Consider the following 144179-nt stretch of genomic DNA (forward strand, 5'->3'; position numbering starts at 1 on the left):
TTTGCATTAAAAAAATTTTTTTATTGTTGTTCAAGTACAGTTGTCTCCATTCCCCCCACCACCGCGCCCCCCCAGCTATCCCCACCTACCACCCCAGATCCCACCCCTCCTTGGTTTTGTCCATTTCTCCTTTATAGTTGTTTCTGAAAACGCTTCCCCCCTTTCCCTCCATTATCCCCTCCTAAACAATGGTATTCCCATCAAAAAGAAATGAATTTTTTCACAGTTCTGGAGGCTGGAAGTCTGAGACTAAGGTGCCCAGGAGGGTTGTTTTCTTCTGGGGTCCCAAGGGGAAAATCTGCTCCAGGCCTCTCTTCTCGGCTTGTAGATGGCCATCTTCTCTCTGTGTCTTCACGGGGTCTCCCCTCTGTGTGTCCTCGTCTCTTCCTATGAGGTCACCAGCCACATTGCATTAGGGCCCACCCTCATGACCTCATTTTAATGTAATCAATCTCGGAAGACCCAATATTCAGACAGGAGAAAATTTAACCCATAACAGTGTCACAAAGAAAAACAAAGCAGGGTTAGAGGATTTCAGCAGAGAATGGTACACTATTTTAGACAGAATGGTCATGGAAGACACTTCTGGGGAGGTAAATTTGAATAAAAGTTTTCTTTGAATGAATAGTAAGTCCCTTAAGAGCTGGAGTCTTTGAAGATTTTCCAGATGGGGTAACATAAGCAAGGACTTGGTCCTGGAAATGTGTGAGAGATGTGAGCAGAAGGTGAGGATAGATCTTAGTGGGGAGTGGGACTCAGAAGACCTTTTTTTTTGGTGGTAATAGAAATTAAAGTCATAAGCACAGTATAGGGAAGTGGTAAAGCACATTTAGTGTGAAGTTAGGAAGCTGGGTTTTATCCTGAGACATTTGGGCTGAGAACCCTTTGAAGATTCCAGAAAATGGGAGGAACTGTGAACATGGTCTCTTAGGAAGAAAAATGAGTGAGAATGAATGTGGAATGAATGAGAACTGGGACAGGTTGGGGCCCAGGAGATCATGCAGGAAGCTATTATGAGGGCTAGTGTGTGGATATAAAGACCTACTGTGGAGTGCAGTTTCAGGAAGAGAAATTCATAATTAAAGATTTTTTTAAGGGAAGAATCAACTAAGTCAAAATTAGCATTCAAATCTCTTAATTACATGAAATAAGTCAGATTCATTAAACTCCCTGGAAATGGTAACCCAGGGCAGAGCTATGCCCATGTCTGTGGTTTATCTGTTGCTTCATTTAAAATGTGTAAAGTGCAGCCAAACTTGAGCTGCAAATGTTGAGCAGGTCTCCAGTCTCAGAAGATGGCAGATTCCTGGCGGTGCTAATGATTAGAATTCCCATTGTTCTTCTGTCTCTCAGGCATATCTACATCAAAGCCATTAGATGTGGGCTGGATGACATCCCTTCCCCACATTCATATATTGAAGTCCTAACCCCCAGTACCTTAGAATGTGACTGGATTTGGAGATTTGGACCTTTAAATGGGTAACTAAGGTAAAATGAAGCCATGTGGGAGGGCCCCAATCCAAAGTGACTGGCGCCCTTACTAGAAGAGATTAGGGCACAGACACATGCAGAGGGGAGACCATGTGAGATACAGGGAGAGGACAGCCAGGCCTAAGCCGAGGAGAGAGGCCTCAGAAGAACCAGCACTGCCAGTACCTTGATCTTGGATTTCCAGCCTCTGGAACGGTGAGAAAATAAATGTCAGTTGTTAAGCGCCCGGTCTGTGGTACTTCGTTATGGCAGCTGGGAAACAGCTACACCTTTCCATTCTGATGGCCACGTCTGAGCATGCCAGAGAGTCCCAGGAAGCTTTCTTGATCATCTTTTCTCAGGTTTTGCTCACAGCCAATGTATACCTCATTGCTTCAATTTAAGTCCATTTCTTTTGCTCTGTCCTTGAGTAGAGAAAAAGAATTCTGGTCATCCTCATCATTCTCATCCTGCCCTGTCCAATATGTAGCTACCAGTCACTTGTAAGTGTTTAAATTTAACTTAATTAAAATTAAACAGCATTAAAAAATTCATTCTCTCTGTTGCACTTGCCACATTTCAAGTGCTTAGTACTACATGAGGCTAGTGACTGCCTTCTTGGGCAGCATATGAATAGGACGTTTCCATCATCACAGAAAGGTCCTTGGACAGGGCTGCTATAGAAGAGAGCTTACGCTTTCCTTAATGCCCCAACCTAGTGGTATTGTTAAGGTTCTCTCCATGGTAAGCAACATTAACCCACCCTAGTTAGAATAAGTTAAAAAAAGTTGGGGGGTATATAGCAAAATGGAGGTGGGCCTCATTGGGGGATATAAAATACCCCCCAAAGATCAGAACAACGTGTGGAAGAACCATGGGCAGTGGGAAGGACTTTGGCTTTTCTGGGGGCTTCCTCCTGTGGAGCTGTGAATTTCCACACCTTTCTATTCTACATATCCAAAGTCATGAAAAAGAATCTGAATGGCCTGTTTTGAGACAAAGGTTTCAAATGTGACTGGTAAAGAGATGGCAGAAGGGTCCTAGGGAACAAAATGGCCACAGGATGTCTCCCTGTGCTTCCCAGTGATCCCTGAGAACAGGAGTGACTGCGGGGGCTTGGCGAGGGGCGGGGGCGGGGGGCGCTGCCTCAATCAGGATCCATTACTCTGGGTAATAGTATCTCTTTAGTGGCTGATCCAGAACCTTCCATTGCACATTATGCATTGCATATGCTTTGATCTTTACTTTTAGTAGTGCAGAAGCAGCAACTGGATTGTTCTCTTTATCTATTTTGACAAACATTAATTGAGGACTTATTTGGTGCCCAGGTGCTGGTATAGATTTTATAGGAGATATTAAAAAAGGAATAAGGAATGTTTTGTTAGAAATATATCTAGTCCCTCAACCTCAGTAGAAACTTGTTCTATACAAAACTAAATTATTTGAGACTGACAGGAGTCTGGTTTCATTGGACTCTTTGCCCCTTAATTTCATAAAGTTAACAAATATTTTGATTCTTTTGCTGCTTGATCACTACAAAATATTATACAAAATAAATGAATAAACAGCCCTCAAGTCTAAGGTCCTTTTTTCCAAAGCAACAATCTCATTTGCTTTAACTCGTTGTTATTGCCAAGATCAGCCACAATGACATCTTGCCAGAGTCCAGTTTTATGTCAGTGAGAAAAATCCCATGATTTTCCCCTTTCATGGCTAGTTCCCCCCAAAGAGTTTTCCAATTTCAATTTTGTACATTTTATTGAAGTCAGTGCACAGATACCCCAATCATCCCATAACACTGAGCTCTTTGATTGCAGCCAAGTTCCACACAGAGACTTCAGAGCCCTTTAAAATATGCTCTCTGCCATAAAGAGTCCACTTCATTGCAGAGAACTCAGTTCAGATGGAACTCTCTCCTACCTTAAATTAAAAAATGATACACAAATGGACCATTAAAATAATTGCATTTGAGATTAAAAAATTAAATCACTAATGATTCCAAAATTAATAATCAGGAAATAATACAAGGGGGAGGGCACTGAGTGCATGACAGCAAAAATGAATCTCCTGGCCAGCACAAGTGGGGAGATTTTAATTTGGAATTGCCCCACTCCCAGCTATCCATTCACACACACATCCATCAAGGTCTGATGACTGTGAAGGACCACAGTTTATCATGCCACCACAGCACTGACTGAGGGTGTCAGTACCTTCTGAGTTGGTCAAAGGAAATGGCCAGCTCCATAGGGCGAATCTTCTTTCTCTCATTCCTCCCTATTGCTTACTTCCAATGGCACTGGTAAACGTTGTGATTGTCATTTCAAAGGGATCCCAGTTCTTTCAATATGCTCACTTTGCTTCAAAATCTTTCCATGACTATGACAAAATTTAACCTCTAAGCTTCAACATGCTGCCACGCTTGACACTTGAGACTTGAGTTATTTAAGAAAGCTGGAAAAGCGCTCAGAGAAAGAAAATGAGCAAGTCCTTTTCCCCTTTCGTTCAGACTCTCCTTTACTAGTTTAAACCACCTATTCTTGCATTTTTATCTCCCTGGCTCTATTCCCTTTTGTGTCCTGAAGGAATATTTATTTTTCCCCTTTTGCATTATGCCCTGTTGATCACTTTGTAAGAGCAGTTTGCCTTTTATTTTTTGCTGGTGGGAGAGTGTTACCTTTCCAACAGTTTCTGGTCCTGGGTATTAATGTACCCATCACAGGGATGGCATTACCATCCACTGAACCCATTTCATGTTCATTTGCATTGCACAGTACTTATTGCTACATTGGTGTGCAGATCTAAGAGGAGCTGAAAATCATAAAATTCATGCTCAAACATCTTTAGAAAATTCATTGACTTTCTCAGTAGTACTGGAGGCTTTCATCATGCATACATTTGCCTATATTTTAGAGATTGTAAGTAAATATCAATGACCTATTATAGGCTATAAGGAGTTACTGGAGTTGAAATAAATACTCTTAATTATAGGTAGACAAATGGGAAGGGAAAGTGATTTTTATATTTACAGTAAGTAGATCGGTCCTTGCAATTCACAGAGGTACAAATAGTTAATTTTTTTATGAGTGGTTCCTGATATTTATAAATATGGTTATTAAATAGCACCTGCAATCATTTTCTATTTTCAAAATTGGAGATTTATGTGTGACTTAGTTAACTTCCTATTTGTTCAAGGTTTGTTTTTATTATATTAGCAGTAATGCTTTTCTAATGCTTATCTGAAGTAATTCACTGGTCAAAATATTACAGGCAGGACTTGGGAACAAATCTGCCAAATGGTTTAATTTTTTGTCTGTAGCTAGCCATGTTTGACTGAAAATGACATACTCAAAAGCAACAGAAATGTGGAATTTAGTTGCATTTGCTCTTGCTGAGCGTTGTTTCTCCTCTGACGTTCCTTACGGAAATTCTAATTTTTATTTGGAAATGAGTTGAGTTGTCACCTTTTCTGGTTTAAACCCTGCCCTCTGGTTTTTGTTTTTTTGTTCCATCTCATTCATTTTGTTCTTGATAATTGTATGGGAGTGGTATTTGCCTCTTATTCTTATGCTTTCTTTGAATGAATTTTGAGGTGTACTAGGGTTGGTAAGCTGAATTAGACTGGGGCTACTTTAGTTCCTCACTGAGGAGACTTCCTTCATTTTTTATGAAGCTGCCTTTGACTGTTAGCTGTGAGATTGTTCACTACCCTGCACAGAATAAGCTCTTCTTGGAGTTCTATGATCGGAGAAATTCTTTCTCCTAAAAGATTGACGTGATCATTTGTTCTTTATCTCTGTCTTTCTTATCACTTAGGAAATGCCCAGGGATTTAGGAACTCTGTGCCAGAAACCTAGATGCTGATATGTTTCTCTTATGAAGTCAGGAGATAAAGGTACTTTGTGGTGTTTCCCTTTTGCCTTGGCTGTTGGGCAACCCAGAAGCCTTTTATTTTCTACAGGCAGCCCCAGTCCTTGAGGTAATGTTTCTGAGGCAGTTCTTTCTCCCTTGTCCCCAGCCTTTCTTTCAGTTCCCTATTTCCAGTTCTTTTATTTTTATTTTAAAGGAACGATTTTGTATGTCTTTTTTTTTCTTGTCAGAAACTGCAACTACTTCTTTGGAAATAGGAGAAGTTTAAAAGAATTAATATGATCATTCTGTATTTTAGGAAAAATATATTGTCTCTGTTTCTTGAGAGCAAATAGGGTACAGGCAGAATACTTTCCCTTGAACCTTAAAGAAATGGGGGAAGAACCTCAAGGGAGATTCACTGGGGCAGATGGTGTGGGTGGTGTACATGGCTGTCCTCTTGGGCACAAGCCTCTGAGGAACTCATGTTCCCCTGCAGCAATCACAGGCGAATTTCTCCTCCCCACCACAGGGTAAGGCATTTGCAATGGTTAAGCAAATCTGATAGTATTTTTAAACTACTGGAATTGGTCCTAAATATAGCCTCTAAGCATCCCTTCTCACATAGTAAACACATACCAGGTGCAACATCTAAGTCCCTAATACATTTCAAACTCCATCTTGTGTGCAGGTTCCTTCTCCGTCCTCATCTGTACTTCTTTTCTGAAGAATTGATACTAATCTAGTCTTTACCTAACATTTTGGGCAGTTTAAGGAGTTTTCAGTTCTTGGAAATGTCTAACCTCCAGTCCAGGCTTGTTTACTACATGTAGATGCCTTACATCTTAAGAAGTTCTTTTGAAAATGATGCTGTTATTCTCAATTCAACAATTCAAATCAAGAAACATGTATTTAGCTCTAGTAAACATATCTTTAGTGCCTGTGGGTAGGAGTGAGGGTAGGGTGGAAGGCAAAGATGAAAAGACCAAGTATCCCTCTCAGTTACAGGAGAAAGGACAGGGAGCACTGGCCAAGCAGGGGAAAGTGAGTGCCGTAGGCAGAGTGGAACACACTGTGTTCGTGTTGGAGAAGCACAGAGAAGAAGGGGGTGCATTGGGGGAGGGGACACAGGTGGCAGGGAGCTGTGGGGAGGAGGGATGAAAAGGGCAGCCCTGAAAGAGGGATATATGTGGGGAATAGAAAAGGAAGGAAGTAGTGTGAAAGAGCAGAGAAAAGGCAAGAGCAAAATGGGACAAGACAACGTAGTTTCAGGCATGATTCACTGATAATAGGATAATGGAGTAAATAGATGATCATTCATGAAAACTAAGGCTGGGCAGTTAAAGAGGCCTTGTGGCAATTTATGCAGTGCCTGGCATTCCACGCATAAGTAATTGTACTTTCTGGTCATGTGGACAGTGAGGAAGCTATTGTTTCTGGACAGAGTGGTGACATGCTGGGAGCAGGGGCTGAAGGAAGATGAGTTAAATGCCAATGAATGAGACCTTTTGGAATTGGGAGGGACTGGAGGGAGAGGAAATGGACAGCAAATCCAGTTCTCTTCTTGCGTGTTTTAAATGAAATGAAATTGAATTAAATTGAACACATTAATGAGAAGATAATAGAAGCGACTTATCCAGAGAATTCATTCTAACTAGTTCAGTCAAACAGTAGATAAAACAATAGATTAAGGCCTTCTCAGCTTATTCTGAATTTCTGAAAGAAAAGTTAATTATGTAGTTTAGACCTAATGCATGATTTTTCTCTGAGAACCACACTTCTTCTAAAATTCCTTTTAATTAGCTCCATTTTTTTTTCTTTCTTCTGTTCAAAGCCTTTAAAAAAAAGACCATATGGATGCCACCCTCAGTCCTGGGTGAAATGGGCAAAGAGGGCCAAGCAGTGGTCTGTGTGATTCTACAACAAATGTTCCTATGCCCTGGGATGCCAAAATCATGTTCTGGAACGTTCAACAAAGAGAAATCACCATGAGTAGTCCCTATCTGGTTCTCATCATCTGGCTACTAAGACCTTCTGCTCACCCACAAAAACAAACACATCCCTAAGAGACAATGTAAAAGAAATCAAGAGAGAGAGAGAGAGAGAGAGAGAGAGAGAGAGAGAGAGAGAGAGAGAGAGAGAAGGAAGGAAGGAAGGAAGGAAGGAAGGAAGGAAGGAAGGAAGGAAGGAAGGACATCTCTAGATTGTTATTTGGGAATATGCACACAAATATAAATACATGATAGCAGCTATTGGATAATAGAAAGGTAATCCTGTAACTAAGCCAATAGTTTAAAATGCTTTTTTCTTTTTAATGAAAACTTACCGAAAATTCACAAACACAGTCGCTGGTGATATAATGAACAGTTTAGCTTCTATTCCTGCCCTGTGAAGTTCTGGGCTTGCTGGAATGGTCCCAACAAGGTAGCAGCAGGCAATGAAAGGCTGAAATGCCAGAATGATTCTCATCTGTGGAGAGGCTCACACCCAGAATCCTCCTGTCTGCTGGAGAGTGTTAGGCTGGCTTGAATGAAAACAGAGCTACTTGGCGGATATTGACAAGTGGAAGGATGACCACTTGTATCTCAAGCTGTACAGGAAAAAGAAAATAAAAACACCCTGCCTTTTTTCAATTTCCAGAGCTCAAAATAAAGTAATTAATTAAATTATAAATTGTTATCACTTTCAATGGGAAACATTAACATATACAATTACTTACATTGAACACACAACTACCTACCCTTGTCCCCATACCTTATTACAAATATAAAATACCTCCATAATTTATTTTTAGGATTACAGTTTCAAGTTATATCTAATTACATAGTTTAAGACTATTCCTGAAAGATTGCCTGCATTAGGTAAAAGCTGATATGTCTGTTCACCCACAAAAACCCAAGGGACACAGCATTTATTCACAGGACATATAGTTGGTAACTGAAGGTGGGTTGCTCCATGGCTACACTTTCACACGGGTGGGGCAGAGTGCGCCCTCACGTGGTATTCATTCATGCCTCTCCCAGCCTGATTATTCTTAGAGCCAGATTCTGAAATATCATCTGCTCTTTGTCAGGGTCTGGCTCTGTCGGTGGCTTTCTGTAACATCTCCTCTCAGATGCATGATGATTTAAATTTTTAAGACAAAACAATAAGACTAACGCAGTCCTTATCACTGCCGGCACAGCTGATGTGTCTGTTGCACCACTTCTCAGCTGTGTTTCCACGACGCATTTTCTGCCTGGAAGTTCCCTATAGTCTAATGGCAGTTGCTTTTAGTTTTTTGGATTCACCCATCCACCTTGTGTCACTGAATCATCGTGACCATACAGTTATCTGCAGGGAATATATTCCTAAACCTCCAGTGGACGTCTCAAACCACAGATAGTACCAAACCCTACAAGTACTATGTTGTTAGGCACAGGAAGAGATTAACCCCAATAACTAATAAATAATAAAAAACAATAATGATAACAATATACCATAATAAAAGTTATGTGAACATGGTCTCACTCTCAAAATATTGACTATTGTATTGTAGCTATTGTATTGAACTCACCCTTCCTCTTGTAATGACGTGAGATGATCCGTTGCCAACGTGATGAGATGTAGGAGGTGAGTGACGTAGATGTTATGATGTATAGTAGCATTAGGCTACTATCAGGGTGCCTTAAACATAAGCTCTGTGATTCCATGACAGTCAGTCTGGTGACTGAGATGGCTACTGAATGACTAACGATCAGGGAGTGTGCACAGCACAGATATTCTGGACAAGGGGATGACTCATGTCCAGGGTAGGACAGCAGGTTGGTGGGAGATTTCATCCTGCTACCCAGAATGGTGTGCAATTTAAAACTTGAGTTGTTTATTTCTGGAATTTTCCATTTAGTACTTTCAAACTATAGCTGACCTCAGGTAAGTGAAACCTTGGACGAAGGAGGGCTACTGCAGCTTGGAGGACTTGTGGTCCCTTAGATCTCGCTCTTTGTAAATTTCCCCTCGGTTCTACACTAAGTAGGGTCAAAGGACTGAACATTCAACCCATGGCAAAGCCAGTATCTACTATCATATCCATACTAGAGATTTCATCTTTCCATTGGTCGGCATAGTGAGAATTTGAGACCAACTTGAAGAAGCCCTGTATTGTAACCAAGTCTTATGTAATGTGCTAGTTACCATCTCCATCTGGCTATTTGATAAATTTTCTGACAACAGACCTGCCAAGCTAGCTTTTCCAACTCACTATCTTCTATGGAGAATGTTGTGTTGAAAATTCCCCAGTGAGCGTGCTTGTGACTTAGGTCTCCTTCAGAATGACTGCTCTTCTGGCTGGCTGACTGCACAAAGATCTCTGGGACATTTCTTTGGTTGAAAGTCATCACCCACAGAAACAGTTCCTGAATACCTACTTCAGTGATTTTTAAATAGGCTTCCAACTTGTCGACTCAGGGGACTTTCCAGAGGACAAAAAACAAGTTTTAATGCTTCCTATTAGGTTATGAATCCAAAAACTGTGTCTGTCACCCTGCAGTGAATTGACATAGCCTTGCTATAAAACTGTTTTCTCACTTCAGAGGACGGTAAAGCGGTCCTTGTTTTGAGTTTTTTGTGGCCTTGCTTTATACTATAGAAGAGTGCACATAGGCAACTCTCCTGGAGAACTTTTGTGTCTTTCTAGTTTGTCTAAGCCTATGATACTTATTGTCCACTTGATGCCCTTTGTCTTAAGCCTGACCGTTTAGGCTTAGCTTCCTTTAATAAAACTTAGTCATACCATCCACATCAGAAACATACATACTATTCCGCTGTCCAGCAGCATGCTAAGATGAACATTGACATCTCCTGGGCTCTCACTGTGTGTTGTCATTGTAATAATACACCTTAACTCAAACACCACAGCAACCCTGCAGTTTAGGCATCAGTGTCATTCCCACTTTATAGGAAAGGAAGTCAAGTCTCAGGGATATTAAGTAATTTTCATAGCTACCAAAGGATTCAAGTTCAGACCCATTTGATTCCAAAGCTGCATGTCATGATTCCATACCTTCAGGTAGACCATTTCTGGCTGGAAATCTATAATTCTGTAGTCAAAGGCAGTGTTGGTTCTGAAGTATAATTTGGAGACCCAGAAATTAAAGAGCAATAACTACACCAATCCCATTTTTATATTATTTGTCTGTTTACATTAGTTGTCTCTAGAGATCTCTTGAGTTTGTTAATTACTTTTTTCCTGGTATAAGAAATGCTATTTCTGTGTAAGTGCTGCTGGATTGGGAAATAATTCTCATGACGAAATAATTGTGTGCCTAGGAAGAGCCCAGTGTAGACCTCTGCTGCCAGTGGGCGCTCGGCCAAGATTGATGGGTGGCCATGCACATCTGTGTGGAGTCACGTCCTCAGCATCTGCTCATCAGTTCTCCGAAGGAGACACAAATGACAAAGGGAAGGTGGAAATCACAGCTTTGTCACCCAACCCAGATCCTGGGTCTTTGTATTCAACTTTACCATTTAAGGGTCCCAAAGACCCAGGTACAGAAGTAATGAGAATATGGGGCCAGTGTTTCCTTGAGAAATGACTGGGCAGAGCTGTGAAGAAAATTAGATTCTAAGGACTACTTCCAAAATTAATATTGAAAATGAGAGAGAACTTGGTTCTCCGATGAGGACTGCAGAAAATCAAATATTTTTTTAATCGACACATTTTCTATTATTATATACATGAAAAGATGATGAGTAATATGCCATATCAGATGGTTTATTCAAACTGTCAGAATCAGGGCTGAAGCGTGAGTAACTTTCCAGAGAACCTCCTGAGAAATTCAAGCAGTGGAAAGTGGCAGCACCCAGACATAAATTTATCTACTTACCCCATCATCCCTGAAAATTTTGCGGGGAGGAAGAAATTTCCTCCCAAAGTATGTACATGGTGGGACATTTCTAGAGTAAAAGAAGGATACCAGTAATTTAAACCTCACCAAACAAAACCAAATGTCCGTGTGCTGCCCGGGTGTGTGCAGCTGAAAGACTGGGCTCAGCCTTGTGACCTGGGAGGTGATGTCTCCGCTATGAATGATGGCTACTGGGCACCTTTCCAAATCTCAGCAGAACTTTGAGATGTTAGAACCCTCACTTGCAAAATCAAGCTTTGCTTTGGATTAGAAAAAATGGAAAGATGGAAGCCTCAATTACAGGGACCAAGACCGCAGGTCTGGGGCTGGACTGGTATGTGTTGAGGTTTTGATGCGGAGGAAGGTGCACAGGCATACCTTGGAAATACTGTGGGTTTGGTTTCCGGCCCCTCAATAAGGTGAGTATCGTAATAAAATGAGTCACAACAATTTCTTGGTTTCCCAGTGCATATAAAAGTTATGTTTATACTGTGCTGTAGTCTATTAAGTCTGCCATAGCATTAAGTCTAAAAAACAATGTACATACCTTAATTAAAACTACTTTATTGCTAAAGCATGCTAACCATTATCTAAGCCTTCATTGAGTCATCATCTTTTCACTGGTAGTTGCCGAAAACCTTCAGTTTGTACAAAATGCGGTCCCCATGAAGTGCAATAAAGCGAGGCGTGCTGTACTCACATCAGAGGGCCCGATTCTGCTCCGAGCTCGGTGTCTCATCTCACCATTTGCAAAGTGAGCAGGTGGAGACTGGCTTTCTAGGGTCCATTCCAACTTTACTATTTTATGTTACCCTTGTTGGGTTTCTTTATGAGATGAGCATTCTTCAAAGAGGAACTCCATGTATCTTGAGATTTTTGATAAGGGTTTGTTTATATAATTCTACATTTAGAAAACTCCAAATTTTTATCTCCCACTGAACTCTCTTTAGCAATAAAGAGGCCTTATGAAGTTTGATAATTTGGTGTTATCAGAGAAGAGTTTATTTCATTAACTCACTAGTCTGTATTGCAGACACCACAGCTTTTACCATTTTGTCTTTCAAAACTAAGGTGACTTTTTTGATGCAACGTAGAAGATATGTTAGGAAAATAGGTATTATGTCCAGGACAGAACTTAACCATGTGTCTGCTGCTTAAACATATGAAGATAAGGTAGCTTATATGAATATTCTGAAATATATGTATAATTATGCCCAAGACATAGACACACATTTATACATAATAAGAGTGAAATGTTTGAGAAGCAGGAAGGAGTGTTTCCCAGTAGCAGGAGTATCTCAGCAGCTCAGGTCAGAGACACTGTGAAGACCTGGGCCAGACTTCGCCCCACTGCCTGACACACGGTGTTGATCCTCCCAGGAAAGCCCTGAAGGAGCCGCTGATATTTCTCTTATAAGGATCAATTAATCTTTGTTTCCTTCTGCCTGCTCATTTGACCTTATTTAGTTTTGAAAGAAGGAAAAAAAGAATGAAACAAACAGGGTGGGGTCAGGGTAGGCAGAAGGAACAGAGAAGGGGGTGTCCACATGCACGGGGGTCCACAGGCAAGCCGTCATCCAGATGTTACTGTTTTGTTTGCTTGCTGTAGTCTTATTTGTTCTTGCTTCTCATTTCACATTCCTGCCTGATGTAATAAGTCTCTGTCTTTCTAGCCATCATCCCTGTATTGACAAGCAAATGTCACCCATGTTTGATTGACACCCATTGCTCCTGAATGCAAAAGTATGATTTACAAATCAATTTTGCTTATTTATTTCAAACCATTCTTGTGTGTCTTATGTATGTGTTGGTGGTATAACTTGCCTAATACCTACTCTGAGGGCTTTCCATTAATATTGTAAATCTAGGCTGTTCCTTCTTCTGCTCTCCCAAAGTAAATGGGGCTCTTCTTTCTCATATTTTTCTATTTTCCCCATCCCCCAGGATACAGGCAGGAAATGTGCTAGGAGCTTATAGGACCCTTTCCATAGCTTAGGAAAAGATCTTGCCCAGTACTTGGTAAATGCTGCTTGCTCTATCTTAAGACTTTTGAAGTCATTTTGACAAATGATAATATCTTATACATTTACCACTCTTAAGTAAATTCAATGTCAGGTCCTATGGCTGTGTCTCCTGAAAGGTTGCTCTAATTGTAAGCCCATAAGTGGAGTATATATGTAGACACTCACCATTTGCAACATTTGTAAAAAGAGCCAACCCTCCCCCCTTTATGTGATGGGCATGTTCATCTAAAATCATTGAGAAATGCCCTTTGGCTTTTCAACACACCTTACTGTTCCCTGGGTAACAACTCATTTCATTTCAGAAGGGTGGTGAGGAAAACCGTAAGGTTAAAAAAACACACACATCTACCATCTGGAAAATTCTAAAGGGCCCTCGTTATGTTAAAAGTGGCATTTTGAAAAAAACACCTGAAGCACTGATTGTGGGTGAGCCTGTAGACAAATATTGTCAGCCAAGCCCCACTCCTTTCAACCTTCTCTTCCTCCCTCCAACTGGGGCTGCTGGCGGTGGTGACACAGGGGCTTAGGTGTGACCCTTGAGTTCTGAGAGCTATTGCACATCTGTCTCCACCCGCCCCCCCCTGCCGCCCCCCCGCCACCATGTCCAGCGAGAGCCCTGCCATCATCTGGGTTAGCAAGGGAATATTCAGGATCTCACTGTTCATCCATGTGCAGAAGGGGTGGGGGGAGCGAAAAAAAAAATCCCACATTGTCAGAGTAATGCCAAACTCTCCCTGAGTGGGATGAGCAGAGCAGATGCTGCAATGAGATGCCAAAGCGGCTCCCCTTCCTCTGTGCCTTGGGTGCCTATAAATTGCTCCGGCGCGCGTTTTCAGCCTCCTCTTCTGCTGGCAGGTGGTACCCGGGCTGAATTCTACGTTCAGTCTCTCTCTCGCTCGGCTCCCGGCGGTGAGGCGCTCACCGCCGCTGCCGTTTAGCTTCTCTTTAGCTCCTCCGCTCCAGTCCCGAGCCTCGCCGAGCGACCGTGCCTGCCCCTCTGCGCACCGTGGAGCCGCTGGCCCCAGCTCGCGCGCCCAGCGCGGGTCTTTGGGGGTGCCTGTCTATTAGAGTTGTGGTTGTTGCAAAGGAGGAAGGAAAAAAGGCAGGGGAAGGGTGAACAGAGCGAGCGAAAGAAGAGAAGAAGGAGGCAGCAAAAGGCAACTTCACAGGGAAAGTTGGTGCGAACTGGCGCAGTCTGCAAAAACGGAAAAGTCGATCGCAGGCCGTGGCATAAAAGTGTGAGCGGGTCCCGGCGAGAGCGAGAGGCAGCGGCTGGCTCTGCCCTCCTAGTGGCGGGTGCCCTCCCGGAGCGTCGGCAGCCACAGGTGCGAAGGGGCTCGGAGGAGGCGAGAGGGCGCACTGCGCACCCCTCCCCCAGCCCCCGCCCCCACCTCGGGACTTCAGCTCAAGTCACTAGGCGTCCGAGCTCCCTCCCCAGCCGCAGCCTCAGCGGGGGGAGCCGGAGCAGCCTAGGAGCGGCCGGCGCCCGCCCGCTCAGGGGAGTTGGGGATCGCAGGGGCTTGTTTTCGGCTCTGAAGAGGTCCCCGCCCAACCTTCAAAATTTTGTCCAAAAGCAGACAGGAGGATCGCCCCGCGCTGAGCCGGCTGGTGGGCAGCAGGAGGCGCCTGATCGCCGCCGGGGCGCTGGGGGTGGTGATGGTGCTGCTGCTGGTCATCCTCATCCCGGTGCTGGTGAGCTCGGCCGGCACGTCGGCGCACTACGAGATGCTAGGCACCTGCCGCATGGTCTGCGACCCCTACGGGGGCACCAAGGCACCCAGCACGGCCGCCACGCCCGACCGCGGCCTCATGCAGTCCCTGCCCACCTTCATCCAGGGCCCCAAAGGCGAGGCCGGCAGGCCCGGGAAGGCAGGCCCGCGTGGGCCCCCCGGTGAGCCTGGGCCACCGGGGCCCGTGGGCCCGCCGGGCGAAAAGGGCGAGCCCGGCCGCCAAGGCCTGCCGGGTCCGCCCGGGGCGCCCGGTCTGAACGCGGCCGGGGCCATCAGCGCGGCCACCTACAGCACGGTGCCCAAGATCGCCTTCTACGCTGGCCTCAAGCGGCAGCACGAAGGCTACGAGGTGCTCAAGTTCGACGACGTAGTCACCAACCTCGGTAACCACTACGATCCCACCACGGGCAAATTCACGTGCTCTATCCCGGGCATCTACTTCTTCACCTACCACGTCCTGATGCGCGGTGGGGACGGCACCAGCATGTGGGCTGATCTTTGCAAAAACAACCAGGTGAGTGCGGACAGGCAGCAGGGAGGGCGGGGAAGGAGCGCTGCAAGGTGCGAGCAAGAGGGAGGAGACCCCGGAAATGGGGTGGGAGTCGGCGGAGAAAGGGCGCTTCAGCTGGGGCTCCCCGGAGCAATGCAAGGGAGTACGCCATTCCACTCTGGGGGTTCGGGGGTCGTAAGCTAAAGAGGTCTTTCGCGCCCAAGAGGGCGGTTCTGAGCCCAGGACCTGCGCTCTGTGCTTAAGCATTTGACTGTGACCCTCGAGGGGCGGGAAGTCGGAACTCGGTTCCCAGAACAGCTTGTGTACTGGGGAGTCCGGGAGCAGCAGTAAGTGACTCCGGCTGTGGGATTCTCAGCACCGTAGGGTCATTGCTCGCAGGCTTTGGCGGGAATAGAAGGGTTGGGGGAGTCCAGGATGAGCGTGCCAGGGCGACAAGCCCAAACCCGGGGGAGAAAGACAAGGGCCCAGGGAGAAAGAGGTGTCCTGAAGGAGCAAGTTCCAGCGCGTCCCAGACCGGGAAACTCGCGCAGTCTATCTAGTTCTAGACACAAACTCTGATTTAGTTATCAGCCGAGGAGAAGAAGAGGGAGAGGTAATGAGTGCTCATAACGGAAGGGCAAGTTGAGATTCATGAGTTTACACTGTAAAACAGTCCACCAAACACAGAATCCAAACTCCACTTCCTGGAGTTGGCGTGAGGACGCACCGGCAGGTGGAAAGGAGGGCGAGAGCCTAGTTCAGCCTGGGGCTCTGAGCCTCACCGCCAGAAAGCCCCAGAGCACCGTGAGGGTCCTTCCAGCCCCAGCTTTCAAGTCCACATTGGAAGCGGCCTTGGCCTTGACTGTGAAATAGCCTCAGATTAGCTCTGGGCTAGGAAGACTCGATCTCTTGAGCTGGTTGGAGCTGCCGCAAGGGCCACATGGCTGCAATTTTATACTGGGCCAACTTGCCAGTTTGCTTGAGAAATTCGCAGTCATTGCAAAACCAAAGTGTGTCTTATCTCTTAGTCACAAGAGGAAAATAATCATTGTAACTGCCTGAAAGTGTAATTAGACCCTCTGCATATGCCCAATCAGTGGCCGCTGGAGGGAAAGCCTTGTAGCTTGCCGTCCTGACTGAGTTCTTGAATTCTAACTTGGTTTAAGAGGTGGCGCAGTGAATGGTCTGAGCCCAGGCCCTGACCAACTTTGGTTTCACCAAGTCTGTGAGACTTGGTGACTCATCCCCTGAATTCAGACCTTTTAAGCTATAACCCAGGTTTCTATTAAGCAGCATTGAAACTGGATTTCTTCAAAAAACCTAATTCAGTGTCAGAATTGTTCCAAAAACGAAAGAAAAATATACTAAATGTATAAGAGATGGAAAGGACAAAAAACAAAAAACGTCCCATCCCTTCCCTTTCCTACCACCCCTCACCTCTAAAGGATTATGAAGTAAATTGCTTAAGGGCCCATCAGGATTTGTCAGGACGCTGTAGAACAAAAAGAGAAATAATGTCCACCAGGAGGCACTGAAAGGGCTGTTTATTATAGTTTTGCACGAAAATAATAGTAAGATAAATAACAATTGCTTGCAGAGCAATAGGTAAATGGCTGTGAAAGGGCATGACTCCCCGTGCCAATATGGAGCGATGGTGTCCCCCTTCCATGAGGGCTCAGGAGCAGCTCCTCCGCAGACAGTCCAGGCACCATTTGTTTACACACTGGCTATCTTCTGACTCAAAGGTTGAGTCTGGAAATTACTATCATACCGAAGAGATTGTTTTTAGAGGTATTCACCAAAATGGAGTAAAATTCAAGTTTAATTAGCCAATGTATAAAAGTGCTCACCTCTTTAAATATCTGGAAATTGCAATTACATGAAAAAAACAGGGAACAAGATATTTGAATTACTTTAAATGTTGATATCTAGACTGCTGAGCCCAGGATGTTACACTGATTCCAAGAAAACCGTTCTGCATAGGTATTCTATGTGCATTTTGCTTTTAAATTATTTCATTGTCTGGGGTGTGGACTGCTTCTTTGTATCACCCTAGTGTGTACATTCTTAAGGGTGAAGAAAAAAGAACAAGGCAAAACAGCTGACCTTAAGTGTATAAGGCTTTTTACTGGCATCACTAATCTACATTAAAAGTGTGCAACAACTAATTCAGAAAAATAAATATAGTAACAAACAGCATATTTCTGAGTTTAGCATGGGCTATTTTGGAAAATGGCTATTACAATATTACTTTTAAGGACCTTTATCTCTAGAATAAAACTATTTTGGAAAGTCTGGTCTGCACCCAGTTATAGATGAGAAATCTTATATATCTTTATTAATATGGAATGAATAGTTCACCTTGCTTTTCAATTATGCTCTTGTCCGATTACTTTGTAGAATGGCCGTTTCCCGCTCTGAACTGACCTAATTTGTTTTCACAAAACAGCAGCTCAGAGACCCATGTCAGTGTCATGTTCTGTGGATTAAGTGGGTTAGAGAAACACAAAAATTGCACTAAAATACAGTTCACTCTAGGATAGAGAAATGCCTCTGGACCTTTACCAGAAGAGAAACATGTTATTTATGATTTGTGTTAATGCAGGATCACAGATGGAAACATCAAAGGCCAGTAAATTAACCTGATGCACCACTTAACCTTTTGTTTATGATTCCACAGAAGTACAATGAAAATGAAATTACGAGAACATCAGTAGCAATTAATTAAATTAGCAAATGTTACCATAAATATTGTCTCTAATGATATACCCTCACTAATGTGGTAATGCTGAAGCTACCCAACCCATTATATTCTCACAAACACGCCCACTTCTCATATTCCCAGTGAAACCACCAACCTAAATTTAACCTTACCATTTTGCTGCGAGCCCATGACAGTGCATATTAAAGGTAAAAATTGGATTCACACAGTTTACATAGAAACAGAAAATATTTTTAATATGTTTCTATATTGTTAGCAGAAAACTCAAATAAAAATATTGCTATTTGAATGCAATCATTAAAATACTACTATAATAAGCCACTATGATAAAAATGTAAACAGGCTCAAGATTAGAACTGTAAGGTAATTAAAGACCAGTTTTTGCTTTAACAATTTATTAGCTATGGCACCAGTGAACAAGAGGTATATTGCGAACAGTGAATAGTTTGTGGGTTGACATTCATTTATTATTGAGATCAATAAAATGTCAAATTAATTATCTTTTTAGGGGCCATGAAACATGTACTAAAGATCAAGCTGAATCTAAATACTTAACTTATAACATGAAAAGATATTAGAGCACATTTAGATGGAAATGGATATGGAGAGCCAAAGAAAGGATACATCACATTCCCAGGAAAAATGCTGAAATCAATGTACATTTGGGAAGCCAAAAATAGCCTCCAGGGTGGATGCATTACCTTCCTCAATAGTTTGATGGCTTAAAGGAGGAATTGTTGGAAGTCACTGAGCTAGAGACTAGAGCTTGAAGTTTTAAGTGCCATTATACCTTTAGAGTATGATCAGGTGAGCAGGAATGCTGAGATCATGCAGAGTACCCTTGAACATGGCAGTTATTTAATTGGCAAAGTCTCACGGTACAGTACAGGTTAGAATCTTAGAGGATCACTGTCATTAAAAAGCAATCACACTGGCTTTTTTTCACAAAGGAAGTGAAACCATAGGGTAACTTCCAGTCTGTGAGATGACACTTTCTTGTGGTTATCCCTACTGAATAAAAATGGTAATAATTATGTGGGTTTGTGATTCTATCCTATAAATAAAAACTGCATTACAGTATTTTTAAGATTAGTGCCTCTGAATCAAGTGATTTTAATGAGACCTGGTTCCCAAATGCCTTGATATAGAAAAGTGTTACATAGTAAATGCCTAAGCAGTAGATAAAATATGTCAGGTTATCAATAACAGCTGAGAAGTATACTATGGATTGATAATTAATGAATATATTACTAATATGGCTAATTACTATTTTGTATTTTACTTTTTCTCACACATTAAAAATCTGCACATAAGACAGATCAGGTCATAATAGTGCTATCCACCTAGTAGATTTTTTTCCCTGGGAATTAATGACTAGACGAAATTATTAAATCAAAGCATTCAACTCCTACAAACTTATGATTAATTCCTAGGAAATATTGTGACACTTAATTGTATTATCACTTAGTGGTCAAAACAGATCATTCACTAAATTGGGGTGCACATTTCAACCAGTGCTTCACAGCATAACTGTGTGGCATGTTGCTGTTATTGCATTAGTGCCAGTTACCAAGGTGTTAAAGAATTCTAAATCCTGTAAGCCCTTGTCTCCTTTTGCTATATGATATTCAGAAAGAAAATTTTAAAATACTACTTAAATTACTTTACAAGTTCAGCAGTGTCAAAGAGACTTCTTTTTTTTAACATTTCAGCATTAATGTGAGAACATATCACATAAAAATTTAATTTGAAAACCTATCATTTACATTTTGAAAGACATGCATGGAAATTCTTGACTTATGTCTCATTTCCCTCATTTTACCAAGTGATAAAATCTTGTATATTATACCCCAAGTCATGCATTATTACATAGTGCAGGTTTACAAAACCACTAAATCACTTGCTGTGTTTTTCAGGGAAATATCATTATACTGGAATAGAAACAAGCCACAAAGTAGATGTTTTACTGAAATAAATCAAATACAAGCCTGTCTATTGAAAATTTTTTTTCCAAGGCAGTATCAAAATCTAGCTAAGTGGACGTGAAGCCCAATTTGAGTTTAGGGTGTGACAGAATGTCCATGTTACTTGATATGATAGGCAATTTGACTGTTTGCAAATTTCTGTCAATTCACTAATGAGATCACAGAGTAGATTTATAAGCGAGCTCCATCTTCAAAGCAAACCACACATTTAATGACATCATTCAAAAATCCTAGCAATTTGAAAGACTTCAAATCATGGAAATTTAGTTCCTTCTATAATTTTAGATGTTGAAATTTGCAGACATCACAATTAAGTGATAAAAAGGTACAGATAGAAAAAAAAGCCCCTGAAAATTTGGGTGATATAGTCACAGATGTTTAAGTGAGTTAAACTTCTGGTAAAGGGGGCTTTACTTGAATTAAATTTTGAAAGCCCGATATCAAATGGCTTTCTTCTTGTATAGTATAGTTAGAGTAGTGGTATTTCTCTGAGTTGTCACCTACTGTGTACCTCAATGTTTTAACAATTGTGAGACTCAGCTAAAGTTTGGACTGAATTTGTGTTCCTCAACAGTTGGTTATAATAGTGTGATTGGATAAATTAAAATGCAAGATGTTACTGTATTATTCCTACTTCAAGAAATGATTGGACACAGAGGTTCCAAGATTTAGAAAAAGTAGTGATTTAGGAAAAAATAAAGTGGCTTGTACTTTTTACCAAATGTAGTAAAGAAAGACTGCTGGTATGACTCACAAAAACACTGTTTTCTCCTTTTCATTCCTCCTTTCTGATAACACAGCTGAAACGATGCCTAAAATATCCTCAGAGAGCTCCAAAGGCCAAGGTGGACATTTCTGTGTCAGTTCTGTGCTATGGCAGCACATTGCTTGTAGATGGCCTAAAAGAAAACTCAAAGATCCTCTTTGACAAATTCTAACTCTTGTCTGTTTCACATAGGTGCGTGCTAGTGCGATCGCCCAGGATGCTGATCAGAATTACGACTATGCCAGTAACAGTGTAGTCCTTCATTTGGAGCCAGGAGACGAAGTCTACATCAAATTAGATGGTGGGAAAGCCCATGGAGGAAACAACAACAAATACAGCACATTTTCTGGATTTATCATTTATGCTGACTGATCATGTAGAAACTGAGTTTACTGTTCTGAGTTTGGACACTGGATTCGTACGGCTTACATCAGTGAATCAAGGATCCCAGGGGAATGCCAGTTGTGGGGCCCCTCAGATGTATTTAAGTGGGGGATTCAAATGCTACCTGACTCACATCTGTATTCTCAGAAACATTATGTAAAAAAATATTAAAAGCAAGATAAGCAGATGTGTGATCCACTACCGCCAAAGCAAATACTCCTTATTGTTAGTGTCCATGTGAATGAAGTCCTATATAGATAACAATTTTTTATAGAAAAATCTAAGACACGAATTATTTCTTCAATATATATGATACTTTGGTGTACCGTGATCCTGCTGCTCTTACCCATGTCAGCTTTGGTTCTTGTGAGTGTACCTGCTTATTATGATTCTCGGAGCCCATTCCTAGTGTGGGAAGGAATGATTTTACCCGCAGGAGAAGGTCTAATTGAAACAATGCTGCTTGTCCCCAAAGAAATTGTTTGCCTTGTACTCTTGTGAACTTTAGAGCTAGACCTGGGAATGATTCAACTTCAAGCCTTAACCTGGAATTTTCTGGATTTGAGCAAATTCCCAAGCCTATGGTCATTTTCCCATTTTCTTTTTCTTATGGATTTTCTTTTCTCTTTTCTGGTGATAGTCTTTAAAAATAGAGATTGAAATTGTATCATAGGTTGACCCTGTAAGTGTGAAAATGTGTAATATGTATGGTATTAGAAAATCCTCTAAGTGTCCATTCTGTCAATAGAATGTGTTTAGATTTACTAGGAAAGTCAGAGAAATGTATTCTTTGGTGTTAAATCAGACTGAGGTTGTTTGCCTTCTTTGGAACAAAAGATTATTCATAACCTAATACACGAAACTTTAATTTGAGCTACTGCATGCATCACCAAGGGGACTCTAAGGAAGGCCTTCAAAGAGTTACTGTAAGTCGTGGCCTGAGGTTATTTCAAAATGAACAATTTCACATATAACCAGTATGACAACAGAGTGTATATATTTTATAGAAATACCTGCCATGTGTGTGTATGTATATGTACACATATACACACACACACATATAGATGAATAGATATATATATGGCTTCAGACCATAGGCACAGTGGCTGGTATAGCTTCAAATTTTTAATAAAAAAATATATGTGTATGCATACACACAAACATATAAATTATCTGACTTATTTTGGATTGAAATATATTTTGGATGACAAAAATATATGGAATAGCAAAATAATTTAAATGACTTCTCTTTTAAGAGTTATCCAGAAAATTGAATTGTATGAGGTCCTAGGCATCACGTGTCTGTAAATTAAGCCTATGGCTGCTCTGTTACCCCTGCCAATCGATACTTTTCACTGCATTCTGTGGCAGACTGTTAACATTAGGATTGCTGAAACAAAGTGGCTCTCCTTTGTAGTGTTTATGAATTATACACATTTGAATTATCAATTTTTTTTCTCAGGTGGATTGAAGCTGACAGTAAAGTAGATTTTGAAAGTGGTGCAAATCCTTTCTCTCTATTTAAAACACACTGCCAAAAGCCATCTCCTTAAAACTAAGAAAAAGATCAACAACAATGCGTGTTGATAGATCCTGACTATCAGACAACTTCCACTGTTACAATGAAAAATCTGTTCCCCTCTCAGCTGCCTTTGAAGACTAACAAGTAGACTTCAAAAACAGATTTAAAAATCTATTTGTTTTTCTGGTAAAGGACATTTGCATTTTTTTCATTTAAAGGAATTAATTTGTTCTTCTGGCTCTTTCCTCTTGGGTACTTTATGTTCTAACACAGAAAACTTGATCATCTTTGATCCACAGAAATATCTTTTATTTAACAAACCTTACCTTTCCCCAAGAGTTATGCATGGTGTTCCCATCTGCAGGTGCTGTGTGCTTGGTTTAAATGCCTTAGTCTGGGAAACTGTCATGGTTATGTGATTTAAAGCACTCAGCCCATTCTTCAAGAATAATGACTAATTCTATCTGGCCTTCCTAATATATAAGATAACTTATAAAAGAGTTACAATGGATTTTATTTCAATTTAACAATATGTACTATTAAAAAGGAATTAGCAACAGGGTTTGGGGAATTCTTTTCCTTCTTTTTTTTTAGGTAACAGATAGCATACTGAGGATTCAACCAAAAGATTAATTTATAAACACTGCACATCAGCTAAGAGTTTTAACTAATAGTTTTTAAAAAGGCTTTATTTACATAATTCATCAGGGCTGGGAACCTTTTAGAGAGTAGACTGTAGAATCAGACTGTCATTTCTAGTAGACCTGACCTTTTCTTCAGATAAATAAGCATTATTTTCTCTATTTAAGGCCAAGGAACACAAAGAAAAGGTAAAAGAAATAAAGGTAATATGTACGTATATATATATGGCAAACATTTTTTTGCATTATACATTATTAATTACTTAAATTGTGGCCTTTGTTATTATAAATGTAATGATTCATTAAACTATATTATGTAATATATCCTGACTTTTATTATTGAATTTTTATAATTCAGTATTATGTGATGAGTTCATGCCCCCTTATACAAATTTTTCAAAATGTAACAAAATGTATAGCAAAACTTTATTTCAGAAAGCCACAGGCAACACAAATTGATTTATTATAAGTATATATAAATAGGTGGACAGCTCATAATTAACCTTCCGCACTATTTTTTTCCATTGTAAATTGGTAATTGTCTTATGGTATCTATTGAAAAAAATCTCAGAATTCAACTTCCCTTGCTGAAGAAGCTATTTTAAAGTGCCATATCATTCATTAAGCATTAATTAAAGAACAGCAGGATAATTAGTTGGATCACCAATATTATGAGAAACATTGGACTGCTCCAAAAGGGGCTGATTTAACTAAAAACATTTAAATTTTCAAGTAGGGCAGCTGATAAATTGAGAAAACAAAACAAAACTTCACTAAAGGGATTCAAACTGTAAGTCATTGTTTGGAAGTTGGTAGTTCTGTGTTTATTTTGCTAAAGCCAAGCGGTAGGGCTCCGTGAGGTACAGCAGTTCCCTGAAGGTGCAGGTGTGAGAGCCAGTCTCTGGGAAGGCAAAGTGCTTCTAACTCTTATAAAAAGGAAATGACCCATCACTACTCCTATGTAGCTCTGATTAATTAATATCTCACAGCAGGTTTGAAATCACTGAGTGTTCTCTGTAAGCTTTATTTTCAAGGTGTGAATTTATAACCATCCTATTTGAAAGTCAGCCATCGCTGAGGGTTGTCTATCAGTATCTTATCAAGTGCATTCTCAGCTATACCTCTAAGCAACATTTTAGGAACAACGTTGGTGAGTATGTGAGAATAGCCGTGACCTCCATATTTCATCAGCCGATGCTTTGTGTGTATGTCATGTGCCATCAGAATTCGATCTCCATAGCCCTCATCCACCAGAAGACGCACCCTGTGAAAAAATGTTAACTCATTATATGGCATTTGTCTCACATTTAAAGCACATTTTCAGGGTACTTTAAACTTTTTACTTAAAACCTATTATGTTTGTTGTAGAGATCCTGCTTCCACTGTGGCATATATACTGGGAGACCCTTAATAAATACTGTGTGGTGATGATAAAGGTACTGCTGCATTTTGGTAGAAACAGGATTCTTATTCTATGAACACCGAAATTTCTAACCTGTGGTATTTATGACAATGCCTGGCAATACTGCATTAAAGAGAGCTCCTGACAGGGGATGGCAGTTTGAACAAATGACCACTTTAGCATTTTACTAAATATCTTGGTTCTGCATTAGTAGCCAGTTCCCACTCCAAAAATTCCTTTTAGTCGGCCTGCCCTTCAGATCTCAGTCTCTCTCCTTTTGTTTTCTAGCAAGTAACATCAATGTCTATTTGTGATTAAAATAGGGAAACAAAGGGAATCTCCATACAAATAAAACATTCTGAGAGTCGTATCAGTTGGTTTGTCAGTGAATGGCATATGATATAGCTAGAGAGTCATTTTGAGAAGGTCAGCAGTGGTTTGTCTGTCTTATGAGCATTTGTCCCATAGAAGTCCATGGGAGTTTTGACTTAGTCTTGGAGCACTGGGTGAAGTTGACCAATAAAAATTTACTCTACTTTCTTTCCTTTTCCTCAAGATTCCTATAGATAATTAGCTGTTCCTTTAAATTTATAGTCAGTCGGCTAAAGAAGGGCTTCCTGGCTATTGTCTAAATATCTAATCCTCTTTGCTTTGTTAAATGCTGTCATCTGCAGTGTGAGTCACCTCCTGACAGCCTCCATCTGTGTGTGTTTGGACTCTGGGCAGTGTCTGCAGTAACTTTCATAGGTCTCAGATGACAGGAGATGCAACTTGGAGATAGTGGCTCTTTTCTGGCATTTGCTATATAGTCTCATCAGTCTCTAGATTCCCAAGTGGATCTAGGTTTTCTTTTTGTTTCTATAACATCTCTTGGCATTCTAATGCAGCGATTTTCAACTATTGTGCCGCGGCACACTGGAGCAAGAATTTTTAAAACCTGGCTGTTCAGTCAGTCACTGACCTCTTTTCCCCTAGATCAGTGGTCCCCAACCGGTTTTATGGGAATGGAGCTCAGCAGATAATGTGAGCGATGGGGAGCAGGATGAAGCTTCACTCACTCACCTGTCACTCACTGACTGACACAGGCCTGTGGCCCAGGGGTCGGGGACCCCGCCTTAGATTGTCAAGTAAAAAAATGACAATGGCCAACACAACAATAGCCATCTGGTATGAATGAATAAAAATTATATCTACTTTTTTGTCAGGTTGGCAAAAAAATACAATACATTATTTGGTGTGCTGCAGAATTTTAGCAATTATTTTATGTGTGCCATGAGATGAAAGAGGTCGAAAATCACTGTTTTAGTGCATGAGTCATATTAAATAATTACTACAGTAAGCAGAACGTGGTGCACTACATGGAAAACTCAAGTACAAAGCCCTGCCCTCTGAGAACATACATTTTAAAATAAATTAGCCATGGCCAAGTAGCTCAGTTGGTTGGAGTATCACCCCAATATGCCAAGGTTGCAGGTTCAATCCCCAGTCAGGGCACATGTAAGAATCAACCAATGACTGCATAAATAAGTGGAACAATAAATTTCTCTCCCACTGTTGCTTACTGTCCCTAAAAATCAATAAAAATAAAAATAAAATCAATCGATAAATTACAATTGAAGATTAGATCTTGTGTTTGCAGATCACAGGGAGCCACTGGACATGTTGTTTAGAGCCCTGCATCCATGTCATGCGTCCGCATCATGAATGTCCTACAAGTACATGGAATGTTCATTGTGCCACCACAGTTCTTTGCCTCTTTAAAATCTGTGTAATGTTCCAAAGTTCTTAAGTTACTTTTGGCAAAAACTCTCTTTAAAGGAATTATCTAAGAGAATATTGATTATTTACAAAAAAGAGAAAGATTTGACAGAAACAATACACAATACTGAAACGGAGTGTGATGAACTTTGATCCACAACTAAAAAGAAGTATCACATCACAAGAAATTTTTTTAGGGTATACTTTCCCCCTTATATTTTCTGAGCATTTTCCCACATTTTGTTCCTTTCCTTTGAGAAAAAAAAGTGGTATCTCATTATTACAGAGGCATATTGTATGGATAAACAAATTCCTGTAAGAGGCCTTGTGTGATACCTTGAAACGCAGACTTACTGAATTGTGAAGTACTAAGGTGAGAACATAATGGATAAGATACAAGTTAGAAAATGGGAACCCTTAGGACTCATTAAGTCAAGATTCTGGAGACTGTTTATCTCATGAGAAAGATAATGTTATGGCACTAGAAACATAATTACATCCCATCAAGAAAACTTCCCGGTCACTGCATAAAATGAGATCATCTCTCACGCTGTGCATTGTATGGAAGAGCAGTAGTTCTAGAGATGCCGCCAGAAGGAATGAACCACTACAGATGAGAAGACAAAAAATCACAGTAATTATGGAAATACAAATGAGTTAGTGTTTTGCAAACAAATATTAGAGGGAGACTACAAAGTGTGAAAAGGCAGAGATATAATAAGATTTGAGAAATGGAGCACAAGATTGGAAACAGGTGTTAGACACAGAATTTCTGGTGCTGAAAGCCAGAGGTAGGCAGAAGCATGATTCTCCGTCTTGCATTTCAGAGCTTTTGGCTACTAAGACTCAGAAAAGGCCTGCAAATGAATGATGAAAATCAAGAGCCCAGGAGGTGGGGGCAAGGGTACTGGGGCTCACACAATCCGAATTTCATTCAGTAATGACTGTGGGCTGTGCTCGAGTCAGTTACCTGGTGCGTGGTTTTAATTTAAGGAAATTAAGTGTACACACATACACATATACATAGAGATGCATAAACACACATACACATAATTTTTGTGTGTGTGTTCATACATCTAGAATGTTCACATTAGCACAACGAAAGTTGACCAAATTAAGTTCTTGTTCTCGATTTAATAGCTGAAATTCAGGAGCTAAGAAGGCATACTGAGAGAGCTGGCCATCATCCTTCCCCACTGTCCCCGCTGTCTCTGTCAGAGACTCCCCCTGCAGGTCTCCTGTCTCTTGTTCCTGAAGGTCTAGGAAACTCATGGAAGGCAAAGGGGTGCAACATATACACCTCACTGCCACAGGGGATGCAAGTCCTAGGAGCTAACTTCCTATTTCCAAGGTGAATTGTAAAATATGGGTTGACAATATTCATCAAGAAATCAGTTTTGAGATCATGAAAGATTGTAAAGACCTACCATATGACCCCATTTTAAATTCCAGACAATATTCACCTCTGACTATGGCACAAGCTAGTAGGGCCCTAGAGACACCTGTTCGCCAGTCCTGAATGACACTTCTCGGCCAGTAAATTAAAAGCCTAAAACAAAACAAAACTTTCACTCGATCCTGCCTTGTCTTCTAGCGTTAGTCCCACAGCCCTGCTTCCATTTATCACTGAACTTCTTGAAAGAATAACCTCCACATCATCTCTCTTACTCACCTCCTTCTCATTCCTCAAGCCTTTTCTACCAAGACTGTACTTACTAATTGTGAAATGAGAACCTTCTGACTAAAATCCAATGGATACTTTTCAGTCTTTACTTCAATTGATATCTGCCACCTGTTACACGTGTGCAAGCCCTTCTGCTTTCAGCATTCTTCTCCACCAGAGTCCAAAATAATGTGTTTTCCTGATATTATTATCACTTTGAAAACTTCTCAACCTGTCCCTGAGTGACAGTTCCTGAGCCTGTCCCTTAAATGTGTGTGTTGCCTGGGGCTCTATCCTCATTCTCTTCTCTGAGTGGTCTTACTAGTCCCTAACTATCACATACAAACTGATGGCGTCTCTGTTTATGTCTCAGTTCAAACTTCTAGCCTGGGCTTCACACTCTTATCCAAGGACCCCACTGGATAGCAACACTTAGATATTCCCAAGCAAAAGCCATCCTTTTCAATCTCAAATCTGTTTCTTCTCCCAGGATTCCTACTTGCTGTATTCAGCATTCATATCACCATGTAACCAAGATAAACCAGGTAGCCACTCATCCTTGACTCCAGAATTTTCCACTTGGTGGCATAGAATGACTCCCACAGTTATTTGCTTTCACCTCATATTAGACAATTTTGAAAAGTTAGAGTTTATGTGGTGTTTGGTCTTTAGACATTATACTTAAAGCATTTAAGTTGAAGTCAATATTTTAGTGAATGCTTTTAATAAGGCATTTCAAAAATATATTGTATGAAATTATTATGTGAGTGTGTTCTACCTGGGAAAGAAACATATCACTTCATAAGACATAAAAAGAGGAAAACATGGTTTGTTCTCTTATTGTCATGATGGGCGGCGGAGTGTTATTTATGTTTCTTGTCAGCTGCCCATCTGTACTGAACTTCTAAGGCTCTGCTAAGCTTCTGCCTACTTAGGATGACTCATTTTCTTCTTGCAATAATATATAGAGATTTTCTCCCTGAAACAACATTGATATGCTTTTCTTTGCAATCCTCTGGTTCCTCCTGCTTCCTGTTTTCTGAGTCTTTGCTAATACCTACCTAGATATGAAAATCAAAAGGACTGGTAAAAGGGAACATTCTAGGAGATTTAATCATATTTACCTTCTAATTCTTTTATTATCATCAGGCATGTCAATATCTGGGTTGAATTGGTAATGAAGGAGTTCAGTACCAAAGAGATCATATTCCAAGTAACAGCCAAGTTGAGCAAACTCCAGTAGTTCCTTCTTATCAAGTATAGTCCTAGAGAAAATAAGGCAGACTTATTGTTATTATCAAGAGCCTATTTTCTACATAGAGTAAAAGTTGTAAGCATATTATGTACTGTAACATAGTTTAAGTAAAGTAACAGAGTTTTTTAATTGGCTCTTATGATGTGACTATAAAACAGTAAGTTCACTTTGTTACCAGAAATAAGAATTTACCCATCTAAAAGGGACTTTTCCCTTTTAAAGTACTTTGAAACTATGGATGTTTTAATTCCATTGCCAATACTCAAAACAATTTTGTAATTCTCCTACAGAATTGTCTCCAGAATAAGGTCTGTGTGTGTGTGAAAATCCTCAGTGGGAGACCTGTGGACTGTGGAAACCGTCAAAGAAAATTTGGCATCAGGTGCCATGAGCTAGGGGAGTAAATCAAACCTTGGTAAAGCTTGAAGCTAAGGTAAAATAATAGAATCAGTTTCTTATGAAGATCATGGCATGGCTCTAAAATTAATTTCAAAGCTTATGTGGCCCTGGCTGGGTTGGTTGGAGCATTGCTCTGTACACCAAGAAGTTGTGGGTTTGATCCCTGGTCAGGGCACATAAAGGAGGCAACTGATCGGTGTTTCCCTCTCACATTGACATTTCTCTCTCTCCCCACCACCCTCCTCTCTCTCTCAAATCAATAAAAACATATCCTCAGGTACAGATTAAAAAAATTATGTGAATATCACTGCAACTTTTTAAAAAAGGGCAATACTATATGCATTTATGTTTTGGTGTGCTTATTTTTTTAAATACAATTTATAATTTTATGCAGATTTTTGTGAATATCTTCTCATTCAATACATATCTTAGTAAGAATATTACTGCTCTATGTTGCAAGACTATGCAAATGAGTGGGAAAGGAGAAAAATGTAAACAGTGCAGAGGAGTGGAGTCTGGAGCAAGAATAGATGATCTCAAGAAATTCACATTATAACAAGTAAAAAGGAATGCATTAAGTTAGACCCAAAAATACCATGGTAGAAATTCAAACACATGGAGAAATAAAGAAATAAAGAAATAAAGTCAATAGTGAACTGACATTCCAATAGAGAAAGAAAGAAAGAAAGAAAGAAAGAAAGAAAGAAAGAAAGAAAGAAGAGAGAGAAAGAAAGAAAATACTTTTTACCAAAAGACAATGAATATGGAAAAAAATGAGAGGCAAAATACACCCCATTAGACATTGTGTAAAGGTAATTACGGACCTAGAAAAAGGATGATTGCTTGGGATCCAAGACTGGCCTGGAGAAGAGTTGGAATGGCAGACCATCATTGTATCATTAGGCTTTGATCTACTCTAATATATACTATTACTTTGGCAACTCCAGTATGCAAGGATTAAAGCACTATTATATATCTATAAATCTCCTTCTACGAGGTCAAAAGTATTTTCAAAGCCTTTCTTCCTTCTAAAGTATAGAAGGACCAATTAAGCCTCAGTGTGTCACGAAAGCAGGTTTCCGCTGTGCGGAGATGCTGAGATGCTTTCTGGGAGTTCACTATTGACTTTCACTATAAGCAATCACATTGGAGCTGCCTCCTCTTTATCTTATTCACCAGTTTAGTGTAACTTAGAGTTCACAGTGTTGTTTTAGGCAGGGAGGCTAAAATATCCTCTTTTCATACTTTAAAATGTACATTAGTTCTATGCTATTTTCTATGAATACCACTCCTTTTCCATCTTCTTACCATGGAGACCATCTTTTGCTTTCAAAATTACTGTGTTAAAAGAATATGTGTTTTGGTGGAGTAAACATATTCTGTTTTCCTCCCCAAAGAACCATGCCTAAAAACACAGTACGCACAATTAAATAACATAAGGGGAAGAGATAAGTTTAGTATTTTTCCTTTTTGGTCCATTCACTCAGTTCATTAACTACCAAAATGGACAAGTTACTGGGGTGGGGAGGGGTCAGGGGAGAGGCCGTTTGGAGTCAAGAAGGAGAATGGAAGTACCAATAACAAGTTGGACCAGACTCTGATTTCTGCTCCTAGTATCTTTTTTCTTCTATTGGCATAATGCCTTGAGAGTAAATTTTCTAAAATTTAAGTGGTATATTGAGAAACATATTCAATGAAAAGTCCATCATAAATAACAAGCCATAGAAAAATCTTTAGTCTTAGATCCAATTGAAAACTAAAATAAAGTTGATTATCATCATCATCACAGCTAAGAGTTAGAAGAACTTACTGTGTCTAGCATTGTGTACAGTGCTTTATATTCATTATCTCATTCAATATTCTCCACAATCCTATCAGGTCTCAGTTTTACAGATGAGAAGACTGGGACTTGAGATATTAAATATTCAAGGTGATATGCTAAAGTATAAATTCACTTCAAAGCTAGAATCTACTCTCTTAACTATCTTACTTGCTCTATGAATTCTCCTGTGGCTGAGTAGTCTGTACTCAAAGAACATTGACTATGCACATCATGTGTTTTAATTTTTATTTTGAAATTTAATTCCCTCCCCACAGTACCCTCAAACTGTACTTGAAAATGGAGACTCTATCATCAAAGTGGGTGATAAACCTCCCAAAGTAGGAAAGGATTACTTTCTGGAGGTACTTAATTGCTAGTTCAGCGAGTAACTGCATATAATAGATAGGACTTGACCACTGGAGTTACTTCAGATATTTGAATGGCATGGCCAAAGGCGTAGGAACTATAATAATCATGACCACTGCTTACTTTCATTCTGGGAGCCTGACATTGCTCTAAGCCTCTTATGAATATTAAAGGCCACGTATTAAGGGTCCATCTTTCTCCTGAAGTCCAGAGTTTTGTGTCTGATTGCCTGCTTGTCATATCCATTTAGATGTCTAATAGACATCTCAAGTTTAACATGTCTCGAACCAAACTCTTGGTCCACCACCCTAAACTAGCTGCTCTAACACCCTTCCCTATCCCAGTTGATGGCAACTCCATCCATCCAGTTGCTCAGGCCAAAAATCTTGTGATTATCCTTGCCTGCTTTGTCCACATCTAGCCCATTTGGGTAGACTTTTGGCTCAACTTTCAAAATATGACTGGAATCCAGACAGGTCACCACCTCTCTACTACCCTCCTAGTCTCCAATCCCATCATCTCTTGCAGGATCTCTGCAATAGATTCTCAACCGCTCTCTTCAGTTCTACCTTTGTTCTACTACAGTCTATTTGAATACAGCAACCAAAGTCTATGTCCACACCTAAGTCAGATTAGGTCTCTCCTCTGCTCAGACACCACCGGTGGCTTGCCATTTCCCTCAGAGAAAAAGCCAGGGCCTTTCAGTGACCATGAGGCCTTGAATGATCTCTTTGGATGTGGTCTTACAATAGCCTCATCCAAGAAAGGAATGGGGAACAGAAGTATCCAGATCTCCAGATGTCAATTAGATGTAAATGCTATTTATATTATCAGTGTTGTCTGAAGAATATCACTATAGTAGAGATACCTTTCTAGAGGAAGACTAACATGTTCAATTAGATTCATATAAACATGTAAGCTGCAAGACTAACCCCTGGGAATTATTATCCTGTAGAGTAGCATATAGAAGAGAGTGGGACTTTGAAGGAAATGGTCCCATAGTAAATCACTTAAATCTTACAACCATGTGTAAGGGAGATTTCCTCTGAAGAGAAGCAATTGTGCTGATGTTCTGGATATTAGGAAAACGCATTTTAAAAAGGAGGCAGACAAATTTGCTGTCATTAAAAATCCAGTATGTACAAGCTCACATATGTAAATATGTAAATTATTTTTTACTGACATTTAGTGATAAGACACCCTCTAGATAACTGAACATTTGTGTGTAGAAATTAAGAAATTAATTCATTTAAATTCTTCTTACTGAGGTTCAAAACCCACACTGTTGGGGTGGGGAGCAGATTGTGTCAGTGATCATGCATATTTTTCATAGGAAAAGTCCTGAAAAAAAGCCAGAATTTTGAATGATATGATAATGAAGGGTAGAAGGGGAGAACTAGGTAAAACAAGATTAATAAACATTTAATCATCATCAGGTATTCAAAGCAGCCCTGTCTCATTTAATCTTTATGAACACTATATGAGGAAAGTATGATGGTCCCATTTTATTGATGAGGAAACTAAGTCTCAGAAAAGTTAAGTAACTCAGGAGTGTGAATAAATACAGATTGTGTTTATCTTCCAAAGCCATGTTCTTAGACCACACTGCCCCTTCTGTGATGAGCACATCTGCCCATCCACAGAAGCTCCCTTCCTTCTCACCTGCACTAACCTGTGGAGAAATCCGCCCCATCACAAAGATGACTCAGAGCATCCCACACCAGGAATTTTTAACAAGGTGACTTAACCACATTAAATTGACACTCAGTTGGATGACTTTCAGGGACTGTCAAGGTGCTACTGAAGTTGCATTTATACAAGTGTCCTTTTTATTCACTTGGAGAAAGGATCGACCCCAGATGTCCAAATGGTATCATGGGAAAATGCATTCTGCTGGACATCTTTTAGATAAGGATTAAACAGAGGTCCTGCCCCTCTCAGGCATCAATGATCTCAAAGCTCTTCTTGTATAAGTGTAGGTGTCAGCCTCAGCCAGTCCTGCTCATTCTGTATTCTCTACCTGTGAATAATTATGTTGTTTCTTATTCCAGTCCTCCCCAGTCTTTAAGATAAGTACTTTCCACTTCTTGCCCTAAACAGTCAGTGAGGTGGTTTGTGAGATGCAGAGCTGCTGCATTTCTCCCTTCTTCAAGGTACATGCAGTGATTGCATCACATTCCCTATCATGGGATTTCCCAGGAGGCAGATGAGATTTTTGTATCAAATGTTTGTTCTTGTCATTCATATTATATTATTTCTTCTGTTGCATGTTTTACACTTTTGCTCTTCAACTAATAAACACATTCTGTCTATATAAGGAACCAGGCATAAATTGACAACAATCACATTGCTGTTCGCTAAGAAAATGGCAACTAAAGTGATTTGGCTATCTTCGTTTTCAGAATCTGGTCATCATTGATTAGTGGTTTATAGTTGGTACTAAAATGCAGGACAGTTTATTCTCTTTTTCATAAGATATATATTCTAGATCTTATCTAAGTGCTGAGGGGTTTAGCTTAATGTCAACAGGTGCTCTGAGTGGGAGCAAGGAAGTCTGTGTGAAGTGATAATTTAGACCTGGGTTTGCAGGCCATCTAGGTAGAAAGAACTAAGGAGTGGAAGAAAGGATGTGATGCATGGCTGTGATCAAAATGACACTAATGCCTAACATTTATCTTGGGCTTTACAGTTTCAAAGAACTCTCGTACATTCACACACACCTTCCTGAATTAATTCATCAAACATCTGCTAGCTTGTACCATCAGCTACTTTGTGCTAACCTCTGTGCTGGGAATACAGGTATGAATAAGAAATTTAAGCTGCTGTTTTAAGGAACTGGAAGTCTAAGGAAAGAGAGAGATATTTAAACCAATAATTACAATTAAGTGTGTTGAAAGTTTTTATAGTACAAATAAATACAAAGTATTATGAGAGAATAACTAAAGGAGTGACTCACTTGAGTTGCGTCTTGAAGAAGACTATTCAGATGAAAGTTGGTGGGATTCAGGTGTGTGAGGGGTGGATGATTTACAAGAAAACTGTTGGGCATGGGGGAAGCTTGATGTTCCTGAAGATAAGGATGTAATTATCAGAGCTAAAGTATATGAGAGAAGAAGCATCCATCCATTCCTCCATCCAATAAGAAATTGTTGGTCATCTACTTACTATGAGATACGAGCTAGTAAAACTGACAACACACAGTCCCATCCTTTAAGAAGTTCAGTGTCTATAGGGAAGAGACATGGAACCAAATAATTGCTCTACAGACCATACTGAATTTAAGAATAAAAGTCCTTCTAGGAAGTGGGAGGACATAGCAAACACTGCTTGGTTTGTTCAGGGAAAGCTTTGTAGAGAAGGAAATCTCTGATGAGCTTCATTTTGAAGAAAGATTGCTAAGTGGATAAGGAGAATGGTATATTCACAGCCAAGAGACTAACTAGCTTGTGTGAGAAGCATGTAAGAACAGTCAGTGCAGCACACTCAAGGTCACTGTCAGTGTGGCTGTAGCCCAAATTCTGTATCTCCACTAGACATAATGGGAGATGAGGTGGAGAGATGGGTAGGGACCAGGTGACCAAGACATTTGGATATTGTGCTGAAGGTGAACGGGAACCATTAGAGAGTTTGAAGTCAGAGTGGAGGACAGTAATCAGATTTGCGTCTGAACAAGTCAGAATGGTGACAGGCTAGGTCAGGGAGCACGGCTAAGGATGTGGTTCCCTTTTGAAGTGGTTCCTGTTCAGGTGACAAACAAGGGCCTGAATTAAATTAACAACAAAGGATGGACAGGAGGGTCTATATTTTCAGATCTCAGTGAAATAGACAGGTCTTATCACATGGAGAAACAGAGCAGGGAGGAATCTAAGCTGACATCTGGGTGAATAATGCTGTCATTAACCAGAATAGGGCAGGCAAGAGGAAGAGGGAGTGATGAAGCACTGTCTCCATTTTGACAGTGCTGGAGAAGGAGAATCAAGGGCATGTCTTGGGCAGTAGATGAGATACCGGTATCCTTAAATGGTACCAAGAATACAGGAGGACCATATTCTGAAACTTGTAATGAACTGGTGAAATAATTATGCCACATATTAATGTTATTGCATAAACAAAGAAACTGAAGCTTGAATCTTTTCAGTGGTCAAGAACTCAGGTATTCTGGCTCCTAGTCTAGTGCACTCTCCCTTACTGTGCTTGTGACTGTGTTGTCATCTTGTCATTCATCAGCCATACCGATCTGTGAAGTCCTGAGCCCAGAGGGTGAGTCCCAGGAGGGCAGCTCCACTGGAGACCAGACTAGCTCAGGGCCTGACACCGGTAGAAGCACAGAACACATGTAACACTAAAAGTTATGAACTTGACCAAATAATTTTTTAAATTGGTATACAGATACAATAATAAATGAATGCTTATATACAACTGATTTATTAAACACAACATTGAATTATAATGACTTATTAATATAAAAAATTATTTACCACCTCTCCCCACTGAATTCTTCAATGTTTTTCTAATCCTTGCCCAAGGATGTGTTCACTGTTTTTTAGAGAGAGAGAGAGATATGGATGTGAGAGAGAAGCAATCCAGTACGTGCTGCAACTGGGGATCGAACCTGCTACATTTTGGTGTACTAGGCAACACTCCAACCAAACGAGCCACCCAGCTGGGACTGAAATCCTCAATTTAAAAACAATTTATATTTGTTCACATAGTGTTATAAAGGATTCTTTGTTATTTTAAGAGTTTTTCAACAACTACTCAAAAGCATTACTAAACTCACCTAATACTATTCATGTAATAATATAAAATGAATTTTAAAATATTTATAATGCAATGTTTAAAAGAAATGAATACATAACTTTCTATAATCTACTAAATTAAATGTTAATATAATTCTAAAACACTCCTCTTGTATATTTTTATATTGCAAATGTCAGTTCCATCTTTATTATAAAATCTGAAAAATTCTTAATTGACAAATTTTAATTAATGTATTTTGTCAAAATAAAAACTACTATATAGAATGATATACGTTTAATGATGACCTAAACATTGACTATGGTTAAAAGTATAATTTGCTACTTCAGTGAAATATTTACCAGAACCTTTGGTTTCACACACATTCAAGACACTTAGTTAAGGTGGCGCATTCACATTATACACTAATTTATCCCCATTTCTGTAGGCACTTTAAAGATGCATGTATCTTTTTGTGCCAAGGCATTACTTCTATAGAGCAGTCTTTTCAATATTAGAGAATAACTGGGAATGAAAAACTATAGAAGAATAATTCAGATTGCCATGCATTCATTTCCCTTTGTCTCTATTTGAACAAGCATACTACCCTTCCTGCCCCTCCCCATCATTCAGTTTCTCTGACTGCTTGGGTCTGTACCATATAGAGATGTTTAATGACATCATAGGAAGGAATGATGTCACACTCAATATTATGACTTCAGTAGAGCTTATGCTAAAAGGAACAGATCGCTGCAAGAAAGAGAAAAACCTTTGTTTGAATTAGACTAAAAGTTGGCTCTGAATTAGGAGTCAGCTCTGAATTGTGACATGTAATTAAAACTTTATATCAATATGCATTTTGTGGTTTATACACCCCAGGAAGACCTTTTTACCATATGAACTTTCCAACTGCCACACAGCACAAAAGAGGCTGCGTTTTTCATGTAAGGTGACACACAGTTCAAGGAATGATGGTATTGAGGAGAGTGAAGATAAATCTCATAGACATGGCAATCCTATTTGTTAAAATGTCACATTTCATGGGAATGGTGTCAGAGTCATGAAATATTGCCTTAGAAGAAAAAAATTGCTAGGGTATGTTGGGTATAATGTGCCTGTGCTGGCCCGGGCACGGGGCTGGCCTGCCCAACTGTCTCTGTTAGAGAGTACAGTTTGGGATAGTCGACAAATGTCAATTACAAGCATGACTTAATTGTCTTTAATCAGTTGGGTGGATTTTGCACATTGCAGAGCTTTGCTGCATTTCAGTTTGTCAAACATTTGTCTGGATTTTCTTTTTAAATAGCTCCTGTCTTGAAAGGAAGTCCAAGATTAATAATCATGGGGGGAATATGCATAACACTTAAACAGTTAAAATGAATTTTTCTTAACCTGTGTTGACAGATGCACAAAAGACTGGGAGGATTAAGTGACCTGCTCAAGGTCACACAGCAAGTAAGAACTAGAATTAGGCATCGTGACCCCAACACCTCCTGTTTCTCACTGTCCCCTGCCGACAGTGCAGACTGGCCATTGCATTAATGAAAGCATAGCTGCTGCCCATGTCACCACACGTTTTCAACTGCCATGCATTCGGGGTTTGTGTTTCTGTGTCAGTGAGTGTTCCGCAAACCAGTGCAGATTTTTGTGTGAAATGTAGCCATAGTCATACTCAACTACATATACAAGTAGCCACAATGATATGTTTAAAAGAATCAATTTTTAATATTTTCCTGTCATCTGCCATCATGATAAAAGAAGAAATGCCAGTGGACATTAGTGCATGGGAAAAGGGAAGGGCTATTAGTAAATATTTTCTTTGAAAAAAATTCACTTTCTTCTCAGGTCCCTCTCTGCTTTGTTGCCTAAGTTAATTTCTTTAATTTCTCATTCTGTGATTGGACCTGAATGGATATGACTAGATAAGTTGTCTTTACTGTACTTATTGTGCACAATGTACATACTGTACAATGCACATCACTTCTTTCACTGTATACTATACACTATGCACATAATGCATGCATATACACAGTCCCAATAATAAACTGCTAAGAAATACAGCACCATACGCACAGAATTCTAAATGTTTAAACCATGTCACGTGTATAATATTCCAATTGTTTTTTAGTGCTACCATACTATTTAGATATATAAAGATGTTTTGCTCGATTTAAGTTTGTCAAATATTTGCCTAGAATTGTTTTTTAAGTATTTCATGTTATTTTACTAGTACTCATAGGAATTAAAAGCGTACAGTTCCAAGGATACCAGATAATCATTTTATGTGAATTTTCAAAGAAAAACTTGAGGTTAAGAGTCACCATAATTATAAATAAATGATCATTTTGAAGGCAGAGAATGGGTTTTGCCCCCTGCTAACTCCCATTGTCTGGTTTATGGTGATTAGTCATTGAATAAATATCTGTGGAAGGAAGGAAAGAAGGGAGGGAGGGAGGGAGGGAGGGAGGGACGGAGGGAGGAAGGAAGGAAGGAAGGAAGGAAGGAATATCCCATTTACTTCATCTAATTGAGAGCATGAAAAATGTATCAAAATTGTATACTGTAAGGAGCTGGGTGGATTTGGCATGGATAATCAAGTGTAAAGAGAATAAAATGTGTTATTAAGCCATGATCTGTGTCTCCCCTTCTTTGTCAAGAAACCCCTGGGTCAAATTCCACAGGGAGCAATTTTCAAACACAAAAGATGTGGTATATTCCTGAAGTTCATTATCATTGTGTCCCTCCTCAAATGCTAGACCCTAGACTTCCACTGAAGCCCTTTAGTTTATTAAATAGATAACCAAGTAGAAAACAGATTGAGGCATACAACCTGCCTGGTGCCTTCTGAGGGGCTCAATGTGTAACCAATAAATAGTTAGTAGCCAAATACTTTCCAGCCTTGCTGTTTTACCCAACTTTCCTTGGTAATGAAAGAATTGTGTTATGATACAATACCTACAGCTACTTGATAGAATATTAAGGATATAACTTCCTTGGAGATAAATCACAAAAAGACCATCTCTGGGGTGAATTCTTAGATCATGGAGAGCCCATATTAGGCCAGGGCAGAGTTCCTGCTGTGATCATTTGCCACCTGGAAATGTGGATAGGGTTTTAACAGGTAGTAAAATTATAATAAAGGATTAAAAGGCATAAAGCCTTTGTGGATTAAAAGCCTGAACAGGAATAGAAATGCTGGTGTTATTTTCCGATAAATGTCAACGTTGGGTGGCTATACCTGTCAAGGGCATCCCCCTCTGAGGTTCCCTAGGGTTAAATCCGCAGCAGTCCATGGGCACTGCCACAGGCCCACATTTCTTACGGAGAACAGATGGCGAGGGGAGGGCCTAGATGCAGAAGCCGATTTATCTTGTCAGGCTGTTATCTCCAGGTAAATGACCTTAAGCAGGTCACACGTGGTCACATGACAACAATGTGGTTCAGAGGTGTCCTAAGGGAAGTTAACTCTTCCCTCTCATGGCCTCAGGTGCTCCTTTCTGACAGGCATAGGGCGGTGTGTTGTTGTTGTTCTTGTGTGTGTGTGTGTGTGTGAGGGGGGTGGCATGTCTGTGCCTGTATTTTAAGGCAAAATGCCCTATGCATGAAGGCTAGGGAAGATTTATGTATTTTCAAAAACATTTAATTGCTTCAATGTGATGTGGACATCCCAGAATATTTTATTTCGTATTCTCAAATGACAGGAATTCGACCTGTAGGGGGGATAAATGAACAATTTTACAGGTAGTCAAGGCCGCATGTCAGCCCTGCTGGAAAGCCCAGTGTTAGAAAGGGGCTGTAGGGCAGAGCCAGCGCCTGGACTTCTACGTCACAGTCACAATAGCCCGTGGCTTCAGAACCTTCTCCTTTGTGCCTGAGAAAACATGGTGGGAGGAACAAAATGAATTTTTTTTTCCTGGGGGCCTTGTTTTCAGGATGCTTTTCTTTTTGTGTGTCATCTGTGCATTTTGCTGCATGAAATACATGCCCTTTTGTTATTCATCGCCATTGTAAAGTGAAGCCCTTGCCCTTTCAGTAAAGATCAGATTGTGTGTGCAGCCCACAGACCTTGGCGCACCTGTGAAAGGCTGACCTAGTCCAGCTTCAGCCCAGCAACTGTATTGCTGTGAACAGTCACATCAAAAGGCTAAAGTTGCCAGCATCTGCCTCCCTGATTAATTTTTTCTGTTACGTTATTTAATTTGTTCTTCTCAATGTGCTACTTTTTCTAAAGCCATTTTCACCAGTTGCCTCTCCTCTGAAATGTTCATCTCTCTATATATTTCTTTGCCAGGCACTGGAACCCTGAACAATCCCTAGTAGAGACACAGAATGAGTGGCTGTTCTAGAAATGTTCTCAGGGTTTCCTAGGATGCTCAGAGCTTGTCTGATGTCAGATCGACTTCTCCATCCCATCTTGAGCATTGTTTAAAAGAAAATGCAGGTACATGTATATGTGCATATATGTATACATATATGTGTTGTTTGATTTTATGAGCAAGGGATATACATCTATATTGATTTTGTATTAATTTTATGAGCAAGGAATAAACATATATTGTTTGATTCTATGAGCAAAGATGCTCTACTCTGCTAGGAGTTAAGGTTGTTTCACAATTTCCGGTGGAAACTTATTTTCTCTTAGTGCTAAGCATGATTCTCTAACTTACCTACCTGTCTAACTATGAACAGATAGGCTAGAAAGACTCTCCCTTAAGAATCACTGTGAACCAATTTCAGGCAGCATGGCAGACTAAACATTCACAGAAAACCTTCCATGATAGTGTAAGTAAAATACTCAACAGTGAAAGGGGGGAAAAGATACTTTTAAATGCTTGGTTCAGCTGGGGGGTAAGTAAAGAACTTGCTCAGGGGCAGAAACAAGAGAGCAGACAAAATGAGAAGTGAGGGGAGCCCAGAGCTACCATTGTCTGGGGAGTTGAATGGGCCCAGCAATAGAGAGCCAGGGCCGGAGTCTGCAGGAGACAAATTGGAGACTCAGCCTCCGCGGCCAGCACATACAGGAAGTGTTCCTCTCATCTAAACCACCCACATGGAAGGACTAGTTAAAAACTGGCCCACAGAGGGAGTCTTTTGAGGTTATGTCTTTCTTAATCTTCAGGTGAAAGGGATGCTGGTTGAGAAAAAAGTCTCCTCTGAGAATCTATAGCCACAAGCCTGCACTTGCTGAGTTTAGGGGCCAGAATTCATAGCATCTGTGTGGTCTAAACTCTCCAAGCTGAAAGTTTAGTTTTGAAAGCCACAGAGGAGACAAATACCATCTCATTGTATTGGAGGGGTACCTACAGTAGTCGAACTCATGAAGAGAGACAGGAGGGAGAACAGCGGTTGCCCTGGGCCTGGGGCAGAGGGACTAGGGAGCTGCTGTGTAATGGGTGTAGGGTTTTGGTTTTGCGAGATAAAGAGGCCTGGAGATTGGCTGTGCTATAGCGTGAATGTACACAACACTACCGAGCTTCATACTTCAAAATGGCTAAGCACGTAGATTTTGTTACGTGTATTTGACCACAATTTATACATTAAAAAAAAAATAAAGTAATACCAGGTTGGTAGAGCCTCCTAACTACCTATAATCAACTCAGGACTCAAAATAATTTCCAAGAAACCTAAAAATCACAATAAATTGTTTTAAATACAGGAAAATAACCTCACATGAATAAGAGCCAGAAGAATCAACAACCTATAAAATTAGAGTTAAAAAAAGAAAATAGAATTTAGGTTTATTAATTATAAGGTAAACATTCTATGCATAATATTTTTAGCACAAGTTGAAAATATATTAAAGGAAAAAAATCTCAAAATTAACAAAGCAGATTTGAAAAGTAAGAAAGAGAACATAGAGAAATTTAAAAAATCATAGATCTTTGTATTATAAACCAAATTGATAGTCTAAGCAACAGATTGCTTTCACTGGAGAGAGAAGTATTAAATAGGAAGACAGAATTGAAGAAATTACAGTTCAAAGACGAAAATGGACGAAAATGCAAAGAAGACGTTACAAGACAGGGAGAACAGCTAATGAGACCCTACATATAGCAAGTGGGTGTTTATGATACAAATATACAGGAAAATATGGATGAAGCAATATTTGAAGAGACAAGGACTGAGGTTTACCAGAAACAATGAAAGACATGTCCTCATACCCAGGAATCCTAATTTGGAAGTAACTGCAGTGTATTGTTAGCGACACTGTGACTGTGCTAATTCCATAATCAATTCAGTCTAGGTAAAGCCTCATGTGTAGCTTTTGCAGCATTGTTAGGCTTTTCATAACATTAACTCCAGACAACATCTGTTTGTAGAGTCAGCAACAGATGTTTTTTGCTGTCCCCTACACATCTAATCATCCATAATTATCTGGTGCTTTGCTCTCATTTGTACATAATCTGCTTACCTATCAAGGTGGGACATAACTGTTTTGGAGATGTCTATACCTGCTTCTTGCAATATTCGGGTAATTTGAAAGGGTGCACTTGGATTCCTTCCAGGATGAATGATAACAGGACAGCCAAGCTGAGCCTGGGCTTGGGCTGTCGCCTGGAGAACCTTTCTTTCACTCTCAGTCAGAGGCCAGGAGCAACCGATTTCCCCAATAACGCCGCACTTGATGCTGGTTCCATCAGCCCCGTGGAGAATTTCGTTAACGAGGACATCAGTGAGCTAAGGAAGGGTGGGAATGAAAATACGTCATAGACTGTGAAATTCCTGAATGTAGTGTCACCACAGTGTGTTAATGAACTTATCCATTCAGTCGTTCATTGTTTAAGAATGTATTCATCATTCATTCAATATTGGTCAAGGAAAAAGGCATTTTCTGGCTAAGTCTCAAATTCAACGAGTTTTTCTAAACAAAGATTTGGTAATATCTTACTGTGACTATTTAACAAGAAATTTATGGCTTTAGGTAGCTAAAGAGGAAAAAACATGAATTAATGAAAGTATATTCAGATAAGAAAAATATTTAAAATTTAATTTGAGGAGTATTTAGACATAAAAAGATTGTCCTCGAATCTGTATCAACTGTGCCAAGTAATTCTTTAATTCCCCCCCTTTTATGCATTCCTTTATCCTATACAGCATAAAAAATTCACAGCATATAATATGAATATTACATTTTCTGGTCAGATATATAGTTACTGCTAAGAGTGGTTAGAAAACTGTATAGTAGTTGACATCATGATAGTCTTCAAATAATATAAATATATAAAAAAGAAAAGGCTTTATTGGAAAATAATGCAGATAAAGTTTTGAAATACAAAGTATTTTAAAGATTAACTGATTCTTTGCAAAAACTCTAGCTGACATGCTAGGCCTATCAAGGAGGCAATGGAAGATACAAATGAATGTGTGCATATACATGTAAACATGTATAAACACATACATGTATGTCTAGGAAGAGAGTACATACACATACCCAAAACTCTTGCTGCTTATTTGTTCTTTGTGTCCCTGAAAGATTTACTTCCTTCTGCTCGTTCTTGCTTAAGATATTATCATAACAACAAGGGAATGATTTTCTCTCCCCTCCTATTTGGTAAAAGGAGAAGGAAACGTATTTCTGAATGTGCCCATCTCTGCCTGACAAATTTCACCCTGCAGTGAATTGCTATGGCTGGTTATTTGGTTATTATAAAATGCAGCAACAGGCCACATAACTGAAGCTTATCTTGAAAAACTGAGGTTTACAAACAGCCTGGGACACTGCTACAGAGTATGGAAACAGCATGTATGAATCTGAGTACTAACACGTTGGATTCTGCAGTGACCAGTGATGCTTTTCCTTTATGAAATAAAATGTTCCCAGTCTGGGTCTCAATTAGAAGATGCCTTTGCTAGCTAGCAAATTTCCATAGAATTCCCAGCTACCTGCGAGCCAATGACATTCCCAAATGCAGATGACACATGGGAATAATCCAACGTCTGAATTGTGGCTATTCAGATGTACATACAAATATTGTCAGAAAACCTAGGGCTTTTTACCTGTTCCACTGACATGGCTTTGGTCTCTGAAGAGTGAGTTGCATCCACATAAAACCCGGCTCCTGATATGATATGGATGCCAGTCTCTTCTGCCAGCCACTTCAAAGTCTGCACATCACGGCTGATCCCGGTGGTCGTGTTCTCCACTAAAGCACCCCCACCTTTAGCTTTAAAATACAACAATTCTTCTTTGATTGCTTCCGTTTCCTGATTCAGCTGAAGATTCTCTTTATGGGAATAAGGGTTTTTCTGAATCCAAAACAAATTTTTCATCATAATAGGTTCCTTAGAGGTAGCTTCGTGAGATGGAGGAGGTGGACAGTAACAGAAATCAAAGGTCATTGTCAAATGTTCGTGGGTCAGGGTGCGGCCCAGTTTGCTTGGCTCCACTAGGCCCAAAACAGTTTGGACTTTGCCACTTAAGGAAGACATTTCTGAGGGCACCAGGAGATGCTCTAAAAAGAGTGTTTTCTGGAAAAAAGAAAGCAAGCAAGCTATAATCAGAAAGTTTAATTTAACACATAGACAAATTCTTTCCATAGGGGATGGGAGGCTGTGAATGTATACCTGTGTAAGAACCAGTGAAACTAGAAATATGATCTCACTCGTCATCTTGCCAAAGTCAGGGTCTGTCCCTTGTAAACTGTGTAAGTTCACTGCAGCTCTAAGTGACATGCATGGTGTTGAATGTCCCCTGATCACTTCCACTGGGACCCTTCTGCTTGATTAAATCCTGACTTCAACTACTGGAAATATTTCATGATATTCAATTCACATTTTTCTTTTGTTTAATTTTATCTCGTTATCATACCTCTGCTTGCTTGGATAATTTAATGATAATCTCCATTTAAAAAATCTTCATAATCAATAAGTTATATCAAAACTAGCCATCATATATCAGAACTATTTAATTTGTCATTTTTCAGCTAAATTAAATATCCTGGGGCTACTGATCCTTCCATTATTCGTTCACTGTCCAGCTGAACAAACTCGTGTTGAAGGTCCACCACATGCCAGAAACTGAAGCTAGAAAGAGGAATAAGACAAAATCCCTGATGCTGACCATTTCACAGATTATCCTCCCCAAAACAATGGAGGGAGCATGCCGAGGTTTAATAATGAAAAAAAAAGGAAAAGCAAACAAACCTCTTCATTCTTGATGTTTCCTTTTGTCTAAGGCACACAGTCAGAAACACACTTCTAAAAGAAAACTAAAAATCCTTAGTCATAATGAAAGTCACTATGATTTACTGAAACTGAAATCTGCTCTCTCTAGAAAGAGTATATGCCTCTTCATTTACCCTCTATTTACTTATTTGTAACATAAATCAAGTTTTCACCAAGTTTCTACCAGCGACAGCAGGGACCTCTATTCTAGCATTTCCATTTGAAAGTGCCTTTCCTAAAAGGAGGGATTTCACTGGGAAAGGAAAACGCAGTACCGAAGGCGGAGGCCAAGAGCCGAGCCACTGCCAGACACGGTACTCCTTGCACATGGACACCAACCAGACACATTCAGAGGACAGTGAAAACGCTGACTGGGAACCAGAGCAAAGATGGTGCCTGTGGAAGCTCTCAAACTTTATATTTAAAAGACATTCTGAAATCACTTTTGCCACATCCTCCTGAAGGCCTTCTCTGACTTTCTGAGCATTAGTTTTCTCATCTGTAAATTAGAAGAACAATACACATTTCATAGGCTTTCCTAAGAATTAAGTTAGAGCCCTGACCAGTATGGCTCAGTTGGTTGGGCATCATCCCACAAAGCAAAAGGTAGCTAGTCAGGGCGCACACCTGGGTTGTGGGTTTGGTCACAGTTTGGGTTGGGGAATGTACGAGAGGCAACTGATCAATGTTTCTCTCCCTCTTTTTCTCCCTTCCTTCCCCTCTCTCTAAAAATAAATAAATAAAGTCTTTCAAAGAAAAAGGATTAAATTTAATACCACAGATAGAAAGGCCTGTAAGTATTTGGCACATAGCAAACATTTGACAAAGAATAACTTTGTTTTGCTAGTTCTAGGAACAATTATAGGTCTCCTAGGTTGTTTCTTTTCAGAGAGTGACTGATTAGAGAGGGGATTATTTGGAGGTGCAATGAGTATAGGATAAATTTGTAATGGGCACAGTGCACACATAAGGCAAGGTGAAAATAAGTCGGGGTTGGAGAAAAGGGAGGACTGAGTTAAAGGCCAATTTACAACAAGCCTCTGCAATTATCTGGAACCCAGGTGCTTGGTACCTATTGGCCTACATGTGTAAATGGTTGATTTAGACCACTTGACAGAAAATTTCAGAACTTGCAGGTAGCACGGCCATTTGTTTTTGGTTGACACTGGTATCCAGCAAGCTGAACTTCCAATATCTAAATAATTCTCATGGGACCATGGTGAAAGATGATGGCATTCTGTTTAGAGAAGCAATGGGTAGCTGCCAGTCACCACACCAGCTGTATGTTCCATTGATGGTGTCTAGAAACTTGCTGTTCAGCAATGTCTTACTCCCTGTGCCTGAGAGCAAGGACTATGTAGCTAGTTCATTCAGTTAGCTACATGGGACCATTAATAATCAATTCAGTCTTCCATGGAGGTTTATTTGCTCTTCCCTTCCATCTGGGTGACAGTCTTACACATGTGTTCCTAGAGAATAACAGGGGGCCAGAAACTTGGACAAATTGATAAAACTCCATCACTTTTACTAGAAGAGTACCAAACTGCATATTTAATTGATACCAATTTGAAAGATTAATTTTGGTAAGTTTCACACTCACAAGCTGTGAGTCTTTGTGAGAAAAAAAATCACTTAAGTGATGCGGACACTGCCCCACAGTGTCCACGGCATTATGGATGAGACAAAATAAATTCACACAGACTACCGAGTCCTGTGGAGGAAAAGGGACGGCCTGACTTCTCTCTCAAGGGGAGAGAAAGCCTCACAGCTCCTCTGCCACCATCTCGAGAGGAGAGGGCCCGGACCCTTACCTTGAGAAGCTTTTATTGGATTCAATTTGCATAAGAATACAGGGTGTATACATAAAGCTCATTAATCATTGTCTGAAAGTAAGGATCAAACAATAGATAACATACAGAGAACTCTGAGGGCCTATTTTGAGTCAGAGTCTGATAGTCAAATGGACCATAAAACTTTGGGAAACAAACTCACTTCCTGCTTGGACCCTTATCATTTAATTGAGGGTATTCTAAACAAAGCAGGTTTTACAGGATTTTACATATTCCTTCTTAGGCCTGATCACCCTAGAGCATCTGTCCTTTTCAGCACAGGGCAGCACCCACCACCGGCATTGTTTCGGGCTTAAGGCATTGTTTCAGGCTTAAGTCAAGCAGCGGAAGTAAGGAAGCCAGGAGATTAGGAGACTTCTTGAAGGCAGAATGAGGACTCAGGCTGTGTCAAAGCCAAGGGGTGAGGGTCCATCACCCCTTTTCTGTAGCACCCAAGTCCTTCCCTGGGGACCCCTGTGATCGTGCCTGTCTTAGGTCATCCCTCCTTTCAGGAATCTTACTCATCATTGGCTAATCAATCAAGCACTGGGGGCCAGGCAGGGTGAAGTAAAAGGAGCAGAGGCAGTGCCCCTGCCAGATAAACTTTGTCTCCTTAGTGGCTTATGGTCTGAAAGTCATTCACTCAGCTTTAGCCATGGTGGGGCTACAGCTCCTGAAACCAGGCAGGGCAGTTCCCAACATTTAAAAAATGTCATCTGTTCTGGGAAGTTCCTCCAAACACTCTCAGGCAGGACTAGTTGGTGCTCTATGATAAGACAAAATGTAACCTATACTTAAAGGATAGGAAAAGATTAGAAAGCAAACCCTAGGCACCACAGCTCTAAGCTGGAATATGTCTTTTAATGGGATACGTTTGTAGAACTCCAGGCTACTGTGCAGTTAGAAAGCACCCTTTGCATCACATGCATCCTGAAAATGGTTCTCTTCTCAGTGCACAGGCCAGGGGCTGCTGCTGGCCTCTGGTTGCAGGGATGGAGCTCACAGAACAGGAACAGCACTGGTCAATGAGAGCTGCAGTGCACAGCTGTGCAGACTGGAGTGACCTCCAGCTGAAAAGACAGACTTCGGGCATTCTGTGGAAAATCCATGGGAAGCTTTGTTGAGCATTATCACACACAGAAGGTGGTAGAAAAGGGGTAACTGGAGGTATAAACATGTTTGCCATGGTTGTACTTCAAATATGAAATCTCAGCAGATGGAGGGACTGAGGATAGGCTGCAATTACTAGTACAGCCTGGTCAAATGAAATAGCCCTTCTAATACAAGTTGGTATACAATAGAAAAAGAACACAGAACTTTAAAGAAAAAAAAAGAACAAAAAAAAAAAGAAGAGAAGAAAATCAGAAAACAGTCCAACAGCACGGAGCTGAAAACCAGAGACAATATGTAGGATCTGTTATTTTTGAGACTATGTGCATGAATTCACTTTTATAAAATACATAATCAATTTGCCAAATTTTGGAGATTTGCTGGTGGGTGGGTAGCTTGGGGCAACTTTAATTTTACTGAAATTTCATCCTGGCCATTATGCTGAAGATTTTTATGTCTATTTGGGTTGAATATCCATTTCAATTACATTTTACATTTTTGGAGGGGGTGTAGGAAGGACTTCCTGACTTTTTTATATTGGAATGAGTGGGATTTCTCTTCATGCAGTCTGCTGCCCTCCCTGTGTCACCGACATATGCTCTTTTCCTGCCCCCGCCTCTGCTGCATCCAGCCTGAGACTTGGTTAGAGGATGCTACTTCACAGTTTCAGATGCGGTGGTCAAATTGGCAAGTTGATGTTTGGTAAATGGTTTTGTTACTGGACTAAAGGGGTCTGGTTGCCTGAGAGCATCAATTCAATAAGACAGGAACAGGAGTTTGCAGCAAAGAAAGTAAGGGTTTATTTTTATGAAGTGGCCCACCCTGGAGACACAGGTGAGCTACTGCTCAAAAGCCTGGGTGTCCAATGGCTCCCAGTGGGTGGGCTCTATGGGGGAAAATCATTAATCACGGCTACTAGGGAGTTAGGGTCATGGTCTGTACTGACTGGGCAGCACTAGGGAAGAGGTAGTTGATAGGTGCATATGGTTCTAATGTCAGCCATGGTGTTGTTTGTCTGCTTTTGCAGCTTCTCTGGGCCTGGAGCTGAAACACAAGTGAGACCTAGATGTCATCTCTTGTTTGACCAGAACTCTGTCTCTGGAGTCAACAGACCTGAGGCTTTGTCCCTATGACACAAATAGCTGATCAGAACCTCATTGTCCTGAGGGCTTAATGATTATAAAGGAGGGGACAAGGAAGGGAGAAGGAAGTAGGTGAGCCAGGGTGCTGAGGCCAGTTAGAATCAAAAGGAGAGAAAGGAGAAATGATCATATTAAAGAAAGGGAGTTTCTATGCAATGACAGTTTTCAGCTTTCATCCACAGCAACTGTGCAAGCTCTAATCCCATAACAAATCCCTCAGTCTGTTTCACTTATTGTTGTTTTCCCTCCCTGATCAAACCTTAACTGGTAAAAAAAAAAAAAAAAAAACAAGCATTCCAGAGTTTTATGCAGAAAGTATAAAATGATTAATCTGGCAGCTGTGGGGAGAATGGGAGGAAGGGGTTTCAGTGGGTGTTGCTAGAATGTGGAAGGAACAGGGGAGGCTTGGGCTGAGATGACACCAATGCAGATGGTAGGGATACAGAAGCAGTGAGAGATAAGCAGATGGAAATTTCCAACTGGACTCACTGGTGCTATAACAGTTCCCCCAAATAAGTGGACTCCTACAAAAATAAGTGCCGGCTGGTGCAAATGTGTGGGCACTTCTATTTTGTTGTATGGGTTACATCACCAGGAGTGACGGTACTCTATGAACACTGCACTTAAAGTAGACATTTGATTGTTGACCAAGATCTTTTTAAAACCACAAACTATTTTTTAAGGCTTGTTTGAATACATGGTGTGCAGGTTCAAACCTGCAACATATCTTCTCTCAAACAGCGATGGTCTGGTGGCTGAGCCACAGTGACACAAGGACTTTCTCCTCACGTCCATCACCACATGTCCACTTCTGAGGTGTATATGGTAGATGCATGGAGTTCTATAACTTTTCATATTAAACATTGTCCAGAAATAACCATGCCTAAACAAAGAGAAAGAAATCCAACCACTTCTGGACACAGAGCAATAATGGGACCCAGCAAGTTCTTCAAACTTAGACATAAATAAAGCAAAACCATGGCCGAGATACAAATGAGCAGCTTTATCTTGTATTCAGAGGGAAGTGGTAAGTTTTATTTCTAAGTTTCTTTTTTCTATTTGATGAAAGAAGTAGGAGAGAAAACCTAGGCATATTTCCAAATTCCAGATAACAGATATAAAGATGGTGGCAGAGATGTACGCAGGAAATAACACACCTGGAAAAAGACATTCACAGGACCCCTGTCCTGCACTCCTTGGTAAAAACAATCAGTTCTGATTATTAAAGTCAGAAATCACATCAGGATGCTCAACAGAAGGCATTGGGTTTGTGGCTCAGTGATCTCTTTAGTCAATAGCATGCCAACTGGCAGCCTTCTGCCTCACATGTACTTGGACTTTGGAAAATAACGCTGCCGTCATGTGCCATGTAACGGCATGTCATCAGTGATGGGTTGCATGTTCCACGGTGGTCCCACAATGGAGCTGAGCCATCCCTATTGCCTAGTGGCAGCAGAGGTGTCCTAATGTGGTCGTGTAACACGTTACCCAAGTGTAAGCAAACTTACTGCACTGCCAGTTGTGGAAAAGCACAGCAAATAAAATTATATACAGTAAATAATACTTTATAATGATAACAGATGACAATGTTACTGGTTTATGTATTTGCTCTACTATAGTTCTGTAGTTTTAATCAATAATTTAGAGTCTACTATTTCTACTTACATTAAAAAAAATGTTGCCATAACCTAATATGCCATTATGCTGGCAGCAGTCTCATGCATTTTGTGGTTACCGAGTTTTTTGATTGCATCATTTTCTCTTGTGCTTGATTTAATCTCCTGAATATTTGCACAGTGACACACTGCACGGGCTTATAGCCTAGGAGCAGTAGGCTCAACCACATAACCTGGGTGTGTGTCGGCCACACCGTCTAGTGTTCTGTAAGTGCTCCCAACAATGTCCCCATGACACAATCACCTAACGATGCATTTCTCAGGATGTGTCCTTGTCACTTAGTGGTACGTGACTGTACTGGCTTCTCAAATTTGTTATCTGTTTGGTCAACAAATTGAAACTATTTTCTCCTTAATAAAAGAAATGGTGAGAGGGAGGGGGAGGAAGAAAAGGAGGAGGGAGAGTAGAGTGGGGGAAGGGGAGGGAGGAAAACCCACTATTTCAACTCAGGTCAAAATGCAGCATTCCTTACTACTTTACCATCATAGCATCCACCAGTTGGAAGGAGTGCAACATTGCCAAATTACTGTCTATGTTTTCTTCATTTGGAAAACAGATCTAGAACATCTAAGCCTTTCTCATTCTCAGAAAAAGGTTCCATACTCAGTGCTGTGGGGACATTTGATATAAATTCTTAATTTTGCTATTCACATATAATAACCCTGGGAGTGAAACATTATACCAAATTACTCAATACAACAGTTACAATTTCTTTTCCTCCGTAAAGAACTCTTCACATTAAAGTTAATTATCAGCTTTTTATAGAAGGGATTTTTTCTTCCATTGATTCCTTGCAATGGGTTGGTTGTCTCCTATTTTGAGGAAACTGCACAGCTGGTCCTTAACTGTATTTAGTCACTAAAGAGCTGTTACTTTCAATTCCTGGCAAAACACAAATTAATGTTTTAAACATATAAAATATCTGTATTTCTCACATAGTTTCATTTGAAAGGCTATTCTTAATGTGGCTTTGTTTAGTTGGAAGGATGGTAGATTCAGAGTCAGGAGCTCTTGGCTCTTCCACTCAACAGCTGTGTGACTTTGGGCAAGTTACGTAACCAATCTGAGTCTGTTTTCCCATTTGACATCCATGCATCCATGCTTCTGTGATATCCTTTCATTTGAAAGGGATAGTATTGACTTTCTATAAATCATTGACTATCAATGAAAGCTATATTTTAAGTATAATTTTAAATATGTATATTTTACATACATATGTATCCATGTAATGAGAGAGAGAAAGAGTGAATTTCATTTATCAGCTATAAGTCTCAACGAAGGTTACACTTTAAGAGTGGTTTTTTAAACCATTCTTAAATATACATATTTATATGTATATAAATATATACATAAAATTACGTATAAAATTATGTATGCGTATAAATATTTTGTTGCTTATTACGTAATAAAATTACATATATGTATAAATATACATATATTTATACGTATATGTAAATATATACATATAAATATGTGGATACATACATATATGTACATGAAGAGAGAGAGAGAGATTACATGAATGAACTTAAGTTGCAGATCCTTCTAAGTTTAAAAGAAAACTCTAGAAGGGATAGGTAACCCTGAACTTGGAGTCCTGACTCCAAAGTTTTCTAGCTGTGTGACCATTGAAAATTTAAAAGCTTATGATGAATTAGTTTCCTTACCTAAACTGGAATAATATTTACTGCATAAGATTTGGAATGAAAAACAAGTTAAGATTCTATGTAAAAGCACTACCTAAATTATAAATGTTCAGAATTACCATACTCTACACTTTGAATCATTTTCCACATATGTGCTGAGTATCTATAGGTAAATGAACCTAAACTTGTTCTTTTAAAAAAACTGTCAATAAGTGACTGAAGTTTATGAATTGAACTGAGGCTCTAGTTTTGCTTAGAAATGAATTCCTTCACTTGAGGCCTGGGATTATTCAAAGCAGATTGACTGTTGTGATTGACATCAGAACCCATTAGGCCTTTGGATGGGACCTACCCAAGTGATTAAAGCTGTAGGAGGTCCTTGTTATCCATGGATAATTGATGCTGGAAATGCCTTTTGAAATGAATGTGCTTAATACAGCATGCTAGCTGGTTTCCATTGATGGTTTTTGGCAAACTCTTCCTTCCAATATTTGCATCCTTATGCAGTCTCCTTCCACGCTGAGCCCGGGCTGGCCTGTGACTCACTTTATCCAATAGAATATGTAGCAGAAGTGAATCTATGTCAGTTTGGAACTCGAATCTTTTGCTTTTGTGCTTTGGGGAAACTTGAGCTGCCATGTAGGAAGTCTGGCTACCCTCCCATGTGGAAAAGGAGGGACCCTGAGACCACCTGGACAGAGACAGTCCCTAGTCACTGCAGGGTCCCCACTCAGCTCAGCCTGTGGCTAGCTGTATGGTGATATCAGAAAACTGAATGAGTTATCCTGAACATTGTAACCCAGCCAAAATTTCACATGACTGCAGGCTCAGCTGCAGCCAACCCAGCAGAGTCTGGCCAGCTTGCAGAATTATGGGAGATACCATATTTTTTGGACTATAAGATGCACCCCCCAAATTTGGGAGGAAAATGGGGGTGCATCTTGTACCCCGAATGTAGCTTGCCTGGCTTGCTGTGGAGGGGAGGTGATGGTGGAGCAGGGTCACAGGTTATTAAGTATTTTACCATATTTTTTGCTTCAAAATTTTTTTTCCTATTTTCCTCCTCTAAAACCTACATGCGTCTTATGGTCTGGTGCGTCTTAAAGTCCTAAAAATATGGTAATAAACTATCAATAGTTGTCTGAAACTAGTGTTTTAGGGATGGTTTGTCACACAGCAAGAGACAACCAAAAGATATGGAGAACAACATTGAATAGTCAGTCACATTTAAAGGACTTGATTAATATTTCAAATTAGAAAAATAAGATGAACATGATAAAAATAAGTTATAGTTATAAATATATCCTGATTGTTAGAACAAAGGATTAACTGAATGTTGGATTTGGGTGGGACAGAATTATATGATATGACACCCTTTACTTGACTTTTGTACCTCAGTGATGAAAAAGGTTATTGAAAAAATATACACACACATATATATTTTTACCAAGGTCCTCTATTAACAAGTTGTTACACAACTTACTCTCTTTGGACACACATACTCTGATACTTTCCGTGCCAATGTCTCCTCTTGGGTTGTGTGGGTTTAACTCTGTCACATTCTCATTGGGCTTTCTCTGTGGTTTAGATTTCTCCAATATCAACTTTCACCAACTTCATGACAAACTGTGCTTTTTAAAAAAAAAGTTTCAATTTTACTTAACAATCTTTTTGCATCCTGTTACTTGATATTTACGAATATCTGTAGCAGTTGGCCAGAGGTGCTACAAAGAGATGCTGAGATGCTAGACAGGAATGGAAATTAGTATTGAGGAAATAGGAATGCTTGAATGGGAATTCACTTTTGAGTGGTCAGTTTATTAATGCATAGATGTGGTTTATCTAAGGAACCTGTTACCTGGGGCTGTGGGCACTCATATTGAAGGTATCATGTACCGAGATTGAACTGTATGTCACAGCACAAGTCGCTTTGTACCTAATTTGATAACCTATTAAGGAATTTGTCTCTGACTATGTGCTGTGTGTGTGTGTGTAGGAGGGGAATGGGGTCTCTCCTTTATCCTCTATATTTATATAGTATCTAGTATTTGGTTTTCATCTGTGAAACTGAACTAAACCGAGTAGAGAGAAAATATAATTTACCCTTGAAAATGTGAGGGTTAGGGGTGCAGGCTCCCACAGTTGAAAATCCACATAAACTTTTGACTGCCTCCAAAACTTAACTAAGTTGTCCCTGGGTATCACAGGGGGTTGCTTCCATGACCCCTCCCCCAGATGCAAAAATTCCCAATGCTCCAGTCCCTCACATGAAATGATGTAGAACAATGTGTACAGCTGACCTTCTGCACCCTTAGATTCAACCAACCAGGAACAAAAACAGTACTTTGGACCCAGAGTTGGGAACGTGAGGATGCAAAACTGGATACACGGGGCTGACAGATCCTCGTGTAAGTGGATCCACACGTGTCAAAGCTGGCGCTGTTCAAGGGTCAACTATATTTAGTTTATGCCTTAATTAAAGAATGAGTGAAAGTGCCAAAAGTTTTGTTCTAAAATTAATAAAGTAAAATGTACTGCAAAAGTGAAATTACAGTAATATTTAACTTTTTCTTTTTTTTGTTGAAGTTTGCAAGTAAAACAGAGATGTAATATGTAGAACAAGACTCCAAATCCCATTAGATTAAAATACCCACAAATAATTACTTTCTCTTTTATATACAAACAAATGTCACTGTCTAGTTGAAATTACATGTTCTCAGTGATAAATGATGGGAGCAGTGGCTACATACACAAAATTCTCAAGCCTACAAATAAAACCTGAATCATGATGTATTTTTTAAAAATAGTTTCCAGAGGATACAACATAATGGAACACTGTCCAAATGCCTCCATATCAAATAACTAAGATATTTATTTGGAATTACTACTGCCACATAAACCCCAAACATGGGGGAGAGGGACGCTGAGTTGAGTTTTGTATAACAGTGCTAAGCAGTAAAAACATTTACAATGTATAACATATTTGAGGTTACACTTGAAACACAGGAAACATCAACTAACCATTTAGAATTTTTATGAATACAAATCTAGCTTCACACCTCAAGAAGAAGGCTCTCCCATTTAAATGGCAACTTAGTCCTCAAAGTTAATAGCCGTGGTTATGATGTGGGTATCCAACAGAGAGCATCATGTAGGAGACACTTCAAACTAATGTAATATTCTTAATTATACCTAAAAAAAACCTGGTTCCATGATTGGTTTGTGAAAGATGAGCAAGACCACAGAGTGTGGTGATACGATGCCCTTCCTACACACAGTACTGACAAAATGCAAATTTGCCCAACTTTTCTGAAAAGCAGTTTAGCAATATGCATTGAAGTCCTGAAATGTTATTTTGCCACTGGAAATCCATCTTAAGGAAACATTTAGATGCAGGTAAAAATTATTTATGCACAAAGATTTCATTATGGCATTATTTAGAATAGAGAGCAAAATATTCTACAACGTGGTACTGTTTACATATATGATGGAGTATTATGCAAACATTCAAGTTATATTTTCAAAGACTATTTAATGATGGAGGGAAATGCCTTTATTATAACATGTGAAAAATCAAAATACAAAACTATTTAAAGCATTATAAATTTATGTAGAGCTTAAGTAGAAATACTAAAATGTTACTTGTATCTTTTGGTGGTAGAAGGAGCAAAGACAGATACATTTTTCCTTCATTACAATTTAATGTATTTACCAGTTTTTTATTTACCAGTTTATCTATTTCATCTACAATTAATAAAAAAGAATAAAATGGGAAAATATCAGTTTTACCATTGTAAAACTATCTGATGCTTATGCTAATACCACATGTAAAATAATAGAATATAGATTTTGAATTCTCTAAGACACGCAGGCAGGCAAAGATGTACAAACTCAAGAGCTACTTCATATTCTTTTCTATTATCACAAAATTGCTAATTTGCCAGTCATGCCTGAGATTTTATATTGTTCGTGTACAAATATTTCTCTTCAAATTACATGCCTTTGTGGTGGCTGTGGTTCACTTTGATTGAATTCAATCTGGCTGAGTCCTTCATGGGCTGATCCAGGCTCTATGGAAATCCTTGCACCCAATAAAAATTCTGGCAAAGGTTCAGCAGCCTGAGTAGTTTTTATCACAGTCAAGCCACACAAGGATCAAGATTCCACTGTTGGGTACAGTCCTGTGTCTGGTAGGCACGCAGATGGGGGTTGTCAAGGAGATGTTTCACAGGAAAGTATCAGAGATTATAAAGTATGGGTCATTATTTATAAGGGAAAGAAAGGGGAATCAAACAAATTAAATTTTAAGTAAAGATAAACCATATAAGGACAAAATATAAAAAGAACCCTCTTTTAAGGAGGGTTAACAGTGTTTGGCAGGTTAGCAGAAAAACAATAAGAAAACTAAATAAAACCATAGATTCCACAAATATTTTGGGGATGTCCCTTATGTGTAAAACTTGGTACTAGGCAGGTAGAGCCTATGGGAAATGCAAAGATAAATAAGAGAGAACCCCTACTCTCACTTCAAGGGTGGGAACCAACAATAATGCCTTTTATTCATTTGCTAAGCTACCACTTACTGAGCTCCTACTCTGTATCAGCTGCTACAAAAACACTTCATATTTCTTATCTCAATTTCTCACTAAAATGCTGCTGCGTTGATATTATATAAAGAAATTGAGGCCAAGAAAAATGGAGAAACTTGTCTAGCATCACACAGCTGGAAGGTTGCAGTTTGAACCTGGGTCTGCTCAGAGAATGCCAAATATTGATTATGATCAGCACTTCATAGAGAGTTCTGTTAGGATTAATCAGACCAGTTTAGCCTATGATTACGACATCAATAGAAAACTTACTGGATAATTACTTCATGCCAAGTACAGCCTGTGGCAATTTACATGAGTCACCGTATTTAGTCCTCAGACAGAATTTAGATGTCTCTTTTTCTCTGATACTATGTCTACCCAATGGCCCATGTTAAAAAAAAAAAATACCACCAAATTTCATTGAAGACTCCTGCCTTACTCACAATACTTGATTTCTAAATGGCCTAAATCCCACCACGTTTGTAATGCTTTAGTTCATCTTTCTCTCTTCATCCTCACAGCCACTACTTTAGTTGGAACCACCATCATCTCATACATGGATCGCAGTAAGAGCTTCTAAACTCGTCCCCTGCCTTTCTGATCTGCCTTCATCATGCCTACGGAGGGCTCCTTCTAAAACACAGATCCGGATGTATCTCTCTGTGATTCTCCTGCCAACATTAAGAAATAAATATGAACCTGGAGCTTGGTGGTACCCACTCTGGATCCACTCTGGGCTCTGGCCATGTTGAAGTGCCTGTCCTTCTCTGGACTCAACATGTCTGCACTGGTCTCATGTCTTCTAATGTGTTTCTGCCTCTTTTTTTTCTGAGCTTTACAAACCCAACCCACTCCCACTCTGCCTCTCTAACCCTGTTCTTCTCCCTGGTGACTTCTACTGGACCTTCAGGGAAGGGGTTTGGCACCATTTCAAATTAGATCATTTTCCTGATGTTCTTCCTTATTGTTCCAGCAATCTGGGTAAGATGCTAACTCTAGGTTCTCTCTTATCACTCCAAATTTAACCTTGATACTCACCTCTTATGCTAATGTCTCTCTCCACCAGATACTGAGGTCCTCGAGGGCAGAGCCCATGTCTCTTCCCTCAGTCCTCAGCCCCTGCAGGGCCTGGTGTGCAGTCAGTACTTAATTAACATTTCTATGTTTGCTTGTTTTCATCCAACCTAGTCCACTAAGGATTTGAGGTATCTCATAGGAAAGATACATAACAGTGAGGAAAACAAATATTAAAGCAAGAGCAAGGAAAATAGTGATATAAATGGAAGTAGAATCAAGACCAGAAAGGAAAAATAGTTTAGTAGTTGCTAGCAAACAGTTAAAAAATTGTCCTGGAATATTTATTCAATATATTTCTTTTTTAAATGATTTTATTTATTCATTTTTAGAGAGAAGGGGAGGGAGGGAGAAAGAGAGGGAGAGAAACATCAATGTGTGGTTGCACCTCTCATGCCCCTTACTGGGGACCTGACCTGCAACCCAGGCATTTACCCTGACTGGGAATTGAACTGGTGACCCTTTGATTTGCAGGCTGGCACTCAATCCACTGAGCCATACCAGCTAGGGCTATTCAATATATTGTTGATAATGCTTAATGCCGAAATCATGGCATACTCCTTTTATGGCTTATCACAGTATTTACCAAAGTCAAAAGAGCTGAAAATTATTGAAAGCCATGGACATTGTTTTCTCAAAAGTTTCTGGGCTATGAATTTTGAAGCCACGTTTGTTTTTCACTTTACTGTATTTTCACACTCCAAGCTTTCCAATGATGATGGACATGCCATTTTAGATTATAATTCTGTACCCAACACCATACCACATAGGAATACCCGTGATTTTTACTTTACTTTTTAAACTTTCCTTAAATAAGAGCAAGGCTCCTGCGCATATGAAAACAACGGTATGTGACTATCTTCAAGGACATTTCCTATCTGAATTGGTAGAAGCCAATTATAAATCAGAAAACTAAAAATACTTAGGAAAATTACTGCAGGTGATTTGTGTCTAGACTTATACCTTTATAGGAGTACACTGGATAATAGATCTTAGATTATTTTTTTTAATGTAGGGAACATTCACACTAATTTCTTTTTAAGGCAGTTTCACTTTTAAACCATCTTCCTTGCAATCACAGAGAACTTTCAGTTGCATGGATAACTACATATCTGAAGGCATTTCCCACAAAATCATCTCAGGTTCCTTATTTTGAAGACCACGTGACTCTCTTGGAAATGTCCTGACTTTTACTATCCTGCTTAACTAATTCAGGTAAAAAGATTCAGTGCCACATGCATACTTCTGAATTCTCAGGCCACCCTTTTCAGTGTGAAAATGGTAATCCCACAGAAAAAAGGCTGACAGTCACTGCGATGAAATTTCTTCCAGCCTGATTCTAGCTCTCCTTGTCACCTTCTAGTGACTTCCACTTGGACACCTGAAGGAGAAATGCCACCCATGCTTAATGAAAAGGAGAGCCTCAGTGCATAGCTACCTTTTGTTCTGATATCCACTTTAATTCCATTCCACTCACAGACAAATGGGTACCAACTCTGAGCTATGTGAGCCATCGGTGAGGAAGCACATCTTCAATAGCGACTGGTTCAACCAAGGAACAATTTTTGTTTTACCCACCCTTCAGTTCCATGCTGATGAAATGTACTTCTAGCCAAGAGCAATCTGGGGTTTCCATGAGCCTTGTGGCTTCTTTATAGGCTTGTGACCAGCCATTGTTATTCTACTTGAAAAGCTGCTTTGATTTATAAGTTTGAGGGGATAGTGTGAGCCTTGCATTCTCAGAGCATAGTAGGACAACATGAAGAACACTGCTTTCCAGGCACCCCCAGGTTTCACCTGAATACATTTCAAATCAATGTGGCAAATGTTTGCTGGGGATCTACTGTCTTGAAAGGATGACACTATGGCAAACAAAGATGGAAAGAAAGTCTTGCCATAGGAAGCAGAAAAGCCCCCAACACACTGCTTGGCAGGTGGTGAGCATTTGATGCAAGACTGATGTTTTTTATGCATTAGTGGGACACCTATGATATAAAACAGAGTGCAGGAAATGTTAGAAAAGAATTAAAGTGCTTGGGAGAATTGCATCTGGACAAGATTCACCAGTACTAGAGGGACTGGGAAGGCTTCCTGGAAAAGACAGTGTTCAGGCAAGGCCACCAAATATTCAGAGGATTTTTATAAGGAGGCATTCTGGTGGCATGAACAATGAAGGGCACATTTCAGAATTTGTGGTCTGTAGAGGCTCATACACAGATTGCACTGTACATCTATAGTGGAAAATACGGATGCATGGGCTGGCCCCAGAGGATGGATGAGCTTGGAATTAGGATGATGGTAGTTAAATGGGTAGCACAAGTCCAGGCTTAATGCTGGAGACAGGAGGCCAGGAGATGAGGTAGGAAATTAAAGTGCTTTACATTGTTCTTCAGGGATTTAAAGACCACATTTCAGGGCAACGGATGACTGAGACATGCTCTCTTTTTGTCTCCCTGAACTTATAAAAGTATGACAATGATAGCTCTGGAAAGTACTTTTCGTAGTCATAGTTTGAAAATAAAATGAAAGGTCTTAAAAGTTGACTAAAATCAGCTTGACTGTAATACTTATTGATCTCTTAAATGTGTTATTTATTGTTGTAAATTAAAATATTTACAATTAAGAAAGTTCACAGTGATTGAACTCTGAACTCTCAAGCCCACAGTGATGACTACTATTATAACATCATGTGAATGTGTCTTCATAAAATGCTAGCTCTGCCAAGGCCCTAGCTGCCTACATTGCTGGTTTCATTACCTTCCAGAGATTATGGAATTTAAAAGTATTATCTACACTAAGAATGCTGTGTGTTTCTCTGACAAGCTTAAGGCATTCTACATACTTTAATTAAATTTCCTAATGTCCCTGTGAAGTAAGCAAGGGATCAGCAGAGGGTGAGTCACCAAAAAGTATCCAATCATAAGATGGGCCGAAGGACTGAGGATGAAATCCAGTTTTATTATTGTTCTCGTTTCACCAATGAGGACATGGTGTCATTATTCAGACAAGGATGATGGGCTATCTTCCATTTCCACTGAAGGCAGAATACGCTGCCACAAGCTATGTAAGCATCCCTTGGGAGACTGTAAAAAAAAAAGGTATAAAATCCATAGGTTTCTCTATTGAGAGTCAACCAACACTTATTTATTTTCTTTAATCCTCACCCAAGGATATGTTTTTATTGATTTTTAGAGAGAAAGGAAGGGAGAGAGAAACAGCGATGTGAGAGAGAAGCAATCCCGAATGGGCCCCCGACCAAGGATTAAGCCCACAAACTAGGTATGTGCTCTGATCTGGGGTCAAACCCACAGCCTTTTGGTGTACTTGGGACAATGCTCCAACCAGCAGAGCCACCCGGCCAAAGCTCTCCCGATGCTTATTCATTAGCACCTAAAATATACAACAGAGAAAATAGACATCACCCTTTTCTTGGGAAAGAACACAGAACAAGAATCCCAGTTTGTATGATGCTTAATTTATTATTTTGATTGGTTCCTCAGGTCATGGCTGACCTCTCTCCACAGCTTCCCTCCCTATATCCCCATGCTTCCCTGTGCTCAAGGGCATGAGTGGGCACTGGTCTAAGGCAGTCATCTTGGGGGTGGAGTTGGTTATATTGAAGACACAATACAAATTGCAGGGTGAGACAAAATGCAAAAAAGTAGGAAACTGAACTTGTCTTGACCCTTGGTTTTACCATGAGGATAGTGGTATACACTCTAAAGTCAACCTCTGAAAAACAAACATATGTGCAGTTATCATATATGGTCTAGTTGATAAACCCACTCCACCTCTTATACAGGAAATGAAAGAGCCCAAACCACTTTATGGGACCATGACACCACTCTCTCAATCCAAACGCCCCCTGCCAGCTTGGAAAACACACTCACGGCTCCCAGGGAAACAGAGATCCCAGTGTGAAAAAAATCACAAAAAGAGAAATGCTGTTATTTTAAGTAATAATTTTGTGTCACTGAAGTCTGAAAAACAAATTAATATACAAAAAATGAAATCCTATGGCAATATTTGATTGTCAGGTGGTCACAGAGATGCGAAATATGCTTAAAATTATTTAGATAATCATACAAATGAAAACACAAAATCAAAAAATGTGTTGAGATTTTGTGGATCCTCAGGTTTGAGAAAATTTGTTTTAAGATCACCGTTATTACTGGGTCTAGAAAAGAAGGCAAGATGACAATTTCTGCCTGGTCCTTAGAGAGTGGGGCACCTGACATGGAACCTCTTCTTGGGAAAGCTAAGAAGTGATGTACTAAAAATAAAGCAGCGAACAGCTACTCCCAAAACTGATTTACTACAATGCGATCAAGGGCAAATTTGTAATGACTACTTGTGGCATACATACATAGAGTAATCATCACTCTTTCCCTGTCTGAGGTGGCCCCAAAAATAAATAAATAAAAATGCTCTAATGGAATTCTAAATTTTCTAGATTAAAAAGCCTTACAAAATTGGGAAAATTCCCTATGGCCAAATACATTTTTAACTAATACTTTGTCACATATATGCATTTAAATATAAAGGGGGTTTGATTGCTTTTATGTTTCCCCATGAAAAATAAGGTGCCCTAAAAGATTTAGAAAGATTCGTCAGGCACTATAATTTGCTATCTTACTCATTGATACCCTCTGCTTCTTAAGAATTCACAGAAAGCACATATTTTAAATATTATTCAACATAACTATTGATCTGTATACTTGTATAATTATGCAACTGTTTCTTTCATTGTAGTACTAACTGTATTTTAACAATATTGCAGGTACACAAAAGGACTACAATATGTATATTTTTAATCATCACCCAAGTTTATGTTCATTGATATTAGGGAAGCAGGAAGTGAGAGAGAGAGACAGAGACAGACAGAGAGACAGAGAAAAAATCAGTGTGAGAGAGAAACATCAGTCGGTTGCCTCTTGTATGTGCCCCAGCTGGGGGACTGAATCCACAGCCCTTTGGTGTACAGGACAAGGTTCCAACCAGCTGAGCCACCTGGCCAGGGGAAGACTATAATTTTAATCTCTTCTTTGAATTAGATTTACATCTGCAACTTTAATAATTTCAATAAATTCCCTAAATAAGAAAGGGCATTTTTAAATCAAATTACAAATCTGCTATAACACATTAAAACTAGATGCATCTAAATAAAATACAATTTTGAATTTAAATGGATGGTTTTAAAGTAGGTGAAATAAATGTATTTATAAAGTATTAAAATGATGAATAATGTATCATTAAAATATGTAAGTTTCAATAAATGTTAAGTGCTATTTGATCTCAGAATTTTTGAGCTGAAAGGAACTATGGAGATAGATCATATAATTCCATAACTTCGTTTTTAGATGTAAATGCTGAGCCCCTCATCCTGTGAGGGCCAGAGAGCCCAGACTACAACCCAGCCTCCCAACTTGTCAGGCAAGTTGAGATATTTAATGTAAAATAATGGAGATATTTACTGTAAACATCACATAAGCTATCCTGCTGTCGATTAGTGTGGAGCTACTAGTCAGAGGTGGCACCACTTACTGGCCCAAGAAAGAAGATACAATTCTCCAGGACCAAAAAAGCTTATGCCAGCTCCACTGTTGACTGGGCAAATGAAGCAAGCACTTAATTGCACTGTGCTTTCCTTTTCCTAATTACAAAAATAAGGACTCAAGTAATTGCAAAAATAAGGACTCGAGTAATTGAGACTTCTCTACTTAAATTGGCTGTTGCAAGAAGAGGATAAAAATAACTCTAAAGCACACAGCATATCTAATAAGAACTAAAAACAAAAAGCTGATCTTCACCATATTTAAAACAAGGAGTAATAAACACTTCGACTCATAATTAGGAGGGAGTATAGGTTAGCTATTGCGTGTCCTTATATCATCAGAACAAGCTAACGCAGGGGTGTATCTAATAAGCTTAGTCACTTAAAGTTTCCTAGTTTTTCATAACCTGTCTTTATGTCCACCTAAACCATATAGTAACCATCAGCTGAGAACAAACTGGAACTCTATGACTTCACAGATCTGCTATTCACTCCTAAACAGAGAGAACTGTTAATTAACTTCCTGTGGTGTTGCCAATGGAATCTGAAAAATATAACATGGAGCCATCTTAAAACTGATATATGCAGGGCATAAACCCTGTCAAACACTATTTGCTAGTAGGAAAATACAGTGTCCTGGGTGATATGAAAAAGTCTCCCAGTTTGAGCTGACCTTTAAAAAACAAACAAAAACATATCAACTAGATTCTCTGAATAAGAGATAGACATTGTAATGGGGAGAGATGGGAGAAATTAATAAGTAAGCTTTAAAAATACTTTATAATACAAATCTTTGAAGAAAAATAATACATACTACACACAGAGAAGTGTGAAAAAATATCCAGAGATGCTTGCTCATTCAGGTCATTTCTATGTGATAAAATTTTTTTTAAGTTTTTTTTCCTGCTTTGTGCTTATGTTTTGTGTGATTTGGACATGAACTAATTTTGCTATATTTTTGAAAAGGTTATTCTTACTTAAAAGGTTATTTGCTTTAGGGTTGTGGGAGGTAAGATACAATTATGCCCGCTTTGAAAATGAAACAAGGAGACTTCAAATGTTAAGTGGTGGTAGTGCTAGAGATGGGAGTTGGGTGCAAGGGCCTGTGTCCTGCTCCTGGCTGTGGTTACACATAGGGCTAGCAGAGAGGGGCAAAGCCTGGGGAGGCCACTGTGACTGAGCTTTCATACCCAGTACTAACGGGCACAGTGGTAAATGGTTTCTACCCATTCCCGAGCTTACATTTGGCACAAATTCTTTCCCCACAGTTTTCATTTCTGGATTGTGTGTCTCCGTCTTAAATTTAACCAAGTATTGCTTTCAGTGTTTAATTACAATTTAATGGTAACACTACTTGCATTCCAATTACCTTTTAGTTTTTACATCATGAAAGTGCATCCAAGTTATTGTGTCATTATAATCTCATGTTTTAATGGTTTCATAATGCAAGTCCCTGCAGGGTTGAAATAGTAGTTTCCTATGGTAATCGCCCATCACTATAATATCATGATCACATAGGACTGTCCTCACATGCTTCTATTGCAATCATTTTGACATTGTAAGAGCATTTTAATAGTATTAGCATAGATTCTCCAGAGAAATCATCTCATTGTCACTGCATTACCATATAAGATTAATTGTGATGGAGCTGTGTTTTTATGATATGAAAGCTTTAAAAAAAGTGGTACTCAGCAATAAAGTATTTCACTTCTAAAAAGCAGGTTCACCATACAACCCCTAATTGAATAGCTGTCCTTTCACATAACGTTAAGTTTTTTGTTTTGGTTTGTTTTCCTTTTTGTTTGTTGGTTTAGGACTTGCAATGTGGATGAATTAGGTCAGGTCCAATGTGGTGTCGAAACAAAAAGCGGACCTGGCCCCTGTCTGCAAGGAGTTTACAATTTAATCAAGATTACAGTAAATGATATACATCATATACATATACACAATTAAGGCTCTTAGGGTACACCCTGGCCTAGTAGCTCAGTTGGTCAGAGTGCCGTCCTGATAAACCAAGGTTGTGGGTTTGATCCCCAGTCAGCGAATGCATAAATGGGCGAACAGCAAATCAATGTTTCTCTTTGTCTCTTTCTCTCTCCCTTCCCCTCTCTCTCTAACAATCAATTAAAAAACAGACTCAGGACAAACGAAGTCCTATGAAGGAATATTTCATAGATGTACAAGTAACCAAATAAGCTTTTCCTGAAGACAGAATGTTTGATGAACAACTAAAGCATTAAACATATTAAACATAAAGACGGAGCAGCAGAAATGAGGTGTGTGTTATCAGGGTTCATTCACTGACTCTGGGAAGAAGGAAGGCCACCAAAGACACTGGTAGTGGACACCGCCCCAGCCCACCCCGAGAAGAAAGCAAGAAGATAGGCTATGGCAAGACACCTCTCTGCACGGTCTCCACTGCTTTCAGTGCAGAGTACGAGCTGCACCTGGCTCTTCATTGCTCAGAGAAGAAGAGCTGGGGTGTTCTCTGGAAGCATCTGGTTGAGAGCCAGGAAAAAGGAAACTCCAGCTCAGAAAAGCACTGCCTGGACCTTAAAGCCTTCTCTGGTTTGTCGCCACAGGGTAAAATGACAATGTTGTGTCCATGACTAATGACGCACACTGCAGAGACTGACTGGGTATTGTGTTCATTGAAGGGCCGTAGTCCTCTGGTTCTCTCTGGAGACACCACAGGAGAATTGCAAAGGGATTAGCCTAACTCTCAAAGCACTAACAACAGGGGGATTAACAACTGGCAATGTCTCTGGAATTATTAAAGGCTCGCTTGTCTTCTTGGTTATGGCAAATCATAATGGCTGCTAAGCCTCCCTTTCTCGTCTTGTGGGTGTCTGGAGATCTCCAAACTGCTCCGTGGCTCAGTTTCCTAAAAGAAGTAATAACACTTTTTAAGTTGGAATACAACGAGGAGAAAGATGTGCCCTCTAAGTGCTCAAAGCTACTCTTACCAACAAGCTGTGGAGCAATACAAACTTATTACATAAAACGAGCTATCCTGCCTTTAGAAGTTATCTAATTTTACAGGTAGAGTCTGCAGCACTTGCTACCCTCTTCTTCCTTGAATTCTTGTTTAGAGATCTCATGAAATGAAACTCTCACTTCTTAGCCTATTCTTCACAGTAACTCATTTCATGCGTTTTTCATTATGAATTCATATTAAAACCTACTTTATTACATGTGATTGTTAGTTTTATTATTATTTTCTCTTTTATTAAGCATACAGGTTAAAATAAAAAAGTTGGGATGTTTCAATCTAAGTGTACTAACTATAGGAACAGAAATTTTATTTATTATGTAAAATATATCTTGACCCTGCTTAAAAAAATACTAGTTTTCCTCTTTTATTCAAAGACATTAAAGGCAACAGACATCATTCCTAATAATATTCAATAGGTTAATATTTTGTTTGCTACAAACAATAGTTAGTGGCTATAAAAGACCTGAGTGCCACCAAAACTCAATGGTAACTTACCATATTTCAAAAATTAAAGAATGCACACAGATGGGACAACCTAAAGCTCTTAGGAACATATCATTATTTCTCAAGAGGAGGAAAAGCTAGAACTTTAAATATATCTCCAAAAAGTTAATTTGCTAAAAGTGTGTCTTTGGGCACATCACCTATTCTGTGGGCCTGTTTTCTCACTAATAAAACAAAGGATTTAAACAAAGTGATATCTTTTAAGTTCCTTCCACATGCAAATTCTATGATTCCGCCTGAAGAGGTATTAAATGACCACTAAACCCACCTCAGCAGCAGCTCCACCACTGATCAGTTCACCACGTTTAGATGTTAAATGAACGGGGACATATACAAGGTCTGTCCAGAAAGTATTCAGCCATGTATTATGAAAAATAGACATTTATTGGAAAAGATACAAGATACAAGAAACATTGTATATAGGACCATGACGTCTCAGTCCCCTTCAAGGCAGGCACCTTGGGACCTCACACAGTTCTCCAATCACACAATCACCATCAGCTACCCTGTTATATTTTCCTGAATCTCATCAATGGTCTGAAATCTCTTCCCTTTCAAAGGTGATTTTGCTTTTGGGAAAAGCCAGAAGTCGCAGGGCAACAAATCTGGGCTGTAGCGGGGCTGAGTCACCTGGGTGATTTGATGTTTCACTAAAAAACTCTGCAGGCCTTCCAGAATGTGGATCACTTTCAACAGGTTCTCGACTACCTTTGAAGCGTTTGTGCCTCACTTTTATTACCACTGCACTCATTGCATTGTCCCCAGAAGTCTTCTGAATCATCTGAATAGTTTCCCCAGAGGAATGTTCAAGTGTAATGCAAAAATTACTTTTAATATAAAATCTTCATTATATTTTTCCATTACCATTTAACCCACTTATACCCCCTCCCCCAGCAATCACCACACTGTTGTCTATGTCCATGAGTTCTTTTTCTTTTTTGCTCAATCCCTCTACCACTTAACTTCCCCTACCCCCTCAGCTGTCATCTACTCTCCAACTAGGAGTTTGTCTCTGTTTTCCTTGTTAGTTCACTTTATTCCTTAGATTCCACATATGAGTGAAAACATAGGGTATTTGTCTTTCTCTCACTGGCTTATTTCATTTAGCATAATGGTCTCCAGGTCCATCCACACTGTTGCAAAGGGTAAAATTTTCTTCTTTTTTATAGCTATATAGAATTCTGTTGTGTAAATGTACCATAGTTGTTTTATCCATTCACCTATTGATGGATACTTGGGCTGCTCCTATATCTTGGCAATTATAAATAATGCTGCAATGAACACAGGGGTGCTTATGTTATTTTGAATTAGGGTTTCGTGTTTCTTTGGATATATTCCCAGAAGTGGGATCACTGGGTCAAAAGGTAGATCCACTGTTAATTTTTTGAGGTATCTCCATATGACTTTCCACAGTGGCTGCACTAGTCTGCATTCCCGCCAACAGTACAAAAGGGTTCCCCTTTCTCCACATCCTCACCAGCACTTATTGTTATTGATTTATTTATGATAGCCATTCTAACAGGTGTGAGACAGTATCTTATTGTGGTTTTTATTTGCATTTCTCTGATGATTAGTTATGTTGAGCATCTTTTCATGTGTCTATTGACCATCTGTATGTCTTCTTTGGAGAAATATCTATTCAGGTCCTTTGCCCATTTTTTAATTGGGTTGTTTGTTTTTTTGGTGTTGAGTTTTGTAAGTACTTTGTAACTTTTAGATATTAACCCCTTATCAGATGTATCAGCAAATATGTTCTCCCATTCTGTGGGTTGTCTTTTTATTTTGTTGATGATTTCCTTTGGTGTGCAAAAACTTTTTAGTTTGATGAAGTCCTATTTGTTTGTGTTTTTCTTTTGTTTTCCTTGCCTGGGGTGATATATCTGATAAAAAAAAATTAGCCACCCTGACTGGTGTGGCTCAGTGGATTGAGCGCTAGCTTGCAAATCAAAGGATTCCCAGTCAGGGCACATGCCTGGGTTGCATGGCAGGACTCTAGTTGGGGGTGCACGAGAGGCAACCACTGACTGACGTTTCTCCTAGCCCTGGCTGGCATAGCTCAGTGGATTGAGCACGGGCTGCGAACCAAAGCATCACAGGTTCGATTCCCAGTCAGGGCACATGCCTGGGTTGCAGGCCACAGCCCCCAGCAACCACACATTGATGTTTCTCTCTCTCTCTTTCTCCCTCCCCTCCATCTCTAAAAATAAATAAATAAAATCTAAAAAAAAATTCTATGAGCAATGTCTGACATTTTGCTGTCTGTGTTTTCTTCTAGGATTTCTGTGGTTTCAGGTCTAACACATAAGTCTTTGATCTATTTTGAATTTATTCTCATATGTGGTATAAAAAGGTGGTCTAGTTTCATTTTTCTGCACCTATCTGTCCTATTTTCCCAACACCATTTATTCAATAAACTACCTTTAGCCCATTGTATGTGCTTGTTTCCTTTGTCAAATTTTTTTTAATTTTAAAGTTTTTATTTCAAAAATTCGCTTTGCTAATTCAATGTAAATAAATAGAGCATGCATATACTTTTATTTTAATATTTCATTCCTACTCATTAGATTTTTAAAATATTTTATTGATTATGCTATTACAGTTGTCCCATTTTCCCCCCTTTACGCCCCTCTACCCTGCATACCCCCTCCCACCCACATTCCCCACTTTAGTTCATGTCCGTGTTTCATACTTATGAGTTCTTTGGCCTCTACATTTCCCATACTATTCTTACCCTCCCCCTGTCTAGTTTCTACCTACCATCTATGCTACTTATTCTCTGTACCTTTTCCCCCTCTCTCCCCCTCCCACTCCCCTGTTGATAACCCTCCATGTGATTTCCATTTCTGTGGTTCTGTTCCTGTTCTAGCTGTTTGTTTGGTTTGTTTTTGTTTTTCTTTTAGGTGTGGTTGTTAATAATTGTGAGTTTGCTGTAATTTTATTATATGTGTTTTTTATCTTCTTTTTCTTAGATAAGTCCCTTTAACATTTCATAAAATAAGGGCTTGGTGATGATGAACTCCTTTAACTTGACCTTATCTGGGAAGCACTTTATCTTCCATTCTAAATGAAAGCTTTGCTGGATATAGTAATCTTGGATGAGGTCCTTGTGTTTCATGACTTGGAATATTTCTTTCCAGCCCCTTCTTGTCTGCAAGGCCTCTTTTGAGAAATCAGCTGACAGTCTGATGAGGACTCCTTTGTAGGTAACTCTCTCCTTTTGACTTGCTGCTTTTAAGATTCTCTCCTTATCTTTAATCTTGGCTAATGTAATTATGATGTGCCTTCCCACAAGCAAACTGGGCCCTTCTGGTGCTGATTCCCATGTGGGTGGGTTTGTGTACATTCTAGGACCCTGTGGGTGTCTCTAATGAACTCTCCTGTGAGGCTGGGAGTTTCTTCTGCTGCGGCCTCAACTCCCACAGGTGTTTTCAATCAGTGATTTGAGGCTTTATTTCCCGGAGCTGGGACGCTGGGTTGTGGGGTCTGTCTCACTCCCCAGTTTTGCCTGATTCATCTGTGTGCGAATGTGGGACCCCCTTGCCCACCGGCACCCCTCCACAATCCGCCGCCTCACTGGGTCTGCCAGCCTCTGCCTTGCACACCTGGGGTCCACCAGCTGCCGCTTTGCTGTGAGCGCTCTCCATCCTGGCAGCCCGACTCTGCCCCTCCTACAGGTCTGGATGAATGTGTCTTCTTTAACCCCTTGGTTGTTGGACTTCCATACAGTTCAATTTTCTGTCAGTTCTGGTTGTTTTTTGTTTTTAAATTGTTGTCCTTATTTTAGTTGTGCAAGGAGTTGCAGTATGTCTATGTACGCCATCATCTTGGCTGAAAGTCTCCTCTGTCAAATATTAATTGACTATAAAGGTGTGGGTTTATTTCTGGGCTCTCTATTTCATCCCATTGATTTATGTGTCTGTTTTCATGCTAGTATCATGATGTTTTGATTACAGTGGCCTTATAGTATAGCTTGATATTAGGCAATGTGATTCCTCCAACTTTGTTTTTCTTAGGATTGCTGTTGCTATGCAGGGCCTTTTGTGTTTCCATATAAATTTTTGAAATATTTGTTCTAGTTCTGTGAAGTACATTATTGGAATCTTGATAGGAATTGCATTGAATTTCTAGATTGCTTTGCGTCGATAATGCAAAATTTGATGCAGATTCATTGCTCTACTCACTCAGTCATTTTGAATGCAATGCCACACAGTACACATGCTCACTCAACAACATCTACCACCCCCACTAACCAGTACAGTGACGCCATCATTGTTCATGCTTGTGCATTCCAGTCCACTCCCCTTGGCTGCCAGGTTACATCAATGACGTGCAGTTCTCTTTATGTTATTAATGGCTGGATTTTTTCTGGACAGACCTCACTATGTCATAGAAAATTAGGCAGAACATTTCTCTATAAGGATTGTGAAACCCACTGACATCTTTCTCTATGCTAATTCTTCTTCTAATTTCCCATTAGAACAAACCAAACTCCAACAAACCATATCACAGTATTGCTCTAAACTTCTGATTATTAATAACAGATGAATGAAATAAAAATTACCAGAAGTTCCAGATTTGTAGTTATTTATTATCACTCTTTATACTACTTATGAGTGAGAGTAAAATAGCATAAAATAAGGGTTACTTAATTAACCCTCAAATAAATGATGTTAACCATGTGAAGGACTGAAAAATCTTGGTTATGTCCCAAATAACAGCTAAAACAATCTATCATCCACCTATGTGTATGCGTGTGTGCATTTACACATATTTACATGCATTTACACACACATAGGAAGTTTTAACAGCTCCTAGTCATCACAGTGCAAGTACAGAAACTATTCTTAAAACTGTTTTGTTCCAATTTTACAACCAAGAATTATTTTGTTCTTTTGTCGAAGGTGAGACATGTAAAAAAGTCAATCTGCTTGGTTTTTGTCTGTTTTCAGAAGGTGTGCTGTACAGCCCACTGGTGGTTCATGCTGATTTTAAGTGATATATGGACATTTAAAAATGCTTTAAACAAGTATTTGTTTGTTTTAATGTATTTTATGAAAAAAGTAAAAAATATTATAAGAATGTGATTTCATGGATATTATTACTTAGGATCAGGCTAAGGTAAAACAATGGGTAAATCTGAATAAAATATTAAGTGATTAGTAATAATGGTAGTATATAGGCATAGCAAATGCTCTTAAAGATGATATGAGAGTGAATCAAATTTGACCAGTTTGATGACTATTAATAATAATGAAGTTATTCATTCATTCTGAATATCCTGAGTTTATGAAAATTAAAGGGCATTTCATGTCTCTATAATGTCCTGAAACACATTTATTTATTCATGGCCAGTTAAAGGACTTACTTCTGTTCTGGGTATAATAGCCCCCAGTACATCAGAAGTATAATATTGACTTCTAATTAGTCAGAGAAAGCTATTATCCAATTTTAACTCTCCTACTTTTTTATTGATCTTATAATTGATGTAGATTTTAAATGTTGTAGATTTAAGAATCTACATAGAATTAAGTAAACTTTCTAGTTTTTCTAGAATAAAACTCTAAAGTTTAATACATCATTCTCTGTATAGAAACAACATATAAAGAAACTCTCCTTTAATATTAATTTTGTAAAATCACTACATTATGCACAATAATTACTGAAGGCATAATTTAGTTATGGTATTATTAACACAAAAATAAAAATGAGGAGTGGAAACAGGTTCACAAAAAAACTACGTATCTCTATACAACACACTGAAAATTCCACATAAAAAAAATCTTTTACTGTACTGATTTGTCTATTGAAAAGCAAAGCAATTTAGAAATTAATCCTTTCCACCTCACTGTAGCAAAAATAAGTAGCAGCAAAGGTCCATGAAGTAGCCTGAATGCTAGAAACTATCTGTTCTTGTAAATATTTTACATCTAACAATTAAATGAAATTCAATAGACAAGAATATATAGAACTATAGCGAATCTTCATGGAGATCATTTTTAACTTGGATTTCTTAGCTTAAAATATTTTGATCTTCATACACTCATAGACAAAAAGTGAAACAACAGGGTCTGGGAGGAATGAAGAAGGTCAGAAAGGGACCCTGCGGCTCGATTTTCAAGAACCTTCTTCCTCTCCAGGTGAAATATGGCTGTAAAGTCAAAGTCTCAGTAATGCCAGTACTGAAAAGTACTGATTATTGACTACTTATTCACAGAGCTGCTCCAAAATATTTAGTTACACGGGAGCAAGAGGGCCACCTTCAAGATGTACTTTTCTGAAAGACAATGAGGCAAGTTCAAAGCAACACAAGCTTAAGGGAATAGATGCAGAAACATGAGACTCACAGGTGAGGCCCAGGGCAATTCCTAATCCTACATGTGGAAGATGGGAGAACTTAGATAGGTGCTGGTAGTGACAGGCAGGGACAGGGCTTTCAGTAACCTTCCTCTAAGGTATACTCAACAATCTTTTCTTGACAAGTATCTGCCTGTAAAGATCCATTTGAAACAGTGGAGGATATTTGTGTAGAAAGTATTGGGCAGGAGGTATGAGCCAGGCATGGTGCCTTGGCCTCTTCATGAATTCCTGCATTAAATGGATTTTTGCAATGGCAAATGGAAACATCTTTGAGGTTCGACACTGAACATGGAGAAAATGCATCCTAGGAAGCTCAGGAACTGGTACAAAGGCACTGACTCATGAAGTGCCATACACCAAGGAGAGATAAAAGCATGCCAGATAATCTAGGTCAAAACTAGCAAAGATGCTCTTATAGCCTTTCCTGGATGAGGGCTTCCACAAAACTTTTCTATAGAGCGACTGATAGAGCGACTGATATAAACCTCATTCTAAATACATGTGTTTTCTCTAATATATGCAGGGAAGGAGGCTAAGTATTTCACTCATTTCTTATTTTTTAAAATTTTATTTTATTAAACTTTTTAATATGGGTATTTTCAAAAGTTCACAAATGTAGAAAGAGTAGTGTCTCCATCACCCAGCTTCAACAACAAATTCCAATTAAAAACTTTTGCAAGGGGCCCTGGATGGTGTAACTCAGTGGATTAAGTGTTGGCCTGTGAACCAAAGGGTTGCCAGTTTGATTCCCAGTCAGGGCACATGCCTGGGTTGTGGGCCATGCCCCAAACTGGGGACATACGAGAGGCAACCACACATTGATGTTTCTCTCCCTTCTTTTTTCCTTCCCTTCCCATCTCTCTAAAAAATAAATAAATAAAATCTTTAAAAGAGTTTTGCAAGGGGAAAATAATGTTTTTTAGCTCATTCCAAACTGTCAACCAATTATCCCAAATATTATTAACCTACTCTTTATATACCCACATGACAATCCTTTAAGGAGTTCTGCCTATTAACTTACTATGAAAGACATTTTTAAAAGATTTTATTTATTTACTTTTAGAGAGAAGAAAGGGAGGGAGAAAGAGAAATATCAATGTGTGGTTGCCTCTTGCATGCCCCCTACTGGGGACCTGGCCTGCAACCCAGGCATGCGCCCTGAGTGGGAATTGAACCAGTGGCCCCTTGGTTCACAGGCTGGTGTTCAATCCAATGAAGCACAGCAGCCATGGCCATATGAAAGACATTTTTGACTATTAAAAAAAACACTATGCTTCTAGTCTGAAGGAACACTGAATGCTTTACAGACTCAACTATAGTGTGCATGATAAATGTAGACAGGTGATGGTCAAACTGAAGTCTTTGATGCTTTCATTCCTAATATGTCTTTAAATGTAAGAGCTTTTCTAGCTTCTTAGGTTTCTCATCTCTCTTCAGAGATTCTTCTGTGCTTTTTTTTTGACATTTTGATAATGAGAAGGTAATAATGCAACAACGCATTTAAACACCATGAAACAGGATGTCACCCTCTAGGGACATCAGAGATAGGACCACAGTATACTCTATCCTGTTGCCCCTTTTGATGACCCAGTATGTGGATAAGTCATAGCAAGTTTTTGATTCAGAACAGAAATTTTTGGTAAAGATATTTTTGAGTTGTTATAACAAATATTTGGATAGTTGTTCAGATGGCAAGGTATACTTGATTATGAATGTTTTATGGTTAACAGCTTAATAAATTATATAGAATTCATTTAACAGAGTTTCTTCAATTTTTATCTAATTATGTCAGTGTTTTAAGTCACAAACATACAGCTCTCATCTAAGTAATGTTAAGTTCCTAAACTGATTAGACCCTTCAAAGATCTGTGGTTATCACTTGCTTGCTCAAATTTGATAATTAAAGAAAATAGCTCCTAAAAATGGTACTTTCCTGAGGCTATTATTAAGGGCTGAAATGTGACACCCCCATAAATTCATATGTTGAAGTTCTAATATCCAGTACCTCAGAATGTGACTGTATTTGGAGATTCAGTCTTTAAAGAGGTTATTACATTAAAATGGGGTTGCTATGGTAGATCCTAATGCAACAGGGCTATCTTGCGCAGTTATGGAAAGGGATTAGGACACAGACAAACAGGCAGAGAGACCATGTGAAGACACAGGGAGGAGGGGGTCATCTGCAAGCCAAAAAGAGGGGCTGCATTAGAAACCAAATTTACCAACATCTTGATCTTGGACTTCTAGCCTCCAGAATTATGAAAAAGTTAATTTCTGTTGTTTAAGTTACCCAACCTATGATATTTTGTTATGATAGTCCTAACAAACTAATACAGTCAATAATAGAGGTAATCTAATTTAAGCCACAGAGTGGCCTTTAATTACACCTGGAAGCTTTGGGTTCATAAAATGAGTGGAGAACTTGTCAAAAGGGCTGGCCAGGCATATGCAATATAATGTAACCTTTTCTGATGAATTTTGATGACAATGAGGTGGTAGCTCAGGATATGGACTCAGAGTAAATAAATCACTATTGCTGTTGTTTGTTGGGGCCTAATAGGAAAGCTTGCTGAACAGTTGAGCAGATTCCACAAAGGACATATGTGGAAGCTGAGTAACAGAGGTACTCCTGAATTAGGGCTCCCACTTTATATTTCCTCCAAACTTTCAGAAACCAAGACATAACATTTAACTTTTCAGATATAGAAGGTAGGTAGTAGTAATGGTCACAGGTGTGACCTTTGAGGGTTTATGAACATGATGACCTTCAGGGTTTATGAATATATTTTAAATATTACAGAAATCCATACATATATACTTTTGAAAATAATAAGCTATATTAAGAAAGAAATCGTTGTTGGTACACAATAATATTGAGGACTTTGTTCTTGCAGTGGACATTCATTTATGCAAAGGAGCCTTAAATTAACAACAGTATTTACCAATATTCTCTTCAAAATGCCTTTCAAACACTAAATAATTATCCGATTAAGATAAGCTATTATTACTCTGGGTTTAATGAAAAGGACTAATAATTACTACTTTAGCAGTTTCTGTGAAAAAAGACTCAGGGTTTACTGATCACAACTGTGAGAACACCACACCTTTTTGGTGAGTAGGGAACAGAAAAAAACAAAAGATTGTTTAACTAAGTGAATTCAAGGGAAGATGGAGGATGATTAAGAACTAAGAACCATGATGGGTGAAAACAGAGAATTTAATATGCATAGCAGAGACCACAATTGGCAGAAGGCTATTTATGAATACTGCCAATACTCAGGGTTGCAGACTAGCAATGGAGAATCTTTGGCCATGCCCTGAATAACATAATTCATCACACTAGTGCTTGGAGCAGTCATGTCCAAGCAATTTATCATCATCATATCACTCATGTGAGTAAGAGAGGGGGAGAACTTTGATTGTGAACCTCTAGGGAGAGTAGATTTATAGCTAACATCCTTAAGGCAGCACAGCTCTGCCCACAGCTAAATGCTCCCTGCTTCCCTTCTGTTTAAGTCAGACTAAAAGAGTGAATGCACTGCCGCCAGGACATTGAGAGCAAAACCTAAGTCTGATACTCTTAGATCAGAAATTAGATAGCCAGGAAATTGCATTTAAAAATACTCTTTGCAGCTGCTTTAAAAAAATTAGCCAATGGTAACTATGGATGATTCATTTCAAATACCTTTGATGACAAAACAATTTCTGAAATTCATCCATTGATAACTACATCTGGGAAGAATTGTCTCTCACAATGAGCCTGTGAATATTCCCCTCCATATTGGAAAATTTGGAAGGATGCTGAAGATTAAATATATATGTATATATACATACAGTCAAAGTTTGGTTCTCAAACAATTTTGTTCTGACCAAGTTGTTATGCAAAAAATGTCTTGACTGTCTAACAAAACTTTGGATCTTGAATCCATACCCAACAACCTTTTCATGCTGATACCTATATGATCAGTCGTGAATCTCTCAGGCAACAAACAAAAAAGATTCAGTTTTCAAACAAATCACTTTTCTAACAGTTTTCTAGAACAAATTAAGTCTGAGAACCAAGGCTCCACTATATATACAAACACACACTCATATATATCTATGTATCTATTTCTAGATATCTATATATATCTATATCTACATATCTATTTTTAGATATATAGAAACCTAGATATTCTAGATATAGATATATATCTAGAATGTATATCTATATCTATCTATTGATAGATATCTATATCTAGAATATATATCTACCTATATCTATATAGACAGATATGTAGATATAGATATAAATAGATAGATAGAACATTATGGAAACAAGTGCACCTGCCAGCTTACCAGCAGTAAGAGGAATATTAGTCATAAGAGCAATCCTCATACAATATCTTCCCTCTTAGGCTCCCAAGGTGTCTAGCAAACTGGAGAGACCAAAAATCCTTGCAGGCATCTGGCTCAGACCCTACCTGAATATATTAGTCAGGATAGGATAGGGTATGCTGCAGTAACAAGCAAATCTCCAAACCACAGGAACTAAAGACAATAAAAGCTTATTTCTAGCTCACACTGTGTGTATAACACAGAATGACAAGGGGACTCTGCTCATTGTCTTCATCCCATGACCCAAGCTGTCAGAATAGCCACAATCTAGAAATTGGTGGTTATCCTAGCAGAAGGGAAGAGTGTGTGACAAATCTCTCACTGGCTTTTAAAGCTTCTACCTGCAAGTAACACATATCACTCCTCTTGTATTTTACTGCCCAAAGCAAGATACATGGCCATACCTAATTGGGAGGGGACAGAGACGTGGTTCACAGTCACGACTCCCATTCTGAGTGGACAGAGGCATTTCTACTCAGACTGATATTGTTTTCATGAAACAGGTGGTCAGAACCACAGAACCAGTTTGTGCCAGGTGGCCAGGTAGGAAGAGGTATTTTATTTTTATTCTTTTCTTTTTAACGAGGGAGGGATATCTATGCATGAGAAGGTTTTTTTTTGTTTGTTTTTTTTTTTTAAATGGAAGTCTTTAGAAAAACATGGGCCATTGAAAATACCCTCTCAGGAGCACCTAAATAGGAAAAGTAAGCCACATTTGGTATATGAAAAACATATTCACTAACCATCTCAGGTCCTCTTATTAACAGTGAAGTTCATGGAACCACTGAGCAGGACACAGCTTAATCAGGAATTCTCAGCATTGTTACTGTATGGTTTCTAGGGTATTTCAGGCATTTGGAGAGAAAGGCTCCTCCTATAATAACACTTAAAGCACATGGTAACAAGGGTGGGTATTTTCCAAGATCAGTTGCTCTTCCCATGCTATACAGTTCATTATTTTGTCTTTAAGCTTAATTTCCAAGAGCAACCTCTAAGAGCCTTATATAGGAATTTTCTACCTGCTACTACAATCCCAGGGAGTTAGGGCCAAGCCTCAAGCCAAGGAGTCACTAAACACATGGGCATAGGCTTTCCAAGACTTTATACATTCTATCTGTGTATTTTTTCTATTGTTCTTTGCTCCTATTTAGGTTAAAATTTAACTATTCACACTTCAAGTCACATTAAATTATACTTTTTTCAGGAAAATCTTTTCAGTTCAGCCATACTCCATGTATTTCTCGCCCCTCATGGGGAAGAGAAACTTGTCCAGTGAACCCTGTCTTCCAGTTAAATCATCCCAGAATACACACTGTCCTGGTCCCCCACCCTCCTACCTGGCCATCTTCCTTTGCTAGCTTCTCCTCTATTGATTGCTAAATGTCGTTGGGCTTGTCCCGACTGGTCCAGGGTCCTCTTCCCTTCTCTATTTCTCTCCCTGGGTCCTCTTATACATTTCCCACAGCTTCATATAGCATGATGAATGACTTTGAAATAATTATCCATAGTCCACATCTCTCTTGGGTGCTACAGTAGATTATACCCAACAGCCTACACGACATTTTCCCTCAGACATCTCATGCACCTTGTGGTCAGCATCCTCTGCAGTAGCCCCGAACCACTCCACCCCTCCTGGAACTCACACCCTCCCACAGCACATCAGGGTGGTCTGTGTGACCAAAGCCCACAGAACTGACTGGATGCCACATCTGGAGATGAGGTTCTAAACAAAATGGTGGCTTCTACCTTGGTTTCTCTTTCTTGGGGGAAGTAGTCCTATGGAGAGGTTCATATAGTAAGGAACTAAAGTTTCTGGCCAACAGCCAGCTGGTCTGTCAATAGCCATGCAAAAAAGCCAAAAGCAGAGCTTACAGCCCCAGCCAAGCCTTGAGATAACTGCAGCTTTGGCCCACAGCTTGACTGCCACCTCATGAGAGATGCTGAGCCAGAAGCATCCAACCACACTGCACCCAAATTTCAGACCTACAGAAACTGTGAGATAATACATGTTTGTTGTTTTAATCTGCTAATTTGCAGGGTGATTGTTTTAATAGAGTAATACATAACTCATCTGCACACCACAACTTAATATGTACTAAGTAGAACTTTGTATCTCTTCTAACCCAATTCCTAGCCTTCCTTTTCTTAATTGATATCGACATCTACCCAATTTCAGAATCATCCTTGTTTTCTCCTTTTCTTTCACCAGCACATCCTATTCATCAACCAGTTCTATGGAATCCAAACCCAAACCATTGATTAAATCCATTCACACAACAAAATGCCTGAAGAGCCCACATTGTTTGCTGGAGAAACAACAGACCAGAAAGCACAAAATCCCGCCCCCGCGTAGTTGCCATTCTCGTGGGAGGGAGTAAATAACAACCTACAAACAAAATACATATTGTGTCCTATGGAAATAAGAAGGATGGACAGGAAAGCTACAGTGAATAAACGGACGGGGGATGCCAGGATATGTGAAGAGTGTTAGAATGTTATTTTAAGTAGGGCTGTCAGGAAGGCCCCACTGATAAGGTGACACTTAACAACTCCACATGCTGTGCCACTGCCCTAGCTGAGCCACCATCACCTTTTGTTTGGGCTTCATCACAGCCATCTTCATGTCACTCCCCTGCCTACCACCCTTCAGTGGCTTCCCATTGCTATTAGATGAAAATCTAGAAGCTTTACCAGTGCCACCGCCTCCACCCCCTGCCATTAGCCCTGCATGACATGGTCCTACCCTGTGTCTCCAACTTTATCAGGAACAAATCACACAAGCTTTACCCACAAAGACCTTCTGGCAATTTCTAGAACATGCCCCCTTCTTTCATGCCTCCTTTGCCCTTACAGGTTCCAAGGCCGGAAGAAACATCACTAAGTCCATCTCATCCTTCTAAATCAGGAGGTCCCGGTGAGGTCTCCTTCTTACCACTATAACCAGTGTGCCGCCCCCCATTCTTGTTTATCACACCTTTTGTTTGCAATTTGCACCTACTTGTTAATTAACTTGTTCTTGTGTCCTTCTTTGTTTCCTCAGGCCTCTCTGCCTTCAACCACAATATCAACCCTCACCTGCCCCATTCTCTATTGAAGGCCCAGTGCTACCAGGTACACGATGCACAATCATTGAATGGATCAACAGCTCAACAGCTGTGGTTTGACCACTTTGTAATTTCAACACCAAATGTCACCAGCAGTACCATCAGTTGGTAAACACAGATTCTTGTTTGCATGAATCTGCAGCTTTTTTGCTCTAGGAGATATCTAGACATCAATCACCTTTGTGTGCTTAGGAAAGATAAATAATTTGTACCAAGTCAGGATCTGGAACGAGAACTAGGTAAGGTTAGGCTGCACACACGGGTCCAGAGTCCTTTTAACAAACAACTTCGCCTACTGCCCTACCCACTTGTGAAAAACAAAGTACAGGTGGCTGAGGGGAAAGAGCACAGGTTTTAGAGTTAGAAAGACGTAGATGTTTTTGTCTACATTTTCCAGCAGTGTGGCTGCCCTTGTCTGTGCCTTCCCCCCTAACATGAGGCTATCTCATGGGGCTGTGGGGAGGATTAAATCAGAGCACACGGAGCTCACAGAGAACCCCGGTGACTAGCTTTCACTAACTGTCAAAAAATATAGGCCTGGGTATCCATATCATGATTCTAAGGTCAAGGAAGGACAATACAAGGTATTTTGCTATTTTATTCAAAAGATCTGCATTATACATGTTTAGTAAATTGTATAAGAATAAAGCAACCTCAAGTTTCCACAAATACTAACATAATTTCATAAAGTAGCATGTTGTGAATTTTGTGTTCAAATTATCTTTTGTATAATTAAGTTGCTGCCTTGCTGTCTGCAGTCAGCAAGTGGTCTGACCTTTGCAGTGTGCAGGGGGCTTTCTTTTGGAAGGGGGCTGCTTATTTCTGGAATTACATCAGGCCTATGGGGTAACTTCTGTGTCCCGCTCCTGGCTATGTAACATAAAATGTAACTGGACAAGTAGGTGCCATAAGTCTTAGGCTCTTTTCTCACTGACAGTTCCTTCTGGATGACGATGAATGCCATTATCCTTCAGGATAGGAGTTTCCAGGATGGAAGCTTGTCAGTTTCCTCCCCTGTAGCAGTGACATAAGGACAAATGGACTGTGTTTCTACACAAGGCAGACGTTTTTATCTGTAAACATGCTCAGAGGTGTCACTGCACCTGAGATGTCCTCACAAGTATCTCAACGAAGCACACCCAAGTGTGTTTGGAATACTTTATAAGAACCACGATACCACAGTAAAACACAGAACTACGCTGAGGCCCAAGGTTTAGAAGTATGATTTCGAAGCTCGTTAAAGGAGAAGGAAAATGGACAAAGAGCCCCTTGCCCCAGCACAGCTGCCAGAGAGCGACCAGAAGCATTTCTGGGGAGCAACCATGATTGCACACCACGCAGGGTCCTTGGGCCTGACTCTGTGCCTCTCGGCCTTGGGTTTCAGGTTAGGCTTCGCGATCAAACCTTAGACTTCGGAGCAAACAGACACAGCCAAGCCAAGACCAGCCTCCTAAGCCTTCCTCAGCTTCACGACCGCCGGACCTTGGGCTTTGCAGCTTCCGGGGAGCTATGGGGCAAAAGCAGCAGCACGCCCAGGTGCGGCCTGCTTTAAGTAGGAGTCCTTTCGCAGAGCTGGGCAGTGACCCCGCCGCAGGGACTCCCGGTATGGGACACCCCCATTCCTACCAGGCCCGCAGCTCCTGCGCCCGCTCTGGCTCCTGGAGCCTTCCCTCCTCACCACCAGCACGGCCTTCTCCACCGGTACCCTCCGAAGGGCCAAGTTCCCGGACCAGACTCTCTCCCGGCTCCCTCCCACTTCCCTCTCCTTTCTAGTGTCTCCCCGCCCGTAGGTGCTGGGCTTTAGGCCAGGCCACGCCCTCCAGCCCTAGCCCACCCCCTGCGGCCCTAGTCACACCCCAATCTGGCTCTAGGCCACGCCCAGAGGGCTGTCCTAGTGTCCTAAACCAGAAGGGAACAGCTAGTTTGTCGCTGAATAATCCTGTAAATGGCTGCTCTGGGAAGCCACTTCCAGTGCATACGAGTCTGTTGCAGATAGTCCTCAAGTATTCTGGAAGGACGTGCTTCTCATCTCTGTCTAATTCTGCTGAGTCGAAACGGGATAGATTCCCAAGGGGAAAAGAAGCAGCTACATTTTCCCCAGATCCCAATTCTCTGTAGAAAAGCTTGGAACGTGGAGGTTTTAGTAGCTACAAAAACCCTTTGAGTTTTCTCCAAGGATAACAAATCAGAGGGGCTGCCCTGGCAATTTGATGTCGGGAACGGAATTTGGATCACCATTCTGAATACAGACGACTTTGGGCTTATCCACCCATTGTCTCTTATCTCTGTGCCTGAGGTTTCTCAGGTGTGGAGTCTGTAGCAGAGCACTTGAACTGGCCCCAGCACTACATGCAACTGAAGTAGGCTTAGTGAAGATGGGTGAGTCTGTCTACAAAACCTAGTGCTAGGAGCATTTACCACAATATGGGGTAATAGTTTTAAGGGTCACAGTGTATTCAATTAATTTTATTCTGAATGTTGAGCATCAAGTGGATGAGTACTAACATGGGAAGAACCTTCTGTTGTCATTTGAAAGGTTGGTGGAATAATAATAATAAAATAGATGGTGTTTCCTTAGGCCAACTCTGCCAGGCTTTATAAAAGGTATTTTGTATATGGTATCTTGCTTAATCTTTAGAACAACCTACATATAGTAGGATCTCTGTTTCCTCCAATTACATACAAGAAAACAGCCTTCGGCAGAGACCAGCCTGGGCAAGGCCAGGGCTAGAGCCCAGGTCCGTTGCTGTCACTCCACCACACTTTTCTTAGTAAAATGGGCACTTCGATAGGAGGCTGGGAAATAAATTAATATATTTAAGTCAGAAAAGGACATAAAAGAATATAAATGTTTTGTGGCGGGTTTAAATGTTTGTTAAGGAAGGTAAAAATATGAGAAGTTATTAAGAAGTTGGCTGGTAAGGGCTAGGCAGGGAGAAAATATTGAGGGAGAGCAATCATCCTAAAGGATGGTGGCTGCTTAAATCCCAGGGACAGGGAAAGGGATAAAAATAGGGCCCAGAGGTGGGAGAGACAAGAAAAAATGTAGAGGTTAAGAACTCTGGAGGGATGAGCATTGAGGAGTCGAACATTACTAGGAATGACTGGGGCTCACACTGAGATTGTGTAATGAATAGATGGATTGAGGAAGCCTTCTAGAGAGATTTCAGTGCTGGCTACCACTCAGATTACATGCACTGCAGCCGTGAAGCCAGACGAATGTGTACCTGACAATGGTTGTTAAGAGAAGCCTAAAAGTCCATTATTTATAATGTGATGTATTTTACTAGTCCTTGCTGCCAGCCATGAAATTATATACAAGATTCGTGTTAAAAAATGACTTCAGCTTTTTTTTTAATGGAAGTTACTAAATTCTACACTGCACACATCACACCCATTGTGTGAGATTTGTGATAGATTTCTCATTCGGGCTCTTATTTCTGTAGCTTTTACTCCTTAAAAACATAGTGCTAAAGAGGAACTAGTCTAGATTTCATTTCTCTTAGAAGTAGCTTTAAAGAAACATCAAATTAATATGCAGGAGTTTCATTTCAGGAACTATTGTGAACATATGTTTTCAAACAAGGGGAGAGCAATTTATACAAATCTAGCGTGCAACAGTGAAAAAATTGGGTAGCATATAGTATTTGAGTACATACTACAGTTCCATTTTATGTCATAGTGATTTAAGCACTACTGTTAGCTAAGCATCAAATGCTATCCTACTTAAAAATAATTTAAAATATATTCTGCCATGGCCAGAGTGGCTCAGTAGGTTGGGCATCGTCCCGCATACCGAAGAGTCCCAGGTTTGATTCCTGGTCAGGGCACATGCCTAGGTTTCAGGTTCAAGCCCCCATCAGGGCACATGTGAAAGGCAACCAATCAATATTTCTCTGTCACATCAATGTTTCCCTCCCTCTCCTTCTCCCTCCCTTCCTCTCTTTCTCTAAAAACAGTAAAAGTAAAAGTAAATAAAAATAAATATTCTGTAGTACTGGCCCCCCAATCTACTACTAGCCCTGAGGATGGGTGGACAAGAACAGACAGAAGTGTTCCTTTATGATGTTCTGCTGTCAGAAATGATAGTCCGGCATGTAGCTTTGTGCCCAACTTCATTTTTCAGCCTTTCTCCCTGGAAAAACTTAACTTGGAGATATTTTTGAACCCTAAAATATCAATGTCTGATTGAAATAGCCAAGTTAAAAATCATGTTATTAAGGAACCAAAGGTTTCCAAATGAATCTCTCAGTTAAGGGTCCAGGGCAAATGCACTCTCGTTTCCACAGCACCTGCTTATTATTTTCATCTTGTCTTTGAGTCCTGACATCACTTGAACTCAGAAATGCTAAATTGGCAGAGAGAAGGAAATCAAAACCAAACTTCCAAAACCCCTCACCGTTTGGGTTAAACTTTGGGAAAGCATCAGGTTTTCATCACCTAGTTAGTTGTTTTAAATGTCTACACAAAAAGAGTCTGTACAAAAAACCTGGAGAGGGCAAACATAAGGTAATCCAGATAATTTGTCACATAAACAGCAGGAAAAAAGCATGATGGTGCTATTGTTTCGCTGTCAGGTTTTAATTGTTCATTGGAAGTTAAAATTTGCAGTGCTATAGACAGTTTCCTGCTTTAATTTTCAGTCAGGTGTGATAAACCATTTCTATTACTTCTAGGAAATTGGTTAGATACCAATGTCACAAGAGGTCCAGCATGGAGCTTTCAACACACCTTTTTTTCTATTAAATTTCTAATTTTTTATACTGCCCAGAGAATAGTAGTACCTACTCAATATATTTTATTACTTCACTAAGAAGCAAAGGAAAAATGAAATTAAACTCTTTTAGTTCTTAAAGAGCAATATTGAAACACATAATCCCCCAATTCTAGGAACCCTTTAATGAGAGTTGTAGTGTTACAGGTGAGTCACTACAAGCTTTCGTAGAAGCAGGTTATCTTTGAGACTATTCTGACTCTACAGCTGCTGTGGAAAACAATACAGCAGTTCCTAAAAAAACTAAACATAGAATTACCAAATGAACCAGGAACACTGCTTCTAAGTATGTATGTGTACCCATAAGAAGTAAAAGCAGGGACTCAGACAGGTATTTGTGCACCCTTGTTCATGGAAGCATTATTAACAACAGTCAAAAAGTGGAAACAGCCCAAGTGTCCACTGATGGATGAGTGGATAAATAAATGTAGTCTATTCATACAATGGGATATCATTTAGCCTTAAAAAGGAATGAAATTCTGATAACACTACAACTTAAATAAACCTTAAAGACATTATGTTACATGAAATAAGCCAGACACAAAAGGACAAATATTATATTTTTTTATTTAGGTGAGGTGCCTAAATTAGCCCAATTCACTGGTACAGAAAACAGAGTAGTGGTTACCAGAGTCTGGGGGCGGGGGTGTGGAGTTACTACTTAATGGGTACTGAGTTTTCATTTGGGAAGATGAAAAAATTGTGAAGGTGAATGGTGGTGACATGTGCCCAACAACATGAATGTCCTTAGTGCCACTGAACTGTACACTTAAAAATGGTTAAAATGGTAAATTTTAGGTTATGTATATTTCATCACAATAAAAATATTTTGACTTTAGACAGCTGTTTGTAAATAACTTGTAAAGTTATTTCTCTCACTAGATTTGCTAGTATAAATAATAGGTCATCATTTTAAACTATATTATCATTCAGTTTTTTAATTTAAATTGTATTAGTATTAACTTTAAATACTTTTAAATTAAATTGCCTTTTTTTCATGACCAAGCTATTTTTTTTAGTATCGTGGCAGAATTGAAGGTAATTGGTGGCTAGATGCTCATTAAACCCATTTCCTTTTCCTCCCAGGCACATAGCTGCACTACAATTCCCAGGCTTCCTTGCAATTAGGTGAGGTCCTGCAAGTGCTAGCCAATGGCATGTGGTAGAAATGACATGTACCTTCCAGAATTGGCCCATTAAAAACCTTCCGCCCATCCACCATCTTCACTCTTTCTCCACTAATGGGTGTGATGGAGGAAATTCCTGGAACCTGGAGAATAGAGTCACAAGAGAGAAGGGGGCTGTACCTGAATGGCCATGTAGAGCACAGCCCTCCTGCCTATCCTGACTATGAGAAAATGGGAGTGAGAAATTTACTTTTATTGTTTTAAGCCACTGAGATGTGGGGATTATTTGTTCTAGCAGATAGCTTACCCTGACTGATATAGTTCTGTCCTGGTGAGAAAATTGGGTGGCTCCATATGCAAACTGAAAACCACCCTCCTCTAGCCAGTCATTGACAACTGACATTAAATGGCTCCACGATGGCTTCCAGATCCTTGAGAGAATTATTGATGTGTTAGATGCATCTATTAGCACATAATAATGTGATTATTGATCTCTAATAAAAACCAGTGTTGAGAGCAAAGTTAAACAGAATAAAATTAAATCCAAAACAGTCATCTGGGAAGCTATTCATTAACTGTAAGTCCAGGCATGTGCGTCTGAAGAATACAGAATGGTAGTTTTGTCAGTGTTGAAAAACAAAACAGTGTGGACTCGAAGCAAACATTAAAAGGATGACTTGAATTTAAAATTCGAGTAACTTAATTATTTTTTCTTTAAGTAATATGTATAATTTATTTGTTTTCATTTCGGGATCTTTTAAAATTGTGTGTGTGAAGGGGAGAGGTTTGCTGTGGACATTATGCTAAGTGAATTAGTTTGAATTCTTATTCAGAAACCTTGTTTAAAATGTCTTTTAATGTTCTTGTAACAGTGCAAAATTGAAACAGTGGGAAATTGTAACCCGCCTGACCATTCTTTTGACGTTGTTTCTCTAAGTGCTGACTCTGACTAATATGCATGTTGTAGATGAAGAGCATGTTTGTATAAGAATCCTAGGAAGTAACTTCAAAAGATACAGACTCTGACCTTCAGGCAACCCAGCTCTGGGAGATGTGCTAACCTTCATCTGTGGAGACAGGATGAGGTGAAGCTGGGATGACTAAACCAGGATGATGCTCACCAGGCCATCACTTGCCTTATCGGAATAAACTACTCATCTGCATGTAGAGAAGTTTTCAACCCTCTTCCTTGATCGCTTTGTTCCATTCCCCTCTCTCTCCTCATAAAAATCCCTGCCTCCACTGAGATGTGGACATGGGCTTTGAGACAAGAGTGGCCCATCTTGCAGGTGGCCAGCACCTGAAAATACATTCCTTTACTTTGGCACCTATCTCTTGAGTATTGGATTTCGTAGCTGCAGGTAGCCAGACCTGCTTCTGGTTACGGTACATACTTAGTTTACTTACCCTCCCATGAAAAAAATCTGCTCAACCACCTCAGATAAAGTCACTGAAGAATCTTTATTCCTCCTTTTTACAAGCACCAACATTGGCCTTTGCAATCCCCTGACTTTCTTCATTCTGTCCTTGCGTTTCTTTCTGGTGGTGGTGGTTGTTTTTGTTTGTTTGTTTGTATGTATGTTTGTTTGTTTTTGAGGCCTTCCTGTCCTCATATAGGCTATGTCTTTCAAGTCTACATTTGGGTTCATTTTTCTTTACATAATTCAAGGGATCCTAAATTATACCAAAGCCAGCTTCCTTGCTGCCACCAAAATGGGTTCTGAATCCAAACACAAAGATGATGTCTGGTGCAGTCTTACATATTTTGACTAGTTTTTCCTGAATTTCTGTCTTGGGCACTGCTGCCTTTCCAGGACGAAGGATGTCAATGACCATTCATTTCCTCTGAAGTAGTCTTCTGGTCTGGAACCTCCTGGTCCAGATAGTCACTGTGTCATTCATGATGACAGCCCATCTGCAACACTTGGTACTATGTAAGGAATATATCCTTTGAAACCATAGTCGCTAAAGAGTTTGCCTGTGTAAATCGTTGGCAAAATTGTGTTGCTTACTTAGTAAACATTGCTAAGAGAAGTAACAATATACTAAAATATATAAATGTTATGTGGTAGCTGAAATAACTGAAGACTGGAGTTTGCTTCATCTAGCTAAAATGGGGCAGTGGGGGTGGGGCAGGGGTGGGCAGGGACCAGGGTCTTCTATTATAACAAAGCTCCTGAAAGAAGCAGCTGCATTCTCAGTGAACACGGGGAATCAGACAGCGCTGACCAAAAGTAGCTCCAAGAATAAAAATAAAATTTAAAAAAATCTGAAATAGAAGAAGAAGAGGGGGAAGAAAAGGAGAAAGAAGAGCTCCTGAGTCTAACAGACTTGATGACAATTCCTGGCCCGTCTACTTTATTGGTGTGGGACTGCTTAATTTCCCTTGTGCCACAGTGTCCCCATAGAAAATGACAATACTATTATCACCCTTGGGCAGCTTGCTGGCTGTGCTCCATATCCATTCTCCTCTTCTTTCACACTGATAATTTAGCTGCGTTTGTGGTCACCCAGTTAAAGATTATACTTTGTAGACTCTCTTGCAGCTAGGTATGGCCATGTGACTTAGCAGATTTGATACAGGCCCCAACCTTCTGGGAGATGGTGAAAATTAAAGAGACCTCTTGGAGTTTACATGTTGAGGATGACAGAGCCCTCGTACCTTTGTAGGGTTTGTGTGGGGATTAAGCATTATGCTATGTAAAGTGTCTTATCCGAAGTCTTCAGAGCAATACTGGGAGGTTGGCTAGACAGGAGGGGTAATTAGAATTTAAGTATAGGAAACTCAGAAACAGCAAATAGAGTGAGGTAAATAGTGTGCTTTTAGGCAAGAGAGTAGGTGGGCCTCCGGGTGCAGCACTCTAAGAGATCACTCATACAAGGGGCATCAGACAGAGAAGCCCAGGAGCCAGGGGTCAGGAGTAGGGCCTTTACCCCCCAGGCTGGGGCAGCAGAATCAGGTTTGAGAGTTTTAGGGAAGAGTGTAGGAATAAGGGTTTGGGAATATTGACCCGTATAGTGGCACAGGCAACAATACTAGTAATAGTGACGAAGTAACTCTCATTTAGTGATGGTCTGTGTGCCTATCCCTATTCTAAGAGCCCCTTGTAAACATTTTTAAGATTTTTATACTTACATCATCCCCATTTTACAGATGTGGAAACTGAGTCTCGGAGATGTGAAGTCTTTTTGCTTAAGGTCTCATAGCTGAGATTCAAATCTAGGACAAATTGACTCCAAAACCCAAAGGCTAAAAACTGACTACCCAGCAATTCAAGTTCTTAGCATAGTACATAGCAAAGGGATCAATAACTGTTCGCTGTTACTGTCTAGATAAGGGAATGAGTGTCTGGCACAGATCAGCAGAAGCAAGATTAGAGCTAAACGACCTGTGAGGCCAGGCTTCCTACGTGCTGTGTGTGCGCACCTGTGCGTATGTGTGTGTATGTGTGAGTGGGGTCCCTGGGGAGAAGTAAGGACAGTGAGTAAGGAAAGCTGACTTGCAATAGAGAGCAAAGAAGTGAGGAGTCAGGGAGCAGTCATTCCTAATTCCACACATTCTTCTTTTGTCTTCAGTTGTTTGAAGGAGGAACTGGATGCTTTGACAACAGGGAAGCTGGAAAGACAAGCTAACCCTTTCCTTGATTGTCACAGAATCAGAGACTTTTAGAACCAAAAGATCTGAAAAACAATCTAGTGTCTAACCTTATCCTCTTGGAAGGAGGTAAAGGACAGTCACAGAGATTTTTTTAAAAGCACCCACTGCTGAGAAATAAGCCAACTCAAAAGGGCTTTTAACTCAAAGCACCTGAAGTCCCAGAGAAAGGTTTGAACTGTACAGGAGCAGAGTGAGTCAGAAAGCTTTCCATCGCCATGGAACATGTGTGAGGTTAAGGACAGAATATGTCCCCAATAGTAAACGGTGAGACAGGAAAACTTCTGTGTTGGGCATTGGCATTCTTTGTCTTAAGATATCTCAAAATAGTTTATATCATTATTTTGGTATTTAGATGGTGATAAGATGTAGGGTGGTGGGGCCATTTTAATAAAGAACTATCTTTTCTAACAAAAGGAGCATAAATGTGTAATGTTTCAATAAACAGTTTTATTTGAGGATCAGGCACATGGTGTTTTAATTGATGCAGAAGAATGTATTTAATGAATATCATGGAAGATATAAAGCCTAGTAATAAAATAAACATCTGTGAACCCGCAAGCCAATGTTACTAATATCACAAATGCCCCTTGCACACTCTTTTCTAGTCTTATTACCTCTCTACTTACCCAGCCCTCCCCACCCCCCACACGGCAGACACTCTCCTAAATTTTATGTTAATTATTTCCTTACTAATCTTAGACACACCCCATATTTCAGGCATCTCTGCCACCGCCCTATACTGGATGTCGTATTCCAGAGGAGGCAATGGTGTTAGATTACTTGTTTCATTTCTTTGATTGGAGTAGTATTTTGTATTTTGGCATCAGTGGCGTGAAAGGGAATACTAATTGTGTCTTATTTTACAGCCAGTTTTGGTGCATTTCTCTGTGCCTTTGGTCATGTCTCTGGAAATGATGTTCCAGCTATGACACTGGCAAAGCTTTTGATTTGGAGATGCCGGTGGCTCACATGCGCCTGTTCTGAGACAGACGTTTATGCTGTGCTCTGTTTCTAGGAAGCCACGTGCCACTGAGAATGTGCCATAAAATTCCTCTGTCTGATCCATGATTGGATAGAAGTCCCTTTGCCTTGGTTGGAAGTCCTCTCTCGCTGATAAACTGCTCAAACCCCAGCCTGGTTCTTCATTGCTCACACCTGCCCTTGCGGATGCACCTGCCCTGAGCGATTCCTGCGGTTCTGCTCTGATTCACGATTTGAAGATGGCTTTCTAACCAATGGGGGACGAACAGAAAGGCAAAGAGGAAAAAAGGTAGAAAAGGCAGAATTTGAGATTAATCAGGGACCTATTTAAAAGAAAAGCTACTCCTCATCATTGATATAGAAAACAACACAAGCTTTCAAACTTTTGGCAAATACAGTATTTTAAAATAAATCACATAGGAACAAGATATCACTTAGACCTCTCAAAGATGGGATCCTTGCTTTCCTTCTGGCATGGGTGAAGTCACAGAAATGTTTACTTAAGAAAAACTTTGTGCTTGCCTTCTTTCCTCTTTTAAGTAACAGGACGTCCTGGCTTATCAGCATCAAACATATTTCTGTCAGCATCCAAAGAACACGGAGGAAGTGTTAAAGGAGAGTGGTTATGTCAGCCTACACTCTTAACCTAAGCCTAGACACCAAGAGCTGCACTCAATTGAAAAATTAAAAAAAAATGTTGCAGGCTGTCATGCTAATTAACAGTTGATAGGGTACAAATATCTTAGCATATCATATAACAGGCAGATAGCACCTCTCGACAGGCTATAAAACTCCACATGAAAATTGTTCATAGAATGTGTGTATTAAGGTAGAAGACCTGACTTTAGTTGGGAAGAAGAAGAAAAAAACCTCTTGCTGCGGCAAGACACATTTTGCCTCCAGTTGAAAACAGACATAGTCCAGAGTCCACACAGGCACCCTGTATCCACTGCGTGATGGCACCGACATGATGGGCTCATCTCCCAGAATAAAAGCTCTTTCTTCTGAACTGTGTTCACTTATAATGACAGGCAATGTACAAAAGTCACTTTTAAATTCAAGTGAATCCCTAATTATTTAAAGTATTTGAGAACTTTGATTTTCCAATTAGAATGGTGACTGCATGTTAGTTTCAAATCTTGATTTAAACCTCACCGTACAGTAGAAATTAATATCCCATGCAAAACTATTATGGTGATTTTCCTAGGAAGTGAAAGTTAAATCCTCGTCATAAGAATACTCAAAATACAGAAGTGAAAATTTGTGTTGTTTTGAGTACTCGAATAATGTTGTTTCTTTCAAAGTTGTTTTGTTATAATGTTGATGTGGGGAAAAAAAGCCCCTTTCTGGCTGGGCCACTGTCTGTGTGGAGTTGGCCCCTTCTCCCTGTGTCTGGTGCGGGTTTTCTCAGGGGACTCCGGTTTCCTTCCTCGCCCCAAGGCTGTGCATGTGAGGGTCACCAGGGCATCTGTGCTGCTCCAGTCGGAGTGGGGGCGTGGGGGTGCATGCCCTGCAACAGCAGGACTACCAGTCCACGGTGGGTCCTACCTCCTTCCCAAAGCTGCTGGGACAGGCTCTAGCCACCCATGACCCTGGATAAGGGGATTAGAATATCATTCTTACTTTTTAAAATTAATCTGTAAATGTATGGATAGTTCACATTTATTTCAATGTTTTAATATTTAAAGTGTTTTGGGTTCTTTATTTAGAATTTTGGTGCTGTTTTCATGACCAGAAATATGCTCTAGAAGTTGAACTCTTGTTTTTATCAATTAGTCTAAGTTAAAATTGGTTTCATTACATGTCATTTCATTTAAGCGGCAGTTTCCAAGAACCTATGGGCAATGTTAAGTAAGGACTTACTGCAATAGTTTTAAAATAATGAAATGAACCCATTTTTCATAGAAATGAGAAGTTCAAATGTGATTGATGTTAAACCTCAGAGCATTGTAGAATCACAGTATATCAAATATTAGGCATTAACAGTGTATTCCTGAAAGCCTCCACTATTTTGCACATTGTAACTTACTTGTTGCATTTGACTACAGGAAGAATTACATTCAGAAGGCTTAAAAGTAGGGAGGGCTATAACGGTTGGCTGCCTCTGGAAATATGAAATATTGAATTTCTTCCCCAGTAAGGGTAGTTTTAGGCAAAGACTGCCATGATCAAAAACTGCCTGTAATGCCTCCTACCGTTTTCCCTGTTCTCTTCCATTTTAGGATGTTTGGGGATTGGCACCCACGCTCTCTGCCCCCTTGTGCCTCTGTGCAGACTCTGAGATCTGTGGGAGTTCCCCCTGGGCAGTGACGCACTGAGGTGACCTGCTCATCCCACTCCCCCACCCACCACTAGCACCAGCCCCCCATCGGCACCTCCTATTGTCTTTCAGTCATACCAAAATGTAAGTCCCTTTTTCCTGCCAGTTTCTCTTCTCTGAAGCTTATTATTTTGACAGAAAAGAAGTCCATGATCAAGTATTTATGTATGGTAATGAGCTCATGAGTTGTCCATCCAGTTAGGACATTTGCATACTATTAAGGGTCTTCTGGGAAAGATGCATTTTCTGATTTGAGAAAAATGAGTCTAATAAAGTGCATTATAAAAAAAGAAAGAAAAGTATCCCATGGTCACCCACATTTGGAAGATACTGACTATTTATGTCCATTATTGGAGATTTATAACACTTGGTAGTTTTCTCAAGCATGGTAAGTTCTACGGTGAAGACAACTATTTGCTTAAACCTGAGATTTTTCTAAAATTTATGAATATTAATGAACATTATCTGTGTGTATGTTTTTTTCTTAATATAACACCTATTAATGCTCCATGGCAAGCACACATAAAAATATATTTCTTTAGTCCAAACTAGGGATTTGTCTGATTGTGTGAATTCGTCTGTATTTTAGATACCATGGCGGCACCTTGGATAAGCATGTTGGAGTTAGAGAGTTTTTCAATACTTCTAAAATCACACTGTGTGACTAGCTGTCTTCTCAATCTATGAGCAGTTGATTTTCTTATCCAGTTTACTTTAATAGATGATCAATTCCAGTTTTATGAATAGCCAACACATGGAAACTAAGTGTTCACGGATGAATGAATGCATAAGTTATATATATACACACACATATATAAGTTCCATATATATAAATATATGGAAATCTTGCCATTTGCAACAACATGGATAGACCTTGAGGGCATTATTCTAAATAAAATAAGAATGACAAATACCTTGTAATCTCACATATGTGGAATCTAAAAACAAAAGAAACAAAAACCCATAAAACCCAAGCTCTCATATACAGAGGACAGACTGGTGGTTGCCAGAGGTGTGGGGGAAGAGGTGGGCAAAATGGGTGAAAGGGTCAAAAGGTACAAATTTTTAGGTATAAAATAAATAAGCCATGGGGATATAATGTACAGTATATTTACTATAGGTAACAATATACTGTATTATATATTTGAAGATTGCTAAGAGAGTAGATATTAACAGATCTCATCACAAGAAAAAATATTGTGTAACTGTGTAGTGATGGATGTTAACGAGACTTATTGTGGCTATTATTTTTCAATATGTGCAAATATTGAATCAATACATTATACAACTAATTTAAGATTATATGTCAATTAGACCTAAATAAAAAAGGAAATAATAGCTTTTACATTGTTGCTACTCTCTACCTCCTCATACATTTGCTGAAATGTAATTGCTCCTTTTTTTTTTTTTTGGTTTTTGCTTTTCTTTTCAAAATAGAAGTCCTATGTTTGCCAATACAATGTACAAGCTCATTTCCTTTACATATTTTCTCAAGGAGGTTACTGGATGACTGTGTCAATCATCTGGGGGCTTGTTAAAGGGGAAGATTCCTGGACTCCTCCACAGCCCTTCTTTATCTGAGTGTTTCTCAGAGTGTGACGTCCAAAACTGAGTGTACAGGAAATTCTCATGCATACTGAAGTTTCTAATACTTAATTTTTTAAAACATACTTTTCTCAGTAGTTTCTTATGTTGCAAATGGGAAAAGAAAACTTTCCAACCTACAAAAAGCTCATTTTCTAGATGACAGAGAAGGAAACAAGTACTGTAGTCCCCCTTATCATGGGGGATGCACTCCAAGACCCCCGGTAAATGCCTGAAATCACAGATAGTACCGAACCCTATACATACATACTATGCTTTTTCCGTATACATACATACATGCTAAGTTTCATTTATAAATTAGTCACAGGAAGACATTAACAAGAAAAAATAATAGAATAATTATGATAATATACTGTAATTAAAGTTAGGTGAGTGTGACCCCCCTCCCCCCATCTCACACACACACACACACACACACACACACACACACAGAACTGAGGTAGCTACTAAGTGACTAATGAACAAGAGATTGTCTACTGGGCTCAGACATGGGGTGAAGGGATGATTCAGGTCCTGGCTGAGTCAGAGTGAGATGGCTCTAGATTTATTTCATCACGCTCCTCAGAAGGGTGTGCTATTTAAAACTTATGAATTGTTTATTTCTGGAATTTTCCATTTAATATTTTTGGACTGTGGTTGACCATGGGTAACTGAAACCAGGAAAAGAGAAAACACAGATAAGTGGGGGATACTGTAGTTAAGAGTATGAATATGCATTACACAATCAAGTCCTTCCATTTTTCTTAAAAATCAAGATGTCTGAAGACAGGAATTCTCCTAAACAACAAATACTGAAGATGTATGCCTTTTTATAGCCAACTCTTCTTCTTACGGTTTTTTAAAAAATAATGAAACTATATTATACAGCAGCAGAAAAGAATAAAATAGAGCTACATGCATCAAACTGGATGCATCTCAGAAAATAATATTGAAAGCATCAAGTTGCAGAAGAATTCAGACCGTGATTTTGTTTATAACAACTCAAAACATTCAAAAGTAAACTACAGATTGAAGATACCAGCACAGGCAGCAAGCTACATGGAAAATTATGGGAATGATAGCCCCTAATTAAGGCAGAGATACCCTCCAGGAGGAAGCAGATGACATTACGGAGCGCTGCCTAGGAGACCTCACAGGTGCCACCCAGGGTTTCTTATCCTGGGTGGTGGGCACCCTGCTGTCAGTTCCATTGTAATTCATCATACCTTATACATGGTATAATTATTCTTTTGTATCTGTTCAATTTACAATAAGTAAAAACTAAAAATAAGTTAGAACACACATATCTTGATATACAGTCAGTGAATTTGTCTCTGGTATTATATGTGTTGCCCCACTCTTTCTCTATTTCTGTACAGGTTTGCATGTTTAAGTAAATAGATGCTTTATGAGGAACATGAAGCAGAACCTTGTACTTTGGTAGTTCTTCATATATAGACAACACAGCATCAACAACACAAGGTAAGAGAACATCAACAAATATGTAACAGGTACCTTTGCTAAAGTAAACCAGAACTGTGCAAACACAGACTGTGAGTTGTGCATTTCTGCAAACAGAGAATTGTGATGCCAGATTTCCAAAGCATCCGCCTCTAGAGCCATTATTGGCTCCTTACCTTTGAATAACACAAATTCCTCCTGTCTCCTTGATCACAAGTGCAATTATACATTTTTAAATATCATTATCCAGGCACCACTATTCTTCAAAACAACACCAGGCTGTATGACTATTGAGTCTGTACTTCCTGGCTACACTCTTGAATCCAGGAGTCTCCCACTAGTAGATGAGTGACTTTCGAGGCTTCAGAAAATGTTAAATGAGTCATCATGCCCCTTTACTGAAGTTGGCCAGGCTTCTCAGCTCATAGGAGATAAAATGTTTAGTGGGGTAGGGAAAACAACAGTGAGATCTGAGATTTTAGAATTTGTGAAATTTTCCTCAAGTCTAAAGACTGTAATTGCCACCACGTTCCCCAGTATACAAACACACTCCTCCTCACTCCCTCCTTCATCAAATCCCAGCCACATTTAAGATCCTGGAGGTCATATGGCTGTGTGTGTGTGTGTGTGTGTGTGAGAGAGAGAGAGAGAGAGTAAGAGAGGTATCAGCTTTCTTAAAGGTTTTACTTATTTTTTAGAGAGAGGGGAAGGGAGAGGGGAAAGGAAGGAGAAAGAGAGGAAGAGAAACATCAATGTGTGTTTGTCTCTCATGTGCCCCCATTTGGGGCCCTGGCCTGCAACCCAGGCATGTGTCCTGACTGGGAATCGAACCAGTAACCCTTTGGTTCACAGACCCATGCTCAATCCACTGAACTACACTAGCCAGGATGGTATCAGCTTTCTTAAGCACAAATCTAATTTCTCTATCCCCTAGATTCCAAATTCTATAAAAAGAAAATATCTTATATCTTACATGAGTACTTAGTACAGGAATTTTACTTCCCTGAAATTCTGTATAGAATGCTGGTCATAATTAAACATAGAGCTAGAAAATAGAAATGATTGACTCAGTTGGTTTTGAGGCACACACAATAAATTTAGGGGCCAGTCCTATCTGTGAATGTTGCCGGAATGCATTTAAAAGGCGAAAATCAAAATAGTTCACAGCCATTCATCCTAGAAAATGCAAAAGAAAGCCATATCCCTTCTTCTATCGTGTTGCTATGGAAAGTTTCACAGTCTGGATATGCACCCTGAACTATTTTCGAAAATGAAACAGACAATGTAATAAAAGTGAAATTCATCGTTTTAACATTTAAAATAGAGGTAGCATTTGATCATAAAATTTATAGGATTTCTCTTCTACTAAGATGGAAAACAAGTTGTCTCCATTTGTAATTTTTATAGAGGCAAGATCTCTTTGGTTGTTCAGAAACAGAGTGATGAAACAGGGTAGAACAGAGATAACATATGACACTTAAAAATGGATGCGGGGAGGGCTGTGCACAGCAGTCAAAGACAGGGCTGAAAAGAGGTGCACAGGGTGCCGCCTCGAGGAACCTCACAGTTCGGTGGGTTATTACCAGGTGCACATTTGTTTCAGCTGAAACGAAAGCAGAGCAACATTTAAGTGTGTGGAGAAACAAGATAATTTCTTGCAGGAGCCCAACCTTCTGTAAAGTCAAATTAAAAGCCCCTGTGACCAATATGATCAAAAGCAGCTGACATTTCTAGTAGAAGTAAGACCTGAAAATTTGGGTGGAACTGCTTGTACCCCTATTCAGAGTCTCAGAGAAAGAGCCTATTAAGTCCAAGTAAATTGTACCAAGTGCCTTAAAGAGGTGCCTGTCTGTTTTAATTTTCCTGACTCTCCTCACTGAGACTTGGTCTAATCGTGATTGCATAGAGCTATTAGAATTACATCTGATAGAAAAATTCATTTGCCAGCTAGTGCTCTATTATTTTGATGCCATACAATAATTTCTCTCCTGACTGTTGTTACATAACAGAAAATATTGGCCTACCAGTTCAAGCCCCTCATTAAGCAACAGTAAAATTTTATAGAAATATTAGAATTAAAGAGAAGACTGGAAATGCATTTGTTTTAAAACCTTACCTAATTATTGTTTGTGTAGTATTCTAGACATTAATCTACTTTACAAATGTATTTAACAATAGCATTTTATATTTTTATGAAATCCTAATTCTCTAAACTTGTGTTTTTAATACTTACCTTCCCTTTAAAAATATAGACTACAGCAGGGATGTCAAACTCATTTTCACTGGGGGCCACATCAGCCTCGAGGTTGCCTTCAAAGGGCTGAATGTAATTTTAGGAATGTATAAATGTAACTACTCCTTAACTGTTAAGCAAGAGCTCGGTGCTGCTGCCAGGTAGAAACAAGGTGCCAGGCCAGATAAAACAAGGTGTAGGGCGGGATTCGACCCGAGGGCCTTGTGTTTGCCACCTGTGGACTAGAGGATCTTTATATGTGACTAAGACATTTTCAAGCACTTAATTTTTGCATTGTTACAAAAATTAGGTGCTATAGAAATGTTATATTTCATTAAGATTTTGTGTTGATGTTGAACTGATGAACCAATCAGAGAAACACTGATCAGGTGAAAATTAACTTTAGGGAAATACAGAGTTCTTTTACAAACAGGTGACCACTTCCACATTAGCTGGAAAACCACTGAGATGAAAATAGTTGGCTAGTGAAACACAAGAAACAAAAAAGGATCGATCACCATTATATCCCTTGATTCTCTCAACACCCGCTACTTTTATTCCCATCATTGTTCACCATGTGTTACACTTCCTGGGCCGAATCATTATAGCCACAGAGCTGCCTGCAAATGCCCAGGTGATCTGTACCAACTGAGTTCCCGCCTATCTCCCCTGACCACGCCTTCACCCTGCTGATGATCAAATACTACTTCAGCTCCACTGGCTTCCTGTTATACCCTCAAATTGTTTCTCCCATATTTCTTTCAAATTATTCTATATTTCTAAGCAATATGTTTCCAATTTTGTAAGTTATCATAAAATATATACCTCCAGATGCTGGTAGAGATTTTACATATAATATTTAATGAGCAACATTGCTATAGGGTAGCTATAGTTGTTCTCCTTTTTATATACATATATAAAAAGTAAACACCCAGAGAAAAATGACTTGCCTAAACATCTCACAGCATCTAACTGTCAGAGACAGGATTTGAACCTAGGGCTCAGCAACTTTGTTATATTCGTTAGAGGCCTTAAAGCAATGTGGTGGAGTTGTCAGCCTAGTGCCTAAGAAAGCAAAATGGTCTGTGCAAGAATCATCTAAGAAGAAATAAAGGGAGGTCTATAAGGATAGGATGGATTAGCACATTTGAAGGCGAGGCCTGAGATACACTGAGAAGTTGGTGACGATGTCAGATGAATCTTATTGGGTATCCAAGGGGACAGCAGGCTATGGACCCATGAAAAGCAGGACAGGGTTTGGGGCAGTGGTTTTCGACTAGGGCTGATTTGGGATTTCCCCCTCCCCCCTCTCTAGGAACATTTGACAATGTCTAGAGATATTTTTGATTGTTACAACTTTGGGGGAGGGGGTTGGTGCTACTGGCATCTAGTGGTTAGAGGCCAGGTAAGCTGCTAAAAACATCCTACAATGCTTAGAGCAGCCCCCCACCACAAAGAATTATTGAGAAGAAAATGTCAATAGTGAGGAACCCTGGACTAGGGTGATTTAAAGGTATTAGAGTGGGAGAATATTGCTCAATATGGTCCTGTTCACTCCACTGATTTTTCTTTGTGGGGCCAACTATTTTTACTTAATTATTTCCAATGAGTTGGATTTAAATTATTTTAAAATGAATGAAACAATTTCAGCTGTTCGTTTCTGACAGGTTGATAGCTGATTCTCTGTTACGCTACAAATGTAAAGTCTTCAGTAACCTATCTTCTCTGAATGTTCTTTGACCCTAACGACTTTGAAGTTACTATTAACCTAAAAATAGCACCCCACTTTGTGATAGAAGGAACATCTCACCCTTTCCATTGTTTTTAAACCAGAGATAAAAAAAAGTGCTTCTTCTGCAACCCCATCTTCTCTTTGTGTCGAATCCTATAGCTATCTGGGATGCTATTATGGCTGGTGACAGAAAACAACTTCTCAGAATGTGATATCACATCTCCAGTCTTTAAGTGGAGACACTTCCTCTTTACTCTTTGTAGGTTTCTTTTCAAAACAACATAATGAAATCATCCCTTTTCCCTCCAAGACGGAATCTTAGATATAGTAACATATTAGCAGCTCATATATTCATCAGACGTTTTTATTGAAGATAAGGTTTCTTCTGTGTCGAATATGAAAAGGCATTTTAATGCTATCTCTCTGACATTCTCCTGCGCTCCTCCTTGTATATGCCCACATTATTCACAGCAATACCCACACTTCTTTCTTTTTCAATAGTGTGGCTTTTAAGCGGGGCAGCCCCTGGTGGGAACGATCAGGGAGGATTTCATAGAAATATTTCTTCTCCGGTACAGCTTTCCTTCTCCCTCCCAACACAGCTTGAATGGGAGCAGTGCTTGCCCTCTCTGGGCTCCAACACGCGGAGAATGTTTATGTTTGTCTTTATCAAAATCCCCTCCTCTGGAGATCTTGAAAGACAAATCAGAAATAAAGTTGTTGGTTTTTTTTCCACTTTAGCCATTGATATGCCATTCAGTGCTAAAGGATATTGATTATCTTCTTGGGTAGAGAATAGAGCAGGACAGAGGGAGCAGTTGGCTACGTTGCTCATTTTCCTCTGACAAGCTGATGCTTTCAGAAAGCAGAGTCACTGGGGGCCTCACAGTGTCCTCATTTGCTACAAGTAACATGGCCCACTCCTCTGGCCTTCCCCATCCCTAGACAAGGTGCTTGGTGCTCCACAGATAAAAGAGGGTGATGATCAGGAAGATCAGCTATTCAGCATATATTTTCACAGCGCTCACTTATAACCAGAGCAATGAGGATCGTGCCCAGTTGTTGCCAAGCAAAGGATGTGGTCTGTTCCAGACCAACGGCCATTGCTATTGTTGCCATAATTAAGTACAAAAGGCAGGAGGCTGGGAACACTATTTTAAGGGTCAAAGGTCAAGAGGAAACACTTACATTCAAACCTTCTCATTTCCAGGTAACCCCCCTGAGCTGAAACAATATGAGAGAGGCAGGGCCTGCTGGTGAGGTATTGTCTCACTTGCTCTTGTGTAAAAGTCACCTCTCTCTTCATCTCCCTCCTACCCACCTCCCCCAAACAACTTGCTCTAATCCCTGTAGGCACTCTCTTTCCATATAACGTTTTCTTTTTGCTTGACTTTTCTCTAGCAATGTTTCACCTTTTTCCTTCTAATATTTGTTGGCATTAATTGCATTCTAGGCCTAGGCATTCTGACATTTCCAGGAAGCTACTGTTACTCGCTCTCATTTTGGAGGTAAGAGACCGTGGTTTGGATAGTCAGCAACTTTCCCAGAGTTGCACAGGGAGTAAGTGGTGGCACTAAACTTTGAACCCCTGTGGTTTTAACTTTAGGTACAGTTATGCCCACACTGTGTGACAGATGGGCTTGTTCTACCCAACCAGAGAAATGAAGCCATATTAGATGGATGACTTACTCTCTGAGCCACCCTGGTGTCACAGTGTGAGCCACGCCCTGACCTTCATGAGTACTGAAGATCAGCCTCCTTACTTCTGTGAATGGATAATCCTTCCTTCCTTCCTTCCTTCCTTCCTTCCTTCCTTCCTTCCTTCCTTCCTTCCTTCCCTCCTTCCTTCCTTCCTCCCTTCCTTCCTTCCTTCCTTTGTAAAAAGGACTGAGCCCCGACTTATAGTAAGGAGTTGAGGAACTGGAATCAAAATCAAACTTTGGAAGAAATGTTTTATTTCTTCAAAAACAAAGCGTATCATAAATAAATTTGGGGTAATTTTATTTATGACAACTTCACACTTAGTGTTGGGTAAAACAGAGACTCAGAGGCTCCTGGCTGCTTGGCTTCCTTGCTCTTCTTGTCTCCAATGGAGAGGAATAGGTGGCTTTCTTCTCCACGCCTGAGATGGCTTTCCAGGGGTGTCAACACTTTTTTCTGGGATTTTTTTTTTTGCGGGGGGGGCCTGGTTTACTGTCTTTTGCTTCTTAGACATGTTCGTTTTCCCATGATGCTCAAGTGAAATGACTTTTTTGGCTTCTTTGTTTCCTAGATAAACCTTCATTTTGCTTAGAGGAAATTGAAGGCTCCTTCAGCTAAAAATAAGAGAGATGAATCGATATTTAAATTTATTAAAGAAAAAATTATACTTGGCTGAATGTGAGAATGGCAAAACATAAAAAGTACCATTATAATATATTCCACTTCTCTTAATTTGACACTAAGCTGCTTGCTTTCTTTATACATAGTCAACATCAGCTCACCAGAAGGCTGGTAGTTAAGAAACAAGCTGTTAAATATTAAAGCTGCATCTATGTAATTGAATGTTTTTGGAATGGCTGTGTTCTAAATATAAGCTATTAAGATACTGTCCTACAAAGATATTTAATTACTGATATCTAATCATGTTACTGCTGTTTCTTTAACCAAGAAAAAATATGAAGTGCTTAAAAGAAAACAGTTTCATTTTGAACAACAACATTTTGTTAATCTCAGCAATAAAGCCAAACTCAAATCTCCAAATGAAATCATCCCATTTTTAAAGATAGCACTTCTTGGTTTGGTAATCCTTGTGTATTGCTGAGAAAGATGGCTATGCTTAACGTGTTAAGACATTCCCACAAATAGTGCATGCAGTAAAAGTTAATTATGCCTGTTTATCACATCAAAATAAAATCTAAACTATGAAATTCACAAGGAGAGTTTCATAGTCAAGTATGGAGCCTTATTATAGATATTTATGACCATAATGTTTTTAATACCTTGGACAATTTGTATAGACATTAAGGTAACAATCAAATGATAGCATCTTTTACTTGTATAGTGTTTGCACAAATCCACAAACATGACCTTGCTTTGTCATGACAGCAGTGCTATGAATTGGGTAAGTAAGATGGAGTTATAATTTCACATATGGGGGAGACTGAGGCCACAGAAATTCATGGGACTTGTAGTTCACACAAGTGACAGAACTGAAATTACAGCCTAAGGCTCTTAATTCCTGGGAATTAGGAGCTAGGTCAAATGTTAACAGTTTTATAAGTTGTTTCTGAAATTAAATCTTACATTAAAAAAAATCAAAGGGATATTTTCTTAAAGTGATATAGCAAAAATGATTTGACCAATGACTATTTTCTCTCCAATCAAATATTCTGAAAGTTCTACCTTGATGCAAACACCAACAATAATGATTTTAAAAAATAAACTGCAAAGCAATCTTTGTTAAAAGGTAATATTTTAGAAAACAACTTTTTTTATTTCCTGACTTTTGTTCTTATCCTCATTTTATTTCCTCTTACAAATAGGTTAATTTCTTCTCTTTCTACCAAAGAGAATCAAGTGAATTCTCCCCAGTGTCTGTGAATGCCTTCAGAAGGAATTAGGAATGGTGTTTCCCGAATGCTGCAGTAAGTTTTTAGGGGCCACTCCTGAACACTGACGGGATGCTTCAGTCCACATTCATAAGGTAGAAGTTAAGAAATTTGACATTTGATCTTCCTTAGAAATTGGATACAACCCTAACTTATCTCAGCTCTCGTTGATATAGTCAAAAGAAATCAACTGAGAAGCTTTATAATTTCATGGCTGGTTTAGAATATCATCCTATTAATCTAATAGGTCAGAGGGAGCCCAGTTACATGGTTAGGCATTCAACTGCCATGATGGTTGAATATGAGAATTCAGCTTTCAGAATGCTTTAATCCCATTTGCCTGGAACAAAATTCTGGTTTAATCTTTTTTATTTGCTAGTTGAAGAGTCAGCTAAATGTTTTGTGTAAAGAGCCAAATAGTAACTATTTCACGCTTGCAGGACACACTGTCTCTGTTGCAAGAACTCAACTTTACCACTGACACACAAACGCGTCCAAAAAAGGAAACAAGTGGACAAAATTGTTCCAATAAAATTTTATTTACAAAACCAGGTGGCCCTGGCCCTGGCTGGGTGGCTCGATGGGTTGGAGCATTATCCCCGTACACCAAAATGTTGTGGGGTTTGACCAGCGTCAACTGATCCATCGATGTCTCCCTCTCACATCAATGTTTTCTCTCTCTCTCTCCCTCCCTTCCTCTCTCTCTTAAATCAGCAAATATATCCTCTGGTGAGGATTAAAAAATAACAAAGATTTTTTTAAAATGGGTGGCCACAGGCTGGAGTGTGTGGACCCCTGACGTAGACCAGGTTTTGCTGTTCTTTAATTAGCTATGAAACATTATGCCAACATGCTGAATTTAATTAGTTCTCCAACTTTTTGTTCTGATGTCCATGTAGATGCAAAATCTATTCGTTCTATTTTATAGTCAGATAACAGTGTTATGGTTAAGTAGTCTCCACTGTTCTTTTTCTGACTTTGTTTTCCACAAACATTTAGTTAGATTTATCAAACAACTGTAAAGTAAGAAGCAAAACTCCACGCGCTGGAGAAAAAAATGTAAAGACCCAAGGCAGATCCTTCTGGGAGAAAATAGCCTGTTACAAACAAAATGTATCCCAGCGTTCTGAGGCTAATGCGGACCTGTGAAACAGGAGAGTGCGGCTTCGCTTCGAAATGAGGTGTGGTGGAGGGAACGACGGCCTGAGGAGAGGCGCACATCCTCATCCTCGGATCCCGTCAGCTGTTACTTTACCTGCAAAAGGGACTTTGGAGATGGGACTAATTGAAGGAATTTTGAGTTAGGGAGAGTAGTTGGATTACCCAGGTGGGCCCAATGTAATCAGAAAGGTCCTAACAAGGGAAGAGGAAGGCGGGAGATTCAGTGACTTGGTGCGGTGCTGGGGAGGAAGATGTGAGGGACACACAGATCAGACTGCTTGGAGGGAGAGGTCCTGCGCCAGGAAATGCCTGCAGCCCCTAGGAGATGCAAAAGAAGAAAGAAGGCATCGGATTCTCCTCTGCCACCTGCAGAAGGAATGCAGTCCTGCCAGAAGGACCTGAAGGCTTCAGCCTCCAGAACTGTAAGATAATAAGTCTGTGTTGTTATGGCCGCAGCAGGAAACAAACTGTGGGAAAGTTCGTTGTGCGGTGAAGTGGGGTGTGGAGAAGATCATGGGGAGTGGTTCCTGAAATGCTTTTTGAAAGTTAGTATCTGGAGTCAGGGAAAGGTTGGGGAAGGAGGCACCACTCCAGGCAGTGCAAGAACAGACTAGGAGATGCTGAAGACCTTGGTGTGTTTGGGCAATTTTGAGAAATTTGCTTATGTGCTTGTTAATTCAACATCAGGGCTCGGTTCCAGCGGGGCTACAGAGACAGAATGAGTTAGGATGGATATGAAGGAGAAAGTGATACATTTGCAAGTCACTGTGGTAGTAAAGTGCTACTTTTTCCCCTCATGTGCCCCAAAGTCCTCAGTGTCCTGCCTAAAAGAGGGGCACCAATCTAGCACGTCTGCTAGCTGTCACTGAAATTTGATTGCCAGAGGCTGTTGCTGTGCCTTCCCATCTTGGTTGTCTGTCAAGTGCACCTTGCAGCAGCAGGGATGGGGAGAAATGTTGCAAAAAATGTATTCTGATGCTAGTGTTACTTTATTGAATCAACTCTTTTGGACCAGAAACTTTGGGAGCCTACCAGAAAAGGAAAGACAGCCAGGTGGCAGGAAAGTGCGTACACAGCTGAAAGTAGATCACCACCCTTTAGTCAGAAAGAGCAAAAAGGTGTTGGTGTTTTAAAAAAAGTACTTTAGCCAGTATTTACAGGCATGTCTCCTTAGCTTTGCTTTAATGCACTTCACAAATGTTGCATGTTTTACAAATTGAAGGCCTGACCCTCCACCAGCAAAAACAATTATAACTTGCTTTGTTGTGGCGGTCTGGAACCAAACCAGCGATATCTTTGAGGTATGCCTGTACTAAAAATAACTAACTATTTCTTACACTGTACTCATATATGAGATATAACAGAAAAAAAAAGGCAATCTGGAGTTTTGGTCATGTATGTGGAGACAAGTTTGTTTTCAGAGAGATATGCCTCTCTGACCCTTGGGTATTTCTGCATCTGTGATAAATGATGTGTTAAAGTTTAATTGATCACTTGAGAAATGACTTTGCTCTGATTGTACTACTTAAGTGAAAACGGACTTGAATTTTTGCATTTCAAATCATGAACATGATTCTAGGAGAACACACCCCAGTGGGACCAGCTCTGATTTAGGCAGACACCATGGAAAGAGAAGGATTAAAAATAAAAAGATAATTTATTTGTGTCAAGGTTGGATATATGCTCACTTTCCCTCCGCGAAGCTGAAGTTATGCTTCCCTGAGTTTAGTCCAGAGTGCTGTAATTGAGGATAAAGTACTTGAGGGTGAGACTCCTATCTGTCCTTCATTGTTGCATCTTCCACAATTCCTGAGACGGTATCTTACCCACTGTCGGCATTCAAAACAGCAAATGAATGAATGAAGATATGAATTAACAAAGGGATGAAGGGATTTCTCTGCTTTATGCTGGTGGAGTTGGGATGGCGAAGAGAATGGAAGCAACAATAGCATTTTAGCCCTGTTTCTTATTGCCATTATTTTATCTTTTCCAAATTAGCTTGTCGAATATAGGATTCCTTTTTCCACTTGCTTACTCCCTTATTAGAATCCTAGCACTCTCTTTTCTAGAGACTGGTGAAAAGAATGTCATGAGGTTCACACCAGGTTCATAAGGCTTCAACAAGAATTCAATCCAACCCCAGCAAACTATTGAAATTCAGATCTCTTTCCCAATCCATGTCTGTGCTGCATGGGAGGATATCATATTGCTGAATTTGCAATAAGAGTTGGTCATTCTGATAAATATAAATTATTTATCACTTACGTCGCATTTTATGGCCTTGATGGTATTTAGAATTATATTACCGTGTGCCATGACACTCCACTTCCCACAGTATTGAGCCCCTCTGTGAAAGGGGCAAGTTGGCAAATGCAGCAGAAGAGTGACAGGCTTTCAAACAGACAGATGACGTGATTGTATAATTTAATCCCAGCCACTTACTGCATAGAGGCCTTTATGAAAGAGAGAATCAGATTAGCTATTTTTCCTTCTCAAGGATAGAAGCAAAGTGACATTAATCTTCTATGATTGAGATATTGGTTTGATTGGTCGATAAGAATGCAACACCCTTCACCAAGAATGCCGCACATAGCATGAGCTATGTGGGCTGTTAGTCTTCTATAACAGCTTGGCGAGGAGCTGTTAGAGAGCTCAAATCAGGGCCTGTCTGGGAAGAGGTCCCCTGGCAGATAGCTGAGCATCTAATTCCAGGGGGAGAAATATGAGTGTACTAGGAGATCAATGTACAGTGGCTTGCTTGCTGGGGTTATTAACTCAAACACCCTCACAGTTGACCTTCAGAGCCCAGCAACTTGATTTCTGGAGGTGAACAGAATTGCACAGAAACCAGAAAGAAAAGCAGAGAGAAAGTAGGTGGCTTATCTGATTATGCCAGACTCAGAGCTAGAGCCATTCCCTGCCAGAGGTGCCTGTGGACAATGAACAGTCCACCTTAAAAGATACAAAAGGAAATTGAAACAATACTAAAACTAGGATCTGGTAGATGTTAGAAGTTCTCCTAAGGCAAGGTAAACAGAGTTAGGGTTCAAGAAAATCATTTAGTCAGAGGTAGGAAACAGCAGCTACAAGAGATGGGCAGCTGAATATGTGATTCAGGTGGACAGTATGATGTTGGGAACATCAAAGAGGTACACACTGATAGAACCAGGAATACATTAATTAGAAAGGAAGTTCAAGCCAAAAGACAAGAAAAATGAAATAACCCATATGTCAAAGGGAACTTGTTTGCAGTGATGGATGTAACATCTGGTAGGTGGTGACCTCCTATATGGAAGTCAATATTGTTAGAGTCACATAGTCATTTGGGAACGTTCAAAAAGGGGATGTGGCCAGAAAATGCACCCTCTCGAAAGGAATAGACTGCAGTGCTTCAGAAAAGCCAGTGAAAGCTTAATATGGGATAGATTTCATTAATATACAATTAGAGACTTATTTACACTGAAAAATATTCATTCAAAGAAGTCCTCCTTGGCACACTTATGCTTCCCTTTTACTTCCCATATTTTCTTTACTTTATTCTACATTCTCATAGCAGGAGGAAATTGACAAACCACCTGACACCATTGTCTCTTACTCAAATAGAAGCTCTGGGAGGGGAGGGATTGCATTTGTTTTCTTGCTGTATCCCTAGTGTCTCGAATAAGATCTGGTACTAACTAAGTGCTCCATACACACTTCCCGAATGTCTATATTCCCCTTTTGTTTTTTTCTTTCCCCTCCTAGTTGCTTTCTGCTCATAGTCCCTCCTCAATTTGCTGCTGAAATCCAGAGCTAGCTAAAATACAGCAAATCACAGAAACCTTTCTATGGGGTTCAAAGCACCGCAGATTTATCTGCTCCCCTCTCCAGATAATATTAGTATAGAGAATTCATTTTGTAACAATTCTGGCTGGCCCAGCATTTAGTATGTGCTTGATTACCTTCATAATGGTGAGCTCACTTCCATTGTGGATTTTTCCATTGCATTTTTGAAGATTTAGCTGTTTTGTTGTTTTGTGTTTTTTATAGTTAATTTAATATGCCTTGTTACAGCTATTACATACTCATGGTTTTTTTCTAGCACCAGTACATCTACGGACAATTCATTCTTTGAAGAATGACAAGTCATAGGGAATTGTAGGGAATAGACATTAGTTTCTAGCTTCCTCACCACATTAGCAGTCCTCTTTTGGCTGCATGGTAATTTGAGGCGTATCCTCTTAAAATGTCAAGCTCAGAAATAAATCTGTTCCAAAAAATATAGTTTGACCATCACAGAATAGAGTAGAACTATTCTTTTCCAAGAACTGAAAAAAAAAAATACAAGTGTAAGAGTAACAGTGACAGTATTAACAGTATTTTACCATTGCCTCACACAAAACTTATATCCATGATACCCGCCTGAAACAGCCCTGGTTTCCATCATTGCCAAGAATTTCCTTGGTTGTTTTGGTTCTCATCCCAGCCTGTTGGAATTCCTTTGTAGCTCGACCTTTACCCTTTCCTGGACATTTATTTCTCCCAGAGTTTACATCATCTGCATAATTGTAAGCATGCTTCCTAGGTGTTTGTCTAAATTATTGACCACAAGATTGAATGTGTCAGAACCAGAGAGCAAACATTTTGACTTTGTGCTAGAAAGCTTATTTCAGGTTTTCACGGCTGGTCATCCACTTTCTTCAGAAGAATTGTGTCCTTCTGTTTGGTAGCTCCACATTTCAGCCAACATTAAACCAATTTATCCACAGTATGTAAAGAAGTGCCTGATCTTGCTGAAATTGTGAGGCATATCTGAATGGTAGGCTCTTCATCTACAGTTGTAGTAGACCTGTCAAGACAGAAAATGTACAAACCAGACACTCGCCTCTTACTGTGGAAGAGAAGAGTTATAGTGTCGGTAGAAAATTGGTCATCTTCCGAGACAAGCAGGAGCATGTACAGGGTGAGGCAGCAGCAGGTTTACAGCTTTGAGTACGTGAAACACAGAATTTATTCTGGTATTATTGTTTATTAATTATTGTATTAGTTTCCATACTAATGACCATAGAACTACTTTTGCCCCACCCAGTATGGAATCAGTTGCTTATTACAGGTTCAATCTGTAAGCAGGGGTTCTTCAACTAACTGGAATTCAGAATCACCTGGGTGGGTAGCTTGTCTGGAACCCTGGCCCCCACCTCCAGAGGTCCTGATGTGGTAGGCTAGGTAGGATATGGGAAGAGTTTGTGTTTTCCTCGAGGTGTTTAGGTGGTTCGATGTTGATGGATGACAGAATACATGTGGACAAATAGTGTCACAATGAATCCATGGGAAGCACCAGTCATGGCTCTTATTCATTAGCTCCTCACTCCCTCCGTGATGAGGTCTCCACCTGGGACCCTTGCAAATGGCATCATTGCTCTTGACTTTTACCTTTCTTCCTCAACATTTATGTTGACCCATCTCACAATTCACTTGCAGCCTAACTTCCTGATATACCCAAATATAGTTACACATTGGATATCAAGGTTGAAACCAGATGGGTTACTAGAAGTTGGGTCAGGCATCTCAGCAGGGTTTGGTGTGGCATATTTTAGGATAGTATAAACTCTGTATAATCTATAAGTAATACCATTAAATGGTAGACTTCTCTGCATTTACTTAATGCCAGGCCCAAAATAAAGCCTGTAAGTCTGGTGACAATAATACCATTTATTTGACAATTGCTATGGGCCAGTTATCTTATATGTATTATCTCATTTAATTGCCATACAATAGTAGATCCACAACTTGTGGGGCTTGGATTTTATTCAAATTGGGAAGCTCTGTTTCAGAAAAGGAATACACAGTACAAATGCAGGACAGCCCAGGAAAGTGAGCAGTGCTGGAGTGCTGGGGTTAGTTAAGCTTCATTAGTTCCACTGAGAATGCACTCAGGTCTTCAAAAATGCTAAGAGATAGATGCCTGTGACTTGGGGCACAATTGAGAAAACTGAGACTTAGCAAGCTTGGACACCTTGCTGGGCATCACACAGCCAAGTATGGTAGAAGTGGGATTTGGACCTGGATCTGCCCCACACTGGTGGTCACACTCCCCCAAATCACAGTGGGCCTCTTCACATAAAATGTGCCCGTGGCTCCCGGCTGCTCTTGGCTTTGGTGGCCCTGTATGTTTTGGATTGAGGACAAGGAGGAATGAAAAAGTTGAAGTGGGCAAGGACATTTAGTTGACTTGGAAGAGAGATATTGCTGATGAGGTTCATAGACGTTTGTTTTCTGCCTCCGTCCCTCTAACCAGTTTCCGAAAGATTCACTAAATTATGGGTCCAAGGATTTAAAAACTACATTTTTTTGTATTTTATTTTTATGAAATAGCAAATAGAACTAAAATAGAAACATATTATTTAAGAATATTTAACAGAAAGTCTTGACAGAAAGATTGTTAGTGAATAGAAGAGATAGGTGACTCACATTTTCTGAGAAACAGTGACATGCCCAGCATGTAGGCCTCGCAGCAAACTGTGGGCTAGAGGCACGCATCTCAGTTTCTTTGATGACTGAGGAAACTGAGACTCAGAGATTAGGTAGATAGGACAAATCTATATTAGCATTACATCAAAGAAGAGGCTGCTATTTATTTTAAGTGGCTGCTCTTTATTTTAAATTTAAAATTTTAAGTTTAAAATAAAGAGAATTTCTGCAAAACAGCATGTCAAGTCCACATTTATCTGAACACAAATTCACACAAAATAGTGGCTTTCTGAAAAAAAAAAAAAGAGTTTTATTTTCACAGATATGAGCTATGATTTATGGTATATGGTATAGCACCATTGAAATTAATTGCAGTCTATTTAAGGGGTTAGCTTAAAGGAGTTGGAAGGACCTATTAACACCCAGTACAAAAAAAAACAAGGTGACAGAATGGTAAGAGAACAGACAATCCAGCTTCTAATTGTGAAATCATTCCGTGTTTGAGGTCAGCACGATTTTCAGCAAGCTCATTAAAGTCCTGTGAGGCATCATGTCTCTACCCAGAACTCACTGCGTGCTGCAGTCCCCCAGGAAACAGTCAGGCTGCTGTCACACCGGACTGCATGTCAGCCTCTGACCTCACAGCGGTGGGAATTTCCCACGAGGCCTCAGGAAATATTTCTCTCCCTGGAATCTGTAGAGGACTCTCCCTACATCATTCTCAACACTAAAGGGAAGAAATGGCTGTGAATGCAGTTTGAAGGCACAGAGTAATAAGAAAAACAATAGGGTAATGTGAAAATGGAAACATTAACTTCCTCCTGGAAAAACTTGATCCCAACTTTGTGCAGTATAAACAGGCCGACTTCACACAAGAGTAGGAAAGTAGATTTTTTGGTCTTGTTTGGCCCACTGGACATTTAAGTTACAACATAGAGGTTATGCAATAAAGGTGTATATTTTCTTCTGTAGTTCTCCCTCATCCATATTTTAGTTATTCTCTTTTAGGATGTCTCAAACAAAAGTTACAAATCTATTTTGGGGCAATATAACAGAAAAATATTTACATGGATATAATTCATCCTTTAGTAGTTATAATCTGTGTCAAGTATTGTAAAGTCTAACAAAATATAACAATTATAATTATAGTAGTATTTCTAGTTAGGCTCACATCACTTTCTAACAATTTCAGAGGATCACATTTCTTGGCTTTCCATCCTACTGTATTGCTAACAAAGTGGTTTAGTGATTTCAGGCCAGTTATATTTCTGCAAGGATCATCATTAGTACCATTTCCTGGGGCCAAGCAGGTCTTGTTTGTGGAGTACTGACCCAGACCTCCTGAGCAGAGGCAGCTGGCCCAAGTCAGAAGTTGGCATGTATCCCCCTCTCAGTATCCAACCATATGCCTCCTTCCATGCTCTGGCACAGGGGCTGTGTGTGTGTGTGTGTGTGTGTGTGTGTGTGTGTGTACAGCCTAATGGCAACAGCAGCCTGCTCCAAGGAGGCAGCCCTTTGGAGATAATCAGTTAAGCTTCCTCCATGGTGCTATGAATTTTACCTTGCCCCTCTATAGGATGAGAGGCTCTGATTATTGCCATGGTGATCAATTTGTCCCCCAGGAACCAGCCAGAGACCATCAAACTGATTCTATGCAGGCCATTAGGTAATGCCGAGAATCTTGGAGAGAATTGCATTTTTGTATGAAAGGAATCCCTGTGGATGACCAGCGCTAGGTTTAATTGGACCGTATAGTTAATGCTGACTGAGAGGGGACAAAGGGTCTTCAGAAATAGTCACAGAAGCGACCTGATGGATTAGTCATGTTCTGCTCCATTGTCCTTTTCCTCTCTTTTAAGATATTTAACAAGAAGGAGGTAAATCTCAGTGTTTTAGGGCCAAAAGGTATAGGCTACTTGCAAGTAATGGATTTGCAGATAACAAATAGTTGGGGCATTTTTTGAGTACAGTGTGTATTTAGGTCTTCATTGATAGGACACCTGAAAAGTAATTGTTGCTTCTTTGAGACCAATTACTAGACATCAGCCCAGCTGGAGATCACATTGTCTCCCTGCTCAGCTCTGGCTGAGCTCCTGCCATAGAGAACTCACTATTCATGGACACCATTATGAACCTTAGGAACCTCACCCCTATCTTTGCAGATATTACCAAATCAACCCTGTTCTGATCCCAGAAAGCTCACTGTGGGTTTGAGCTCCACAGTCCTCTGTGAGCTCCTACTGCTGTCTTCAAACACTGATTTCAGGGTGAATACTTAAGCTGTTAATGAGTTTAGGTGGGTTCATAAGTTTGATGAATTGATTATTTTCTCTACCACTGGTCCATGCTATTCTATGCTCTATCTGTAGACTCTGAAGGAGAAGTCTTCAGTGACTTGCCTTGAATGGTCATACTGAGGGAGGTTAGTAAGGAACTGGGAAAAATTCCCTGGCAAGTGGAATGAGGACACTGAAACAGATGAGTGCACAAAACAGCCAGAGTGGCTGAGCAACCAACAGCTAGCTAATAAGTCACAAGATCCTACCCTCCCTAATCAAAGTTTCCTAAGAGCAGATGATTTAAATCACCAAAGTCAGGGAGGTAGACAACAAAACAAGTTAGGATCAGACTAATCCAAGATGGAGGTGAAACTGACCAGAGAATGACCCCAAGCTCTTGTTATACACTCATTTTAATGCATACTAAACAACACACCCATGTACCATGATTGCATGGAAGATCCATGAAAAGTCACAAGATGGCTCACAGGGATCTTTTGAGAAGCCTCCACTCCTTTCTCAGAAATCTAATGAATATTCTTTTAAAATCCTCCCCTGAGACATCCCCTAAAAATCCCACCTATAGAAAGCAGATAAAAACTATCAGGACAAAGAACATCAGTGTGTGCTTTTCTTTGAGTGCCCCTTTCTCAGACACACACCTTTGCTTCCTCTATCCTAAGCCATAAGGGTTCCAACAAGAATTGCAACCAGGGGAGCAGTTGACAGTGGTGGCTCATCCCAGACTTACCTCCAATCCTGTCTCCAAGGGTCCTTCCTTTTCCTCAGTATCCTCAGCTTCAATACTTACCTTTACTTTTCACCTGGACTCATCCTTGGATTCTTTCCTGCACGAGTCAAGAATCTGGTCCTCCCAGACTGTTCCAAAGCAGGACCCCAATTAGAGGAGGGAGTAAGACTGATATTAAAGTTCTTTGCTTTAAATCAGGTGCACATGATGGCCACAGGATTGCACTTGCCCTGGTTGCTATTTTTTTCTGTTGAGATTTCCAACTTCAATGTGAATTGGGCTAGTAATACACAATTCCAACTCTGCTGGCTCCTATGTTTAAATGATTTTCCCCACATTTGGCTTTTCATGACCCTCCCCACCCAATAAGATTGTCAGGGAAGAAGAGTACCACATTCTGGAATATTCTAACCCATAAAGCCAAAGCCCAACCCCCCAAGTGGACTTTTGTAATCATCTTCCCTCCATCTTCCCTGATGTCTTCCTGTACTTCAGCCATGGCTTCCACTTATCTCTGACACATATGAGTGCCAGGCATTCACAGCTACTTAAGCTGACAGTTGAGGCCCTGCCTAGCTTCTGCCCCAGGACACTGGGCTTTTTCTCTCTCACCCATCACTAGAAATGCTCTTCAATTTCCTCCTCCCCTCATCCCAGAGATGAAAATAGAACTCACCATTTTTTTTTTCTAGTGAGCATGTTGAACTCAGTGGCTACTTTCCATGATGCATTCATTTGAATAGGGACTCAGTGACATATTCTGGACCATGTCTGATCATTTTTCCTTATACTGTATTCCTGTACATGATAACATTTGTCAGCCTAACAAAACTACTAGCAAACTATTGTGCACTTATGTGTACCAGAGTGATGTACTTGGTAAAAACTAAGAAAGTACAATTTTCTTGCAAAAGAAAAAAAGGAAAAAAAGCAAACAGAACATCCCCAGTCACGCACAACTGACATTTACTAGATGCTTCTGGAAGATGTTGGTGATGGTTTATGATATTTGGTAAGCAAATTACACCTGCTCAAATGTGATAGAAAATTATCTATTTTTATTTCATGGCCTTAACACTCAATAGTGGATACTGCTGCTATTACTGCTTCTGTCTACAAATTTCTGTCCTTTTATTTAATGTCTGCAAAGTTTTTAAAAAAATATTTTATTTGTTTATTTTTAGAGAGTAGGAAGGGAGGGAGAAAGGGAGAGAAACATTAATGGGCAAGAGAAGCGTCAATTGGTTGCCTATCACATGCCTACAACCCAGGCATGTGCCCTGATTGGGAATCCATTTGGCAGCCCTTCTGTTTGCAGGTTGGTGCTCAATCCACTGTAACACACCAGCCAAGACTAATATCTGTAGAGTTTTAATCTTTCTCCTAAACATTCAGCTTTCTTGAATTTTTCCTCTTCTTTCATTTTCTGTTTTTTTCCTAAGACTTATGTTTCATATTTATTTTTTACAGTTTCAGTACCTCCTGAAAAATGCTTTTGTCATCACCCAGCAGCATCTTTCCATCACTTCTTTATGTTCTGATAGCCATTGCATTCTCTCTTGCTGCAGACACTATAAGTAGCAGAGGAAGAAAAAAAATTCTACACTCATTAATCAATTGCTCAGTTTCCAAGTCAGCTGAGCCCATAACAGAGGTTAATTATCAAGCAGGTGTCAATCCATATGGGACAGTGCTCATGGACTGTGGTCACTAATGAATCATTTCTGAATCACAAATTTCTGTAGATGATTATTTACTTTTCAAGTAAAGTTCAACCATTTGGTCTGGGTTAAAACTTTGGTTGAGTCAAGTTGCCCAGAAAATCATGAGCAGGGCAAAAATGGGTCAGCAATGTAGTAAAACAATAGTTTTTTGTAGTCCTGGACCTTTGTGTTCCTCAGTAAGTTTTTTCTTTAAATGTACCTTTATTTTTCTTTGTCAAAAGATTCTTTGGACTAACCATAGTTTCAGATAGCCCTCAAGTTTCACCTCTAAAAATTCATTAAATCACATTTAAGTTTGTTTTAGACCTTATGAGAATCTCCACTTTATGAAAATTTCATCACTTTTTAAAGTTAATTCCATTAATCTTCCAAGTCATTCCTTGATCTTCTTAGGAGATACAGACTATCATTATGAGCTCTTCTCTGTAGAGAAATCTGTTTATATCCTGTTTAAATTCCTTGGTAATTTTTATTGAAATATGCTGAAAATGTTAGAATGTATAAAAGAGTTTATCATCCTTTTTAACCAATCTATCAGAGATGAGGCCATACTTGTTTTAATGTATAGGCTTAAATATTTATACTTGAATTAAAATTTATAAAAAGAATAACTTGAATGAGCAGAGCTGAACTAGAGATGAAGGGAGGGGAGCTATTTCAGTGGAAAATTGGAAGCACCAGGTAGACTACCAGGCAAAAAGAAAAGGATGAGAATGATCTCTGAAATCTAGCAGACATATTTTTGAGTATTGGTTAAACTGTATTAGCTGTGTGACCTTGGGCAAGTAAGTTAACACTCTGTCCTATCCTTCTCACTTGTGCAGTGAATGTGAGGGTAATGCTTCCTAAATTTATAGGGTGCTTCTGAGAAATAAATGAATAGAGTGTTTAGCAGTATGCTTGGAATATAACATTACTAATATCTCATTTTGGGGGATTATTATTCACTCTATGCTTTGTTTATGTTTAGATAAAAGCTTTCTAATTTGTTTAGAATGCTCATTGGGAGTCAAGGATACAACTTAAGAAAGAGTCAGAGATACAACTCAGTCCTGAGTTACACAGGAAGAACTGTTTTCATTGACTCGATGTGAAATTTAACCTAAGCTCAACCTGGATTAGCCTCAAACGAAGGAATTTTAGAGTAAATCATGATAAGCATTGCCCCCCTCCCCACCATGTCTGAAAATATAAGCAGTTCAAAATAAGCAGAAATTGATATAGAAGTGTGCATGTGTATTTTTTAGCATTTTTTGAATAAGAGACCAGTTGAATCGAACAAGAACACACTACACTCATAATGCAAGCTTTGCAGTTTCATTGAATTATGTTTTTCAGTTGAGACTGGGAGCTGAGTAGCACCTGTGAGCATTATATCTGTAGCATTTATATTTGTTATTGTAGAACAAATTAGTTTGTATAATTTTGTAATAGTCTCATTGGATGGGTCTTGCAGTGGTCTCAAACCTGCTGCCAACAGTACAATTTGGCCAAGAAATTTATTTTTCTGGCCATACTAAGATATGATTAACAAATAAAATTATGTATATTTAGGTTGTACAATGTGATTTTTTAATAAGGTGTACAATGTGTTGATTTAATAAATGGACACCACAATCAAGTTCATTGCACATCCATCACCGCACATAGTTACCATTTGTGTGTGTGGTAAGAATTCTCAAGATTGATTCTAAAGTGTTGACAAATCACTTTTCAGTTTTAAAACCTTTAAGAAGGCACGATCCTTCTAGTTTGTCACAGGTCCCACCATTCCTACTGTGTTACCCTTCAGCCAGTTTCCCCATTTCTCCAATCTCTGATCTACTCATATGAAAAGAAGTTGTGAATTTAGTGAAACACATCAGTTTCAACTTTTGTGGTGGTGGTGGTGGTGGTGGGGTAGGTAGAGGTGTGGGGTCCTTTAGTCTAAATTGCATCCCTGAACTTTAGGGTGCCCCATATAATTGCAGACACCCACCACAAATAAATGCTGGTGCTCAATCTCTACAAGGCTAAATCCATAAAATCCTAAACATCTGCAATGGTGGCTAACACCCCAGGGAAAATTTATCTACATTCCCTGATTTCTCACCTTGAAACAAAAGCTGCCACATTGCATGCCCTGGAGGTTTGTGGGTTTTTGATTTTGGAGTGGACTTTGGAGTAAACTTTGGAGTGCTGCATGGGAGAAACAGTTGGGGCATGAGCTTTGAATAGTTGAAGCTCTGAATTGAGGGAAAGGCTAATTAAGTTACCAAATCTCTCCTCTAAGGTGCCATGAATACAATAGATTCTTAAATAACAAGTGTAATTTCCTGTAGTACCTATGGTCCAGTTTTCAACTTTCTGTCCTCTTACAATCCATGGTTTTGGTGTTGGGAACTGCCCTGACTGGTATCAGAGGCTGAAACCCCCACCTAGCTAAGGCTAAGGGAACGCCCGGCAAGGAGATAAAAGCTTATCTTCCTGGCAGGAATGCTGCTTCTGCTGCTTTATTCATAACTGAACCCCAAAAAGCTTGGTCGGTTAGCCAAAGACGGGTAAGATTCCCCAAGGGGGGAACAACCTAAGCCAGGCACGATCACTTTGGGAGGCCCCCCAAAAGAAGGACTTGGGGGGCTGCAGCAAAAGGGGGGTGATGGACCCTCGCTCCTCGGCTTTGACATAGCCTGAGTTCTCAGCATCTGGAAGAAAATCTCCTTATCTCTCGGTTGCCTTAGTTCCCTTGCTCCACCTAAGCCTGAAACAATGACAGGGTGGTGCAGCTCTGTACTGAGAAGTGCGGGTTCCCCAGGGTGATCAGGCCTAAGAAAGAATATGTAAATTACTGTGAAACCTCCTTTGTTTAGAATGCTCTCAGTTGAATGAGAAGGGTCTTAGGAGGAAGTTAGTTTGTTCCTCAATCTTACAGCTCTTTGACCCCAACTCAATAGACCGGCAGAGTTCTTTGTTTTCTATAGTTCCTTACTTCCCCTAATGAGTACTGTACTTTACCTGAATTATTATGCAAAATGAGCCTAATAAAAGCAGGTATGGACGGTAAATCAGCGCGCTCCCCACTAGGGGGGGTGGCCATTCTGTCCCTACTTCCCCACAGAAACTAGTTTGTCTCTGTGCATGTTTTTTCTCGCGTGTTTATCGTCGAGCCATCCACAGTGTTCCGTGGTCACTGCTGGCCGGTGACCCACGCGCAACATTTTGGACTTACTCACAAAGTTTTGAAATATTCACAATAGTTACAGGTGTTGGCAGGGGAAAAATACTAAATATTTCCTCCTACCCTTAAATTTGCATATATGTAGGTCTAGGTATGTGAAACATAGTATCAATTCCTTACAATGGCAATTAGATGATCATTGAACCCTGGATTATGAATAGTTTTATTTTTCAATATATTTAATGAGATTTAATTGAATTTTCAAAAAATGTTTAAATAATTTTGCTTAAAAACTTTAGTTAAATTGATCAAATTAAAAATTTGGCTGTACATGAAATGTAATTAGTATTTTATCTTTATTTTAGTTAATACTATAAAAGAAACTATCTTTTAAAAAAGCACATGAAAATGGTTTTAAATTAGTTACATTTACATTAATTTATATTTTGGATGAAAATATATTTAAATGTTGTCAAAATCTCTACAGTAAATAAAACTTCAGGTGATTACTGATATTTGAACAAAAATTACAAACTTATCTTCATTATAACAACATAATTATTGACTTTGTAGAAAGAAAAATAAGGAAACTAACTTTTAGGAATTACTTCTATTTCGAGTTATGTGTCTTTATCACCAAAACATCTTGACATATACAAAATAGTTAAATTTAGTCATTTGCTGTTTTACTGATTTTTAGTGTTACAGAAGCCATAACTTTACATACATTTTTCCATTTTGTTAATGTGAAGGTATATTTGTTAAGGTGGAAGAACCTATTTCAGAGTTTTAGCCTGCTTGTTAATGTGTAAATAATTAGACAAATATAATACTTCATGTCTCATTTGTCATCTTAACCCCTAACACCTCAAAGGTTAAGGTCAGAGTGGTACATCCACAGGAAACGATTACTTTCATTTCCCTCCTGAGTTCGAGAGATGACTGTAGAAAAGTCCTTCATGGCCACATGACAGACATTGCTTTCTCTATACTGACCTCACAGAAGTTGACCCATGCACCTCTGTCAATTAATTGTGGTCTCACTTTCAGATTCCTTGATCTTAGAAATTTCTGTAGCTGCCCCTTTATCTGGAAACACTTGTCCATAGAAACAGAACCTTTGCTAGCAGACTGTCAAATACTGATCTAGAGAACAAAAAGGAATCAGAGGGTGGAATTAATAATACCCACTATTCTAAAAAAGAAAAAGTGGAATTGATGTCATATTGTAGAAGACATTTAAAACATGCCATTTTATCTAAAACTGTGCTTACATTTTGTGTCATTTTGGGAATGGACGTATTTATGTACTATTCCTCCACAAAGATGTGAGGCACTTACCTACTGTGGTATTTAAATGAAAAAAGGAATCATTGAGGATATGGATGCGTTAGTAACTGTCTTCTTGTATGAGATATGCATCATAATGTTACTACACGAACTCAAGATAAAAATACATTCAAAGTGCATTCTTTACAAAATTCATATTATAATTTTAGTTCTATTTTTTTCCTTTTGAGTACTTTAAAAGTAAAAACAGGGCTTTTGGTACTACAGAAAAAAATACATCTGTGAAAATGAGGCTGTGTCTGTGCTGATTGTGAGGTTTGCTGAATCTTTCTCATTTGACTACTCTGTGTTGTCAGTGAAATTAATCTGGAGAGTCCTAAAGCAGGTCATGCAACTTGCCCTTAGGGAAATGTCTTCAACTTTTCTGCCTAGCACCTGAAAGCAAGTTGCCCTTCTCTCCTCTTTTGCTTTCCTCATTCCTTCAAAGTGCTAGGAAGGGAGGGAGCCATGGAACAACACTGGGAAGTGAGTTGATGCCTCCTAGTTATTCCTAGATCCTCCCTCATTCCCTGGGAAAAAAAGATAAAGGATGACCCTGAGCAAAACTAATCCTTTAAACCCAATGCCCTCTGCCTTTAATGGGAAGATGTCCCTGCCCCTGACTATCTGATGATTCTATCATTTTATCTCTTGAACAATTGAGTAGCTTGACATTGCTGATTTCTCATGTTTCTTGTGAACTTTGGGGCTGTTCTCCAGGAAGTTTCAAGGATAAAGAGCTAAGCTCCTTAACTCCCAGAGAGGAAGGAGCCTAATTCCACCTTTCCAGGTATCCCAGTTGCAATACTTTAATTTTCTAATAGTCCCTGAAGCACCTTTTGCCTGTGTATTGGCTACCTTGGACTCTTAGAAAACATGCATTGTAAATATTCATTGGCTTTTCATATCCTTAGGTAAATGGAACCTACAAATAAGTATTAAGAAGTAAGTATGATTAGGGATGGAACCTAATGAAATTTGTGTCTGTGTGTCCATATTATACATTTTATGTCGATGATCAGTACTGAGAGTAGCTTTGTGCAGTGATCCAAGAACTTACTGGTCATCAAAATATCCTATATAGCTTTTAAAAATTTAAATTTCTTGGTCTACTGTTGACCTACCAAATAAAAATTGGAGGGCAGTGGAAAGATTTGGGAGAGTTGGAAGTTATGCTATAGACATTCCACTTGCCTGTCCTCATCCAAGCTTCAGTCTTCTCCAATCTGCTTTGTACCCAAGAGGCTGATCTGTACAAACAATATTACTGAACATCCTTGCCTCCTGGCTTCCAGTTGTGTTCAGCAAGGGAAACCCGAGCAGAAGACTGGAGGAAAGGAAGAGGGTGAGTCTGGGTCTTTATTCCCCTTACCCTCACCACTTCCTGCAGGTTGTCTCTAGCTGGAGACTTTCCTCTTAAAAGTCTTATTAAGGCAAACCCATCCATGGGATTCTCTTCTACGACCAGGTGACCACTCCCTTTTTGTCCCTGTGCTCTCGGGGTACAGCACTTTCTCTTAAGTTTTCTTTTTCTTAATAATCTGCCCATGTCTTTTCAATAAATTCCTTTATTTAAAAAATCCTTAAGAAATTCTCCTCAAATTATCTAATTTGAATATGTCTAATCATGAAACAAATATCACACAAATCCCAATTGAGGAAAATTCTGTAAAACACCTGAGTAGTCCTCACCAGAACTTTCAAGGTCATCAGAAGCAAGAAAGGTCTGAGAAACTGTCACAACCAAATGGGGTCTATGGAGACCCAACACCTAAATGTGTCCTGAATGGGATCCCAGAACAGAACAAGGACATTGTGAAAAAAAGTGAGAAAATTTGCATAAAGTATACACTGTAGTTAATAATAATGTATTAATATTGGCTCACTGGTTGTGACAAATGTACCATACTAATATAAGATATTGATAATAGGCAGGTAAACCTGAGTGCCAGGTATATGAGAACTTCTGTACTATCTTCATAATAATTCTGTAAATCTAAGACTGTTCTAATATAAAAAGTGTGTTAAATGAAAAAAAGGAGATATGTTATTAAACCAAATGATTTAAAACTGGGTTAATCCATATTTCCAGACAATGTTCAATGAAAAAAAATCTCGTATCTTAAAGTTTAAAGGCATAAGAAATTATTACCTTACATAGTCTTTAGGTATTTTGTGCTAAAGAACTTTCTATAATCATTTTCAGATTTACTTTAGCTATCCACAAACCAAATCCTATGGAATGACTTTAAAAATATTTGATTGCACTGTTTTAGAAGCAGGATGAAGTGGCTTATCTTAAGGACCTCTGAATAAATTAAATAGTCTCACATAGACGTGACTTTCCCTGAAATACAAGCTAACAGGCAATGGCCATTCCAATAGAACACCTACTTGAACTTTATAAAGAGCTCTGTCCTTATGATTAGCCTTACATTTAGTTCCAACGGAAATGTATGTCTTTACCAAAAGAGTGAATAGGTTCTGCAAGTTATTATTACTATTCAGTCTTGCATTTTTCACCTAAACACACATGTTAACATAAACAAGGAGAAAAGTGAAATAATATAGGCTAGCGAGTTACTAATTTCCAGAAAAATGCCCTTTAAAATTTCCCTGCTGAAGCTGCATAATGGCTTCCGTTTACGTAATCTTTTCCTAGTCACGTAGGAGCAGTGATCGTTCTTTTCAATAGGACTTATATGGTCTGCTTTCTCTTGCTGTGGCTCTGATTACCAATTCATAAGCGGTGGCTGTTTGGGGATGAATTTTGATTTTCCCTGGGCTAAGCTAGATACTTTCTTGTGGCTCATCCTTAATGAAGACATTGAACATGGAAGTTGTAACTGGGTTCAGAGGGTGAAATGTGGTGGGAGAACCTACCGGGAATTAAATAATGGCTAGCAGTCCATCTGTGACCTTTGTTACCCCACACAAGTGTGAGATGTGCTAATGTTTCCTAAAAACTCCACGTGGCTGTATTTTCTCTTCTCCTCTGTATCTGAAATGACATTATACAATGTCTTCTTGTATGCAAGTTAGTTAATAGCTAAAATTCAGTCAAAATCAATCTGTGAATAAGTAAATACCTCATAATAAATAACACTCTCAAATAACATGTATTTTCCATTGATCTAACATCATCCAATAAGATCTGTCAATATCATTTTATGTTAACTTCTGTCACGTTTAAATGCTTTTGTAGGTTAATGGGGCAGTTTGTAATTTTGTTACACCTTTGCTATTTCTCATATATATGGTACATGATGGATAAATAAGATGTTCGTAAAGGTAGTTACAGCGAATGTTCACTGAGGGTGTCTTTTCTTACTGCCCTCACACACGGTCGCTACCCCGGGAGATGAATGTGCCAGGATAAGTTATCTGGGGCTCATAAAATCTTTTTCAGAAGATTGAAATAAAGTCAGTACTTGCAGAAGACAAATCAATTGTGACATTTCTGAATAGAGTGCGATGCATTTAATTAGCACAAGACATACTGGCAAATGCTGAATTACCCAATAAATCACTGGATGCTGGAACCCATACAGAACGAGGAGTCAGCTGTCTTGTGAGATGTACAGCAAGTGATAATAGGGAGATCTGGCCACTTGTATTGTCACTCTGCCCCATTTTCTGCTAAATATTTTTCTATTTTGACATTTGCACATGGAGCTTCTTTAATTATGCTAAAGTGTCTGCCAACTTTGTCCCCACCTACTTTAAGAATATTTTGCAAATACTTGCAATTGCAAAGGACATTCACTGCTATTGATGTGATTTGGCAGTTGTGGTATATAGGTCCTCTGTGGATGAGGGGGTAAGTGCCTGTAAAAAGTCAACACAGGCATTCTGAAAACAGCAACTAATAGGGTCACTGTATTACAGTTCATTGAAACTATTGAAGGTGTTACTTCACTTATTTTTAAGTTTCACAAAGGTATCTACCAGTTCGGGTAGAAAAATGGCTCACTTTAATATTTGACACCTTTGGTATAAAATTTTTTTAACCTTTAACTGAGATGCTACTTTAGTCTGTCTTTGCAACACTACAGCTCAAGGGCATGGAAGCTTAAATCCAACATTTTGGCTATTGAAAATCTGGGAGAAAAATGGAAAATAAATTCTAAATGAGTCTTGCTGGCTCAGGAAGACAAGGCAGAACATTTCCTCCCACTGAGGGATATTTTATACATAAATTGGTGGTTCTTCTTGTGAGCCTTTTATTGGTACCTTTCTCTAATACAGATGTTAAGGTCACTTATCAATAAGCACCAGACCATATAGAAGACCCCTGCTCCACACACACCCACTTCATTTGGTTTCTCCACCTCTGAGACTGTGTTAATTGGTGACATTTTAACTACTCAATATAGACAGAGGTAATGATGTTGCTGACTAAGGAAATATGAGGGGTGCAATGTAAGGAAGCAAACAGGCCATGATTTATAAATAATCTCAGGTCTGAACAGCTGGAGTCTGATTTTCCTGGAAAGTGGAAGCTTTAGGAATGCCTGAGCTCAGACCCTTGTCTGAGTCATGGAAGTCTGGCTTGTGTTGCAATTGCTTCTGATCAAAAGTCAGGAGAAGTCTCAGAATCACCTGGGGTGGTCTCATTCCTCCCCACCCCAGACATCCTCAAATGCAGATTGGGAAGAGACCCCTTCACTTCAAGAAATCATCAGGGGAGAGGAGACAAGCATCAGCCATAAAATAAAGCCCAGAGGAATCCAACTGTATCTATAACACAGAGAACATCCAAATCCATCAGCACCCTGTATCTTACCTGTCCTCACTACTGTGTTTAGGGGAGATGACTGCCCAGCCCCAGGGGCTGGATCTTAAGCCTGTCATGTCAGTCCCATTTCCTTTGCCAATGATGGGTTATGGAAAGAGGATGTCCTACTGTTTTGACCAATGGGACACTGGAGAAATCTGTTGGACAGGTTCTAGAGTAGTTTATTGGCTCTTGTATAGAGGTACAAAAAGACAAAAACATTTTCTGTCTGTGAATGCATTAGAATGAGAACTAGAGGTAACGTAATCATGTTTAGCAACAAGAGCACATCCTGAGGACTAAAACTCACACTCTGAGGATGGAAGTAGCAATAGGGTGACCAACCATCCCAGTTTGTCTGGGACCAAAGGTGGTTCCAGGTCTTGGAACTTCAAGCACTAAAATCAGCAAAGTCCTAGGCAAACCAGGATCAGGACCAGGTCACATCAGGAAAGAAAAGCTGGGTCTTTGGCAAAATCATTAAGCTGTTGAGTTAATCAGCTTTGCAAAAGGCCTACATATATACCTGAATCATTGTAATAAATGTCATTATTGTTTATGCCATTCTGATTGTGTTGTGTTTCAGGAACCTTGAAGTCCTCTAAATGACCAATAAGCAAAGGATTTTTATTCTAAATAAGACCTAACAGAAATGACTGGTGCTATAGTAATAGGAAGATTGGGCCTTTTTTTAAAAAAAAATAAAGATTTTATTTACTTTTAGAGAGAGGGGAAGGGAGTAAGAAAGAGAGGGAGAGGAACATGTGAGGGATACCTTGATCAGTTGCCTCTCACATGTCCCCAATTGAGGACCTGGCCCACAACACAGGTATGTGCCCTAAATGGGAATCAAACCAGCAACCTCTCAATTTGCAGGCGGGTACTCAAACCACTGAGAAACACTAGCCAGGGCAGATAGGGACTTTAAAATATACTCTTCTTAATTCTAAACCTTTCAGATAGTCATTAACTAATTCATGGGTACTTATTAAAATTCACTTAATGAGAATGGATAATTGGTTCATAACCAGTCATATTTTTAATTATCATTTTATAGGGCTACTCTCTGCTCTTATCATACAATAAATTCTTAGAAATATAAATAACCATAAATCAGACCAGGCATGTACTATTATTCAAACATCATTTATATCAACAACAGTAAATATCAAATGAGCAGAAAAGAATTCAGAAAGAAAAATAAAGTCTTGATTAGCTACTTCAAATGACCAAAACTACAATATAACAAGCACTGGTACAAAGGGGATCTCAAAATGATCTGTTTAAATTAATTTTTAATTTTGGATGACCAAAGATTCACTGGCTATTATCTTTTTATTGTCTGGAGGTATATTTCTCATTCTGTGCTTCCAGGGAGAAGGGTAACATTAGCAGTGTGTTTCAAAGCCTGAGCAATGCCTTTGACCAACAGAAGTGAGTACTTTTCAATTTACTCCTCATCTGACTCCCCCCCAGATATGAGTGAATATTTGTGGAGTGACTGTTGAGTGTTGATCTTACATGTGACCTCAGACAATCAATTCTGTCATCTCTCTGAATGCAAGGAGAGTGATAGAACTTTGTGCCAATAGAATTGCTTAAACACTTAGGTATCATGACAATAGCAGATATGGAGAAATTGCCCGAGATAATTGGACATTATAACATTTAGTGATGGAAATTCTGGTCTAGTGGCCTCTATCTCAGTGACTACTTTGGGGAACTGTCTCCAGTTGTCTCTCCTGTTAAATGTGCTATGATACCACTCAAGAAATGCAATGTTGTTGGCAATGGACTCATCAGCTCACTGATGACACTCAGCTATTTCTCTGTCTTTGTCAGAGCTGGATGGTGGCAGATGTCAATGTCTGATTGATTGAGGTGCTGAATCAGTGAAGCCCCAAGATGTGTGACCCACAATCAGTGAAGATAGCCATCTGGGGGAAATCCTCAGCAGACTTTAGGAAGTCTCACACTCAGTGGGGGAATACACAATTGTACTTAGTAATTTGTACAACTTTAACAGATATTCCTCCTCCCTTGAAAAAGGTAAGGATTTTTAAAGAAATCCAAACTAAGCTCCATAGTTTGCTTTTTCAGACCAAAGAAAAAAGTCTACTGGCTAGAATATCTGATTTTCAAAATAATGTTTTCAAAACTCACTGCTTTATAGCTTCTTGCTGCTTGCAGAGTTTTAATTAATGTCTTTTCTTTACTTCAAGTATTGTAGTTTTTTCTTGCAAAGATTTTCTTTTCTCTGATGCAAAGATATGGTTGTGAATGGTTGATTTTATCAATTCGTCATTACTCACTTAACTTTCCCAAAGAAGCTGCACTCTGCCTCTCTCATTATCCTGAAGGATGGACCCATCAAGCACTTTGGGTATATCCCATAATAACCAAAGATCCCAATTTCTGTAAGAGAATTAAAAGTTAAAAAGTAAACATCAGGTCAAATATCACTTCAAGAAAGATTTAGAGAAAACCATATAAATCATTTTAATATTCTCCAAAGAAAATGAGAAAAATCCTACATTTCCATCTAAACCAACAATCCAGTGCTCCCCCTTCTCCCAAAATGAGACAGTGGGGCATTGAAGCTTGGACTTAGGTCACAGACCTTATGAATACAGATGTGGCATTTAGATCCTTGTGCCTTTTGCCTGTGTGATACGCATGAAGTTCAACTTTCAGGGCTTCAATTTTTCTCTTTCGAATATCTGGATAATATGTATTGCATAAAGTTGTTTCAAATTTGATGATGTAAAGCAATTAGAGTGCTGGATAATTTTGAATAAATGGTATCTACATAATGGGTAGCAATTTTAATTTGTATTATTCTAACTACATGTACAATTTCTTGATGTCTTGTTGCCCTTTCTATCTTGACACATCCATTAACCAGCTAATCTCTTGGTCAGTCTCCTTGATCTAATATTTTGGAACGTTTTCTTACTGTCACATCTTTCAAACAAAGCATTTTGGTCACCTTTAATTCTTTATTGCTTATTTATTTTTGCTAATATAGTTAGACATTTGATTATTCTTTATAGATACATGTGATAACTAAATATATTGGGTTGCCCAAAAAGTTTAGTTTTTTCCATGGGATGGCTCCAGTAGTGCTTAGTTGCCTTTAACATCATTTGATACAATTTTGTTAGATTGTATTGTGACAGCTGTCATGTCAGCATTCATTTAAAAAAACTTATCAAAATTGGTGAATTTTTGTGCAGCCATTTTAATATTGAACATAGAAGAACATATGTAACATTTTGGGGTATTATGCTTTATTGTTTCAAGAAAGGTAAAAAAGCAACTGAAATGCAAAAAAAAAGATTTGTGCAGTATAAGGAGAAGGTGCTGTGACTGATTAAATGTGTCAAAGGTGGTTTGTGAAGTGTCTTGATACTATTGACATTTTGGCCAAATAATTCTTTGCTGTGGCGCTGTCTTATGCATTGAAAGATGTTTAGCAGCATCCCTGGCCTCAACCCATTGGAAGCCAGTAGCAAAAGGTAGCAAACACACTCAAAATATCTAATTCAATAAAGTTATTGGTGAAAATGAAAAATGTGTCTTTTTTTATGGAAAACTAAACAAACTTTTTGGCCAACCCAATACAAACCAGCAGAAAATCATTTGCCCATGTTACAAATCATTATTAGTATCAGAGAAAGAATGAAAAAGATTCCTAAGACTACCTTAACAATTTACCGTAACTGGGGGATTCAAAGAACAGAAATTTATTCTATTAACAGTTCTAGAGTCTAGGAGTCTGAAATCAAGGATTTGGCAGTGTTGTTTTTTTTTTTTTTCCACAGGTCCTGGGCGAGAATGTTACCCTGCTAAGTAGTCATATAGTGATGTCAAGAATTACCATTGAACAAAATATGTAAATGTAGAGCTAAAAAGAAAAAGTAAAATGAAAAAAAAATATTTGTTTAATCTAAAATAAGGCAGAAAAGTTTGAACAATGGCACAGAATAGAAGGAACATTAGATAAATAGTAAAGTGGTAGACTTAAAACAAATCCTAATAGTAAGTACAGTATGTGCAAAAGGTACTCCATTGCCAGATTTTATTAGAATAGCAAAACAGATCTAACTATGGGCTGTTTATAAGAGACACTCTAAATATAAGGGCATTGGTACGTTAAAAGTAAAAGGATTGAAAAGATTATACTATGCAAATACATACTATATAAAGCTGATGTGACTATATTAATGTAGACTATATACTTCAAGAAAACATCAGAAATAAAGGACATTTCAAAATAAAATGGCAATTTTACTTAAAAAAAAAACACCAACGAAACTCTTAAATGTGATGTATCTCGTAACAACTTCCAAATCTTATATCTGCATCCCAGATTTCTTCTCTAATTCCAAACTTGTATATCCAAACACCTATTCTATCTCCACTCAGTTATTTTTGAATCATCTTAAAATCCACTTGGCCAAAACTAAACTTTGATTATTCAGCTTCTGCTCCAACATTCCCATATTAATTAAAGGCAACTATATTCTTTCAGTTGCTGAGTCCCAAATCCTTAGAATTATTAGTAATGCATTTGTCTCTTTCATACCTCACATTGAGGCCTTAAGTAATTTGGTGGCACTGCCACCAAAATATATTCAGAATCCAACTGCTTCTTATCACATCCTTTGCTAGCACTCTGGTCCAGTATACCATGACGTTGAACTGGCTGTCCACAGTAGGGTTCTAGTTGAGGTCAACATTTATATCCACTGCACAGAATTCTTTCCACTATAGCAACTGGAATGATCCTTCCCCTCAAGACTGAATACATATATATATATATTTATATATATTTAAATATTTATATATATTTATATATTTAAATATTTATACATTTATTTATTTATTTAAAGATTTTATTTATTTTTAGAAAAGGAAGGGAGGGAGATAGAGAGAGAGAGAAGCATCAATGTGCGGTTGCTGGGGTTATGGCCTGCGACCCAGGAATGTACCCTGGCTGGAAATCAAACCTGCGACACTTTGGTTCGCAGCCTGCACTCAATCCACTGAGCTGTACCAGCCAGAGTATTTATTTTTAATATTTTAAAAAATTGGGATGAAATTAACATAACCTATAACTAGCCATTTTAACCTGCACAATTCAGTGCTGTTTAGTGCATTCACAATATTCTGGAGCTACCACTTCTACAAGTTCCAAAACATATCTATCATCCCCAAAGAAACCCCAATACCCATTAAGCAATCACTCTACATTCCCTGTTCCTTCCACCCCCTGGCAACCCCAGTTGCTTTTGTCTCTGTATTTATCTACTTATTCTGGATATTTCATAGAAGTGGAATCATGTAATAAGTGAACTTTTGTGGATGTTTCTTCCACATACCACAATGTTAAAAGGTTTATCCACTTTGTAACACGTATCAGTATTTCCTTTCTGTTTGTGGCTGAACAACCTCCCATTGTTTGTATTTATTACATTTGGTTTATCTGTTTATCCACTGATGGACATTTGGTTTGTTTACAGCTCTTGCCTATTGTGAAAAGTGCTGATGTTAACATTTGTGTACAAGTTTTTATTTGAGTCTATGTTTTTAATTTTTTTTAATATATTTTATTGATTAGGCTATTAGAGTTGTCTGATTTTCCCCCTTTGCCCCCCTCAACCCAGTACCCCCATTCCCTCTACCAATCTCCCCGCTTAATTCATGTCCATTGGGCATGCTATAAGTTCTTTGGCTACTCCATTTCCTGTACTGTTCTTAACACCCCCTGTCTATTCTGTACCTACAAGTTTTTACTTCTTAATCCCTGTACCCTCTCCCTGATTCTCCCCCTCCCAACTGGTAACTATCCAAATGATCTCCATATGTATTATTCTGTTTCTGTTCTCTTTGTTTGCTTGGTTTATTTTTTAGATTCATTTGCTGATAGTTGTGAATGTATTGCCATTTCAGTGTTCATAGTTTTGATCTTCTTTTTCTTAAATAAGTCCCTTTAATATTTCATATAATAATGGCTTGGTGATGATGAATTTCCTTAGCTTTACCTTGTCTTACCTTGGGAAGCACTTTATCTGTCCTTGGATTCTAAATGATAGCTTTGCTGGATAGAGTAATCCAGGTTATAGGTCCTTGCTTTTCATCACTTGGAATACTTCTTGCCAGTCCCTTCTAGACTGCAGAGTTTCTTTTGAGAAATCAGCTGATAGTCCTAAGGGAACTCCTTTGTAGGTAACTGTCTCCTTTTCTCTTGCTGCTTTTAAGATTCTCTCTTTATCTTTAACCTTTGGCATTTTAATTATGATGTGTCTTGGTATGGTCCTCATGTGTCCATCTTGTTTGAGACTGTGCTTCCTGGACTTTTATGTCTATTCCCTTCACCAAATTAGAGAAATTTTCTTTTATTATTTCTTCAAATAGGTTTCAGTTTCTTGCTCTTTTCTCTTTCTGGCACCCCTATGATTCAAATGTTGGTATGTTTAAAGTTGTCCAAGAGGCTGTTTACCCTATCCTCATATTTTTTTAATTCTTTTTTTCTCCTTGTTCTTCTGATCGAATGTTTTTTTCTTTCTTATGTTCCAAATCATGATTTGGTTCTCTGCTTCATCCACGCCATTGTTGATTCCCTGTACATTTTTCTTTCTTTCATTTAGTGTTACCCTAATTTCTGCTTGGGCCTTTTTTATGCTGTTGAAGTACACAGTGAGTTCCTTGAGCAACTAATAACCAGTATTTTGAACTGTGCGTCCGATAGATTGCTTACCTCCATTTTGTTTAGTGCTTTCTTTGGAGTTTTGTTCTTTTCTTTCATTTGGGCCATGTTTCTTTCTTTTCTCATTTTGGCAGTTTCCCTCTGTTTGTTTCTATGTATTAGGTAGAGCTGCTTTGTCTTAGTAGTGTGGGCTAATATAGAAAAGCACATCAGTAAGTTGGGTGGGACAAAGCCTTAGGTAATCCCTTGGGCAATGTAACCTATGTGAACCAGGTTTGTGGAGTCTCAGATATGACCCCACCATTCTGTGGCTGTGTCGGGGGGAGAGATCAGAAAAGGAACAATGGCTGCTGCCTGGCCGCTGGAGTTTTGTTTGGGAGTAAGCTGTCCCCCAGCACTCTCTCTAATGCCAGGCACTTCCGTTTCTCCCTGTATGCCACTGGTGCCCTTCAAACTATTGCCCCACTGCTGGAGCCCAGAGGGAGTGAGTCTGAGTAAGTCCTAAGTCTGTCGAGGGCCCTTTAACAGGAGACACCTGAGAATCCCAAAGTTTCTTCCACTGCTCCAACCTCCACTGGTTATAGACAGAAGTTATGGGGGCTTATCTTTCTGGCACTAGAACCCTGGGCTGAGTGGTCTGGTGTGGTGCTGGGATTTCTCACTCCTGAGATATCCTTCCCAATATTTATCCATCACACATGGGTATGGGACCAGCCTGACCATATCTCCACATCTCTACCCCCCTACCACCCATCTGAATGAATGTGACCTCTTTAATTTCTTGGTTTTCAGAGTTCAGTTTTCTGATGGTCTGGGTGATACTTGTTTTGTGGTTGTAATTTTGTCTGTGGTTGTGTGAGGAGGCGAGCCATGTTTACCTACTCCTCCATCTTGACCAGAGTCTCTGAGTCCCTGTTTTAGATTCTTATGTTTGTTTTTAAATTTTGCCCTGGCTGGTGAGGCTTAGTGGATTGGGTGCTAGCCTGCAAATGAAAGGGTCACCAGTTTGATTCCCAGTCAGGGCACTTGCCTGAATTGCAGGCCAGATCCCCATTGGTGGGGTGGGGCATGTGAGAGGCAACTACACATTGATCATTGATGTTTCTCTCCCTCCCTTCCCCACTCTCTAAAAAATAAATAAATAAAATAAATAAAAATTGTTTTAAAAATAATTTTTAAATTTTGATAAAAATTATGAACTTGCAGAAAAGTACAAAGGGCATTTATTTGTCTGAATCATTTGAGAGTATGCTGTTCTTATGCTCCAACTCTGTCCAATACCTTAGTGTGTATTTCTGACAAAGAAGGACATTCTCCTAAGTAACCATAACACAATCATTAGAATCCGTGTATTACTATTATTGAGCCCTCAGGCTATATTCAAATTTTGCCAATTGTCTCAATAACGTCTCCTATAGCTAACAGATTCAGCTCAGAATCATGTTGCAATTACTTGTTACACCTTTTTTAGGTTCCTTCAGTCTAAAACAATTCCTTTGTTTTCGAATCATATACCTTTAACACTTTTAAAGATTATAGGCAGGAGAATTCCTAGAATGTCCCTTAATTTGGAGTGTCTAGTGTTTCTTCATGATGGTCAAGGATACCACGGTGTTGCATCATCTCAGATGACACATGGTTTCAATAGCTGGCCGTGTGCATTCCACTCCCATGTGTAATTAACAAGACCTCTGCAGGGAGGACATACTTCGAAAGTGTAAATATCCTGTTTATCATCAAAATTACCATTTATTCATTATTTATATCTCTATGAACTTACAATTTTCTACTTTATTCAATGAGTTATAATTGGTTCCTATTGCTTACTGTGATCCTCAAATTGCCCTGTGTTTGGTCAATGTGAACCCCTTCGAGCTAGCTTCTGTGTCCTTTTAACATGTCATTCTTTTAACACCCCTGTGGTTTCTAGTACAAGATATTCCAGGCGCAACTCATACATTCCTTGCACTAGCTTTGAAATCAGCCATTTATTCAAGGAGGCCTAGTTTCTGATAGTGAAATACAGTATTTGAAGCCATGATCTGGGTGCAAGGAGTGTTCACTGCTTTGGAGTGTCACTGTTCCCATCCCCCTCAGTGGACAGAATTAGGAAATATATATATGTGTGTACATATATGTGTGTGTATATATATCCATAGATATATATCCATGTTTAGATTATTTTCATAACTATATATATTGAAAATCAAGCATTTTTAACCAATTATCTTCCAATACCACGAGTTTTATTCTAATTTTCTCTCTTTTGTATTTATAACTTCATTCTGTAACCATGAGAAACTTGGCTCCCATTATCTCTAATATATTTCAGTATTTGTAACCACTTTTCCATCTGTACAACCACTTTCTCCCTTGCAGAGACACCCTGCTCACCCAACTTGTCTCTGAGAGCTGCACCCCACGCCTCCCACACGCAGATGCTCTCCTCACCCAGCTTGGGCTCTGATTCTCCACCGCAGACCACCCCTCTGTAGAGGTGCTTTCTATAGACCCTCAGACTCTGATTCCTCATACTGGGCTATGCACTAGGTGGTCCTCTTCATCCTGCTGAGGCTCTGATAACTACTGTCAAAACAGTGCTGCTTGTAAATACCCTCCTCACTCTGCTTGGTCTCTGACACCTTGTGCTAAGTGGGTTTCTACTCCAATGCCCTCTTCACCTCACTTGGGCTCTGACACCCATTCTGGGTCACCACGGCCCCACCTCTTTATTCTGCTGTCATGAATAGCACCTTGCCTTGTGCTACCTGATGGCTTTTGGACCAAATTGTTCAGGTAGAAAAGGAAAGGAGGGGAAGACACAGAATCATTTCTTTGAATCCTAAATTATATCAAAATGGTTATGCAATTTGCATTGCCACCATCAGTTGATAATGCATCTCGTTCCTCCATAGTCTCCTGAAATGGCTCCCTATCTCAACCAGAGCAAAAGCCTAGGTCCTCACAACAATATCCTAAGCCCTACTTGAAGGTTGCCTGTTACCCTGCTTCCTCAACTCTTAGTTGTGGAAGAGGACCCCCCTTGGCTCACACTCTGACTCTCCTTCAGATGCTTGACATTCTTGCTGTCTCTCAAATTGCAATGTAAGCAAAATAAACTGATGAACAAAATGGAAACACAGGCATGGATACATGGAGTAGACTGACAGCTGTCAGAGGGAAGGAGGGTGACTGGATGAAAGAAGGTGAAGGGATTAGCCAGAGAACATGCATGCATAGCCCACAGACACAGGCAACAGTGTGGTGATGGGGGTGGTGGGGGGTGTCAAGAGCTGGGTGAAGGTGTGCAAAGGAAGAAGGAGAAATGGGTGATGCGGACACCGGCCTGCAGTGTCCGCATCATTTTGGATGAAATGAGACACTCACGGATTACCAAGTCCTGTGGAGGAAAAGGGATGGCACAGCCACCCTCTCAAGGGGAGCAAAAAGCCATGGCCTCCACCATGACAGGTCTTTATTTCTCTTCTCCCTGCACATTACATGATGGTCCTCACTTACTATGCAAAGGTTCACTTTAGGTGGTTACCTTTTACAGAAAACAAAGGAGTCAATGCTGCTAATCAAATCACAGAAGAGGGATATTTGCAAATGAAAAGGCAAAAGTGGTTGAACCCATTACACTCATCCTTGGAAGGTTTAGCATGGATTTTAGGAAGCTGCTTTGCAGTAAATGTCCTCAATTCAGGGTGAGGGAGTTTTTAGCAAAAAGCAAAACTCACAGTGGCCTAGGCACATTGCAGGCCTGATTCCCCACGGCAGAACCTATCTGTGGGTGTGCGTCCTGTGCATGTCTGAGTGGGAGCTGGGCCCATGCCATGCAGAATGGTTTCCTACAAATGGGGGCATCTGTAATAGTGTAAACAATGCAAATAAAGCCTAAAAAACAATAAAAATATGTAATTCAAGCTCCTGACTCAGGATTTTTTGTTACAGTTGTGTTCTGTGCTTCAAACATTCTTTCTTCAGATTCTCCTTCAAATATCTGTGCAAATCTCATCTTCCTAGTGAGGCCTAACCTAATGCATTAGTTTGCTCAGGCTGCCATAGCCATATAAAACAGACTGGGTGTTTTTAACAGAAATTTATTTTCTCACAGTTCTAGAGGCCAGACATCAGGATCAAGGAGTCAGCAGGCTCCCTTTTTTCTTGTGGATGGCCACCTTCTCGCTGTGCCCTCTCATAGCCTCTTCTCCACGTGGGCACATCCCGGAGGTCTTGCACCCCTATCTCTCTAGGTGTGTCCTCCGTGTGACCTGATCTTCTCTCCTTAAAGGACACCAGTCAGAAGAGTTTTATTTAATTCACCTCTTTGATGGTTCTATCTGTAAATACAGTCACGCTCTGAGATAACTGAGGGTTAAGACTTTAACCTATGAACTTTGTGGGGACACAGTTGAGTTTATAACACCTGACCACCTAATATAATGCTGAAATTCACACCAACATAGCATGGCATTTCCAATCCCTATCTTCTTGTGCTACATTTTATTTCTATAGTTCTGATCAACTACTATATATAATATTATATATATGTATTTCTTTATTATATATAATATTTCTTTATTATTATATATATTTATTTGTGGTCTGTCTCCCTCCACTGGAATGTATGGGAGGAATATTCTATTAGGGTCAAGTGCAGTGCTTAGTACAATACCTGGTAAGCACTCCATACATTGTATTGAATGAATTAATGAAATTAATTTAGCCATTTCCTGTTAATGAACATATGGGTTATTTCCAGTTTGATGCTATTATGAAGAATGTGTCATGAATATTATTTTACATGTATCCTGGTATGCATGTGTGTCAGTTTATTCTGTACAGTTTTCCCAAGAAGTGGAATTGCTGGGTCATGGGGTATATGAATTATATTAGTTTTCTAGGGCTTTCATAACCAAGTACTACAAACTGGGTGACAACAGAAATTTATCTCTTACGGTCTGAAGGCTTAAAGTCTGAAATAAAAATGTCATCAGGACCATGATCCCTCTGAAGGCACTGGGGAAGCATCCTTTCTTGCCTATTTCTAACTTGCAGTGTTTACTGGAAATCCTTGCATTCCTTGGTTTATAGAAGCTTAACTCCAGCTTCTGCTTCTGTCTTCTCATGGCCTTCTGCCCTGCATGTCAGTGTCTCTGCATCTCTGTCTCCATCTCTCTCCTTCTCCTTTTTCTTATAAGAATACCAGTCACTGGTTAGGGCCTACTTTAATCCTGTATGGCCTCACTTTAACTTGATTATCTCTGCAAACATTCCTATGCCAGGAAAAAAAAGACCCTATTTCCAAGTCAGGTCATACTCACAGATACCTAGGGTTAAGACTTGAACATATATTTTTCCTCCAGAACACCACTCAGCCCACAATACTTACTCATCTAGCATTATTAGAAAGTGCCAAAACATTTTGGCAGTGGTTTGAGAAACCCCATTTCCCCATGCCCTTAGTATTATCAGGAATTTTAATTTAATCTGGTGATTGAGGTAGTATCTCATTGGTGGTTTAATTTTAGAATGAGCTTTCAAGTTTTCCAAAATAACTGCAGCATTTGGGTTTTTGTTTTATTTTTATTTACATTTTATAAACTAGTTTATAAACCACCTTGGCAACAACTAATATCTTTATGCTATTGCTTTCTAATATCCATGAATATGGATTGGTACTTATGCCATTTATTTAGTGTTCTCTAATGTCAGTCAACAAAGTTTATAAGTTTCCCCATTAAAAACATAATTGAGGTCCATATACTTTATTGTCTAGTTTAGGGTATGACACTTAAGTCTGGACTGAGCAGCTCTGAGTAAGCCTGGAGGGCAGCCACAGAAATTAAACAAGGTGGCATGATGTATCGGACAGAAGGCAGACCTGAGTGTGAGTGCTTTCCTACCTTTTCATAGTTCTTCCACAGCATTTTCAGTGTCTGCCTTGGCAAACCCTGATAAGAAAGCCACAGGCTGCTCCTGGGCTGACCAGGACAGGGAGAAGGGACTGGGCAGCAGAGGTTTCAGGCAGATGACCAGGCAAGTAGATTGATAGATGGTGTAACTGACATTCGGAAGTCTGCAGCTAGTCAGAGATGATGCTAAGTCAGCTGGAATGTCTTCCTAGTTTTTGAGCAAGCTGAGAGAGATCAGATCACAAGGCACACTAGAGGCAAACATCAGCTGCAAATTTAGCTAGCAAATGATATACAGATGGTAGACAGAAGACTTTGGCGCTGAGATCAGTAGGTGGGGCCAGTGCCCACACAAGGACCAACAGAAAGCCCTTCCCCTCTTCTCCAATGCCCTGAGGATGCATAAATCACCCTCCTCCCTTCATGCATCTCAACATCATCTTAGAAAAGCAGGGGAGAGTGAGACTGTCTCAAAGACTGAGTGCCACCGTGCAGGAAATACTGAGCAATAGCTGTAAGAACTGTTAGTAAGAACTGTTCAGATGATTGGATGGGACTATGTTTAAACCAGATTAGGCTTTTAATTTTTCTTTTCTTCACTAACTTGTGGGTGCAGGAGAAAGGCCAAATTAAGTGAGACCAAATTTAGAAGTACATATTCTCTGCATTAATGAGTTATGATGTAAGCTAAAAGATTATAGCTCCACTACTGAATCTTCCCACTTTCTGCCTCTTCTGCTACTATCCCATTCTGCATATTAAATGATTCTTAAAATATTTGATAATACTCTTGTTCCACCCAAGCAACTCGGGTGACTCCCTTTTCTTAATATATGGTGCACCAAAGGCAGGCCTTCAGTCCTCTGACACTGCCTTAGCCCACGCGTCTCAGTGCCGTCCCCGAACCTCACAATAGCTTTCAACCTGCTAGTCAGACTCCCCTGCCTCTCAGTCCCAAAATATTCCATGTTGGTGTTTCTGTCCAAGTTTATGGTCATAATGTTCCTTTTGCTAAAGATACTCCTTCTCTTTTGTTAAAAAGCTCTGGTCCCATTTGGGGCCAACTTGCTTTTTCCAACTACTATAATTTGTTCTAAACTCTTAGCACCTTATTGTGGGTAGTATTTTTTCTAATAGTTTGTGTATCAGCCTTCTCTTTTTAGAAAACTCTATCTTATACCATTTGGGATTTCCCAATTACAGTTAGCCTGACATCAGAATATGGCATAGACTTTAATTATGTAGCTGGTAGTAGACTAAACCATTTGAAAAGTAGAAAGAAAAAAGGAAACCTACTTCCAATTATAAGTTGCAATTTTAATCTTTCCACTGTTGACGACTTTTACCTGTAATGATGGAGCATATAATTATTTCACTCACTCAGAAACACCTATAGCTACATGTGCCCGGGTAGTAAAAAAGTATCTTTGACTTACCCTTCATTATCCCAATAGTATTTAGATCATTTATACCTGTGTCACTTAGCTAAGAGACATTAATATGGAGTCATCATGTATTAAGTAATCTCTATACTCCTATGGGGTATTAATAGCTTCATTTAACAGATGAGGAAACTGAAGTTTTGATTGGTCATGTGTCTAACATCACTCAACAAACACTTGATGAGAAATAAGAATTTGCATATGGGTTGGTTAACTTTACAACCTAGGCTATACAGTCCCCTATAGAAATAAACTGGAACCGAGAGCTTAAATGTCAGAATGAGGCAGAGAAAACACAGCCAGAGGGTTCAGAAATTTGAAGCCTGTAGTGGTGGAGGTGGGATGGTTTCACACTCCTTCAGCTGCTGTGCTGTCCTGTCCGTACGGCCGTGGTGCTCCCCTGGCAGGCACAAAGTAGCCCCTTTGAGAAACTTTTCCTTCAGGCTCTGTGGTGGGTCTTCTTAGACTCCTTCTTATGTTTTTAAAATAGGTAGAAATAACCTTATTTTCATTTGAGAAGTAAGGAGACTGAGATACAAAGGAGTCCAGTGATTTTGTGATATGCTATTTCATGGTGACAGGGAAACAAGGAAATCAGAACAAAACCAGAGATCACTCTTTACCATCTTGGGTTCAAGAAACTCTTCTTCCAACCCCCACCCCCTGCCACAAAGCTGAGGATCCCTAATGGGGTTTTACCACAAATGAGCAGGAGATTATTGTTTTTAATTTACTGATAAAGTTCAAAATCTCCTTCTCATGCAGTACATATTTATGAAGTAACCCTGCAGTTTTGGCCAATGAAGTTACATAAAAAAGAAAGAAACCATCTATAGCAAGTGGGTCTCTGTGGCACAAGAGAAAAGGAGAAACACAATGTCTGGGATTAGATAATGATTTTTGTTGTGCTGGGATTCACATTAATTATTCTGCTTGTTCAGTACAAGAGGGTAAAGACTGTGAAGAATTGAAAGCAAATACATTGCTACTAAAATAGTGGAGACATTTTTTTTTTTTTGAAGAGGAGTCTGGGGTTTTCCTCTGCTTGTGCAGCTCTGGGAACTCTACAGTTCCAGTCTTGCTGACCTACACATCCATGCAACTGATGCCTCTGTGTTTCCAGAGTCACACATCAGGCAAGAGTCTGCCTGGTACTGCCTGCTTCCATGTACTCCCTCACCTGGGGAGGAGGCAGTGCTTAGTAATTCATGGATCTTAGGATCCCACAGGAACCTAGAGGCTTCACTGTGGATCACAAACACATGTAAGATACTAATTATTTGTATTAATGAGTTGTTAGCTTATATGTGCTCAATTTGATATACGTGTATTTACGTATAACACAATATTGTAATTTTATATAAAGGGCTACACACAGTTTATTATACTATAATACCCAATGTTATTTTAAAAACCAAAAAAACTTTTTATCAAACACTGATCAGTTGTTTTGATCCCAGTGGTGACTCCCATTCAGGAGCAGATTGCAGGCCCATCACCAAATGGGGTAATACGGGCAAACTCAGGAGACAATTTCAGAAAATAGGAATCCAAATTTGACAGGAACCTTCAAGAGACAAATAAAAGTTTTCTTCTCACTAGCATACACAGGTAGGAGGGTAAAGGGGTACACACACCAACTCATTCACTCACTCATTCACTCACTCATTCATTCATTCATTTGGGAAGCATATGTACACTGCATACCTACTCCTCTCAAGATGGTGGCATTACAGAGGTGAGGTGAATGACCTGTCCTTGCTTCCTCGGCTGTCACAGTCTAGCAGGGCAATCACTATAGCACAGCAAATAACCAATCAAATGATGTGCATGCCTCATTCAAGTGACACGCTAAGGAGGTGCTGTGGTTATACCCAGAACTGAGGATTGGCTATTCTTAAACTAAACTGTTACCAGTTTGAGTATCTCTCCTGCCTTTCACAAGCAAAAGAGAGGGTTCCTCATTAACTCTCCCCCTTATAGAAACTCTTGTATTTCACATACTGGAGTTCACGATTTTGGGGTTAAAAGTTTTCTCTAATACTGTGTGGTTGGTTATGTTGGACGTTTGGGCAAAAGTCAGGGCCAATGTTTCCTTTGCTGTGTTTTGATTTCAGTACTTTGGCAAAGCAAGGGACTTTTGTGGGTGACTTTTCTTCTGAATTTGTTATTTTTGGATTCAATATGTCACCCCACTGTCCTTTCCTAATCACCACACTCTGCCGTTAATTTTTATTTTGAAGCTCCTAACATATATGGATGTGTTTTCTCTATTTAGTTATGGACCTACTTATCGTATACCCTCATTATTTATAATAGCATTATATAATATATTCATAGATTAAAAATACTCTTTTCTTTCAAATGTAATTTAAATTTGCTAGTATAAATATTTTGGCATATGGAAGGCATTTTTAACAAGCAGTGGCATTTAAACTATTTTATCGAGATGGCATGAGCCCAGAAAGCTGGTTGGAATTTACAAATATAATTTGAATTATACTTTGCTTTGTAAGCCAAGGCCAGGAGAAATACTAATTAGAACCATGACTCAAAGCTATAAGGAGTACTTACTGATTCAGATCAGGAAAAGGCTGGAGTGATCAAAAGCAAATATCCATCTCCCTCCTTATCCAGAGTTCATGGGGTTAAGTGCTATTTATCTCAAACTGTTGGCATTAACCCCATCTTGTACCGAAGACAATCAACATCTCTATCCACAGTGAAGATGTAGTATGTTAATTAGCAAAATCACTCAATTAATAGCACTGAAATATACTACTTGTGTCTCACCTGTCCTCATTAATTTGAACACATAAGCAATTGTCACCTTGAAGAAAATGTTTAAAACTTCTAAAATGTATACTTATTTATGTTTCAACTATGTCAAGAATAGATGTCTTGGTATTTAAAACAAAGACTGGCCTCGTGTGCATATATAGACATGATCCATTTGTTTGTTTTTGTTTTATTTAATCACATCATCCAGTGGTGAGCTTATACTCATAAATATGCACCCACAGAAATGT

The 144179-nt window shown here is 39.4% G+C and overlaps 2 protein-coding genes and 1 pseudogene across 3 annotated transcripts; 1 reads left to right on the forward strand and 2 right to left on the reverse strand.

Moving 5' to 3' along the window:
• The first annotated feature begins 14616 nt into the window (after window positions 1–14616).
• Window positions 14617–24048, forward strand: C1QL3 (complement C1q like 3). Its single transcript, XM_045857797.1, has 2 exons — window positions 14617–15469; window positions 21111–24048. Exons 1-2 carry the CDS (start codon window positions 14882–14884, stop codon window positions 21288–21290), a joined length of 768 nt encoding a protein of 255 aa, XP_045713753.1. The 5' UTR covers window positions 14617–14881; the 3' UTR covers window positions 21291–24048.
• PTER (phosphotriesterase related) lies at window positions 23878–83757 on the reverse strand. Of its 2 annotated transcripts, none has more exons than XM_045857794.1 (5): window positions 83617–83757; window positions 44866–45336; window positions 43280–43545; window positions 29413–29553; window positions 23878–24729 (listed from the first exon to the last, which is right to left on the reverse strand). In XM_045857794.1, exons 2-5 carry the CDS (start codon window positions 45295–45297, stop codon window positions 24519–24521), a joined length of 1050 nt encoding a protein of 349 aa, XP_045713750.1. In that variant the 5' UTR covers window positions 45298–45336; window positions 83617–83757; the 3' UTR covers window positions 23878–24518. The 2 variants fall into 2 exon arrangements, with proteins under 2 accessions (XP_045713750.1, XP_045713751.1); XM_045857795.1 differs by having other exon boundaries at window positions 83669–83740.
• A 5595-nt stretch (window positions 83758–89352) lies between these two features.
• Window positions 89353–89793, reverse strand: LOC123831272 (annotated as a pseudogene).
• Between the last annotated feature and the right edge of the window lie 54386 nt (window positions 89794–144179).

This window comes from Phyllostomus hastatus, unplaced genomic scaffold (genome assembly GCF_019186645.2).
Source record: "Phyllostomus hastatus isolate PE091 unplaced genomic scaffold, TTU_PhHast_1.1 phas_scaffold_1674, whole genome shotgun sequence".
Lineage (NCBI taxonomy): Eukaryota > Metazoa > Chordata > Mammalia > Chiroptera > Phyllostomidae > Phyllostomus > Phyllostomus hastatus.

Coding starts and splice junctions, on each gene's coding strand:
- C1QL3 (XM_045857797.1), top strand. CDS start 14,882: ATGGTGCTGCTGCTGGTCATCCTCATCCCGGTGCTGGTGAGCTCGGCC. Junction 15,470..21,110: donor ATCTTTGCAAAAACAACCAG/GTGAGTGCGGAC, acceptor TGTTTCACATAG/GTGCGTGCTAGTGCGATCGC.
- PTER (XM_045857794.1), bottom strand. CDS start 45,297: ATGTCTTCCTTAAGTGGCAAAGTCCAAACTGTTTTGGGCCTAGTGGAG. Junction 43,546..44,865: donor AAGCCATGTCAGTGGAACAG/GTAAAAAGCCCT, acceptor ACCCTTCCTTAG/CTCACTGATGTCCTCGTTAA. Junction 24,730..29,412: donor GATAATAAAAGAATTAGAAG/GTAAATATGATT, acceptor ATTTTTTCACAG/GGTGCGTCTTCTGGTGGATG.